The following is a 144,179-nucleotide window of genomic DNA, read 5'->3' as shown; positions in this document are numbered from 1 at the left end:
ATCCAAACTGGATTCCAAGTTCTCAGATGTTTAGCTTTGGCATTGCATTCAATTTAAGAAATCCAAACTGGAGTCAAGTAGGTTAATTATCTAAATCAAATCTAAAGACAAAACTCTTTGGGCAGACCCAATCAATCTAAGATGTTTGAATGAATCAAATGATTTTCATATGGCTTGAAAGTGTAGGCGTGACATTTGATTACAATGAATACTTTTCTGATCTTTAACAAATTGACTCTGTTTCTGCAAGTGATCATTCAGGGATCAAACTTGTTGAAGATGAAAGAAACCTTACCAAAAACAATAGTAATGATTGTAATAGTTCCTGTAGCGGCTATAATGGTGAAATGGGCCAGCATTCTCATTGCCAAAGTGCCCACAACTATTTTTGTCACTGCTGTCACATTCGCTCTTGTGCTATTCTACTCCATTTTCAAAAAATGACATTAATCAGCATTTCATAAATCTTTCAACTGCCCAAATAGATTTGGGAAAGCTAGTATGTTTTATATGTTGTAATTATAAAGGGAGCACAGCTATAGCAGAAGAAAAAATGCATAAAATTGGAAATAACTAGAAGACAGACAAGGAAGGGGGCTCTTCCTCTTCCACTTTATTTGTGGATTCAACTAGAAGAAAGAAAACTAATTTGGGATCTCCTATTTTGAAAGAGAATGTTGGTTCTCCATGTGAAGTTGGAAGGAAAAGCCAAAAAATTAAAAGAGAACAAGAGAGTTTGTAGAATATAGCTGATGAAAGTAGGCGACTATTCTAGAATTTAAAGTTTAAACCAAAAAAAATGAAAACCATAAATTTGATGTGGTTAGAAATCATGTTTGTGACCATAAGCCAATTATTATAGTACTTTAGGAAATCTAAGATAGACAAGGAAAATATGGAGAAGATTAGGCCTTTTAAAAATTGTTTAGTGGTAGCTAGTAGCTTTGAAGGGGATCCAGGAGATACATTAGTTCTCTGGAATCAATCCTTGTTAAATAAACAAATTATTGATTCCAATAAGCATTTGATGGTCATCAAGCTTCACCACTCCAAATTAGACTTAAGTAGGATTTTGGTCAATATTTATGTGCCAAACAATAAGAATGTTGAGTTGTGGGAGAAATTATCTTATTTAAAGAATATGGTGGATGTTAGTAGTTGTCTAATGTTGGGAGACTTTAATGTGCCTCTTTATGATCATAAAAAAAGGGGGGTAATCTAAGTCATTTGGAATAGAATAATAACATCTAGCAAAAAATCCAATCCACTCTTTGGCAGGAACATCATTGCACTACAACCCCTACTGTGCAAGCATATGTTATAGTTTAATTCACTTTAAGTCAACAATAATCTGCATAGGAACATTTTCCATGCTTGAAATGTGGAAATGGTCTGTGCACATACCAATAATTTCTTTCTCAACAACTTTCAAAATATACCTGGTTGCAGTGTGGCAATCACCACATACTCGAAGGTTTTTTGATAATTCTAAGCATTGTTCCATCATCCATGTAACAACCCATCGCCAACTCTTTTGTATGATAGGAAGGAAGAAATTTCTTCTCCCACTTCACATCCATTCATTACAAATTCTCGCCAAGGAGTGTCGCCATAAATTCTCCTAGCTGTATGTTTACATTTGATTTATAAGAGCCAAGCAAACTCATCCACACAATTGAATAGGGCTTCACTTGGATTTCATGAAGTTTAATATACCTGATATACCTGTAGTTTAGTGTAGGTAGGGCAAGTGACTCATAAGTAGCTATAGGCAGAAAGAATGCCTCTGGCGACAATGGCAGAGGATTGATTTGCTGCAGACATTCTCTGCACTCTATTTCTTGTTTCATGTCTAGTCCCGCTATCAAAAATTAAAACTTAAACTCATAACCATTCTCCCGCTCCTTTGCGTGCTCGAGTAAATGATTTTTCATTTTAAGTGAAAGCCCGTGTTGGTCAAAATTTTGACCAACACGGGTTAGATTTTTAAAAAAGAGAAAAATTTCCTTCTACAATCCGACCAAACTAAACATGGTCAAAAATTTTGGTCAAAAATTAGAGATAGGTCTTTGTAGTCTATTTTAAAGACAGCAGAGTTGAATAACTAAAATGCAATAAGAAGAAAGGAGTCCAAAACGTACAGGGCCATACTGTTGTTGATGTTGGATAGTGGGGAGTGAATGGAAGTTTGAATCTAGAATTGCAATTACCCTATTTATTGTCACTAAAAAATAATTCAAGTCAAATGACTATCTAGCTCTTATGATATCTGAACAAATAGAAATAATGTACATAGCTGACTATATGCAAAAACTTAGATAAAACATTAATAGTCAGACTCTTAAAAAAGGAAACACGTCCTTCAGGTAGCATATCAACAAGTGAGAACCAATAATAAAAGCATACCAATAAGTTGAGTAAGAATTATAAGCCCTGAAAATGAATGTTACAACCAACATTTTGCATAAGCTTCAGTATAAAACACATTGTGTAGCTAAAATGACATTTAGAGTAGATAGGAGTTAGAAATGAGCTTTTGCATGTTAAAATGTTAGACCATGCAAGTCAAGAAACACACATTTCCAGTTAAAACTATGCCATATTTTGCATGGCTTGGAAACATGAGTCACTGCTGTAGTTTAGTTTCTTATTGTAAAATCTGAGATAGAACCATAGCAGGAAAGGATTTAACTATCCATAACAATCTAGTTTTTTTTATTGTTTGTCATTCAAGTCTATTTGGTTTGTGATCTAAATACTATATATAGAAATACTATATAGAAAATATGGATTTCAATAGGTCTTATCACACAGACCACAATGCTTCAGCACCGGTGTAAAGAATATAGCCAATATGCTTATGATTTCATTGCAAAAACTTCATCTAACTTGGATAATCTCATATGTTAATCAATGCAGGTTAATCAATGATTTCATTGCCAATATTGTGTCAATGCAAATATAAGACAATTCTATTTTAAGAATTTTTTTATATGTCAAGTTAAAATTATAGAAAACATGCATCCAATACATGATACAAACCTGCATGGCCAATACAAGGAAATAAAGAACATAATGATATTTTCCCAAGATAATCGACTTCATGTCCAAACAGGCATGAAGCAAAGTTATAATACTAGCTACTACAGAGCTGCAAATTAATTTAGGTTTTTGATTAGAAAGAAACGAAACAAATAAATAGAAAAAGAGTGCAAAGAACCTAGTAGGCCAATTATATAGATAACAAGCTGCTAAAGTCCCAACATATCCAAATCAATATAAAACAAGTGCAAAGAGTGAAGCAAATTGAATACAAGCAGATGGGTTCAGAAGTTTGCAATTTTAAAATCTGGCTTCAGGAATGCAATATAGACACTAGTCACATGGTGTAGAGGATGAAGGATCTACCCACAAACTTGCAAACTCAAACACAATATGGACCCAAACCCCTATGTTTCAATGGTGTTCCCAAAAGCACACAATGTCACCAAAGACTCCAAACTTGGATTTACCTTCACCAAGTGTTTCCTCCACCTCTACACACCTTAAAAAACTTCAACCAACATGTTTCTAAGGTTTCCAAACCCACAAATCTTTGGTAGATACAAAAAAGACCAATTTTCCCCTTTACTAGGCTATTCTCTTCTTTGGATCAGCAAACCCTGTTTTCTTGATTTTTCTCTGAAACAGTCAATCTCATTTTTTCGTTACTTGATTTAGAATTTTAAAGGTTCCAATTACAAAACAATTTTTTTATCCTTCGAGGAACTTTTGAAAAAGACCAAAAGCCTTTACAATCACAAGAGATCAACTTATAGTATACTTAAATGTTAGTAAAGATCTGCATTGTAAAGTTTCCTGGAAGTAACTAGTGCACATTACAATTACTATGCCACTTAGGCACCATGATATTGCCACATAGACACTATGATAAACTTAACCATTTCTATTGGTTTGAGAGGCTATGGTGAATTAAAGTATATTTTTGTGAAGGAAGAAGGTATGCTCATCAAAACCTTATTAGAGTAGCTAGAAATATATTAGTAAAGTTCGCAATAAATCTTCATGTGAGAATCTTTTCCATGAAGAGTTGGGCTTCTAATAACTTCATAGTCCACATGTTTAGTTGATGGTATAAATAGCTATGTAGTTCATACTTCTAGCCATCTTAAGCTAGGCATTACTTTCTTATGTCAATCATATTGCCTAAATTGGGCATAGCAAGTCAGCAAGAACAAGGCACATCAAAATCCTTTAAGAGCACTCAAAAGTCTTGGCACTAATTGGTGGATACTCATTGTAACAACTTGGTCATCCATTGCTATCTGGGATCTTAGTCATCCATTACTATTTTAAGAAAGATATTGGCAAATATTGTAGTTTGATGTGCACCAATATGAGGAATTAGAAGATAAGGAATCACATTAAGAAGTCAAATGATATGAAGGTATCATGCCGATACTAATGATAAATTAATTCAATCAAATAAAACATATTCATATGGAATTATTGACTAAGACCACTCTTAAAGAGGAGAGATCCACTTTTAGAGTAGGCCTCCGGTGTTCATCATTTACCTTGACATCCTAGTAGGTGCTTCCAGGTCTACCAAGACACAAACAAATATGTTGCCATGCATCCTCTTTTGAATAGGGCAGCCAAAACCATATGTCTATAAAGGGCTTTCACAAGCCCACATCTTTAATATATGGGATATTTAGGACTTCCATTTGGCCTGTAAGTCGGGCATGCTTAATACATAAAGAAGAATTTCTAATCACTTGAAGAAGAACATATACATATATACTTGAAGGTGCTTTCCCATGATTAGCTCCTCTGAGAATGCTCCCACATGCATGGCTAGCAAATCTCCCCAAAGTGTTGGAAGCATTTAGTTGAACAGAAGCATTTTGTGTATTAACTGATTCAAAGGTCTTTCTTTTCTTCTTATTTTCTCCATAAGTTGATATTCCTTGCAAGAATGGAATTGACTGCACAATATCTGAAAGGCAATTCTTTCGACTACTTATTTTTGGAGTTATGTCAGATGTGTTACCGTGACAAGTTAAAAAATCTAATGTTTGACCTATAAGATGTATACCTCATGCATTAGCTAGATGATATTCAGTTAAAAATAGAAGGCATACAACAGACACAATTGACATGCCCAACCCAACATGCTACCATTTTCCATCTCAAAAGTATAGTAAATTAGAAATAGAAACTTGCATGCTGGGGGATCATGTGAAAGCTAGTTGCAAAGCTTTTGAATACAGTTGATGTTTGACCACCAGTTGAAGTCTTAACAAGAGAAGACCTTAACTATTGAATGGAATTCCTATGCACTAATGATATTCTTGCTATATATGATGAACTAGTCTTCCAATGAGTAGAATCTGATGGGAGCCCCTCCGTTGGAGAATCCATTACTTTTCTTAGATGATTATCCTCCATTGATGGATAACCTAAAGTGTCTCCCAGATGCAATGGAGACTTTGAAGAAGTGAGATCATGGTTAAAATAATACTTTGTAGCTGATGATAGTTTATTAAAAGATTGGATCCTTGTAGGGTTGAGTGTGGATGTATTGACTCCATAATTGTGTCCACCAGCTGAGGGGCTTGAGCCAGTCTGCCATACATTCTTATGATTTGGTTCAGACATCAACCTAGTGTTAAAAGGTGAGCTTCCAATAGAATTTTTTCCAGTATTATTAATTAAGGACAACTAAGAGTTCCTATCCCATGTAGTTGATGGACCATACTTTCCTCCTTGCTGAATACCCTACACAACACTTAGATGATTTGATGGTGAAGATTCAACAAGAAAATTATGTTTTGGTAAATATCAAGATAATGGCATTCCCTTGTCAAACTCAAATACATCATCTACTAGAGATGAAAATCTTGACTGCAAGCACCCTTGGCCCTGAAGATCAGAATATGTAAATGCATCAAGATTAGACACATATTATGACATTAAATTTGAAATTTTTGTTGTCTCTTTCTCTAGAGATGATTTCCCATTGTCTAAAAGGCTCATTTAGATATAAATAGGGGGGAAAGACTTCTTTTGAAGGCATGGAAGACTGGATAATCATAAGATAACCATAGTAAATTATGGCCTAAGATATAAGACAATTCTGATATGCATAAAGGGAGCATAGGAATTAAGGAAGGATTGATGGAAGAAGGGAGGGGAAGATAGTAAGGAAGTACCTTCATTTGGTCAACAATGATGAAGAGTTTGACCTTATTTGAAGGGTGGTAATTGTGAAAGGATGTGACCAATGCAAGGGGCACATATGGTGAAGAGAAGTGACTCTTACATTGTAAGATATAAAGAAGAGGTTTCATTTGAGGAGGGCATCCAAGGGAGATAATGTTGGGGAATAACATATTAATTTAAAGTGGTGATTCAATTTTTATGATAGGTGTTGAACCTTCCACGAATAATATATAAAAGAAGAAATTTTTTTATGATCATTTACCATTCATCACTTCCAAATACATTAAATCATCACTCCTCAATTTATGAATTGCAACATTCATTTAGTCATCATTCACTAACTATCAAATTGTCAAATCAAAGGAAATCATTCTATCATTCATCAAACATCAGTTGGGAATCAAATAGACTTACAATCAATTCTTCAATTAATTCAATCATCCTGAGTGAATAAAGAAATATAAAAGACAAGAAGACCATATGATTTAGATTATTGGATATTCTTATTTGGTCTTTAGCTATAAACTCATTTTTTGTTGAAATCTTAATTTTAATCTTAATTTTAAAAAACTAAGTTCCAACAAAAGGGTTTTGAGCAAATTTTTTGATGGTGATAGATTCTTTAATTACACCGCCCCAAGGGGTATGATATACAGAAAACATAAGCAAGATAATGCACCAGGCATCTCTGGTGGAATTGATATCCAATATCTGACTTCAAAAGAAAGAGGGTTCAATTGGTTGAGCACAAATAAAGAAAATAACCACATATTCACTAATTCACCAATGTTCAAATCCTAGGAAGGGACAATATAAGCAATTACAACAAGATCATGTAGCAGGCAATTTTAGTGGGATGGATATCCCAATAGCTACCTCTAAATCAAAGAGGATTCAATTGGTTGAACACAATTAATGTAAAGTATGGTATGTAAAGCATGATTGATATCCTTAATTATGCCATCCACCAATGTTCAAATTACAAAAGGTACAATATTCAAGGTATAAAAGCAAGATCATGTGCCAAGCAAATTTGATGGTATAGGTAATCATCTTTAGCCATGAACAAAAGAGGGATAAGCATAGGCAAGTGAAATAAACTCTCCACAATAAATAAGTGCATGCACATGACTAAGAGAAATGATTTTTTTGCCAATCACTTTATTTTCATCGTAAGGAAAATTGAAATCACAAAAGAAAGTTATGTACCTAACAAACAAACAAATCAAATTAAGAAATCCTTCTTTTAGGGTGGAGTCTTCTCATGCAAGGCTTAAAGGCTTCTATTTTCAAGGACTAAGAGGTCCCATGAAAAAGAAAACAAACTCCTAGAGCCCATACATTTTAGGGCTACAAAATTGAGTAGAAAAACTATGGTGGAGCTCAAATTCGCCCCCACCAGCTTAAATAAAAATTTCCCACATGAAAATCCCTCTTAACTTTCAAAAACTAAGAAGCTAATTCTCAAAGAACATCAAAGGTAAGTTAAAATAATTTAAAAAGAAAACACTTTTTACTTGGACTAAAATTTAAGCTGAAATTCATTACAAATTTCATAGAGGCGCTAAGATCTTAGTGTTCCTATAAAATCTGTGTTCTCAGCTCTATATCTAAGGAAACCCCCTCCATTGGACACCAAGCTCTTATCCCAAATTCAAAAGTCATACCTTTGAAACTTGACAACTCTAAAATTAAACAATTTTCAAAGCTAAATATCACTTTGCCACAATAGGACAAACTGTAAGTTTTGAAGCCAACTGAAACATTTTATTGCTCGAACCTAACTGGAAAATAATTTGAGGTTTAAAAAATGATTGAATTTGCAATCAAATGCAATTCAACTTAATTTAACACATTTTAATAAATGGTTTGTAGTTTGTACAATTATTAAAATCATGATTAAAAACAAACGAAACCCACTAGCATTGATAGGAATACAATTATGTTTTTTATTTCTTAAGCATATCCCTAACATGAGTACAAAAACATAATCAATGTGTGTAGAGAAATGGATATTTCATTGGGAATTAGCCTCTAGATTCACATGAGTTCAAAAACCCATTATAGACAAACATATGTTATCATTAACATACAAATCAAAAGATGTTGTACTCTAGCTAACTGAGACACAAATCCTAAAAGAAGTTCAAGTACTGCTCATACATCTCTAGAAACATGAAAATGTGCAATGCATAGAAAATATGCATAAAATGCTAGAAGAGGGAACACCACATCCATATCCTAGTGAAACTTTAAAAGAAAAAGTTGAAACACATCAAAAATTAATTTTGACAAGTTCAACTGCTCATACATCTCTAGAAACATGAAAATGTGCAATCCATAGAAAATGCACATAAAATGCTCAAGAAGGGAACACCACATCCATTGCCTGATGAAACTTTAAAAGGCAAAGTTGAAACACATCAAAAATTAATTTTGACAACACTTTACTCACCCACGGAAACAATAGCAAAGTCAACAAAATGTTAGAAAAAATTATACTTATTTAAAGAGCATGACAAGGAGTATTTGCCAACACTAGATCGACTAACATGGATCAGATTAAAATCTATTAGACCTTCTTTTAGAAAATAAAGAAACAAAACTCATATGACTAATAAAAATCATAGCAAGCAATCACATCAATGACCCTGGCAAATATTTCAAATTTCCCTATAACCAAGCCCAATGTACCATAAAGGATCATAATGAAATGAAAAACTATTGACAATCAATGTCCCTAAATAACCCCTCTATCTACGACCACACACATGGAAATTGTATTCTCCTATAAAATAATGAAACAAAGTTAATATTTACGAAAATAGTAAGAAAATAGCAAATTTTCACAAAAACAGAAAAAACCTAGTAGAACATAGAATAACACAGTAGATAGAGCTACGTCAAAGAAATAATCTCATATAGATAAATCAAATTAGAATTAAAACTAAAGCACATGATCTTGATCAAATGGAAAGTAGTAGGAAAAAAAAGATATTTCAAAGATTTGTGTGCAATAAACATTTCTGATGAAAATAGAAGCCCTTGATCACACATATAGATCAAAAAAACTATGAAAAGTGATAAAGTTAGAAAAACAATAATCCATCATACCTTCTTCTCAACAGTTGATGACTGCACAGTAGGAGCAAACTACTACACTTGCATGCCTTCTCTTCTCTTCTTAAGCAACCTTTTCTCCCTCTTAGATGGAAGACGGCTATATCTCACTTGATCATGAGTCTTCTGGGTCACGTAACAACAAGATTAGGGCGCGGCAAACATAACGTTTTTCAATTTTTGCTTACTGTGAGCCCAGAAAACATAACTTTTTCCAATTTTTTCTTTGTGTGAGCCCGTGTTGGTCAAAATTTTGACCAACACGAGCTCATCTTTAACAAAAGTCATCACAATTTGACCAAATTGACCCCAAATTATCAAATGGTCAAAAATTTTGGTCAAAAATTTGAGTCAAATGTACTAGTGATGCATTATTCCAAGTGATAAACCCATTTCTATCATAAATCAACTCCTCCATCCAAAAAATTAGTAATGAGAAATCCCTACGTCAAGTAATCAATGGAGGGCTCATAAAATTGATCAAGTGATCAACAAAGGGCTCATAAAATCCCTAGGTCAAGTAATCAATTGATCCCCAAGGGGAGATAAGAATCTCATTAAAAATTAGAGACAGGACACTCCTAGATGTGTATCATACAAAATAATTATTGCCAAGGTCTTAGCCTCTAGACTAGAAGATATCCTACCCAAGATCATTAACCCTACACAAAAGTGTTTTGTTAAGGATATTTATGCATATTGGAGAACTTGATAACCTATTGGAAGACTTTGGATTGAGAAACATTTCTAGGATAGAGTGTAGGCATGCTCAAGTAATTGATTATGAAAATGTCTACAAAAGGGTGGAATGGAGTTTCACTATGATGATGTTGCAAGCCCTCCATCCAATATTAAATGTCAAATGGTGTCCTCTCTTATGATTGGTGTCAAGGTTTTAGTAAAGAAATTAATGGGGTTAGATCATAATTTTTAGGACTCTCTAGATCAATTATGAAAGGGTGTCCTCTTACATCCTCTTTATTTTTTATTGTTGAACATTGACTCATTACATTATCTCCTTAGAGATAACTAGTTGTCTCTAAAAGTTAGAGGATCTACTCTCCAAATAATTAATAAGTATCTAATGTACATAGTTTTTTGATAATATATTTGTATTCTTTTTAAGCTAGAAGAGTGCAACACGAGTCATTTAATGATCAAATTGGACCTCTTTTCTTTGTATCTGGTAGTAAGATTTATGTCTCTACATCTATCTTATTAGGGCTAAATATTGAGTCCCCTACCTTGGGTAGTAAATATGGTATTGGATGGAGATTTCATAATTAAGTGGTTAGGTACCTAGGGATTCCATCTATAGTAAACCCTAACATATAAATGAAATGTGTCTTTATATCAACAAGAAAATCTTTGGAAAACTCAACAACTGGAACTCTAATTATCTCACTTTGGTTGGTAGAATTCAAGTATGTTAAAATATTCTCTCCTTGAATATTGGGTGTAAGTTTGTCTTCTTCCTACTCATTTTATTTAAATCAATTTGGTCTTCCATATAAATCTATTAGGACCATTTCGTGGATAGCCAAGGGATTACTTTGGCAATAAAATGGATAGCCAAAGCTTCATAAGGTAATGAATTACAGATTATGATTAGAATTAGGATAATTATACATGGCTAGGGATAGGTTCACATGTAAATTAGTTCATTACTTGACATGATCTATACTTATAGTTTGCAAGAAGGTTTTCAACTTGGTGCCATACTCTATTTTTGAGATCTTCTGAAATTGCTTTTGTAAGAGATGTTTATCTCAATACCAGTATATGTACATAATATAATGGTGCTTCCCCATACATATATACTCAAGATACTTTACACATTATATTAAACTTCTTATATTTTCACCTTTACATCTTTCCCCCCTTTCTAATGTAAATGTCAAAGGTGAATTTTACATGGTTATTCCAAAATGTGACAAGAAGTCAGAACATACCTTTAGAATTAGTGCCATTGTCTTGTCCCAGTTTTCTTGTAACATCTTGTTTGTGTGCAATGTAATCTAAAATTCTGTTGATAATTCTATGATCTAATCAACAATGGAGAAATTGTTAGCATGTGCTCTATGACATGAGTGTTTTCGACACCTTTCTAGAGAATATTTTTTATTAGCCAACTACTTTTTGTAGAACTTTATATGACCAGGTTTACAAAAATAATGCATGAGTTAAGTTTTAGATTTTGATTCTTTGAAGAATCATGAAGTTTTTTGTATCCTTTCTATATAGTAGAATTGTCCCCTCATTCCCAAAAGCCCCAAAATTCCCCTCATCCCTAGGTGACTTAGTTAATGGGGATGCCTATTTTAAGTGTTGAGATTTGTACTTGAGCATTTTTGACACCTTTCCAAGACAATTTTTGATCAGCCAACTGCTTTTTGTAGAATTTCATATGACCTACTTTACAACAATAATGTCATGTGATAGATTTTAGATTCTTTGAAGAATTGTGAAGTTTTTTCTATCCTTTCTATATATAGCATAATTTTCTTTGCCTTTGTCCTTGGTATTTAATGTTTTTTCATGTTGGATGTGTCATTGTTGATAGAAAACTACCTATGCTAAAAAGCGGATAATAGTTAGAATTCAAACTACAATCATAAATATTTTTTAATCAATTCATAATTCTATCTCTAAGCTTTCATTAGATAATTGTAACCATAACTCTTGTCTTAGATACAGGTAAATATAATTGTAACTAAAACCATAATCCTAGGTAAGTTCCCTAACATTAAAGGATCGCAATCATTATAATAATCTTAAGCTTAGCCATCATGAAAACTGTTAACATAACAAAATTGTAAACCATAACCTTGTCATAATCTTAACTTTGTTTCATCCTGAAACATGAACATGTATAATCCATAATGAGTTCATACTTAAAAATTTAGTATTTAATGTTTAATTTGACTTAAGTGTTTAACTTTATTTATAATTTAATTGATATAATTTTAATAAAGATATGCGCATTTATATAGATCTAGTTGATAAATTTTAGATTTAAATTTTATTAAATAGTAATTTTGTCATACATGTATTATGTTGTGATGTATTTTTGATGTGTTTTATGTTTTATGTTGTTTAAATATATATGCAGATTATATTTGATGGACCCATTGCCACCCCCTCCCCCTCCCATACCCCCACCTCCACCACCTCCATCTCCACCTCCACCTCCACCTCTATCTAATAAAATTGTGCATACCAGGTTCTATGAGGTCTGAAATACGATCATAGTCTTCTAATGCAAAAGTAACATTCTGGCCTTCATTTACTATATCATCTTCAAAATGTGTGTCAGTAGGTGCTAATGTTCTTTTTTGCCAATCTTCAACCCATTCTGTATTCTCACATTCTTCCCATTCACCTACAAGACAAAAATGACAAAAAAAAGCAAGCTCCCTAATCCATATAGTCCAAGTGTTAGAATCTAAACTCCTAAATGAATGCCATTTAGCTGAACCACTAATTGTATCACAATCATATCTTGAAGGGATATTATTTTCTTCAACTAGGTAGAAGAAACGTTTGATTGTAGAGTTTTGACTTGATCCCGTGTATAAATATTTGTTACACCATTCGACAATCTCATGTGCATTTTTGAATTTAGCTCTTTCCTCAAGTTTTAATTTCTCTTTACTAAGGGCTCTCTTCACACATGCACTAGCACCATCATGTTCTCCTTTACCATGTCCAGCCTCAAAAAAACTCCACACATGTTGGATGCTAGTTTGCTTATGTGTCCTACTCAACCAATAGAACATTCTAGCATTCTTGAATTTCCTGTACAATTATCTGACCATATCCAATGTTGTGTCATTTGAATTTGTCTCTCTTTTAAATTATCATAAAAGACCTTGAAACAATATTGGACAAACTCAGATGAATGGAGTTTATTATCACTTAAACAAAAATGGTACTCTCTCAATATTTTTTGATCCTCCTCTGTACTATCAGGTGCATGCCTATAAACTATATGAACATAAATTGTTACTTGCACTAAATTGTAATATTGTGGTTGTACCTCTTCTTGCGGTGCAAGCATGTAGTTCTCTGCAAAGTCAAAAACTGAAAGTATAGTACCATTTGGAAATGTATTCTTACATATGTGAAATTTTCCATCAAGCCATCTAGAATATTGAGATTGTTTAACATATTTTGGTATGATCATGCTCTTAAACTCATCCATAAATGCATGACAACTAACTTTATCTATAACTAGATCACACCTTCTTCCAAACTTCCCATCCTTCAATGGATATTCAATAGTTTTGAATCTTTTTACCTCAACTAATTGTTGTCCAAAAGTAGTCAAAGAATTTTCATGCAAACATTCATCTAACAAAGAAAGATTGTCACACATGTCACATGTACTAGAAAGACATGCATTGAAAAGAAAGTATTGATCATTAGGTGGCTTACAAAACAAACTTGATATGAAATCTTTTATAGTTTGAGGTGGTATTTTTATACCACATTCTTGCAACATTTCTTTACTATGCATGGTACCACGTATAGATTGAAATACATCATAATGGTAATGAAATTAAATATGAGTTTTACAACAACATGTGAATCTTTCCTTGTTAATCCTTACATACCATGGTTTACACTTTTCAAAAGATCTTTGACTAATGGTAATATTTAATACCTTACCATCTACAAATTTTTTAAACAATTCAGTTTGAGTCATGTCCAAAAGGTGTTTAGGATGTGGATTACGTATTTTTGACCCAATTCTCAATTTAAGAACATCTCTTGAATTAGTTGATACTCTTGTATTATCATGCCAAAAATTTTCAATCAAACTTTTGATTTCACTAGTAAGTTTCATATCACATCTCGAGAGTCTACCACTAGAAGTCCATAAAATATTTTTTGGATCACATTCAAAGTTAATCCTTCTCTTTACAGCTCTTTCTAAAGTCTTATGATTCACATTAAGATATCCAATTATGTTGGTAATCAATCTTTTGTCAGATGTTGATTTGTTAACTAAAGCTATTGTTATTGCTCGTCGTGTTGCATTGTTATCTTTAGACCAACTTCTCTTTCTGATAACATCAAAGGCACTAGCAATAGTGGATAAAACTTGTTTTAAAGACTCATTTTTATTCTTGGGTTTTGCATACATTCTCAACCTTCTCATTACTTTTCACATTTTAGACATTTTAATTAGTTGCAACATTAGCTGACATTGAAACCCAAATTTCTTATTATAAAAAAAAATGCCTATACAATCTATTAGCATGTGTCCTAATTTGTCTCCATGAAACCAATCCCTCAAGATTATCTAACACATCATTAGGAATATGAAAATTATGTTTAGACACTTTACTATCATCCTAACATGTTTGTTCAGTAGTTGATGTTTCTATGTCTACATTCATGCAATTTTTATTTTTAGACACTTTACTATTTTCACTATTATTTGGGATTTGAATATCATTTTCAAATTTTCTTGTATTGGGTTCTCTTCTTTGACTTCTTCATCCATCGTGGTATCTTAAATGTCTTTCTCCTTTGAAACATTGGTCAAGTTTCTAACTCTCTGTCTTCTCTCTCTTTGATGTTGTGCTTCATTCTCTTTATTTGCTGTAATCTCCTCATCTGTTAGAACTCTTGCTTTCTTCTTTCTTCGTTGTTTTGATCCCATGTTTGCACCAATTTTGAATTTGAATCAGTAGCTTGCAAATTGTATAAGAGGACAAGAAAATAGAATAAGCGTGATGAAATTCAGTGTTGCAGGTCGAAACTGTTGTTCAATCATTTCAATCATTGAAATTGGATTGGTGGGGCAGCTTTTGGGACCCAACGAGTACATCAGAAATGGGTACCCGATTTCTTAAAAATCGGGCACCCGAATTTTTAAAACTCGGGTACCCGTTTACAAATCGAGTACCCAATTTTTAAAAAATTGGGTGCCCAATTTTAAAAAGGTTAGTATAACGGTTTAAGGAAATCGAGCACCTGATTTATGAATTACAAATTGGGTGCCCGATTCGTGAGACATGAGCGGGAATTTGGCATGGCTCTCAGCTTTTGCATGGGGTTTTGCCTTGGGGAAAGGCATGGAATAGGCTTGGTCCCACCAAGCCATGCCTTTGTACTCCTTTTTTTTTCTAAGGCATTTAATCGACAATTTCTAATATTGTCATAATTTTTTTATAGTCATTCCTATTGAATTTTTTGACGAGACAGAAACCCATTATAGGTCTTGTTGTTCTGATTTCAAAAATGTAAATTTTATAGTGTTATTAGTTTATTTTCTATTTTTCCATTATTTATTAATCAAAACTCTCCTAAACGTTAAAAAGTGACATTCACTAAAACTTTAATAACTTTTTTATTTTATAATTTTTCTTAAATTAATTTATGTCATCAATCTACATACAATTCTTTTGATGTTAAAAAAAAAAAATTGAAAAAAGTGAGATTTTGATCAAATTATGTGGTCCGTATATGAGAAGTTTTAAAATTTACCTTTATAGCCAATTAATAATTAATAAAAAAAAATTATTCAATAAAAATTTAAGAAAATATATTGTCATCAATCTTAGGTGTATTAGGTAACTCCATTTAAAAGGATTTGCAAAAATTCATTTATTTGTGTCAAATTATGGTCTCCGTACACGAGCATGGTATGGTCCTGAAACAGACATTTTGAAAAAGTGGTTTTTAAAGATCCATACCAAAAAAATAATCTATCATATGGGTGCACAAATAAATTACATATTCAAAAACTAGATTTTGAACACTAAAAATTTTATTTCTGGAGTTTTTTAATATTCAATCTCTAAATACCTCAAATTTTAACATCAATTGACAAAAAATTTCAAAAACAGGAAAAACACTTCCACTTTTTGGCCAAAAGTGAGACCCAACTTCTTGCACTGACCCATGCATCACCAAAAAATCAAACCATTTTCCATACCATCAAGATCTCTATCTTTTACTCAACCAATCTTTATAGAAACCATGCATTGTTGACATGAATGACAAACACAATCATGAATGCAACAAGTCAATACTCTTCAATACTCAGGATACACCCCAAAGTAGTATCATTCACATTCATGCTAGCACATGCATGCTCTATATTTTCATTACTTACATTATGTGCATTCATCATTTCAACTTCAGATGTCACATTAGGGGCATTAGGTGACGTAAGTGTATTTATCATAATAGTTTCAATTGAGGTATGTTGCATTTTTTTGTTTGTCAAATTAGGTGCATTTGTGACATCAATATCAATAGGTAGATTTTTAGTACTTACATTCAAGGCATTTGATGATGTAGCTTCATGTAATCTCCTCATACACTCCCTTGTTTGTGCTTTTGTTGTCTCTCATTTTTCAATTGTTCCTCTATTGTTCTTTCCCATGATTGTAGATGTGAATTTGCCTACAAAAATTAACATTAATAGAATACACAATAAAATACAAAATTAAGAATTTTTTTATGATTTCTCTATGCTTGATCACAAGATACAAACATAAAATAACATGTGGACATAAAAAAATAGAAAAAATTCATCATTTCCAAGAAAATTAATGAATAAACAATAACATAAAAAAATGCATGATAAAATGCAAAATTAAACAAATTTGCATGATTATTTTATTCTCAATCACAAGATACTAACATAAAATAAGATGTTAGCACAAGAAAATAGATCAAATGTACTATTCCCAAGAAAAAAAGATAGATATTTGCATACCTAGTGTAGAAATACATGTGAAACAATAGTAGAATCTCGTGGACCATACTAAAACAACATAATAACCATTGATATGCTATTTAATTTATAGGTTTCATTAACCTGATCAAGTTATCAATAACCCAATCAGGTTATTGAATCCTAACTTAATCATCCATATGGACTAATATCTCAATCAGGTTGTGTATTACTAATACAAAAAGGTATAAGATTGGGGGAGGGAGGGAGGGAGTGAGGGAGTGAGGATTCAGAGACATAGAGAGATGGGGGATTAGGGAGGGAGGGGGGAGAAGGATATGGGTTAGGAGATTGAGAGAGGATATGTGTTAGGGATTAGGGGTTAGTGGGAGAGGGATAAGGGTTAGGAGTTTAAGAGGATAGAGAGAGAATAGTTAGGAGTTCGATAGAGATACAAAGGGAAGTTAGGGGTTTTATATATATATATATATATATATATATATATAAGGGTTACATAAGAGAGAGATGGGGTCTAGAGATTAAGGATTAGGGGTGTGTGTGTGTGTGTGTGTGTGTGTGTGTGTGAGAGAGAGAGAGAGAGAGAGGTTAGGATTAGGGGTCATTGAGAGGGGGGGTTTAGGAGTAAGAGAGAGGGGGTTAGGATTTTTGTAGAGATAGATATAGGGGTTAGAGGTTTGTATGTCTATGTGTTTTAGAGAGAGAGAGGGTTTGAAAGGGGGAAGATGGGAGAGTAGGTTAAGGGTTTGAGTGGTTAAGGGTCAATAAGAGAAGGAAGTGTTAGAATGAATGTTGGTGATACTACTTTGGGGAAGTATTCTAAGCATTAGAGAGTATTGCCATGTTGCATTCATGACTATGTTTGTGATTGATGTCAATATAGTATGGTTTCTATAAAGATTTCTTAAGTAGCAGACAAAGATCTTAATGGTATGGATAATGTTTTGATTTCCTAGTGATGTGTAGTCATGGACATGTTCTACACTGTGTCTTGATGATTTGATCAAGTGCATAGAATCTAAGTTGAAGATGTATGGAAGTTGCACCTAATTTACAAAGAGTAGTTTAGACACAAAGTATTGGGAGAGCAGTTCCTAATGTTTATTTGTTATCTTACATCTGAGATGTTTGTTTGCTTTATCACAAAATATAAACATAAACTAACATGTGGACATAAGAAAATGGAAAAAAATCATCATTTCCAAGAAAATTACTAAATAAACAATAACATGAACAAAAATACATGATAAAATGAAAAATTGCATGATCATTTTAATCTCAATCACAAGATACTAACATAAAATATGATGTTGGCACAAGAAAATAGATCAAATGTACCATTCCCAAGAAATAAAGCTAGATATTTGCATACCTAGTGTAGAAATACATGTGAAACAATAGTAGAATCCTGTGGGCCCCACTAAAACAACATAATAACCATTAACATGTTATTTTATTTATTGGTTTCATTAACCTAATCAAGTTATCAATAACCCAATCAGGTTATTGAATCTTGACTTAATCATCCACAGGGAGTGAGGGAGTGAGCATTCAAAGAGATAGAGAGATGGAGGTTTAGGGGGGGAAGGGGGGAGAAGGATATGGGTTAGGAAATTGAGAGAGGATATGCATTAGGGATTAGGGTTAGTGAGAGAGGGATAGAGGTTAGGAGTTTAAGAGGATAGAAATAGAATAGTTAGGAGTTAGATAGAGATATAAAGGGAGGTTAGGGATTAGAGAGAGAGACATATATATAAGGGTTACATAAGAGAGAGATGGGGTTTAGAGATTAAGGATTAGGGGTCAGTGTGAGAGCGTACAAGTGAGATAGAGAGAAAGGGGTATGGGTTAGGATTAGAGGTAAGAGAGAGGGGGTTAGGAGTTTTATAGATATAGATATATGAGTTAGGGGTTTGTGAGTGAGTGTGTGTGTGTGTTTTAGAGAGAGAGAGAGAGGGTTTTGATAGGGGGAGAAAGGGAGAGTAGGTTAAGATTTGAGTGGTTAAGGGTCAATAAGAGAAGGAAGTGTTAGAATGAATGTTGGTGATACTACTCTAGGGAAGTATCCTAAGCATTAGAGAGTATTGACTTGTTGCATTCATGACTATGTTTTTCATTGATGTCAACATAGTATTATTTCTATAAAGATTACATGAGTAGCAGATAGAGATCTTAATGGTATGGATAATGTTTTGATTGTTTGGTGATGTGTAGTCATGGACATGTTCTACACTTTGTCCTAATGATGTGATCAAGTGCATAGAATCTAAGTCGAAGATGTATGGAAGTTGTATTTAATTTTTAGAGAGTAGTTTAGACACAAAGTGTTGGGAAAGTAGTTCCTAATGTGTGTTTGCTATCTTACATCTGAGATGTTTGTTTTCTTGATCACAAGATACAAACATAAACTAACAACATGTGGACATAAGAAAATAGAAAAAAATCATCATTTCGAAGAAAACTACGGAATAAACAATAACATTAAAAAATGCAATATAAAAATTTGCATGATTATTTTATTCTCAATCACAAGATACTACCATAAAATAAGATGTTGGCATAAGAAAACAGATCAAATATACAATTCCCAAGGAAAAAAGCTAGATATTTTCATACCTAGTGTAGAAATACATGTGAAATAATAGTAAAACCTTGTGGGCCACACTAAAACAAAATAATAACAATTAACATGTTATTTTATGTTAAGTTTCCAGGATCTGCTATAAATGTAATGCCATTGCTTTGTAATTAGGTATATGTTTTCCATATGCAACATCCTCTCATTTATATTGAGCATGGGTGAATGAATATACATAAAGTTATATCTCACATAATATTATATCTCATATAATATTATATCTCATATAAAGTTATATCTCACATAATATTATATCTCATATATAATTATATGAATAACCATAAAGTTATCGGACAGAAGCTCCCAAACATTAACACTCCCTCTTAGCAAGGGAGGATAAACACAAGACAAATATTACACCATCGATAATATCTCAGAAGATTTCCATCATTAATATCACATACGATATCAAGAGTATTGATCTCCATAATATCAGCATATGATATTCATCAATTACTCAAACTTACGGTAAGATATCACATTTGATATCAAGAGTCTTGATCTCCCAGAATATCGACATTCGATATTCATCAAGGACTCAAAAAAAAGGTTTGATATCACATTTGATATCAAGAGTATTGGTCTCCCAAAATATTGACATCCAATATTCACCAAGTACTCAAAATCATTTAGATATCACATTTGATATCAAGAGTATGGCCTCCCAAAATATTAATGATATTCACCACTTACTCAAAACGTTTAGATATCACATTTGATATCAAGAGTATTGGCCTCCCAAAATATCAATGATATTCACCACTTACTCAAAACATTTTTATATACCACATTTGATATCAAGAGTATTGGCCTCCCAAAATATCAATGATATTCACCACTTACTCAAAACATTTTTATATACCACATTTGATATCAAGAGTATTGGCCTCCCAAATTATAAATGATATTCACCAAGTACTCTAAGAGTAATGGCCTCCCAGAATGTTGAGATACAAGACATTCACCATTTACTCAATTTATTTTATCTCATAATACAAGTTATTGTAAGATCGTCACCTTACAACAACTTATCCAAATACAAGTGATTATCATTTGGAAGTTGTCACTTCCTCATGATGCACATAGGGGATAGGCCCATACATAGTCACAGTCCTCATAACTATGACAACTTATTGAACATTAGAGAAACCAACTCAACATGGTTTACTCCCTCTCAATTAATTAGATTAGGTTCACTGAAGGTTAACCAAATAAAATCCTTAGTCTTCTCCCTCTCTTTCAAGATTTCCTCAAATGAAATGTTATTCTCCCTCTAAATTTCAATCTCACTTTTCCCGCAATAACATTCTTAGAAGAAAATATCAAGGCAACTCTTATAGTATATAAAAAAAATTTGTTATCAAAATACTTAAAACATATTTTTTTATCAAAGTGCACATACTAACATATATCTTTGTTTAAGGAACCAAACAATGCATACTTATCTAGGTGGGATCAATGTCATTTAATACACATCAACACTCTTTTAATGATGGTGGGTCCCTTTGCACTTGTGTGTCATGTAAATTGGCATGACAGATGAAGGAGAATTTTATCTTTTCACCATATTCGTCCACCCTTCGATAGTCTTGGCCCATTTTCATTTTGTAGTAATTTCTTCATCCTTGGGATTTAACTATGAAGAAAGAGCTCCACCCTTCCACTTGAAGGCTTATTGATAGACGCCTAATTTTATTATTGTATTTCCAATATGCAATGGGGTTATCATGGTACTTGTCTTTTTATTCTACAAGGTAGAACTCCTTTTGTGCAAATAATACTCTCGATGTGGAGGATTACATTATATGCCCCATCCTTTTCAAACATGACATAGTTTATTATGGCACTTTAAAAAAATGAATCTACAATAATTTCTTCCTCCACTTTCACTATAATGTTTGATTTAGCTTCATTGTTTTATAAACTCTCTTCCATTTGAATATTGGTGTTCATTATTATCTAACAGTTCATATAATGTTTATTGGTGTTGATGTTACAACATTTGTTTATTTGTAATCCCCTCCTTATTGACATTGTTAACATTTCATATGTGAAGGTTGTTGTTGCAGTTGGCTCACAATATCAAATTCAAAAGCGAGTCAACCTGGGCATAGTCGAGGGTGTTTGTTCATCAAAATTTGCAAAAGGTGCAGTGGAATCTTGAATTTTTGTATGCAATAGATTGGGTTATATTTTATGTTTCTACCTCATACATGCATGGAGGGTGAAGAATCCATTACAAACTAGAAAGATGTGCAACCTTCCACTTCATCAAGGAAAATGACTCATATGATTCTGTGCCAGTGGGAGATGGGATTCATCATAATTCTCTTTGGTCTATGCTATTAGTATACATATCCATGTTTCCAAAAATTACTAACATCTGTGCACTATATTGGTAGATAGGTGACAGGATTCATTCCTCATTTATCTATTCACTCATTTCAGTATCATTTCAATTTGAGAGCCTTCTCTAATCTACATACTACAGTAAGAACTTGCGAATCACAAGAATTTTTGCAGTGGGATCTCTCTTCCTAGTCATGAAAAACTCACAACCATAGTGCACTCCCTTGCAACATGTTTCTTTAGAAAAGATATTCCTTCTCAGTTATGGTTTCTAAAATTTCATGTCTAACTCAGTTCTAGTGAGACCCTCTTCTCTTCATTCATATTGCATGTCGCTAACATCTTTATATTTATAAATATATACAAGTACATACTCATGTTCTTTCTGAAATACTCTTAAGCTCCATGTCAAGAATGAGGTTTACAATAAAGCTATTTATCTTACATCTGCAACCTGCTCTGATACCATGTTAAGTTTCTAGGATCTTCTGTAAATGTAATGGCATTGCCTTGTAATCAGGTATATGTTTTCCATATGCAACATTCTCTCATTTATATTGAGCATGGGTGAATGAATAGACATGTCTATTCAATAAACAAATAATTAATAATAATAACTTAATTATGTTATATATATATATATATATATATATATATATATATATATAGATCAAATAATAAGTTTATATCTCACATAATATTATATCTCATATATAATTATATGAATAACCATAAATTTATCCAACAGAAGCTACCAAACATTAACATTTTCTTTATAGGTTTCAATAACTCGATCAACTTATCAATAACCCAATCAAGTTATTATATCCTAACTTAATCATCCATATGGACTAATAACCCGATTATGTTGTGTATTACTAATACAAAAAGGTATAAGATTGGGGGAGGGAGTAAGGATTTAGAGAGATAGAGAGATGGAGGGTCAAGGAGGGGGGGAGAAAGATATGGATTAGGAGATTGAGAGAGGATATGCGTTAGGGATTAGGGGTTGGTGAGAGAGGGATAGGGGTTAGGGGTTTAGGAGGATAGAGAGAGAATAGATAGGAGTTAGATAGAGATACAAAGGGAGGTTAGGTGTTAGAGAGAGATATATATTTAAGGGTTACATAAGAGAGAGATGGGGTTTAAGGGATTATGGATTAGGGGTCAGTGTGAAAGAGTAAGAGTGAGAGAGAGAGAGAGAGAAAGGGGTAGGGGTCAAGATTAGGGGTCATTAAGAGATAGGGGGTTTAGGGGTAAGAGAGAGGGGGTTAGGATTTTTATAGAGATAGATAGAGCGGTTAGGGGTTTGTGTGTGTGTGTGTTTTAGAGAGAGAGAGAGAGAGAGAGTTTGAAAGGGGGAGAAAGGGAGAGTAGGTTAAGGGTTTGAGTGGTTAAGGGTTAGTAAAAGAATGAATGTTGGTGATACTTATTTGGGGAAGTATCCTAAGCATTAGAGAGTATTGACATTTTGCATTCATGACTGTGTTCGTTATTGATGTCAACATAGTATGGTTTCTAGAAAGATTGCCTGAGTAGCAGACAGAGATCTTAATGGTATGGATAATGTTTTAATTTTCTAGTGATGTGCAGCCATGGACATGTTCTACATTGTTTCTTGATGATGTGATCAAGTGCATAGAATCTAAGTTGAAGATGTATGGAAGTTGTACCTAATTTATAGAGAGCATTTTAGACACAAATTATTGGGAAAGTAGTTCTTGATGATTGTTTGTTATCTTACATCTAAGATGTTTGTTTTCTTGATCACAAGATACAAACATAAACTAACATGTGGACATAAAAAATAGAAAAAAATCATATTTCTAAGAAAATTACCGAATAAACAATAAAATTTAAAAAAATGCATGATAAAATGCAAAATCAAACAAATTTACATGATTATTTTATTCTCAATCAAAAGATACTAACATAAAATAAGATGTTGACACAAGAAAATAGATCAAATGTACCATTCACAAGAAAAAAAGCTAGATATTTGCATACCTAGTGTAGAAATACATGTGAAACAATAGTAGAATCTTGTGGGTCACACTAAAACAACATAATAACCATTAATATGTTATTTTACTTATAGGTTTCATTAACCTGATCAAGTTATCAAAACCCCAATTAGGTTATTGAGTCTTGACTTAATCATCCATATGAACTAATATCTTGGTCAGGTTGTGTATTACCAATATACAAAGGTATAAGATTGGGTAAGGGAGGGAGGGAGTAAGGATTCAAAGAGATAGAGAGATGTAGGGTTGGGGAGGAAGAGGGGAGAAGGATATAGGTTAGGAGATTGAGACATGATATGTGTTAGGGATTAGGGGTTAGTAAGAGAGGGATAGAGGGTAAGGGTTTAAGAAGATAGAGAGAGAATAGTTAGGAGTTAGATAAAGATAGAAAGGGAACTTAAGGGTTTTATATATATATATATATATATATATATATATATATATATATATATATATATATATATATATATATATATATATATATATATATATAGATATATATATATAAGGGTTAGATAAGAGAGAGATGGGGTTTAGAGATTAAGGATTACAGGTCAGTGCGAGAGAGAGAGAGAGAGAGAGAGAGAGAGAGAGAGAGAGAGAGAGAGGTAGGGGTTAGGATTAGGGGTCATTGAGAGAGAGGGGGTTTAGGGGTAAGAGAGTGGGGGTTAGGAGTTTGTGTGTGTGTGTGTATTTTAGAGAGAGAGAGAGAGAGAGAGAGGGGGGGGGGGGGGAGAAAGGGAGAGTAGGTTAAGGGGTTGAGTTGTTAAGGGTCAATAAGAGAAGGAAGTGTTAGAATAAATGTTGGTGATACTACATTGGGGAAGTATCCTATGCATTAGAGAGTATTGGCATGTTGCATTCATGACTATGTTTGTCATTGATGTCAACATAGTATGATTTCTGTAAAGTTTGTCTAAGTAGTAGACAAATATCTTAATGTTATGCATAATGTTTTGATTTTCTAGTGATGTGTAGTCATGGACATGATGATGTGATTGAGTGCATAGAATCTAAGTCAAAGATGTATATAAGTTGTACCAAATTTACAGAGAGTAGTTTAGACACAAAGTATTGGGAAAGAAGTCCTAATGTTTGTTTTCTATCTTACATCTATGATGTAGTAAGAAGATGCACAATTAAGTAGTGAAAAAGGATAGTTTGTTGGTGACAGTAGTGATTGCAAAAGTGCTAGTATCGCATGTGTGAGTTTTTGTATAGATCATGAGCTGACAATGCTATTGTAATTGTAATTAAGTAATTATCTTATTATAATTTATTGGGAAAGCCTCAAGACCAACTCAAAGAATTATTTTGAAGATATGCTAGAAAGGAAAGATTTTTTCCTTATTTCTAACGTGAGTATGAATGGTGTGATCATTGTATGGAGTGTGAAGTACAAAAAGGATTATAGTGTTTGGTAAATGTGTGTAAGCAATCCAAGGGATTATTGTATGTGAGATTTTTGATCAAAAGGAGCAAAGGTCTGGTTAATAGGATAGAGGAAGAGGAAGGAAGTACATTTCATTTCTATTTTTTTTCAAGGAATAATATAAAGATCATTTGAAAAGTGAGTTCTTTTTTCTTATCCTTGAAGTTGTTTGGGTAGTGGGTCCAACTATCTTCTACAATTTCTAACAGGGTTGGAATCTCCTAACTGGGATTCAAAGTCTCCTAATAGGGACTCATAGGTACCAATTGTATTCATAGACTCCTAACAAGGTCCATCCTCTAACAATAAATTCTCATATTAGCACATCATCTTGTGGATACCATCCCCACTGAGGCTTTCCCTCTAGTCAACGGTTTTCCCTAGTTAACATATCTAGTGTTATTGTGTATGAGTATCTTGTTGTGGTTTTTTATTATATTGTTCATATGGTTAAAGTATAATAAGGTTGATAATTGTGATATTATTTGGATAATTAATTTATCCCTCCCCCTCTCAATTATATTGGTGGACTATATATTCTAACAATTGGTATTAGAGCCTCAAGTCCTTGAAGGAAAAGCTTAACAACTTTTGGAGATCATGACGAGAAAAGATAGTCAAAAGTTAGATAGAGGGAATTTTGTCTCATAGAAGATAGAACTTCTTGTTGAATTATCAAATTTGTGCAAAGAATAGAGCATTGAGTTTTCAGATCTAGAATTCGGTTGTTGCATACAAAAGAACAAAAGACAAGAAATGATAGAACTAGATTTGAAGAAGAAGGTATTGATCTTATTACAGTGCTAGAAGGTATGGAAATTTTGTTTTGTTGGAAATGTAAAGAATTTGGTCATTTCTCATCAAGATGTCCTAAAAGAGTAAGAAAATCTAGGAGTTCACTTTCTGATGAAGATGAAGAATTTAAATCAAGTATGGAAAGATTCTTGAATGATTGTGATGTTAAAGATAATGAGCCTAAATTGGTTAATGAAGAGGAAGTAGTAGAAGAGATATCTTTGGTAACTATCGTTGATCCAAAGGATAACTATGAAAATGTGGAAGTTATCACTGAGACTAACAATGATTTGCAAAATGGGAATTAGATTGAAGAGTAGAAGAAAAATTTGAGTTGACAACTCCTAGAAGAACTATACCAAAGAAGATGAATGAAAAAGGAAAAGTTGTGAGGAGCAAGGCTAGACTTGTATGCAAAAGTTACTCACAGAAAGAAGACATAGACAATGAGGAGACATGTGCACTTTTAGCTAGAATGGAAGTAATAAGAATGTTCTTGGCTTATGCAGTGAATAAGAAGTTCAAGGTATATCAAATGGATGTTAAATCAGTCTTCCTAAACGGAGAACTTGAAGAAGAGGTATATATTAAGAAGCCTAAAGGTTTTCCATTGATAGAAGAGAAAGACATGGTATGCAAACTAAAGAAATCTCTATATGGTCTGAAGCAAGCACATGGAACCTGGTATGCAAGGATGGATAGCTATTTGGCAAAGCTTGGATTCATTAAAGGTACAACAAATAGTAATATATATTTGAAAGAAGTTGAGAATAGTTTTCTTATAGTAGTAATATTTTCTGATGACATCATATTTGAAGGTAATGATTAAGCGAGTGATAAGTTTGCTGAAGAGATGAAGAATGAATTTGAAATGAGAATGATACAAGAAATGAATTTTTTCCTAAGATAGAAAATTGTGTAGAATAGTGATGGTATTTTTATTTCACAAGCTAAGTACTTGAAAGGCTTATTGAAGAAATTTGGATTAGATATTTGTCTATTGGTACACCCATGATAACTAGTCACAAGTTATCTAGCAAAGATGAGACAAAGAAGTACAAATCCATGATTGGAGGTTTTCATTATCTGTCTCAAAGGAGACTAAATATAGAAAATGTAGTTCAGATTTTATCTAGATTTCTAGATAATCCTAAGGAGCATCATTTTGCATCAGAAAAGAGAATACTTAGATATTTAAAAGGAACATCTGACTATGGAATTTGGTATGATAGGTCAAGTGATTTCACTCTATGTGCATATAATGATGTATATTAGGCAAACAATATGGATGAAAAAAAGAGAACTAGTGGTGGAGCATTCTTTCTTGGAGGAAGATTGGTTTCTTGGCTAAGTAAGAAGCAAGATTCTATTTCACAGAGTACAATTGAGGTAGAGTATGTTGCATCAACAAATAACTATAATCAAATTATGTCGTTGAAGAAAATGTTAAAGGATATCAGAATTGAGTTTGAAGAACCCATTATCATTTACTTTGATAACACAAGTACAATAAGAATGTCTAAGAATCATGTATTGCATTCTAAGACTAAGCATATATCTATTAAGCATCATGTGCTAAGAGAGAAAGCAACAAAAAAGGAGATTAGATTAGAGTATTTAAGTACTAAAGATCAGATTGTAGATATCTTTATGAAGCCTTTGCCTAAAGAAACATTTTATTACTTAAGAGGTATGCTTGGGGTTATGTCCCTACCTACTTTTGTGTAAATGATGTAGAGATTGCATCAGTCTAGTGGTACAAACCACTATTGTTATACTAGACTCAATGTTGATGCTTCCCATATGGGGGAGTATCTATGATGAGTTGAGTAATTAAGAACTCTTGGTATTTGGTTTTTAATAGTGTCTTTGGTGTTAGAAATAGTAGTCCACCAAGAGAACTAAGAGAGGGTGGGGGTGAATTAGTTATCCTACAATTAAAATATTTATCTTTTTTGAACAAACTTAACCATTTAACCAAAGTAAATAGATACCATAATAAGATGCACAAAGATAATTACACTAGATATGGTGACTAGGGAAACCCTTGTTCAGAGGGAAAAGCCTGGTGGGAATGATGCCCACAAGATGATGTATTAATATAAATATTCTTTGTTATAGGATGGACCCTACTAGGAGTCTATTACAACATTAGTACATAAAGTCCCTATTAGGAGATTCTAACCCTATTGGAAGTTGTGCCAACCTTGTTAGGAGTTGTAGTACAAAGTATGCAAGAAGAGCCCACTGCCCAAACATGCAATTTCAACTACAAGAAAAGCTCACTCATCAAACATCTAGTTTACTGATATTTTCTTCTTTCCTTTGTTTTTTCAACCAAACCAATAATTGTTAGACCATGTAGACTAAGTCATGAATCTTGGATCCAAATATCAAACATTAGATCACACAACAACACCTTGGCAATGAAGTTTCCTTCACTTCCACACTGCTCTGCTCAACTTCACATTCTGCTCTTGCTACTACTTATTATTAGTCATCTCATCATGCCATATGATAAAGTAAATTGTCCTTCCTTTATACTGAGTCCTCAAAAAAAATTCTTAAGTTAGGTGTTAGACATTCTCAATTAATTATTATAGGACCATACTAAGAACATATTACATGATAACATTAATCTTTCACCTTGAAACTTGAATAACTTTTCGTACATGTAATATCAAGATGAGTGAACTTAGCCATGTCATTACCAACATTTCTTCTTCATGTATTCAACCTCAATTCTTAGAATAACAAATCTACTAAGAGATATAACAAGTTTACCAAAACATGGCTCTATAAACTCTATCTCAGAACAAACATCGCCAAAACTTACATAACTTCTTCTAGACTTATCATTTCTACTTTTGACGTTAACCACTTATACCAAAAACTCAAAAGTATCTCTCATAAACTCAAATAGTTATAATACTCAACTAGCCATCCATACTAGCTTGATCTTTCTATTGTTCTTCTGTCAAATACCACATAAAACTATTATGTTGACATCAATGAAAAACTTAGTCATGAATGTAACATATCATTATAGTAACATATCTACAATACTCCCTCCTAGGAATATCATCAACATTCATGCTTCCAATAATTTGCCCCTTTCGCATTGATGGCAATGTAGACGAAAAACATCTAGTTCTAAGAATACCAACAAAAGATTGTTCATCTTATTTTTCAAATCATCTTCATCAATCATTCTCCCCCATTGATATACCTCAATATACTTTCCATCAAATTATCATTCCATGCTAGACTTATGTCAAAATTTTCGAATTGTCATCTAGATTGCTTTTCTATACTATTTTTCATGCCAACCTTCTCCCCCATTGACATCAATGTTAGAGGTTCTAGCAACCAAATTTACTACATCAAACTCTACAACAACTGATTCTTACTAGCTCAAGTGTTAAAAGACACTGTTCACAATAATATCCAACAAGATTTCTAGATGACTTTGTCCATTACAAATGCTCCCCCATATAGGAAACATTAGCAATCAATCTAGACAAAAATGGTGCTATGTTATACTATACTGATGCACTCTTGAATCTTCTACTCTAATGTAGGAAGGGACATAACCCCAAGCATACCTCACAAATAATCAAAAGTCTCTTTAGGAAGAGGCTTAGTGAATATATTTGTAATTTTCTTTTTAGTGTTGACATACTCCAATCTAATTTCCTTATCTGCAACTTTCTACCTTGACATGTGATACTTAATAGAAACGTGCTTAGTCCTTGAATGCAATACTAGATTCTTAGACATATTTATCATGCTTGTCTTATCACAATGTATAACAACAAGTTCACTAATTTCTATCCTTATATCCTTCAGCATCTACTTCATCCAAACAACTTGATTGCAATTGCTTGTTGCTACAACATATTCTAGTTCTACTAGACTTTGTGATGTACAATCTTTATTCTTTCTTAACTGAGAAACCAATCTTCCTCCAAGAAAGAAGGCTCTACCACTAGTGCTATTTTTGTCATCCATACTACCTCCCCAATCAACATTAGCATAAGCACTTGGAGTAAAATCATTAGATCAGTCATACCACAATCTAAACTCTAATGTTCCCTTTAGATATGTAAATATCCTTTTTACTACTACGTAATGTGCTTCTCTGGGATCAGCCAAGAATCTTGCAACAATTCCAACTGCATTTGTTATATCTGGCCTTGTGTGAGTCAAATATTGCAATCCTCCAATTATAGACCTGTACTTTTTCTATTCAATAGTTGGTGTGTCATCTTTTGTAGGTAACTTGTTTCGAGTTACCATAGGTGTTTCAATGGGTTTACATATTTCCAAATCAAACCTTTTTAGTAAATCCATAAAATACTTAGTCTAAGAAATAAAGATTCCTTCTTTATTTAGTACAATCTATAATCTGAGAAAATGTTTCATTTCTCCTATCATACACAATTCAAATTCGTTATTCATCTCTATAACAAACTTCTTACTTTCCTCATCATTTCCTCCAAATATGATATCATCAAAAAATATTACCAAAATCATCAAACCATCATTAGTTTCTTTCTTGTATAGATTACTATTTGCCATACCTTTTCTATATGCAAGCTTTGTCAAATGCTTGTCTAACTTTGCATACCAGGATCTCAGTGCTTGCTTCAAACCATACAATGCTTTCCTTAATCTTCATACTATGTGCTTGTTATCTGTCAAAGGACATCCTTCAAGTTGCTCAATGTACATTTCTTCTTCAATTTATCTATTCAAAAATACTGACTTGACATCCGTCTGATATACTTTGAATTTATTTTGTGTTGCAGAGGCTAAGAATAATCTCACTACCTCTATTCTAGCCATTGGAGCATAAGTCTCCTCATAGTCTATTCCTTTTTGTTGTGAGTAACCTTTACATACCAATCTTGCTTTGTTCCTTAAAACTTCTCCTTGCTCATTCATCTTGTTCTTGAATACTCATTTAGTTCCTATCGCATTCTTGTCAACTAGTTTAGGGACCGATTCCCATGTCTCATTTTTTACTATTTGATCCAATTCGTCTTTCATAGTGTGTTTCCAGTAATCATCTTTGCATGCTTCATTTGAATTCTTGGGTTCAAATTGAGATATCAAACATAGTTCTTTATTGACTCTTCTTCTTTTCATCACACTTTTGTGCTTTCAATGATTTTCCTAGATGGGTGATTCTTTATCATATTCTTTCCTAAAGTAGGAGTTTCTATCTCAACTCTTGGCTCTACCAAAGGTTACGAGCTTTGTTCCTACCTTGTCTCTCCTTCATTTTTCAAATCATTTTTTTTTTCAAGGAATACCCCATCATTCCTTGGATTAGTAACAACATCATCATCTAAATTGTAATCAATTATACTCTCTTGTATCCTAAATTTCTCATCAACTCTCACATTTTCACTTTTCGTAATAGTTTTAGTTCTCTGATTATAATGTCTATAAGCCTTTTTCTTTAGTGAATAACCAAGAAACATACCTTCATCACTTCTAGCATCAAACTTATCAATATCATCATCTCTTTTGATATAACACTTACTCCCAAAAATTCTAAAATACTTAACTGTAGGTGAGTGATCGAACCACAATTCATAAGGGGTCTTCTTTGTGTCTTTCTTGACTTGCACTTTGTTCATAGTGTAGACTGTTGTATTCATAGCTTCTCTCCAAAATTTCTTGGATACATCATTCTCAACTAACATAACCCTTGCAGCTTATATAACTAACAATTTCCTTCTCTCTATAATACCATTTTGTTCAGGGGTTCTTAGAGCTGAAACTGCCTTTTGATTCTATTTTCTTCATAGAACATGTTAAACTCATTTGAAGTAGATTCTCCTCCTCTATCCAATCTTAAACATTTAATCTTCATACTAGATTCATTCTCAATTCTATTCTTGAATATCCTAAACTTATCAAATGCCTCAAATTTCTCTTTAACAAATGCAAGCCACATCATTCTAGAAAAGTCATCAACTAGAATCATAAGGTACCTTTCACCATAGAATTTTTTAGTCTTGGTAGGACCACTGATATCTATGTGTATAATCTCCAACTTTACTGTAGTAGTAAACTTCTTGTAGGGAAAAGAAGTTCTATTATTCTTTGCCAACACACATTCCTTGCAGATTATGTTAGTAAGCTTTACAATCTTAGGAAAATCTCTAACTACAAACATATTACTAGTCTTCACAATACTCTCAAAGTTTATATGAAAAAATCTGTTATGCCATAACCAACTATCATCTACCTTTGCAACCAAACATGTCATTTCAGTAGGATTCAATTGAAATACATTAAATCTAGATCTGGTTCCTGTTCCAATTACCTTTCCATCTTTATCTTTGATCATCCATGTCTTATCTGTGAACTGAAACAGATAACCTTTGTCTAATAGTTTTCCAACACTCAAAATATTATGCTTTAAACCATCAAAAAAAAAATACATCCTCAGTGTTAGTTTTACCATTAAGAGTTATAGATCCAATGCCTTTAACTTGGCATGTTGTATTGTTTCCAACTTTGACAATTCCTCCATTCTAACTTTTGAAGTCAAAAAAATTGTTCATGTCACCATCCATATGATGTAAATAGCCACTGTTAGTGGTCCAATTAGATTTCTTCTCAACTTGTGACACCAAAGTTATCTTTTTTGGACTTTCTTCTTTAATTGCCACAAATCCAATTTTATCATCACTAACACTTAATGCTTGTTCATTAGAATCATTATCTTCATTTGCATACAAACACACACACACACACTCTCTCTCTTTTCTAGGCTTATAATTTCCTTTATACTTTTTCTCTCTTTTAGGACACTTAGATGCATGATGACCATATTCATCACAAGTCAAACATTTAAATATTTTCTTACTTCCTTTTTCTCTTCTTTCTAGAAGGACTACTCCTTCAATCTTTATGTACTCCTCATATTTGCTACTACTAGCAAAATCTCCTTTAGCACTTGTGTTCCTTTATAAATTAGGTTGAATATTCAAGGCATAGAAAGTTGTCTCTATTCTAGTCAATTCTCTGGACTGTCTCAGCTCATTCTCAACTGCTTCAAGTCTTCTAAGCAATGTCTCCTTTATGAAATCTTTAGAACAAGATATCAAAAATTGTATCATCTGAACTGCTGACTTAAATGGTGGTGTTAGAGTCTTCAGTATCTTCCATATAACCTCATCATCTTCTTTGGTTCCTCCTTGGGATCAAATACCTACATTAATTTCTGACATTCTGGCTATATATGTTCTTATAGATTTATCTTCCATCATTTTAGCATCTTGAAATGCACAAATCCAATTTTGCAATCTCAATTTCTTAGAATGTTCATCACCTTATAAACTAGTTTCCAAAGCTTTCCAAATCAAATGTGAAGTAGCAAGTGATATTACCTGGCTATATTCATTTTAAGGAAGTGTAGTCAATATTGCCTCTCTAGCTCTCATGTCACACAAAAAAAGATCTCTTTCATCCTCGATACAATTTTCAATTCCTTTTCAGCAAGGATTGTCTTAGCTGATTTTGTCAAGATACAATATCCTAGACCCATATAGAACAAATGCATCTTTATCTTTTCTTTCTAGTTGTCATGGTTTGTTCTATCAAATTTCAGACTATCTTTCTTAAACATGCTTGTCATGGATCTCCCAAAGTTGTTAAATTTTATCTTCAAGGACTTGATGCTCTTATACCAATTTTTAAATACAATAGTCTACCAAGATAACTTGGGAGGTGAATTAGCTATCCAATAATTAAAACATCTATCTTTTTTAAACAAACTTAACCATTCAACCAAAGTAAATAGAAAACATAATAAGATGCACATAGACAATCACTCTAGATATGTTGACTAGGGAAACCCTTGATTAGAGGGTAAACCCTAATGGGAATGATGCCCACAAGATGATGTACTAATATAAATATTCCTTTTTAGAGGATTGATCTTGTTAGGAGTCTATTACAAAATTTAGTACATAGAGTCCCTATTAGGAGACTTTGAATCCCTATTAGGAGATTCCAACCCTATTAGGAGTTATAGTACAAAGTATGCAAGAAGAGCCCACTATCCAAACATGCAATTTCAACTACAAGAAGAGCTCACTGCTCAAACATGTAGTTTTCTATTATTTTCTTCTTTCCTTTGTTCTATCAACCAAATAAATAACTCGTAGACCTTTTAGACTAGATCACAAACCTTAGATTCAAATATCAAACTGCAGATCACTCAGCAAAACCTCAGTGATGAAGTTTTCTTCACTTATGCACTGCTTTGCTCAACTTCACATTATTCTCTTCTTGCTGCTTATCATTAATCATCTCATCATGCCATATGATAAAGGATAATTTCCCTTCTTTATACGAAGTCCTCAAAATAATTTCTAGAGTCGAGTGTTAGACCTTCTCAATTAATTACTATAGGACCATACTAAGAACATGTTGTAGTTAGCGATAACATTAATCTTTGACCTTGCAACTTGAATAAGTTCTTGTACATGCAATATCATGATGAGAAAACTTAGCCATTTCATCACCAACATGTCTTCTTCATGTCTTTAACCTTGATTCTTAGAATAACAACTTTGCTAAGAGATATAACAAGTTTACTGGAACATGCCTCTATAAACTCTATCTCAAAACAGACACCACCAAAACTTACATAACTTCTTCTAGACTTATCATTTCTACTTTCAATGTTAACTACATATACCAGATACTCAAAAGTATCTCTCATAACCTTGGATAGTTATAATACTCAACTAGGCATCCATACCAATTTGATCTTTCCACTATTTTCCTATCAGATACCACAAAAAGAAAAACTCGGTCATAAATGTAACATATCATCATAGTAACATATCTACAATCCTCCCCCATGGGAATATCATCAGCATTCATGCTTCCAAAATTTGGACTCTTGAGTTGGTTGAAGACTTGGAGTAGCATATTTGAACTTGGTTTTTAACAAATGGTATTTTTAATATTGAGGCTTTTGACATTGATGTCAATGGGGAAGAACTATTGAGTATGAATGGGCGAGAGATATCTCTTGAAGGAAATTTAGAAACATTCATGTAAGGAAGTAGGAATATGCATCTGATGTATTGTGAGTTGTTCAGTGTGAAGTGGACAATTGTTTTCATTCCTAAAGGAGAAGAAGAAGAATAGAGCAATTCATATAAGTAAGAAATATGCACCTATTGTTTTCATAACTTTTTAGCATATGGACAACTGATGATGGTCAGTAGCAACAACAAGACATTGTTTTGGTATTCTGGGAACATAAATGGATTTTCATCTATGTTGCCATCAATTCCAAAGGGTGAATTTGTTAATAAGAATGTTTATGATACTAATTTGGGAGAGTATCCTAAGCATTAGAAAATATTGGCATGTTTCATTCATGACTATGTTTTTCATTGATGTCAACATAGAATGGTTTTTGTAAAGACTAGCTGAGTAGCAGACATGGATTTTAATGGTATGGACAATGTTTTGATTTTTTGGTGATGCATAGTCATGGTCATGTACAATCATGAATATGTTGTACACTATGTCCTAATAATGTGATCAATTAAATAGAGTCTAAGTCAAAGATGAAGGGAAGTTGTACCTAATTTATAGAGAGAAGTTTAAACATAGAGTATTGGGAAAGTAGTCCTTGATGTTTGTTTGCTATCTTAAATCTAAGATGCAATAAGAAGATGCACAATTAGAAAGTGATAGAGGAAATTCTATTGGTGAAGTCAATGAGTGTGCTAACCCTAGTATCGCACATGTGAAGTTTTATATAGATTGTGAGCTAACAATCTATTGTAATTGTAATTAATCAATTATTATAATAAATTAGGAAATCCTCAAGGCTGACTCAAGGAATTATATTGAAAATCTGATATAAAGGAAATATTTTTTCCTTGTTTCTAATGTGAGTATAACTAATGTGATTTTTGCATAGAGTGTGGAGTGCAAAAGTAGTAGAGTGTTTGGTAAATGCATTCAAGTGATCTAAGGGATTATTGGATGTAAGATTTGTGATCTGGATACAAGATTAGAAGGAGAAGAGGTTTGGTTAATAGGATAGAGGAAGAGGAAGGAATTACATTTCATTTCTATTATTTTGCAAGGAATAATGCAAAGATCATTTGGGCAATAGGTTCTTTGGTCTTATCCTTGAAATTGTTTGGGTAGTGGGTCTAGTTGTCTTCCACAACTCTAAATAGGGTTGGAATCTCCTAATAGGGTTTCAAAGTCTTGTAAAATGGACTCATAATAGGGTTCATCCTCTAATAAGGAAAATTTATATTATTACATCATCTTGTGGGTACCATCCCCACTGGGGTTTCCCCTTTGGTCAAGAATTTCCTTAGTTAACATATCTAGTGTTATTGTGTATGAGTATTTTATTTTAGGTTTTGATTATATTTATCATATGGTTAAATTTTAATAAGGTTGATAATTATGATATTAGTTGGATAATTGATTCACCCCCTCAGTTTTATTAGTGGACTATATATTATAACATGAAGTTTAGGGTTAGAGATGTGGCATTAAGAGTTAGATAGAATGAATGTAGCTTAGGGGTTTGAAGGGAAGGGAGAGAGGTAGGTTAGGGTTTTGAAGAGAGAGGTGGTTAGGGGTTAGCCTAGATAGAGAAAACTCTCCGGTTAGAGGGAGTGGGTTTAAGGGGTTACTAAGAGAGTGGGAGAGAGGTTATGAATATATGAAGTTAGTTGTACACTTATAAATATATTATTTATAAATATTAAATTATAAATATTTAGTTTTTTTATGACTGGTTTATAAAATAACCTAATTAGGTTATAGATAACTTGATTGAGTTTTGTATCATAAAAACTCGTTCATGTTATTTCTCAAGAAAACTTGATGAATTTCTTAATTATTGCAATGCAATTTGGGTCCAATAACTAGATTGAGTTATACTTTGGAATTAGCCTTGGGAGGTGACCCAAAGTCTTGGGAGCTCATTTTCCCTCCAATGTCAATCCCTTGGACATTTTTTCATCTTCTAAGATGAATTCTCATTTTTGCCTTCATTAGGTTTCCAAATGATAAAGTGGATATCTCTGAAATCTCAACAAATCAGTGCCTTAACCATTGTGCAAATCCATGAATCAAATGTATACATATGGATATTTGATACTTAATCATATATTCAGATATACGATTTATCTGTTTACCTTGTAAACAAACATCTATTCTCAATCTGAACCTCATTCTTACATGATATCTACATCAATAAAATTGCAACACTGTTAATTCCCTAAAGCATTTACATAACTTCTTGAGTCATAAGCAACAATGAAATAACATACAGCCTTAAGGGACTGCAACTACAACCTAAGCTCTTTGTTCAAAGATCATAAAACATTGAAGATCACTGATAAAGGGAGATGAGAATTAGAATGAAACTAATGAATCTGTTATTCTTTGTATTAATTTCCTTGAAACAATGCATTCATATGCATGAAATCAAAACACGAAAACACCTAACACATCAGAACTTGTATTATCTTTCCTATTGTTGTTCACACAAGAAAAATTGCTGAAAAGTATCTGGTATCATAGTATGGGAACACATCAAAACTGGATCCAAGACCTAGTATCTTAGTAGTGACTAGTTTTTCTCCAAAGACTGGAACCAACTGGTTTCTTAGTGACAAAAATTGGAACCCTTACAATGAGAGAGAATGAGATAAATATAGAGGAAAGAATTCTCGGATTGAATCTGCAACTAACAAGTGTCCCTTCAAAATTCCTTCTCCAACAACTGAATCACCTCTCTCTAATCTCTCTCTTCCATCTGATTTGATTTGATTTCATCATTATTTTGTAAAAAACTTCTAAATATCTCAGCTAAATGATGAAATCCTTTGATTCACCAAAATATCTAATAAACTTCATGAAAATGCTGGTGAAATTTGAGCTTCTACTAACTTGAACGTAGTTAAAATTTACCCCAAATGCATTTTCACTATATTTTATGCTTATTCAGGTTATTACAATGTTATAAAACAATTTTGAACTTTGTCATCTGATTGCGGTGGTCTATTAGGATTCTAGGAAAAAACCTCCTGTAGCACAAACTAGCTACTTCCTATGCAAAAACTAACCTCGGAATCAGAAAGTTCGTCTTCTCAAGATATTAGCAATATATAATACTGCTATGTTCACCTTTCAAAAACCCCTTGAAAACCAGTTTGTAAACGTCCCCCTCTACAAGAACACTCAGGTTTGCATACTCATTTTTTGCAAAAATTTAAAACTTTCTAAAGTCTAACTTTAGAATTAAAACTTTTTAATTTAAAAGTCCTAAATCATGCAAATAGTTAAAAATTATTTTTTAACTCTTCAATTTTTTCCTCTATCCTTCCAATCTGTGGTCAACCCTTTGTTTGATCGATGCCACGTGGTGATCCGTGATTGGTGAACCTCTCAATTGTAGTGCCACATCATCATTGGGTGAGCCTAGTATCATGCGTTGCATCCTCGCTTTCTTGCATTTTTTAAATCCTAAGCATCTTAGTTTTGTGGGTTTGCGCTGACTGTTGGATTGTGACATGTGTCACGATCCTATGCATCACTCTTGATCTGCTCATCTGCGTCACATCATCATGCCTAGGACCCGCGCTACCACATGGCAATCACCTGCATTCCTGCAATATTTATCTTCCCTGCATCTTTATTTTGTGGGTATGCCCCTGCCATTCATCTCGGCACTTGTCGAAATCCTGCACACCTTCACCACATCAGCATATTTTCTAGGTCATTCAAATTAGGCCTTAACAAGGTGCCAATCGTCATTATCTGTGGGGCCCCTGCACATGCACAGCCTTCCCAAAAGGCTCCTTGTTTAATTCAGTAACCAATCTATGTGCAATCATATTTAAAATATAAATAACTCAACACACTAGCAATGTGGGATAAAAATGGTAAGCTCGTTCCTTCTCTTTTTTAAAATGGGCCTCTTATGTGTGAAGTGCCTATCTTCAACGGCTTTAAACTATCTCTTGCAACCTAGGTATGGGTTCCCCTTGGACATGGGTGCCTTCAGCATGGACATATCCCTCTTTACTCCCAGCTTTGACATTTTTGTTCATGCCACCTCCTTCAAGATGTGGGTTGCTTAATGCGTGAGTCTCCATTTATAGCGTGGGGTATCTTCTTACTGGCGGATGCTTTGTTCACTTGTATTGTTCTCTACACATTGTAGCTTCCCTGATTTGGTAGGCTGAACTCATTCTATGGCACAAACCTCCTTCCTGATGGCATCCCCTGACTGCACGCTCTCCATATTTGTTGGCGGCTCAGACTAGCATAGAATTCTTTCAGTATGTTGTGCCTTACAAAATGGGCGTTCCTTGCCTGTGTGCTTCATGGATTCCTACTGTGAGGCTCTATGTGAGCTCCCTATCTATTGTTGCGGCTTCATTTAGTATGGTGTAGGCATTTTATCTCCAAATTTTGCGTGAGATGATGCTCTTTTAACTACACCTCTTTTTTAACATGTCGACTACTCTACTTTAACGTGAACCTATGTTCTTTGTCAAGGAGGTGTCTTTAGCTATTATTATTTGAAAATAATCCTTCAACTTAACAAGGGAGTCCATATTAATCTCTTCCAGATAATGGAAGTGCGGCACTTTGGCAGCCATGTTCATAGTTTTGACCATGACATGCCAAAATCCCCTGAGGGCAATAGTCTTATCTTCATGAAATTGATGAATTGTTACATCCTGATTAGATGACTCTTTTTCTGGTGTTAAATTCATAACTTTTCCCTTTACGTTATGACTAGGATGAAAAATAAGAGAAAGATTGTTCCAAACACTCTCCTGCTCTATTATGTATTTCAAGACATCCTCTTTCAATACCCTGCCATCTTTACCAGTACTAGGAATATCCTCTCAATTAATGTCATACTCCTTTTCCATATGATGAACTGTAGGAGTAGACAATACCTTTTCCCTATTTTCAATGTTATTTGAAGAATTTCTAGATTTGCAAATTAGCTTCCTAGAACTCTGTGGAGTATGTCTGTATTTGTTCCCAACTTGCCATAGTCTCACGTTTTTCATCTACAACTAAATCCACCAATGTTTCTCCAACCTTTAAAATATCTCCAGGAATGAATCTCACTTGTGACACTTTCCACTGATAGGGACTTGTAATTTCAATAGTTGCTTTATCACTTTGGACTTCATAGAGTGGTTGAAACCCATCCACTTTGTCTCCCTCTTGCACAAACCATTTGAGGAGCTCACAATCTACAATCCCCTCGCATGTTTGGGCCAATGGAACTTTGACTATTCCTCCCACAGGTTCCATGCCATTACCATGAGCTTGGATTGAAAGGAAACATTTTTGAATTACATAAGAACACTCAAATTTATCACTTATCTATAAACTATCAGATTGGTGTCACAAGGTTCGTTGACTGGCTTTAAAAATTGAACCGAACACTTGACCAAGCTTTGAAAACTAGGGCACTGATTCTTTGTTTCACACACTTACACCATGTCAAATCTCGTCTCATGAAGAATTTTGGGTCAAAATATATTGACCATCAAAGTTGCCTTCTCAGAACTGGCTGCAAGAAAACATGTTAGAAAGCAACAAACTAGGTTCGAAATTAGTTTCCAAAACTAGGCAAACTGACACTTGGGGGCACAAAATTTGGGGCATTGATTCTCTATCATGAGGAGAGTATTAATCTATGATTTGGGCTCATGAGGAATAACTAGATGCAAATGGCGAGTGGTCAAAGTAGGCTACTTAGATTTTTCACACTGTAACAATGGCAAAAAATCAATTTTTGCAAATGGAATTGATTTGGAAAAGTGTGCAGATGGATTCGTCAATACTTGCAAATTGACACACCTAAAGTATTTTTAGAGGAAAACATAGTGGTACAATCCATTCAACCTCACCTATCATGGATTTCAGGATATAGCATCATGAACAGGGGTCCTAACAAATCTGCAAATGTTGACACCAGTAAAAAGATAGAAATTGCATTTGGAATCACATTTGAAAACTAATAAAATGGGTTCTTCATAAGCTGAAACTTGAAACATAACATCTCTCTGACATCTACAAAGAAAAACAAAAGGAAATTTAGAATTTTGGTCAACTGGTCAAAAGTTATAACTCATCAAACAGGGCTTCCCAAAATTGTGTGCAATTTACAAATGTGTGAAAACAGTAAACTACCAACTTTGAGGGATTCAAAACCTAGTCAAACGAACTCAAAATGGCTTGAAATATGAAACATAGGCTTTTAGGTATGGACAATAGACACTCTCAAAGCAGCAAGTAAAGAAACATTTTTGGGTGTGCAATATTCAACCACAAACACAGCTTCCTGTCACTGTCTAACACGGGTGAAAATGCAGATTTGAAATTTGCTCAAAATGAGACTTCATAGAATGGCCTGGAACAAAAGTTTATCACCATGGAACATGTGAATGGGCTAAATGGAATGTGTTAGAAACATTAAACACCTCAGGGGCCTCAAAGGTACAGTCGGGTACAAATGCAATTATGGGCAGTTAGAGGACTTGAAATCTCAAAATTTTCAAAATGTGACTAAAAATTAACCATGCAATTTTTAGTCCCAACAGTGGCTCTATCTGGGGATGCATGTCCCTTGCGGGCATGGAAAGATTTTAGATCTCTAGGAGAAGTAGACTACACACTTGATAGCAAAAACTCTCTCGAACAACTTTATTGAAAGCAAACAACAACTAGCACTACTATGTACAAGTGATGGCCCTAGGCCACCTAAAAGTTTCAGAACTCTTTACCTCTATCATACACTTGATTTTCATTTACATTCTCCTGAGGTAAACTAAAATTCTCATTTCCATGTGTTTCACTCAGCACATCAACATTTGCAATCAGCTCATTAGGTAAAACAAAACTATCATCATCTTCATAGTGCATATAAAAATCAGACATACTTTCTTCATCTTTCGCAATATGAAAATATGAATCAGCATGATCATAGCAATTGACAACAAACTCAAACTGATCACTACTAATTGAATCATGGATTCCTTCAACTAGAAACACAAATGTTTGATATTCTACTTCATTCAACGAGTTACATGGATCAAATTGTAACTCACCTTGTGCCTCTGGGTGTGAAGAGTATGTAGAATCTAATTTCTCCTTGTCTACAAAATCAGTATTCCATAAACTAGACTGAACATATGCAACCTCTTCACATTCAAACAATTGATTAGATACCAAATCATAAGAATCATCATGAAACTGCATGTTCAAAATATGTTGATCCGTATCAATGTTTCCCTCAAATAACTCACTGAAATAAATCACCTCATCTATATTATTTTTCTCATCACATGAGTAATCTGAATGTATCTCAGGCTTATGAAAACAAGAAGAAAATGAACCAACAATAGACCTTATCCCTACATCTTCATTCTCAACATAGAAGTCGTCATGTGTATTGATATACAAACTACCACCACATACACCTCCCAAACTTAACAGAGCATATTCTGAAACTATATCTCCTTCAGCATCAAATTTAGGGGAAAGGACATCACCACATGAATTTGCATAGCATACGTTTCAAAATCATGAGCCAACAAGTCAGAAATCTCATCAACACTTAACAAGATTTCACTACTAGTTTCTTCTCCTTGGCTAAGATCATTATTTGGATGGCTTGGCACATTTATAATAGTAGATTTGTTAGTAATAGAGCATGAAAAATCAGAATTATGATCACCACATACATCTTCCTTTTTAGACAATACCTCAACAATCGGCATTGTAGCACATTCACATTCATCACTAGAAGAAGGACTATTACTGCTGTCACATATTTCTTCTTCTTGATAATCATCATCACAAAAATATGAATCAACATTATGCATACTATCAGACTACTGATCACTAACCTCTGATTTATAAAACTGAGAATCCTCATATTCATTATCACTTTCAACGGATTCATTATATTTGTTAACATTAGACTCATTAGCCTTTAAAGCACTTTCAACCTCCATGATAAAATCTTAGATTTCATAAATCTTATATTGGCTGGGCAATCAACTGAATGTGGCATAAAAACTTCTAAGAGTACCACTAGCCATGAAGACTCCTCAGGTCTAAAAAAATCATCAAGATTCATAACTACTAATTTGAATCTCATATAAATTTTAAATCCACTAAAACCCTTAATATCACCAATTATACTTCTTAACATTAAGATAGTCTTATCACGAATCTTTCTTCTCAATCTAGCAATATTTGCACGAACACTTTCAAGAGTTAGCACATCAGTTTCAGACCTAAATTCAAAATCCATCTTATAAACTTTGAAAAAAAAAACTCCTACCTCTTTTTCTTAGTGTTGAAATCACTAAATAGAGGCCCTGATTTCGTTCATTCAATTTTCATGAGAAACAAACATATGAAAATTGAAATACCTTTATGTGTTGCTGTCTAAGACCTCAGATCTATTGATTGGCATAGGTGCAAGATTGAAATTTCTTTACACCACTGATCAAACTTTGTAGAGCTGCCACCTCTTTACAAAACGAATATAATAATCACTGTTGTGATTCATTTTTTACACTTCAATTTCTTATAACAACAGATTGCAAACATCACCTTAAAACTTATCAAGAATTCAAACTCCCTTTTCAAGAGACTACCAAAAGCATCAAATCTGCCCATACAACTGAAGATCCTTCTAAATTTTGCAATGAAATCAACTAGGAACAAACTGGTACAAAAATTTGAGAGTCATCACTCACACTTTGTGAGAGATAAAACATCTTTTTTCACTTGATAAATCTAAACCAGACCTTCAATGTAAGAGAAACTTGCAGATCATTATCATCTTGAAAAGAATTTACACTTTATAAATCGATTCTTAACTCTGAAAGTTTCTCAACAGCACTTGCAAAGACTGAACGGATTGAAGATAGACTTATAATAGTCATAGAACACAATTTACATTCAATTCTCACAACATATTACTGCAAATGGATAAAACCTTAGTGGGAGACGTGAATCTTCAGCAAAGAAATGGAAAACACTTCATGACCTTGCTATTTATGCTAGAGATTCTAGTAATTCTAACAATGAATTTCTTCATAGACTCCCCAGCAGAGTCACCATTTTGTTGGTGTTTGAAAATGCTGGAGGGTTTTAAATTATCCCACTGAGAAACTAACATATCTAGGGGTAGCTAACTCCCATTTTCAAGATGCCATTTCTGGCAATAGGCCAACTATAAGGCTTCACCCTTCTTCTACTTCAGCCTTTGCTAAACCTAAGCTGGTAGACCTCAGATTCAAATGATACTGTACCAGTGCAAAAAAAATATCCCTGAATCTATTAAGCAGATTTTACCCTTATTTCTCCTAATAACTCATGAAATAACATCAATCTACAGTAGCTAAATGCAGATCTATGAATCTCAGAAGCTGAGTGAGGGTATTACATTTAGGTCCTTCAACATGAAAGGGAAAGAACATTTGATTAATAATGTCGATTTCAACAAACCCTCAGATATGCAACAATAAGACCTAATGATCCTACAATCAATCAGTGCCTTAACCATTGGGAAAATCTATGAATCAAATGCATAAATATGGATATTTGATACTTACTCATATATTCAGATATATGATCTATCTATTTACCTTGTAAACAAACATCTGTGCTCAATTTGAACCTCATTCTTACATGATATCCCCATCAGTAAACTTGCAACCCTATTAATTCCCTGAAGCATTTACATAACTTCTTGAGTCATAAGCAATAATGAAATAACATACAACCTTAAGGGACTACAACTAAAACCTAAGCTCTTTTTTCAAAGATCATAAAACATTGAAGATCACTGATAAAGGGAGATGAGAATAAGAATGAAACTAATGAATCCATTGTTATTTGTATTAATTTCCTTGAAACAATGCATTCATATGCATGAAATCAAAACATGAAAACACCTAACACATCAGAACTTGTGGTATTATCTTTCGTACTGTTGTTCACACAAGAGAAATTGCTGAAAAGTATCTAGTATCACAGTATGGGAACACATCAAAATTGGACCCAAGACCTAGTATCTCAGTAGTGATTGGTTTTTATCCAAAGACTGGAACCAACTGGTTTCTCAATGAAAAAAGCTGGAACCCTTTCAATGAGAGAGAATGAGTTAAATATAGAGGAAAGAATTCCTAGATTGAATTTGCAACTGACAAGTGTCCCTTCAGAATTCTTTCTCCAGTAACTGAATCACCTGTCTCTAATCTCTCTCTTCCATCTGATCTGATTTGATTTCATCATTATTTTGTAACAAACTTATAAATATCTCAGCTAAATGATGAAATTCTTTGATTCACCAAAATATTTGATAAACTTCATGAAAATGTTGGTGAAATTTGAGCTTCTACTAACTTGAAAGTAGTTAAGATTTACTCCAACTACATTTTCACTATATTTTATGCTTATTTAGGTTATTACCATGTTATAAAATAATTTTGAACTTTGTCGTCTGAATGTGGTGGTCTATTAGGAATCTGGGACAAAACCTCTTGTAGCACAAACCAGCTACTTCCTATGCAAAAACTGACCTCAGAATTGAAAAGTTCGTCTTCTAATGATTCTAGCAATATATAATACTGCTATGTTCACCTTCCAAAAACCCCTTGAAAACTAGTTTGAAAATGTCCCTCTCTGTTAGAACACTATGGTCTGCATACTCATTTTTTGCAAAAATTTAAAACTTTCTAAAGTCTAACTTTAGAATTAAAACCTTTTAATTTAAAAGTATTGAATCGTGCAAATAGTTAAAGATTATTTTTTAGCTCTTCAATTTTTTCCTCTATCCTTCCAATCCATGGTCAACCCTCTTTTTGACCAATACCACATGGTGCTCTGTGATTGGTCGACCTCTCAAATGCAGTGCCACATGGTGCATCCCTACTTTCCCACATTCTTTAAATCCTGAGCATTTTAGTTTTGCAAGTTTGTGCTGACCGTTGGATTGTGACATGTGTCATGATCATTTGCATCGCTCTTGATCTACTCATCTATACCACATCATCATGCCTGGGACCCACACTACCACATGGCAGTCACCCACATTCCTACAATATTTATCTTCCTCGCATCTTTATTTTTTCAGTATGCATCATGGATTTCAAGATATAGCATGATGAACAGGGATCCTGAAAAATCGTCAAATGTTGACACGAGTAAAAAGATAGAAATTAGGTTTGGAATCGCGTTTGAAAACTGAACAAACGAGTTAATCATAAGCTAAAACTTGAAACATAACAAGTCTCTGACATGTACAAAGCAACAAAAAAGGAAATTTAGCATTTCAGTCAACTGGTCAAAAGTTATAAATCATCAAACAGGACTTCCTAGAATTGTGTGCAATTTTCAATGTGTGAAAACAGTAAACTAACAACTTTGAGGGATTTAAAACCTAGTCAAACAAACTCAAAATGGCTTGAAATCTATAACATAGGCTATTAGGTATGGACACTAGACACTCTCAAAGTAGCAAGTAATGAAACATTTCTGGGTGTGCAATATTCAACCACAAACACAACTTGTCATTGTCTAACACGAGTGAAAATGCAAATTTGAAATTTGCTCAAAACGAGACTTCATAGAATGGCCCGGAACAAAATTTTATCACCATGGAACATGTGAATGGGCTGAATGAAAGGTGTTAAAAAAATTAAACACCTCAGCGGCCTCAAAGGTATAAAGTGGGTACAAATGCAATTATGGGCAGTTAGAGGGCTTGAAATCTCAAAATTTTCAAAATGTGACTAAAAATTAATCATGCAATTTTTAGTCCCAACAGTCCTCATAGGCATATGTCTATTTTTAAAAATAAATTTTAATATTTTTAAATAAATGCAAAATAAATTACATATTATTGTTCTACACTCTATTTTATGCACTTTAAAAAAAAAACTCATGTTTGATTATTTTGATACAAGTTATGCTTTGCATATGAAAAAGTATTATAATTTAAGTATGCAATTACTTCAATAATTCATTAAGAAAATAATCATCATAAAATTACCCAAAAAATACACAACTTCTATATATCACTCTTAACTATCATCTTACCCAAGGAATTTGCAAAATATTGAATATAAATAGTTGTTTTGTGTTGCACAAGAAAATAGCTATGTTATATTTTATAAAACTTTAGGGACTACTTTTTGTGTGTGCAAGGGTTTTCCCACCTAATATTATCCATTTTGTACAAACTCTACTAGTTTAGAAAGTAGATTTAGAATAATACAAATTATATTTTTTACACATCTTGTCATTTTGAGCGGATTACCCTCAAACATTTTGTCCAAGTTCAAGATTACCTGATTTCAAGAAAAAGGTTTTCACTTATAACCCCAATTTTGTACACCATCTTGGTGCACTTATCCTATCATATATGTGTGAATTTTTTTTTGTGATCCATGTTATACTATTGTTTATTTTTGTTATTTGGCATATACTAAACAAAGAAATAGTGGTGAATGAATAAGTTAAGTTGTTGATAACTAGCTCTATTGGCCAAATGGTTTAATGAGCTTTTTTGAGTTGTTTGAAGTTATTAAAAGTTGAATTGGTACATCTAGACCTAAGATAACTTTTTCATCTCCCCCCCCCCGCCCCCCTCCAACCCCCTCTCTGTTATTTTAATCATCCTAACAATTATTCCTTAAACTATTTTCTTTTTTGTTCATCCCATTATGATTTCTATTATTGTAGCATTCATTTCCCTTATTTAGTCTTGTCTTCAATGTCAATTTTTTCTCTCTCTTCTATTTATTTTATATAGATTATTTTTATGGGAATTATTGAAAATACAATCCTTATTTATATGAGGCTTATATTTACATTACTGATTATCTTCCTAGTTCTTGTTGTCACTAGCCTTCCAAGGAGTAACAATCACATCTCTCTCTCTCTCTGCTAGTTCTTTCCAACATCTTGTTGGGAAATTCTCTCAAATATTTGGTTTCTTTCCTGAGTGAAATGTTATACAGTATTTGAAGGGTTACATCCAATTTATGAGTATCTTCTTCATTATCTTCCTCTATCACTTCATCTTCAACTTGGTACATCTCAAGTTGATTCTCATCATCAAGAGTTCTCATATTATAGAATAGATTTATTCCCCTCTCTAAATTTTTATCACCCACTTTCTCACCATCCTCAATATAGGGCCCAATTTCTTTGTCAACAAATTTTCTATATTCTATAAATAACATGTCAAAAGATTGGATCTTCTTGTTTCTAGTCCTCCTTTTTAGACTCCACTCTAAAAATTATTTCCCTCTGTGAACATATCTCCAACCCCACATACACTTCATAGATAAATGATTGTAACTTTCCTTTCCTTCAAAATAAAATGTTTGATCATTCACAAAATTTCACATAGAGTCACCACCTCTATCAATCTTATGGGCTTCTTTGTCTAGAAGAGTATGCATCAAAACAAAAACATTTAAACTTTTATTGTCTACATAATTGAAAAATCTGGATAAATTTCTAATCTTAATTCTGAGCAACTCTCCCCAGAAGAGTTTTTAATTTTTTGGTTCCTCAAATTGTTGGTTGAAAAAACTATGAGTCTTGCCTACTCAATGTTGGGTAAGTCAACATAATTTAGACAACGACTAGGATTGATACCTAATGATCTAATCCTCTTCTCTTCAGGCTCTTCCAACCTATGCATGTGTACCTATATCTCAATTATTCAAATTGATTTAGGACATATTTTTGTAAACTTCTTAAATGATACTCTTGAGATTGCAAGTATTTCTCAAGGAGAGATCAAAAAACATTTAGAATTCCTTAATATATTTTTGAGATTTGAAAATACAAAGAACTTGAGTATAATGGATAACTCCACCAACTTCAATCAATAATAGAACTTAATAAATCAACCAAGATCAATTCCTTATTCCAAATGGGAAGAATAGACCTAGATTAGTACCTGTAGAACCAGAATCAGTATGCAAAGAACATTAACAAATGAAGTAAACATTCACAAACCAAAACTAAATTCACATATATGCTTAGACTAAGAAAGAAAATAAGAAGTGCAAACCTCACAAGAGAAAACACTCCATGCTTTCTTGATTCTGTAGATGTGTCCTTTTGCTGTGGATGTATGCTCAAGATGCTCAAAAGCTGCTTCAGTGGAGATGGGTAATGGCAAATTGGTAGCTTTGTGAGCTCTCAATTTGGCATTATAAGGGTATGGTTGATGGCTTTGGTTCTCAAAATAGCATGGTAACTTTAGCTCAAATATTGTTGATGAAATGGCTTGGGATGGGATTCAATTTATAGGCTAAGGGGTAGAGGGATGGAGGGCTTAGATGCAAGGATGGATGAAGGCTTAAGGAGGGCTAAGATGCACTCAAAGGGGAGCACATGGATTGTGCTTGTTTAGCACCAATGGGAAAGTGACACTTGTCACAAGGAGGCTGAGTGTGAGAGGGTAGGGTTAAGGGTTGGTTAAAGTCATGATGAGTGGGGTTGAGTATGTAAGAGGGATGTAAGAGGAATGAGTGTGGAAGAGGGAAGAGTGTGTAAGATGGATGTAAGAGTCATGAGTGGGCTTGTAAGAGTCTTTATGTTTTGTAAGAGCACTCATGACTTAGTGGTTGGGTTTTTTTGAGGGGAGACTTTGATTTGGATTAGGAAAGTCTTAAACTTGTTTAAGGAATGTGACAACATTAGGGGGTGGATTAGGCTTGGGTTTAGGATTAGATTAGGGATGTTAGAGATGTGCAAGTGGATGGCATTAATGAGGGTGGGTGAGTTAGTGGCTAAGCTTGGTTAGTATGGGTGGATGGGGTGGATTAGGCTAAATGGGGGATTAGAAATAGGTTAGGGGTTTTTGAATTTGAGGATTTTATTTATCAAATAGATTTATTTAATAAATGGGGATTTTTGGAATTAGATAGAAGAATAGGATTTAATTGATAAATAATAGATTATTTGATTTATCAATTAGGACTATAGATGATTAATTAAATTAATCAACTAGGGGATGACAAAGGATTAATTAAATAGAAATTTAATTAATAATTCCTTTTTAGATAACTAAATAGGATTACTAAAATAGTGTAATCAAATTTAGGTGTCTACAGTACCAACTTCAAGATTATTAATACCCTACAATGCATGCATACTATCAATTACCAAAAAAAAAAATTTAATAGAAAACCCTAGTTAAATTGTATTTAACTTTAACACAGGAAGACCAATTGAATAAAAAGTACAATGCTTGCTATTTTTAATGATCAAGAGATTGCATGAAATTTCAATGTATCAATGGTAATTTGAATCCAAGAGGACAACTTGCCAAATACTAATGAATATTTCTTTGCATAACTTTTGGAATAGAAAGTAGAGTATTTGTATTAATTTGAAAAAAGTGTGTACAGTTGAGTCATGACCCATTATAGTATCTACTCAAAATCTACATAGGTCATTTACTTTTAAGTTGTATCTTGTTCTTTAATATATATATATATATATATATATATATATATATATATATATATATCATTAAAAATCTATCTATACCTAGCATGTGGTCCTGGTACCTCTTCTTATAGAAAATGAAGCTATACAATGGTAGCTTTAGATCCTTCAAAAATAACTAACTACAACTAATTGCAACTAGTCACAAAATATTTACAATAAATTCAAATGTTTAATTTTCTTAATAATTATGATAGAATGCCACAAAACATATATAACATCTTATTAAGGTAGGCATGCTCACCCAAATAATTTCCTCTCTCTAAGATATCATATATTCTTGGTCTTTACATTGTCCTCTTCTAGCTCGATCACATGATAATCAGGTTAGAATATATAGTCCACCAATATAATTGAGAGGGGAGGGGTGAATAAGTTATCCAACTATTATCACAATTATCAACATTAAACAAACTTAACAATATGATCAATATAATCAAAAACCAAAACAAGATACTCATACACAATAACACTAGATATGTTAACTAGGGAAACCCTTGATGAGAGGAAAAACCCCAGTGGGGATGATACCCACATGATGATGTACTAATATAAATATTCCTTGTTAGAGGATGGACCTTGCTTAGGGTCTATAAAAAAATTCAGTACATATCAGCCCCTGTTAGGAGATTTCAACCCTATTAGGAGTTGTGCCAACCCTGTTAGGATTTGTGGAAGACAAGTGGACCCACTACCCAAACAACTTCAAGGGAAATACCAATGAACCTACTATCCAAAAGATCTATGTACTATTCCTTGTAGAATAATAGAAATTAATAGTACTTCCTTCCTCTATCCTATCAAACAAACCTCTGCTCCTAATTTTGTAACCAGATCACAAAACTCACATCCAATAATCCCTTGGATTGCTTACTTGCATTCAATAAACACTTCGCTCCTTTTTTCACTTCACACTTCATGCAATACTAGATACACTTTACAAACAAGGAAAACATCTTTCCTTTATAACATATCTTAAAAACAATTCCTTGAGTCAATTTTGATGCTTTCCTAATTACTTATAATAAGATAATAGATTATTTACAATTACAATAGCACTCTTGGCTCATAGTCTATACAACACTTCACATGTATCATACTAGGGCTTACATGTGACATTAACATCTAATTATCCTCTATTACTATCTAACCATGCATCTCTTTATTACATCTAAAATGAAAGATATAATAAAAAAATTAGAAACTTCTTTCCAAGCACTCTTTCTACGAGCTGATCTCTATAAATTAGGTACAAATTCCATACATATTTGACTTACATGTTGTGCATTAAAAATTGTCATTAGGACACTATATTAAACATGAACATGATCATGCATAACCAGAAAAGAAAAATATTGTTTGTAGAACTAAGATTTCTCTCTTCTATTCTGCTAGTCTTCATAGACTTACTGCTATGTTGACATCAATGATAAGCACATTCATGAATGCAACATGTCAATATTGTCCAATGCATAGGATACTCCACCAATGTAGTATCATCAACATTCATGCTAACAATCTCCCCCTTTGGCATTGATGACAACATAGATGAAAAATATCTAAGTTCCACAAATACCAAAACAGTACTCTATAGTTGCTACTATTGCACTCATCTTCTCAAATCCTCTTCATCTTCTCATATCCAAAATTCATTGGAACACTACTCTATTCTTCTTCTTCTCTAGGATCGGCAACATTTTGCATAGTAAACAACTTGCAATGCATATCTCACCCATAGAGATATTCCTCCTTTCTTACATGAATCTTTCTAAATCTCCCTAATAAAGTAGAGATTTCCATGCACTCTCTCCATACATACTTAGGAGATATTTTTCATGCATAGTCTCTCCCTCATTAACATCAATGAAAAAGTCCTCATTATGTCAATTTATTGCTCCAAGTCTTCAGTTGGCTCAAGTATCCAAAGACACTATTCAAGACCAAATATTGAGAGTCCTCAATGACTCGTCTCGTCACAAATACTCTCCCATATTGGAAGCATCAGCATTCAGTCTAGTCTAATAGTAGTTCTCTATACCACTAGGCTAATGCACTTACTACATCATCTACTTAGAATTAGGTAGGGGCATAACCCTAGGCATACCTCTTAAGTACTTAAATGTATCTTTAGTTAAAGGCTTCATAAAGATATATGCAATTTGATCTTTAGTACTCACATATTCTAATCTAGTCTCCTTTTCTTTTTTTTTCTCTCTCAATACATGATACTTAATAGATATATTCTTAGTCTTAGAATGTAGTATAGGATTCTTAGACATACTCATTGTACTTGTGCTATCATAGTAAATGATAATAGGTTCTGCAAACTCACTCCTTATATCCTTCAGCATTTGTTTCATCCAAATCACTTGATTGCAATTATTTATTGCTATAACATACTCTACCTTATCTATACCCTAAGAAATACAATCTTATTTCTTGTTTATCCAAGAAACTAATATTCCTCAAAGAAAGAATGCTCTACCATTGGTGCTCTTTCTGTCATTCATACTTCCTACACAATTTGCATTAGTATATGCACATATAGTGAAATCACTCAATCTCTCATATGAAATTACATAACCATAGGTTCCTTTCACATATCTCAATATCCTCTTTACTGTTGCATAATGATACTCCTTAGGATCATCTTGAAATATAGCTTCATTCCCAACTACATTTTCTATATCTAGTCTAGTGTGACTAAAATATTGCAAACCTCTAATCATGGATTTGCACTTCTTCTACTCAATTGTAGGTGTCTCATCCTTGCTAGATAACTTGTGACCAATTATCATAGGTGTACAAATAGGCATACAACTATCCAATCCAAACCTTTTCAATAATTCTTTCAAGTAATTAGCTTTTGAAATGAAAATACAATCACTATTCTACACAATCTCAAATTTTAGGAAAAACTTCATTTCTCCTATCATGCTCATTTCAAACTCATTCTTCATTTCTTCAGCAAACTTATCACTTGCTTCATCATTGCCTCCAAATATGATGTCATCAAAAATTATTACTATTATCAAAAATCCATTCTCAGTTTTTTTCAAATGCAAGTTACTATCTATTGTACCTTTAGAAAATCCAAGCTTTTCCAAATAGTTGTCTAACCTTGCACACTATGTTCCAGGGGCTTGCTTTAGACCATATAGAGATTTCTTCAGTATTCATACCATATCTTTGTCTTCTTTTATAGGAAAACCTTTAGGCTTCTCAATATATACCTCTTCTTCAAGTTCTCCATTTAGGAAGGTTAATTTAACATCCATTTGATATACTTTGAACTTCTTATTTGCTGCATAGCCTAAGAGTACTCTTACTACTTCCATTCTGGCTATAGGGGAAAATATCTCCTCATAGTCTATTCCTTCTTGCTATGAATATTTTTTTCACACAAGTCTAGCCTTGTTTCTTATAACTTCACCTTGTCCATTCATCTTGTTTTTGAATATACTTTTGCTAGGAGTTGTGAACCCGACATGTTCTTCTACTCTAGGCTCAGATCTTTACTCTTCAAGTTGATTCCCATTCTACAAATCATTGTTATTATTAATGATAACTTCCACATTTCCATGTTTAGCCTTTGGATCAACAATAGTTACCAAAGCTATCTCTTCTACTACTTCCTCTTCATTAACTGGTTCAGGCTCATAATGTTTAACATCACAGTCATTCAAGAATCCTTCCATACTTGATTTAAATTCTTCATCTTCATAAAAAAGTGAACTCTTTCTTGATTTTCTTATTCTCTTAGGGCATCTAGAAAAAAAATAACTAAACTCTTTACATTTCCAACAAACAAAAATTTCCATACTCTGTGGCTCTCTTTCCATAAGAAAATCAATGCCTTATTTGATCTCTATGTCTTCTCTAGATATTGATCTATCTTTTCTTGTGCTTTTATTCTTTTGTATGCAACAAAAGGATTCTGGGTCAAGAAACTCAATGTTCAAATCTTTACACATATCTGATAACTCACAAAGAATCTCCATCTTCTATGTGTCAAAATTTTCTCTATCTAACTTGGGACTATCTTTTCTAAAATGACTTGCTAGTGATCTCCAAAAGTTGTTAAGCTTTCTCTTCAAGAACCTAATGCTCTGATATCAAATGTTAGAATATATAGTCCACCAATATAACTTAGGGGGGTAGGTGTGGGAGTGAATCAATTATCAACCTTAAACAAACTTCGCCATGAGAAATATAATTAGAAACCGCAACAAGATACTCATACACAATAATACCACATATGTTAACTAGGGAAACCCTTTTTCAGAGGGAAAACTCTAGTGGGGATGATACCCACAAGATGATGTACTAATATAAATATTCCTTGTTAGAGGATGGATCCTATTAGGAGTCTATATCAACATTAAGTACATATCAATCCCTATTAGGAGACTTTGAATCTCTATTAGGAGATTCCAACCTTGTTAGCATTTGTGCCAACCCTATTAGCAGTTGTGGAAGATAATTGGACCCACTACCCAAACAACTTCAAGGGAAATACCAATGAACCCACTATCCAAATTATCTCTATATTATTCCTTGTAGACTAATAGAAATGAATAATACTTCCTTCCTCTATCCTATCAACCACACCTCTACTCCTTCTAATCTTGTAACTAGATCACAAAACTCACATCCATTAATCCCTTGGATTTCTTACTTGCATTTAGTAAACACTCTTCTCCTTTTCACACTTCACACTTCATACAATACTAGATACACTTTACAAACAAGGAAAACATCTTTACTTTATACCATATCTTCAAAATAATTTCTTGAGTTTTCCTTAAGGCTTTCCAAATTAATTATAATAAGATAATTAATTAATTACAATTATAATAGCACTATCAATTCATAGTCTATACAAAAATTCACACTTGCAATATAAGGGATTGTGTATATTCTATCGATATCATCTGATTGTTCTATATCTCTGTCTAACCATGCATCTCTTTATTACATATTAGATGAAAGATATAATACAAACATCAAAAACTTCTTTCCAAGCACTCTTACTCTAAACTACTCTTTGTAAATCAAGTATAACTTCCATACGTCTTCAATTTACATGTTATGCATTGAACCTAATGGCCTAATTTTTTACTCACCCAATTTTTGTAAGATTCTTTGAAAAATAAGGAAGAAGTGTTTTGAGAATAAGCTAGGGTTTATGAATTTTGTTATCCCTTAAGAAAATCCCTAGACAAATTATTATTCTATTTTGATCATTTGAAGCTCATGCAATATAATGTTAATCTTTAAAAGGATATATATATTTTCCATGCATACTCTCTTATCCTAAGTTTTGAAATATTTTTGTTATTATTTTTTGTGAAAGCTTAATCTTTTCTAAGTTATGATGATGTGAAACCTTTGTTAAGCACAACATTGCACTATTTTCTTCCCTGTTCCTTTTTAAGGTTGTAAAATAGCTAGGCGATCTATTTTCAAAGATAGGCTTGGTTTCGTTGTGGTCATTACAAATGTGTATATTGGAGTTGTGATGGGGTGAAGCAAAGAGAAGTGCATGATAAAAATCTTAGTTTGACTTGAGGCACTAATAGTTGCAATTATGTGAATAAAGGAAGGTAGTCAATACAAACTGTTAGCATGGCATCACAAAGGATTAGTTAGATGGTCAAGGATAAGCCACAAAGGTGTGAGGAGTTAATGTTAAGTTAAGGTTTCTATTAGTGCATCATTGCAAGAAGCATAAATGAACCATGGATTAGAGAAGCAAAGTTGCAAATACTTGTAGTCGCACTATCACAGGGTTTAATTACAGTTAAAACTTTCAAGTTACAAAATGGTGAAGGCAGCTAAGTTAAAGGCTATCACTAGTTGCATGCAGTTTAAGTAACATCCTAAGTTAAGATGTGAAGCTATGAAACTAAGATCAAAATCAAGCAAAACATTGATCGTGCCTTCACATGTCAAAATCAAAAGGGAACAAGTTGAGTTGCTAGCATGCAAACAAAGCATGTGTCTTGATTAAAATTGATATCGTACCCTCACACAGTTCTAAATGATTTTAATTTTTTAAGCTATGAAGCAGCAATTGATAGTGAAGCACACATTTGCAAGCCTCCATAAGCAATTGGAAAACTAAGTTGCAAAATTGCAAGGTAAAATAAATGTTAACTTAGCCAACTAATCGCACCATCACACGATAAATTGAATTCCTAGTTTTAGAGTTGCAAAGGAGCAATAAGGTGAAAAATAAATCATGACATGGTTGCAAGCATAAAATATTCTAAAGGCAAGACCATGGTGAGGTTGCAAAGTGTATAAAGGAAGGGTTTTTTGCAAGGTCACAATAATCACAAAGTTATGTTGAAATGTAGCCATGAAGTAGTAATCAAATGAGAAACATAAGATTTGCAACATTGCAAGCCATTTTTAGCAAGGAGAAAGATTAGGTGTGAGGGTGTGAAGCATTAGAAAGAAAACCCTAATTGCATGGTCACGACCTAAATCAAGCAAAACGTGGAAGCTATGGCAAAAAGGTAATGAGCTATTTTTTCACATGGTCACAGTTGCCAATTTTAAGGCATGAAAATAGTTTCAACGACCATTATCTGAGCTAGATAAAAGAGCATGAGCTAGAGGTACAAAAATATGAAAAAATAAACCACTTCTCTAGCTTTTTGAAGATTGATAGGTTTTCAATTGTGTTGGGTTTTAATTTTCACTAATGTTATGCTCCCATTGCAAAAATATATAAAGACTAAAAGATAAATAAGTTCTCTTTATCATTTTCATAATTTCTCAAAGCATCTAGGGTAAATTTTGAATTGCAAAGTGATTCCTAGTTTATTTTTAGTATTTAGTATAGAGAGTTAGTGAAATTATTTGTATAAATGGCCCAAAGAGAGGGTGAATTCATTGCATAGGTAGTAATTGAAGAACCAACTACACCACCAAAGGCTCCTAACACATTTGTAGAAAAATAGACATACATTTTCCCTAGTTCCAAAAATGATCAAAATGTCAATGAGCTTGCATTCAAAGACCCATATGCAATGTGTAGAGATATAGTTACCCCTGATAGAAATGGGTATGAATTATTCTAGTTTTTCTATAAGAACAAAGTGAAAGAAGTTTCACTATGCAACCCTTGGGTAAGAAATTTGGGAAAATTGATCATGCTAGAAGTATTTGTAGAAGTGGCCTTGGTCAAGGCATTAATAAAATGCTATAATCCTATTAATAAGTCATTGCACAAGAAGGATAAAAAAAAATTTGTTGCATTGGATAAGGATTCATTCATAGAGCCATTCAATTTGGTTGGACCTATGTCATTGCCCACTGATATTGAAGAGCTAAACAAGAATTTCAAAAAACATAAGAGTTTTTATATGGGTAAAAATATTACCAGACACATTCCCAAGGTGAAGAAAGATGTAGGAGATATTCCAAAGAAGAGAGATGCTGAGAAAATTATGCCCTTGGATTTTTTCAGAGGTACTTCCAGAAAAGTGTGTTTGGGATTGACAAAGCCCTAGGTTTAGATGGAACCATGAATGCTTCAGGCACATATTATGTCATGGCTCTAAATATTCAAGACCAAATCATTATGTTAGATATGATTTTTTAGAATACACCATTGAGAGTATTCACAAGGAAATCATTGCTACCCAGCAAGGAGAGCTGAAGGATTTCAAGTTCTATCACTACTCTCTAATCATGCACCTTATCTTGTTCAAGAATTTTAATATATTCAATCAAAGCTTCTTCAAATCAACACAAGAGTGGGGATAGAGGTTGCCACTGCAAAGATGGACATGGGTATGGAAAATGTAGTATCCATATACAAATGCTATCACTTTCTATAATGATTTTGTTCATCTAGTTTTGAAAATGATATGATATATAGTTGAAAGAAGCCCTAGGAATGTTAGGAAAGTAGTCAGACATAAATGGTGTTTTGATGCTAGAAAACAATTAACTCATGATTGGGGTAGTGTTTTCTTATTTGAAGAATATAATATTATAAGAATTTTTGGATGTCCTTAGCCACCCCACATTTTGCCTAAATATGTTCCTAAGAAGCTAGGGTTGGTAGAAATATTTTGCCAATTAATTTCTTTAAATAGGGAATACTTAGGAAAAGGTGTCAAGAAGGGAACATTTCTATGTAGATGTATTAAGGTGGGGGATTTTGAAATTGGAAATATGTCATTGAGTAGACTAATTCATTTTTACAAAATTATAAAATAGCAACTGGGCCAGCTAGAACTTATGACCCCTGCAATTTAGTAAGGCATGCTTTGAAAAGTATGATAGGATATAATCTATCACCTACCAAGCCTATATGGGAAAAATATGTTATTGCTGATGTGTTGAGTGAGGATGTTTGCATGGAAATAATAATTAAGTGCAGAGATATTGTTGGTTATGAACATCAGATGAGAAAGGAAGACCCATCTTTTAAAGGGTTTTTTCCGGATGAAGAATATTGGGCCAGATTGGATAAGTGTGTAGAGAACTTTGATGAGTTAGTGTCTCAAGTGCCAAGAGAAACCAGAAAGAAGATTGACCTATACTATTCTGATGATGAACACATAATAGAGATATTTGATGAAGAAGATCATTCTGAAGATGACCAACCTAGACAAGATGTTCCTAAGACATAAAAAGAAAAAAATTGTAGAAATACTAGATAAAGCTTAGCATAAGGCTCTTTGGATTTTTCCAAAGGGGAGAAAATACATTGATGATGTTAGAAGAAGATTCTTAATATCACAAGCATTTTAAGATGAGCAGAGAACAAAGAAATTGCAACTAGAAGCTCAATGAATGATGATAGAATCATTAAAGCTAAGAATTTTATGAGTGATGACAATTTTATCAAGTCAAATGAATTCAAAAACTTCCTATTTAAAATAAAATGGAATCAATTAAAATTATAGATGAAGCCTAGAGATTCAAATGAAGTAATTACTAGGTTGGTGCAAAAGTTACAAGAGTATGATCCTACCAATGAAACCCTTATTGTTGATGAGGCTAGACATCTAGTAACAAGGAGTGGAATGATTATCTTCCTAGGGTGGGATCTAAGCTCTTCTTTTCTACTAGATCAAATAAGAAGACAAGAAAAATTAGTCTCATTTGAGGATGAGAATCATTATAGGGAGATGATGGGATCAGGCTTCAATGTGGATGCCCAAACAATGGAAATTTGGAGTTTATCTCCAAAGGATGATAAGTTCACTCTCATGGAAATCAAAGAATCCCCTAGGGGAAATGTTATATTTTGGCATGTGTAGTCTACTTCTAGTGACCAAATATTTGGGATGCATACTTTGGTAGCATTAATGAATAAGAACAAGATGGACACTCTTCAGGACCAACTTGAGAAAACATATGAAAAATTTATTGGAATAAGGAGTTATGAAGAGGAGATGAAGAAAACTTTGGTTTTACAACAAAACATTATTAAGTTGGAGATGGAGGTGGCATCATTAAATAAAGCTATCAAAGCTATCATAGAAGTTCATGAAAAAGGTGTGCAAATAGAGGGCTAGACTTTTTAAATAGGGGAAACATCAAGCTAGGCTAAGGAAATTGACGAAGAAAATCTAGAAGCCTGCAAAGATGCAGAGATTGGAGCTATGAAGAATTTGTTGATTCATAAGATCAATGCACTGAAGAAAATTTCTTAGAATATGCATGGCAGTTACATTGCATTAGAAGGAGTGGAATACAAATGTATAGAGGCAGTTGCTATGTTATCTCCACTATTCAACACATTGGGCCCTTACATTCAATTCTTTGACAATATAGTTACTATACTTCCCCAAAAAAAAGACCTACCAAACACAACCATTGTGAGCACAAGGAAAGAAATTCATAAAGTGAGAGATCTAAATGGTTTCTTTCGAGGGAAGATACAACTAATCTAAACAAGATGAAGATAATTTCTATAGGGCCACAAAATTTTGTACGTACAATTTTGGACAGTGAGGGAAAAATACTGGACTGGGTTGAATGGTCATCATCTTTTGAAAATATTCTTGATCATCCCAAGTTTTTATCTTTTTGTAATAATGAAGTGCCACTATTGTTTATGATATGGTAGATATGCTCAGCTAGAGGTAGATATGTCTAAGGTGGCTACTGAGGTCAATGCCATAACTAATGTCAAGTGGACCAAGTGCATAGAAGATTTGGATATAATCAAAAATGTCACCTAGCCTGATATTGATATAGACATCACCATATGGGAGTTGATCACAGATATCAAAGTATTGTCATTCAAAAATAGAAAAAGCAAAGAAAAGACATGGATGGTGATAGAAACTAAATTGCTAGCAAACACGACCTACCAGTTTTGTAACTGCATCTTACTTTTTTTTGGGCCAAGTACAAAGAATATTTTGTTTGTAATAAAATAGGAATATCTTTGTATTTTTTTTAGATTAAGATTTTGACAAGTGTCCTCCCATATGAAGCTAATTGCAATCCTTTCTATAAAAGGATTTCCTAGATGTGGAAAAGACGTCTGATTTTCTTGTAATTTTGAGATTTATGCTATTGTTATTGGTCCATTGAGTCTTTTGTAAAACTTTATGATGTGTTCTCCTATGAATTTGAGAATATAAGTGAATATTGAAGGATTTTTTGTTTTATCTTGAATTTTTTGTAGTTTTACTAGCATTACGTAATTTTCAAGGAAAATTAATACAAAGGAGGAAGTTCTACCATATTTTTGTCTCTAAATTTTGTCTCCATTATTGTGTACTAGTTATGTTGGGATTGTGTAAGCAAGTTCTATGTAATTTAATGCAACTAGGATAGATTGTATATCAATTTTTTGTTGTTTTTAATTCAAGGAATTATGTAAATGATCTAATAAATTGATAAGGTTTCTAGTTATATAGAAGGTATATTCATAAGAATTGGTTTAGGGAAAATTGTTGATAAGATTAATTGTAATACAATTAATTAGTTCAAAAAATATATTGTTGTGTAGACTTTGAATCCCAATGGATAGGGCACTGATCATACATTCAATTACATGTTTAAGAATTCATAGGATTGCATTAGGCATGAAATGCAAAATCAAATATATTTTATTTTATTGTATGAAGAGTTAAACCACTCATGAACACTTATTTGCAATAATCCCTTGAGTGGCATTGTTAGCTACCACTATCAAGGATTAGTTGTAAAGTATAGAAGATATGTGGCTATTGTCTTCTTTAAAGGGGTAGATCTAGAAAAGAGAAGTATCAGTGAAATGAATTGTCACAAATTTGTCAAATAATCAATTATATGACCATGTATCCCTAAAGTGCATTGACCTAAGACCTGTAGAGATTGAAGAGTAGAGAATCCTAGGGATTTTGTTGAAGTTGGAATCATATTTGAAGTGTTCTTAGTTAAACATAGGAAGTAGCTAGCCTTAGACAGAGACAAGTCCTCTGGCTCCTAGTATCAGGCTTTGTTCTACCAAGAAGTCTAAAAAACACCAACAGAACCATGTCATTAGTGTTGGATACAATTGTCTAATTGTGTGTTGTCTTTGATGTCACACAAATGTCATATTAGTTGGCAGACAATGCTTATTGAGCTCACTTGGTTAGGAAGGCAATCTTTTGTGTCTATCGAGCTCACTCAAGCATCGAAGGAAATTGTGGTAGAAAGTAGTGTTAACTGAGCTCTCATGGTTAACAAAGGAAAGTTGTTCAGAGCTAGTGTTCACTAAGTTCACTTAGTTTTCAAAGGATTTTGTAGGTTCACAGTGTTAACCAAGCTTCTATCGATTAACACAGGAAATCATTTCAGGATTAGTGTTTACCGAGTAGGGTCAGCTAATGAAGGATTTTGTTAATTTGGGATATGAAGTTTAACTATTTTAAGTATTGATTCTAGCCGACTGTGGTAATGTTACTTGGTTATTGTAACTTGTAATTGAGCTAACTTGATAATCTATATGGTATAAATGAAAGGTCAAGTTAATATTCTAGTGTGTATGAGCGAGTATGCAAGTGTATTAATTGTTTGAAGAGGAAAGTGTGAGGAATTTGAAGGATTCTCAGATATCCTTGAGGAGTAGCAAAGTTATATTTGATCAAGAAGGATCTAGTGTGAAGCAAAATAGATATTTGTAATTAGCAATTCAATTGCATCTCATTTAGGTCATTTCATTATTACTTTCTTACCATTGTAGGAGTGATTCCAAAATCTCTTAGCAGATTTGGTTTAACAGCTAGTTGTGAAACCTCTAACAAGGTGATAGTTCTATTGAATTGTTTTAAAGACCTCTTGCAAGGTCACTCCTAACAAGGTGATTAAATCCTCTAACAAGGTCACATAATAGTGTGTTTTGTAACCTTTAACCAAGTTGGCTCCTAACAGGACTCACTTCAGAAGAGTGGAAATCAGTAGCTACTTACTTGGTGGGTTTTCCCATATTGGATTTCCATGTTAAATTTGGTGTCTCATGTTTACATTTTATTTCTTTTATGCTTGCATGTTAATCACTATGATTTTTTAAGATTTGTTAAAGTATAACATACACTGCATTTACTGAGTTATAGCATTTTTAGTATGTTTATTGAGTGACAGTAGTAAATAGTTTTTATCAGACATCTAAGGGATCTATGGATATCTTCTTGGTGTAACTAATTCACCTCCCCTCTTAGTTACTCCATCTATATTTCCAACAATCAGGACATTATACTGAACATGTTCATGACCACATATCACTAGACAAGCAAAATCTATTTTGCTAGTCTTCACAGACTTACTAATATGTTGACATCAATGACAAACATAGTCATGAATGCAACATGTCAATACTCTCCAATGCTTAGGATACTCCCCAAATGTAGTATCATCAACATTTAGGCTAACAAGTTACTCACATAATTGGCATAATTTCTCCTCAGGTCTCACAAAACTATACATGTTGTTGACAATTTCAAAGTGATCTTCTTCTTCTAGAGAAAGGTCTAGTCATGTAACTAGTTTTGTCTCTTGTCATGTTGGATGCTCCTACACTGGTAAACCCATATTTGCACATATAAGTAGAATGAAACTCTGCAATTGGAGAACTTTTGTAACCCTTACACTTAAAAATTTCTATTGTATCACCACTTCATGTGAATGGCTGAATAAAATAGTGGCATTTAATGAGCCATTAACTCAAAAATCTTGTTAAAAAAATTCCACACATGTTTAGCTTTCATTTGTGCACCATTAATTCCTTTTCCAATTAAAAATTGCAAAATTCATTCTATATTTTCCAAGATATCTTGACAATAGTCAAATCCCCTTCTCCCATATTTATTTGCCTATCCCTTTTGAAATTATGATAAAAATTAATGTCATTGAATTCTTTTCACTATTTTGAGGCACACCCCAGACATTTCCCATGATTCAGTAAAGAATAACCATTTCATAGGGTACCTTGGTTATACTCCCCAAAATCATGAAAATTGCCATATTGTGGTGACCTAATAGAAACCCATGAAAAGTTCCAAAAATTTTCCATTTTGAAAGCCATTTTATGTCTCTCTTATGAAAATTTGACTTCACACCACCTATATAAAACTCCTTTTGAAATAGGAAAAACTACCTTTTCATAACACCTCCCAATTTCCCTTTGTAATTTGGTGAATTTTTTTCCATTTTCTGCCACCTTTCATACAGTGCCTATGAAGTTTTGATATTTAATTATTTCATTGAGTTTCCACATATGGTCTTCTTAAATGGCAAAAATCATGAATTGATGAAATTTTGATGCCAAATTTTGGATAAAATTTGAGGGTTCCACCCTAACCAATAGAGGTTTGAAAATTCTTACCCAAAAAAAAGAGTATCATTTCTAAGAGATTGTCCTGAAAGAGATAAAAAAATAATTAGATTTGATACATTCTTATTCATGTGGCCCAATTAATGTTAAAAAGATTTGGACTTATCCTATGAAGAGAAAAGATTAGGTTTTAGATATTTTTAGAAATTTCATAAGGTTAATGAATGAGAAACTAAAAAATTATTGAGATTTATTAAAAAATTAATGGTAGGGAATACTATTCTAAATTATTTGAAGATTATTGTCGAAAACATGGGATAAAGCACATTAAAACAGTTTTAGGTACGCCAAATCAAAATGGAATACTTGAAAGAATGAAACATATCATAATGAAGAAAGTAAGGATTATGCTTTCAAATTCTATTTTTCCAAAAAGAAATTGGGTAGATGCTCTCAATACAACTTTCTATTTAATAGATCATTCTCCCACAACTTCACTAAATGGTGGTATTCCTAAAAAGGTATGGATTAGTAAAAGATCCATGCTATACTCAGTTGAAAGTATTTGGCTAAGAAGTATATATGGATATTCCTAATGAACAAAAGTCCAAATTGGATGAAAAGTGTCTTAAATATATTTTCTTAGGATATATTGATAATGAGTTAGGTTATCGATTGTGCAATCTTTTAACAAGGAGGATTATTAAAAAGTAGGGATGTTATTTGAACTAAATAAAAAAAAAATTGAGAATAGTGAATATTGTGTGGAGACTCAATGTATTAAAATTCTAATTAAAAAATAACAATAATTACAAGACGGCAATGCATTGTTCTTGCAACAAAATGAAAATCGGGGATGCCAGAAACGACTACAAGAATAACCTTGCAGATCGAGTAGGGCATATAGGCTTTCAAAAATATATCATACACTAGAATACATGTTATGAATGGATGAAGGTGAACCTACTTACTTTCAAGAAGCAAGTGAAGGTAAAAATTGTGTAATGAAAAAGACTATGCAAGAAGAGATAAAATCTATACATGACAATGAGACATGAGATTTGGTTGAAAGACCAAAACTTCTAAAGAAAAAGTGGGTGTATCACATAAAACATGAAGGGAAAGAAAATAAGAATATATTTAAAGCACAAGTTATAGTGAAATGATTTTGAACAAGAACCAAATATCAATTTTACAAAAAAAGAATCCCCTATTGTTAAAATGACATCAATAAGAGTAGTACTTGGTATTGTTATTGCACTAGATTTAGAATTAGAACAATTATATGTCAAGAAAACTTTCTTACATGGATAGTTAGATGAAGAGATCTTTATATAGCATCCAAAGGGATTTACTAAAAAAGGTAGAGAGAGTTTGGTCAACAAATTAAAAATGAGTCTTTATGGGTTGAAACAAGCCCCACATCAATGGTATGAGAAATTTGACTCTTTTATGGTGAATAATAATTTTAAAAGATTAGATGCAGATCATTGAAAGAGAAGAAAATGATAATTTTATTATCTTGTTATGGCATGTTGATTGTTGGGAAATACAAATTATTAATTAAAGATTTAAAAGAATAATTAAGTCGTACTTTTGCAATGAAAGATTTGGGACCAACAATAAATATTTTGGGGGTGCAACTACCCATGATAGAGAGAATACAAAATTATGACTATTACAACAATAGTATCTTTAAAAAGTATTCAAAAATGTTAATGGGTGATGCAAAGCTTGTAGGTATACCACTTGCTTCTCATTTAAAAATATCATCCAATCAATGTCCTACCAATATTGAAGAAAAGGAATAAATGTCAATATTTTCATATCCCTTTGTAGTAGGAAGTCTTATGTATGCTATGGTATGCACATGGTCTAACATTGAATATTCAATGGGAATTGTAAGTAGGTTTTTGGAAAAGCCAAACAAAGAACATTGGGCTATTGTTAAATGGAATCTTAGATACATCAAAGGTTTCAACAAGTGCTCAATGATAGTCTTCTATAATTGGAAAAAATACACAAAAAAGATAATCCAATGAATATGTTAAAAAAAATTACCGAGGGATAAGTAGTATCTTTGTAGAACCTTGGTTGGTTTTATACAAATGTGATGAAATAGCCTGGAATTGGATCAAAAACAAGAAATTGTAAAATAATATCCTCTATTTGATCTCAACTTAGAGATTTTTAGTTGTGAAATCAAATAAAACAAATCATTTTATGAGGAGATTAGTTTTGGAACCATTTCAATTTTCATAAGAAGCTTGGTGGATATTTTCTTAGTTCAACTTATCCATGTATATTTGTGTTATAACAAGCTAAATGTTTGTCAAATGGAAATGATAGAGGTTATGATTTGCATTGTTGACAAATGTAGTAGAATTCTTATCAATGTACATATTGAATCAAAGATGGTGAACTATAATCATTTAACAGAGCCTCTCAATCATAAGACGTCTCATAGAGTATAGTAATTGCATAGATCTACTTAATGGGTTTAATTAACAAGTGCCTCTACAAAACATGGTTTCATAGACCACCACCATCATGGGATATACACTAAATGGATTTTCTAATGAAGTTTATAGACTTTCTACAATGATTTCCCCTACAAAACCAATGCCACATTAGCACTCTTCATAAAATGCAAAAAATTCAACGAGATTCAAGGTCCTTTGAATATTGACCAGTCAACATTAATTCTTAATTATCATTAAATTTAAAATAAATATATTTACCAGATACTAGAATACCAAGATGGTCAAAGTAGGATGACCAAACCTTAAAGGAGCTCCAAAACCTATCTTAGAACACAAGAGAAAGAATGTTGTAGGAGTTCTTTACCACCCTACCAAAAAGCTATTAAGCTTCCCTGAACTCTAATGTTTTGATCTTGAGACATACTACTACAATAATAAAGTGGATCTAATGAAGGTTACAATGTATTGATCATGAGACATGATCTACCCTTGGAAAGGTCTACCCTATTAAAGGATTACATAGACTATTAGGTCTTACCCTATTAAAATATTTTTGTACCCTCTTAGAAGTGTGCCTGATTAAAGGACTTCAATTTACAATGAATTAAGAACCTTGTTAAAGGATTCACAATAGCCTGTTAGGATTACTTTGTTGAAAGATTTAACCAATTCACCTATTAGAATGTCTCACCAATGATCCTCTAGATAGTACTATATTTCTTGATGATAGATCACCTCTTACCTGATGTGTACTTGATCCTTTTTGATCAAATGTATCTCTAATGTCTTCTAATTCCTTTCCTCTATTCTCCTCTAACTAATTTTGTTATGTATCTCAATTCACAACTCCTTTCAATTCACAACTCCTTAGTCACCTTGAAAGCTTAGTTTGCACATGTAAACCTTCAATTTACTCCTTCAACATTTATAAAACATTTAGAGTTTTTTCCTCCTTAATAAGACCTATATGACTTAGGGTTACACATGAATCAACGATTGTAATTCATCCATCTAGCCACTTAACTTTTCCTTTTTTTGATTGGATGCAAGTATTGCATAGGGATTCATAATAAAGATTTGTTCTTATCATCTAAGATCACAAAATAGTCCTTAAGTCAGCTAAAAATAGTTTACATAGAAGTTTGTGCAATTAAAAGTAACTATGTCAAAACTATATAACTCAACATCTAGAGTCCTTGTTGCTTAACATCAACTACAACTTCAAATGTTGTAACTCGGCCCTTGAATAACTCAACATTCATTGATCACTCAGCATCTAAATAACTTGGCACATACTATCTACTCAACACTTGAGTGACTCAGCACTTACTTGTTTTTTGGCACTTGACTCACTCGACATATATTGTTGCTCAGCACTTGAGTGACTCTACATGCACTATATGACATGTTATGCTCGACATGTATTACTTGTTTGACATGAACTAAGTACATAACTCATAAATGAAAAAAGTGTACATAAACTCAATTGTCAAAACCAATTTGAGATTAACAATCTCCCCCTTTGACATGAGTGGTAATAACATTTGGTCATGCTTGAATGATCTTCACTTATGAGCATAACTCAAATATCCAATCTCTCTATTTGGCTTATATAAAAAATTTAAAAAGTTCAAAATTTTGCAAAACATGACTTATCCATCATACCTCAAAATTCAATAACTCCCCTTGAGATGTGCATATGCTAAACTATATATTCTGTCTGTGTCATTGACTCCCTCAAAAATATCATTTTCTCCATTGCCTCTTTCTCTTATGTCTCCCCCCTTCTTATTTCTCCCCTTCTTTTCTTATTTCTCCCCTTCTGACACTTATGTCAAAGGGTTTACACTAATAGTGTGTTTGTCCAAAAAAATTTTATGGACCTCAAGCATAATTTTCAAAGTAGCATCCCAGTTATCACAAGCTACTTCCAATGATTTAATTTGGATGGCCAGCTTAAAAGCAAGGTGGACTAAGTTGTCATGAGTATAAATATTTGAATATTTCTGCATGAGTATTTCAAAAAAAGGCTAGTTCCTTGTGTAATATCTCCATATATGGAGTCAACATAGACTGGATGCTGATCATTTTAGTCTTAATTTTTACCTCATCTGCATGTAAAAATTTTGGTCAACATTGGGAATTTATGAGATTCCCAAAATGTTTCTCACTTTGGGTTGGAGACCTTGGCAAAGTTATGTAGGATGGATATATATGACTCTCCAAATTTAGTATGTGGCTCCTTATTTCTTGTATGAAGAGTGTAGGATTACACAATTTGGTATACAAAGAGAAAATGTTCTCTAGTACCTTTTTCACATGGTCAATTTTGGTTGCTAACTCAACCTATGATAGTGCAATAGCACTTAATATCTTTTCATTGACCCTATTCTAAAACTTTCTTTTAGACCATTCAAGTAACTTCTCATTTGAATCTAGGTCTACATCATTTATGTTCTCAACTAGGCTAGTTAATTGCTCTATGATTGGCTTGGCTTCTTCTAGTGTTGAAAAACTAAATGCATCAAGAAAAATTTCCTTAATATCTACATATACTTGCTTCTACCTGTGCTCTTGTTTGAGTAGTTCTTGGTGTTTCTTCTTTGCAAGAGCATCATGTAGTATGCTCATCTATTCAATAGTGATAGTTGAAAAATCAAACTTGGCAACTCAATCACTTCATCCAAATTCACATCACCAATTGATGTAAATTTATCTACCTTGGATGTGCTTGCACTTGGAATTGGTGATTGTAGTTGTATAGCTTCTATACTTGGCCTATGAAGAGCTTGACTAGGAGGAGTAGCAGTTCCTAGTAAAGCTACTAGTGTTAGTATTACTAGTTGATCCTCAAGCTTCGTAGTCAAATCTATCTCTTCAATCCTATCCTTGGCTAACTCTACTTCCTTAGTTGCACCTTGTGCTTGTGTTGTAGGTGTAGGAGTGTCTACTTGATCCAGGAGGATCTTCAGGACCTAAAATTGAACTGTTCCAATCTCTCTTGGAAGTAGTCCCATTGTGTAGAGCACAAAATTCTAAATCTAGCACAACTTGAATGGGCAAAAAAGGAGTTTGTTTGTGCAAGATATTTTTGGTCAAAGCCCAATCAAAGGTTGGTCAACTCAACTATCAAGGACGAGAAAAAAGGTGGAAAAATTCATCATCACCAAATTGTCAAAGTTAGCATCATCAAAAAGGTCTCATCTTCATGATTCCAAAGATGTTTGTTTCATCAAAAAAGGAGTTCATATGCAAAAGTTATGAGCGGTCAAAGTTTTCCCTAGGAAAAGTTGACCAGTGATGTGTCATGTCCGTACGATGATGTTGACATGGTGTTGTGGCAGTTTAAAATGATGACACATGGCATGTACAATCAGCATATGATGTGGTAGACATGGCAAGTATCATCAATGGGATCTAATCATCTGATGACACCTGTCATGGTTTGGCAAGTAACATTGTGCCACATGGCAAGGGCAAGTTTGTCTTTTCAAGCAAAATTAAGTTATGAGATTTGAACACCCAACCTCCTCCATCCAAGTTGGAGCAACGACCATTGCACCACAGATTGTCTTCAAAACTATACTAGTGCCCATGCTATTTAACTTGTACCTTCCAAAAAATGAAGTGTAAAGAGTCGTCGCCGGGGTTTGAACCCCCGACCAGCAACCTGCCCAAAATAATGCAGGTTGTTGCACTATCTTAGCACTTTAAGATATTATGGGCCCAAATTATATTTAACCCTTATCAACTACCCGATCACCTATTAAAAATAGGTTTATTTGTTAATTTGTTAGCAATTCACCCCCAAATTAGTGATAAGGCTAATCCCCTAAATGGTAAAAGGGGGATTTCAGAAAAGGGCTTAATTAGTAAGCCCTATATTTAAAACAATTTTTTTAAGCATAATTTTGGCTTATTTTTATGTATAAAAGGGGACTAGGAGGTTCTTCCTAAGGGGGCCATCAGCTGACCATCCAATCCTTCCCAACTCTTCTTCTAGCAATTCTTCTTGTAAGCCAAGCGTTCCTTAGAGGAATTTTGTAACTTGGCGAAGAATCTACGTTTTGTAAAAGCTTTTGAAAAGCTTCTTCTTGTTCTTCTAGAAGGATATCTTGCCAACATGGGAGATGTTGTCATAGGAAAATTTTCTTTCTGGAGGCCTCTTGTAAGGTGAAAGCTAACTTCTTTTTTTTGTAACCTGTGGTGTTTCCAAGTCTTGAAGGCAATAGATCGATTCATTTTTCTAGCGAATCCAAAGACGTAGCTAATTCTCGGTGAACTCTATTATCATCCTAGTTCTATTCTTTGTGATTTTCTTGTATTTATTTCTTTGAGCTTTGTAGAATAGAGATTTGAATTTACATGTTGGATTCAAATCGATAATTAAAAGATCTTGGTGTTAGATTGACTAATGTAGTCTTTGTAAATCTAACTCATGAACTATTTTGAGAAAGTTCTCGACTCATTTATAGATCACTACCTAACCTATTGGAACTTGTGTTGCATTTTGTTCTTATATAGTAACTTATGGTACTGACACAATGTGTACCAATTTGTTGATATGGATCATGGATGGCTCTTCCCTTAGATACACTACAAGGGGTAATGTAGGTTCTATCAAGGTGAATTAAGGAGGGGTTTTCAATGTCTCTTGTATCTAAAATTTCTCCCCTACAGATGCCTTTTCTACCTTCTCAATCTCATCAACAATTAATAGTACTGGATTTTCACAAAGTTTGGCTTGAGTAGTGGATTATACCAATATCTTCTTCAAGTTTTCCTTTGTAAGGGGGTTGATGATTTGATTGATAGTATCAAAAAAAATCTTAATCTTTACAGTATTAGTATATGTTTTCAACTCTTGTGGATGACTAGCACTTGGCATTATTGTATCATGTACACTCTATTTTGTTTGCTATGCATCCTCAGCTATAGCCTATGAATCTTTATGTTTCTTAGTGTCAACTATAGTAACCTTGGTTACTTGTTGGTGTAAATATTTTTCATCACCTACCTCATAGGTGTCTGGACTATTGCCTTAGGTATTGTCAAACCATATAGTGATTTCTAAATCTGAGTGATCTTTTGTACATCCTCAATATTATTTTTGTAGTATGTTGAATGCTCTATATTTTGGTGCAAATTTCCTTGCATGCTTCTTTATTGCCTTTGACATTGTCACCCTATCCAACTTTGGCATCACTTGGGTAGGTGTAGTCTCTCTAATTTGTCTTTCTAGTGTGAGACTATATTGTCATTTTTTCTTGACTCTATCATAGAGATCTTTTGGTAAAGAGTTGGCAATCTCAATTAGATTTTTCTTGAATGTTGCAATCATGAAATATATTGACTCCTCTACTTGGTTCATCGCAAATTTTCCAATTTTACCAAACTCAATATGTGTGAGACCAAATAAATCAGTAGTATTCCTTATATTTTTACACATATTGACTACGTATAAGGATGAACTATGACTTACCACTTTAAATTGGTTGTTATCATCAGATTCAGTCTTCTCTTCATCAAATTCAACTAGATCTATATACTTTCTCCTCAACCTCTTCTTAGACTCTTCTTCTATGGTAGCTGATCTAGCCCTCTTTTCTTTTGGCTTAACTACTTCTTGGGCCTTCTTAGAAGTAGCTCTTGTGTTGGTTTAAGTAGCTTGAAGTACAAGCATAGGTTTTACAACCTTTCTTGGTTTTCTAATTGCTAGGGTTTTTGCGTGTCTCTTCTTTGTCTCAGGTGCTTCACTAGCTTCTTCTCCCTTGGCACCTTCTTCAATTTCTACCTCTTCTACTTGTTCTTCACCATGACCTTGAGTTAAGGCCAGTGGCACTTGAATAGGAAGATCTTCTTCTTTTTTAACTTTATCTTCATCATCATCTACTCCTTCACCAAATTTCTCCTTAAGCTTCTTGACAATCTTATTCTTCTTTCTCATGACTATGGTAGTCTTAAAATCCATTGTGATTTTAGATTTTTCCATATCGTAGTTCCCAAAGGTAGTAGCCTTAGCATCTACATCTTCTGTAAATAATGTTGTGATTGTTGTAGAGGCCTCATCCACATTTGATTTCATAGCCTAGTGGCCTTAGAAACCTTACCCTTGGAACTACAACTTCAACATATGTAAAATTAGTGTGAACTAAAAAGAAAACATCATTGAAATGTTTGTCAACTAGTGAAACTAGTATCCTCGGTCTTTTCTTCATTGATTGCTTGAAATCTTCAAAGTAGCTAGTCATTACCAAATCAAAATTCTCTCCAAGCTGCTTTATTAACTCACCAATTTGCATTGTAATGGATCTATTTGTCTTCCATCCAACTTTACCAAAAGTAGGGAATGTATTCTATACATAAAAGAACATACATACAAGAATTGAACCAAATTTACATTATGCACTCTTTGTCTTCCTTATTGCTCCCAAATTATCTATCAATTTTTGTAACTACAACTTGGCAAGGTCATAAGTATGACCCTTCCTGACTATTTTATAGCCCATGTCAATAGCAATACATGGTACACTATTGATCATGCTAGATTGATAAAATTTGTGTGCTATAATCCTCACTACAAAAACAATTAGGGGATCTAAGATTGTGTCAATTGTCAATAACTTCCTTACCTTCACTCCTCATAGTTTTAGGTCAGTCTAGGTTTGGATACCCTATCACTTTTTGTATAATATTCTTAGTGATTTTCACCATTCCAGTATCTAACCATATATAATTATCATAAATTCTGCTTAGAACTATCATTATCCATTCAATTTTGAAAATGTTGGGGAAATCTAGGGCACAGTTTAACCCTTTAGTCTCTACAATTTTGAATTCACCTTTCAATGCTCTATTTTCAAAAAGTTTCCCATAGGCTTCCCTAATCTCCATGTCACCTATGCTACCCACCTTGCATGTGTAGCAACATATCACATCTGAAATCATCAAAACTTGTGGTGCTATCATAGATAACACACTAGATGGATCTTTCTTGTAAGTAATACTAGGAATGGCTCTAAAATTAGGTTGTTTGATCTCATTTCTTATCAATTATACATTCAAAACTTTTTTACTCTCTTTAACCTTTGTTTTTGAAGAACTAGATACCATTATGTAAACGTAGAGTTTGCAAAAATTTAAATTGTCTAGCCTGGCACAAGATAAATACATTTACAAATCTACTAAGTTTATATTGAGCAATTGTTGAGTCATGTTTGTAAATGCTTGGAATAATCTCTTTATATTTCATTTCATTCTTTGAGCTCTCCTTCAACTTTGAGTGATATCAAATGAGTATAAATTGATCATATAGACCTTAAAACCTTACATTTAATGCTAAGTGCTTAAACAGTTGTAAGCTTAGCTTCAATAGATATTTTGACTCACTCAACTTCTAGGAAGTTCCCTTTGTGCTTGGCAACCATTATGAGCTTCGCCAACACTATAACTAATGATAGCTCGACATTAAATAACATTTCACTTGGCATCCAAAGTGAAACACGTCATGCTCAGCAATAACATGAGACTATCATAACTTAAATATTTCTTCTATATTATAACCAACACTTTGCATCTTACTTCATGCAGATATAATATTTTTAGAAGTAAATCCTTGGAACTGATGTATAGTATGCCCTTTTAAATATAACTCCCAACATACCTCTTGATTTCTTAATTCGAGGTGGCGTGATCACCTCACCCATTGGGTGAAGTGACCTTATTTGAGCTTGATGTGTTGCAATATTCCTTTCTCTTCCATATCTTTTTCATCTCATCTCTAAAGTTCTCAACATATGTCTTACCTTTTCCTTTATTGAACTCACTACTAGGTACCTTTGATCTTGTTGGACAATGCCTACTGATGTGAGCAATCTTCAAATAGCTAAAACATTTGATTTGACTCAACCATCTTTGTAGTCACTTTTGAAATGTGTTCTTATGTGATTTTCAGCAACATGTCCATACTCTTGACAATAGTTACCTAGTATTATAATCCAAATTATAAGAGTTTTCATTGTGCTTTACCTTTGTTTTCTTGTTTGATGACCATTTAGGCTTGGATCTACACTCATATTCTCTATGTCCATACTTTTGGTAGTTATAGAAGTATCCTTCAAATCTTTGTGCACTTATAATCTAGGTTCTGTATTCATGTGCCTAATGTTCTTTTTTGTTGCATTTGTGGTAGTGACCCATGAAATTTTGCATAGGAATTTGATTTGCAGTCTTGCTTCTACAAAAATTAGTAGTATGACCTATCCTACCACAATTATGATAAATAGGTTTGGATTTATTACCTTTGTTAAAACTCTTGTCACCACTTCTAGATGATTGTCCTTCTTTAGTACTAGTGTAGCCTAATCCAATAGTATCCCTATTGCATCTAGGGGATCTCATCAATCTCTCAAAGTACTTGATAGCTTCACTAGGTCTGTTGAAGATTGCAGCAAACTCTTTTTCTCTTTTCAAATCATTTCTTAGTTGTTTATTCAGAAACTTTACTCTTGAGATCTCAATATCCTTTACATTCAGTTCATGATTGGAAATCATCATTTGACTCAATGTTTCCAATTGCATGTTAGCAACCCTATTTACCTTTGATGTTTTCTCTTCAAGTCTATTGGTCAAAATCCTTTTATCATCTTCAATCATGACTTTTTCTTCTATGGCTTTCTTTTTTTTATTAGTGACCTTACAAATAAATACTAATTAGATCTCTTATTCTATCTTGAGATTTCTAACCTCTTTTATTAGGATTCCATTAGTTTCCATCAGATCTACAAGTGCTACATCAAATTCACTTGTGTTTCCATTTACAAACAATTTATTAGTATTAATCTCTTGGGAATGTGTGGCATTCTCTTCACTATCTATTTCCTTCCTTCTTTTCAATGATCGTTTTAACTCATCTCTTGCTTCTTTTAGCTGATGTAGGGTAAGTTGTATTTTAATCTTTTGGTTCTCAATAGTCTTTCCCAACCTATAGACTTTCATCTCCAAGATCTTTCCTTAAAGCTAAAAAGGTTTACTTCTAAAGAACTAAGCTCTAATACCAATTATTGGAAATATAATAAGAAAGTAAACTCTGAGAGGTGGAGTGAATTAGCACTTTAAAATTGTCAACCTTAAAAATAGTCACTACACATCCATCTCACAATCTATGCATGTAAACAAAAATACAAAATTAAGCATATACATCCATAGCATGAAAGTAAAATATTCAATCACATATATGACACAAGATATTTGGTACCTAAAAACTCTCCAAGGAGAAGGTAAAAATGGGGTGGGGATGACACCCACAAATCTTCATGTCTATAGTAATAAAATGTATCCAATGAAGGTTTAAATGTTTTGATCATGATACATGATCTACCCTATGAAAGGTTTTCCCTATTAAAGGCTTACAAAGACTATTAGGTCTTACCCTATTAAAGGATTTCTACACCCTGTTAGAAGTGTGTCTGACTAAAGGAATTCAACTTACAATGAAGTAAGCACCTTGTTAAAGGATTTACAATAACCTATTAGGACTACTCTGTTAAGAGAATTAACTTATTTTCCTATTAGAATGTCTCAATAATGATCATTCAGTTAGCACTCTATTGTTTGATGACAAATCACCTCTTTTTTGATGTGTACTTGATCCTTTCTGATCAAATGTATCTCTAATGTCTTCTAATTCCTTTCCTCTATTCTCTTCTAATTGATTTTGCTATGTATCTCAATTCACAACTCCTTATTCACCATGAAAGCTTAGTTTTTGCATGCAAACCTTCTATTTTCTCCTTCGACATTCATAAAATATTTAGGTTTTTTCGTCCATAAGAAGATCTAGGTGACTTAGGGTTACGTATGAATCAACAATTGTAATTCATCCATCTAGCTACTTAACTCTTCCCTTTTTTAGATTGGATGCATGTATAACATAGGGATTCATGATAAATATTTGTCCTTATCATCTAAGATCACCAAAAAATCCTAAGGTCAACTCCAAAGTGGTTTACATAGAAGTTTGTGCCATTACAAAGAACTATGGCAAAACTATATAACTCATCATTTGAATTCCTCGATGGTCAACATTAACTACAACTTCAAATGTTGTAAGTCAGCCTCTAAAAGACTCAACATTCATTGATCAAATCTAGATAACTTGAAACATACTATATGCTCAGCCCTTGAATGACTTGACACTTACTAGTTACTAGGTACTTGACTTACTCATTATTGTTGGAAATGATTGAAAAGATCATGAATGAAGAATAATGGAACTCGTAAAGAATGTTTCAATCATTTTTTTGTCATTGATGTCAAACTTTCTACTTGCAGGAATGACAATTTCTTTAGTGATCCAAATACTATCAATTGGTTGATTGACAAGGAGGTGGCAATCAATAAGATGTAACTAAAAGTATCTAGAGAAAGGTTGAATTTATGATGTTGTAATGAAGTATAAGGATTAGCTAAGCCATTGATGAAATAGTGTATTGATGACATACTCTAAGATAAAGAGGATGGACACACTAAAATATATCAAAGATGTAAGGATTAACTAAGCTCATTGGAGAGAGCCAAGCTAGCTAGTTAGTGCTTAACAGATTCTCAGTTGAAGCTAAGCAAGTTCAACTTAGTGTATGCTGAGTGATCTTCAGGTGTCGAGCAATCTTCAGGTGTTGAGCAGCTTTCAGGTGCCAAGTAAGATAGAATTTCTTTAGGTGTCGAGTGCCAATAAATAAAAATAGAAGTCGAGTAACACAGAAGGAGTCGAGCATCAGTAAACCAATGATGCTGAGTTGTTGCATTATTTTTTAAGTCAAAGATTTGCCAAATCAGTAGCAATAAGGTTGTTACATCAAATTTTGTGAATTAGTTGGATGATAAGGATGATGAGTAGATGTCACAAAATTCTATGTAATCCATGCAAACCAATTTTAAGATGAATGCTAATGGATTTATCATGAAGTTTCTAGAAGAAATAATTTAGAGGGAAAACAATACCATTTTCTCAAGAGAAAATTAAGATTTGAGCAAGATATCTACAACAGAACTTCTTTATAAGGAGCTACAGGTTAGAAATCAAGTGTGCATGAATAAGAGGGAATTGGTCATAAGTGTGATTGTATGAAGAAGCCAAGAGGAGTAAGAACAGAGCATCATGACTTTGAGTTGATCAAGTGACCATAGAATGTATTGGCATAACGAGTGGAAGAACTCAAGGAGACAGATTTTGAAGGGTGAACAAGTTGTCACCACTGCAAGGGAGAAAAGCCAAGCAAAGAAAAGAACTAAAGAGTGATCTAAAATTTGCATAGTTAGGATTGCAATCTGTATCAGGTCAAAACCCTTCTAATACTTTCTTACCACTATATTAGATATTGAAATCCTACATTGTTAGGTTAGCTTAATAGCCTAGGTGGATAAGCCTTAGGAAAAGGATAAAGAGATCCCCAGGAGAAGGATAAAGAGATCCTCAAGAGAAGGATAAAGAGATCCTTAGGAGAAGGATAAGAGATCCTCAAGAGAAGGATAAAGAGATCCTTAGGAGGATAGGAGATCCTTAAAGAGGGATGAAATATTCTTTTGAGAAGGTGACTGTAAATCCCATGGACTTGGGTGAGCCTAAAACCTCTATGTAAATCCTTTAACAAGGTGACATTCTAAGTTGAATGTTCTTAAATCCTTTAACAGGGTCACATCTTACAATGTGTAAAGCCTTTAACAAGGCAGACCTTTAATAGGGCAGACCATCAGAAGTGGTTGAAATCAATTGCGTAGTTATTTTGTGGGTATCACTCCCACCCTAGTTTTACCTTCTTATTCATGGAGGGTTTTTGGATCATCAAAATCCTTAGTGTTATGGTGTGATACATATTATCTTTTATGGTTGTTCAATGTTTAATTACATGCATGATAATTTCAGTTATGTGCCATTAAGGATTTGTAGAAAAAGTTGTATTGGACATCATTGGACCTTGAATAACTGATTCACCCTCCCTCTCAGTAATTCTAAAGAATTCTAACAATTGGTATTAGAGCGGACTGCTGATTTGTTTCAAAGTACTAGCAGCAGGAAGATCAAGATGTCCAAGAGAGATGTTCCCAAGTTAAACAAAGACAACTTTGTTGCATGGAAAAGTCTGATGAAGCTACACCTCGGATCAATAGGTGACTATGCATAGACCTCAATCATAGTTGATCATGTAGACCCTACAGGACCCCTCACTACAGATGACATGAGCAAGAAGAAGGAGCACAATCAACTGATGTTAGATATTGCTTCAACACTAAGCTATGTCGAGTATGATGACATCAAAGGATGTGATACTTCACATCAAATGTGGGAAACATTATAAAGAATCTATGGAGGAGATGATAATGTCAAGAGAGCCAAAAGAGAGAGCCTAGGAGGAAAGTTTGATGATATGAACATGGAAGAAGGAGAGAATGTTGCTCAATATGGTGCAAGGATGAAGGAAGTAGTAAGTGCCATAAGAAGCCTAGGATGATAGTCAATAGAAGAAATAATATGCAACAAATACTTGAGAACTTTTCTTCCTATCTATGCTATAAGAGTATCAACCATCCAGGAGCTAAGGTGTGTACCAGGCAACGCATTGTCATTTGAAGGAATAATTGGAAGACTCGTTGCTTTTGTGCTATCCAACTTTGACAACTACAAGCCAAATTTTTTTGAATTGCATTCAAAGCCAAGATGATGATAAAAGAAAATGATGAGGTGCAAACAAAGAAAAAGAATGGAAAAGGAAAGTATGTATCCAGTGATAGCAGGACTAATGAAGATGATGTAGACCAATTGGAGGCATTACTAGCAAGAAGATTCCATATAGGAGAAGGCAAATTCAAAGGTAAGCTACCAATCATTTGTTTTAATTGTAATGAAGTTGGTCACATTGCAGCCAGATGCACATAAAAGAAAAATTACAAGGATGGAGGCAACTTCAAGAACAAGAAAGAGGACAATAAGGACGACAGAGGTAAGGGCAAAAGATGCTACATTGTTGAAGAAGACTCTAACAAGAATGATGATGAAGTAGTCTATGTGGCTATGAAAGATGAATTAGATGAAGATGAAGCAACTGCCTTGGTAACCTGCATGAACAAGAATGATAGATGGATCATAGATAGTGGATGCTCTCATCACATGAATGGAGACAAAATTAAGTTTATTACCTTTACTCAATATGAAGGAAATAGTGTTAGATTTGGTAACAATGCACCATTTCAGATCAAAGGGAAAGGTAGTATTAAGCTTACTAAAAAGATAACATGTGATAATGCATACTATGTTGAAGGATTGAATTATAACTTGTTAAGTGTCTCATAGCTAGGCAACATAGGATGAAAGGTTGAATTTGAAAAAGGAATTGCTAAAATCTATGAGGAAGTCTAATAGGAAAAGGTGATCAGACTAGGAGTAATTTTTTTTACCTAGACAAGGAAGATGCTTCTTGTCTCATTGTTCAAACTAATGATGTATGGTTATGGCACAAGAGGCTATGCCATGTAAATTTTGACAATCTAATAACCATCAACAAGATGAAGAAAGTTAGAGTTCTACCAAAGTTGAAGAAACCTAATAACACCATGTGCAAAAAATGTCAACTAGGGAAGATGACCAAGTCAACTTTCAAAAGCAAGGCTTATACTTGTAATGAAGTATTAGAGTTAGTTCATAGTAACTTGTGTGGTCCTATTGAAGTACAAAGCTACAAAGGTGACAAATACATAATGCTATTTGTAGATGACTATTCAAGGATGATGACAGTCATGTTCCTGAAACTAAAATTAGATGCATTTCAAATGTTCAAATGGTACTTGGCCAGAGTAGAGAAAGAGACTAGGAAGAGCCTAAAATGTCACAAATCTAATAGAGGAGGTGAATTCACATCAAGAGAATTTGAAGAGTTCGGCAATGAAATAGGAATCAAAAGGAAAACATCAACACCTAGGACTCCACCTCAGAATGGTATAGCAAAAAGAAGGAATAGATCAATTATTGACTGTGCCAGGACCTTAATGATGGAGAAAAATTTTGCACTCAAATACTAGAGAGAAGCTGTAAGTACTGCAGTCTACACACTCAATAGAGTTCAAGTCAAGAAAGGTACAAATGCAACACCTTTTGAATTATGGTATGGGCATTCTCCTAATGTAAAATATTTCAAAATATTTTGATGCAAATGCTATATATATAAAGAGTCTAGAAATGGAAATTTTGATGCAAAGAGTGAGGAAGGTACATTTCTTTGTTATTCTACTAGAAGCAAAGCTTATAAGTGCTTGAATGTTAACACTAACAAAGTAGTAGAAAGCACAAATGTGAAATTTGATGAGCTTGCAGAAGTTCAAAGTGGTGAGAACACCAAGAAAGCAGAAGAATACAAGACCTTTGTATACTTTTATGGAGGTATACCTAATAATGGTGAAGTTGCAACTCAGAATGACAATCAACAACAAAATCCAGTATCTGTCAAATCACAGACAGTGAATGTCGAGCAGCAGATACATTCAAACGCCGAGCTGCAGAATACAAAGAATGTTTATTCAGATTCTGAGAATAGCCAACAAGAAGAAAATGAACAAATACCTGATGAAAATATACATGAAGATTTAGATTCTGAAAGAGATAACATGCAAACAAGGAAAGAACTAGTATTAGCAAAGTATCTATGAAGAAATCATCCTACAGATCAAATTATTGGAAATAAAGAGGTAGGACCAATAACAAGGAATAGACTCAGAGGTGAAACATGTCTACTCAGAAAAATGGATACAAGAATAGTAAGTGAAGCCATAACAAATGATGACTGGTACAATGCTATGAAAGAAGAAATAGAACAAATTAAGAAGAATAAGACATGGACCTTAGTCTCTAGACCAGCCGACAAGAATGTAATTGGAACCAAGTGGGTGTTTAGAAACAAGTTAGATGAGAATGGTGAAATCACAAGGAACAAGGCAAGACTAGTTTGTAAAGGGTATGCACAAGAAGAAGGACTAGACTATGGAGAAACTTTTTCTCCAGTTGCCAGGATGGAAGGAGTAAGGACCTTATTAGCATATACATCTTTCAAAGGATTTAAAGTCTATCAAATGGATGTTAAGTCAACATTTTTGAATGGTATACTTGAAGAAGAAGTCTACATAGAGCAACTAGAAGGTTTTGTTGATGAAAAGAACAAAAATAAGGTATGCAAATTGCATAAGGCTCTATATGGATTAAAGCAAGCCCTTAGAGCTTGGTATGAGAGACTTCACAAGTATCTAGTGCAAATAGGATTTCAAAGAACTAATGATAACAACAACATGTACATCAAATCAGAAGAATGTAAGGATATTCTTGTATCTGAAATATTTATGGATGACATAGTTTTTGGAGGAAAGGACGTACTTTGCAAAAGTTTTGCTGACAAAATGAAACATGAGTTTGAGATGTCTATGTTTGGATTGCAAGTACAACAACTAAAACATGGTATATTATTGACACAATCAAAATACATCAAGGAGATACTCAAGAATTTTGGATTAGAAGATTCCAAACTAGTCAGCACACCAATGGCAATAGGACATAAACTATCCAAAAATGATGAATCAGCTGAAGTCAATCAAATAATGTATAGATCCATGATTGGAAAACTACAATATGTTGTACATAGCAGACTAGACATAGCACTAGTAGTTGGAATAGTGGCTAGATTCTCTGCTAATCCTAGAGAAAATCATCTCATGGTAGTAAAGAGGATAATGAGGTATCTCAAAGGAACTGATGATTTTGGCCTATATTACAAAAAGAATGAGAAGTTTGAGCTCAATGCATACATAGATGCAGATTGGGGAGGCAACATTGATGATAGGAAAAGTAAAAGTGGAGGAGCACTATTTTTAGGTAAAAGGCTAGTTACTTGGACTAGCAAGAAACAAACATGCACATCTCAATCCATTGCAGAAGCAGAATATGTGGTAGCAGCAGTCAATTGCACAAACATTGTTTGGCTCAAACATCTATTGAAAGGAATGAAAGAAGATGTAACCAAACTTGTGATACTATATTGCGGTAATACAAGTACTATAAAAATATCCAAGAATCCAGTAATGCATGCAAAAACCAAGCATATTGCAATCAAGTATCACTATGTCAGAGAATTGGTGGAAGACAAACAAGTGAAGAAGGAGTACATTCACACAAAGGAACAAATTGTAGATATCTTCACCAAACCGTTGCCCAAGGATCCTTATGAATATCTTAGAGGCAAGTTGGGAATAATTCCCCTAACTCAAGTAGTCTAAAGCAACAAAGAAGTTGCCCTGCATCAACAAGAGTAAACCATTGAAATATCAGAAGAATGATGCAAAGGATGACAATAGGAGTAGAAATTCTAGATCAGTCACAAGCATGGTGACAGAGGGAGAAAACATAAGATGCAAAGCTTATATTTAGCATGTTGAAGATGCTACATCTTTGGCATTTATGTCAAAGAGGGAGATATATGAGAAACTGATCAATACAAAGTAAGAGGGAGATATATATATGAGAGATGTAAATGAAAGAGGGAGATTCAAAAAATTAAGGATACAATAGTCCAGAGGGAGAAGTAGAACAAAGGATTCAATTTGAGAAGGAGTTATATACCAAGCAGAAAACGTATGTAATTTTGGTGGTAACTAAGTTGATCAATTGATCAATTTGGTTTGCCATCAATGCCAAAGAGGGAGATTGTTGGAAATGATTGAAAAGATCATGAATGAAGAATAATGGAACTGGTAAAGAATGTTTCAATCATTATTTTGTCATTGATGTCAAACTTGCTACTTGCAGGAATGACAATTTCTTTAGTGATCCAAATACTATCAATTGGTTGATTGACAAGGAGGTGGCAATCAATAAGATGTAACTAAAAGTACCTAGAGAAAGGTTGAAGTTATGATGTTGTAATGAAGTATAAGGATCAGCTAAGCCATTGATGAAATAGTGTATTGATGACATAATCTAAGATACAGAGGATGGACACACTGAAATACATCAAAGATGTAAGGATTAACTAAGTTCTTTGGAGAGAGTGAAGCTAGCTAGTTAGTGCCAAAAAGATTCTTAGTTGAAGTTGAGTAAGTTCAACTTAGTGTGTGCTGAGTGATCTTCAGGTGCCAAGTAGTCTTCAAGTGTCGAGTGATCTTCAGGTGCCGAGCAACTTTTAGGTGTCGAGTGAAGATCAGGTGTCGAGTAACATAGAATTTCTTTAGGTGTCGAGTGCCAATAAATAAAAATAGAAGCTAAGTAACACAGAAGGAGCTAAGCATTAGTAAACTAATGATCCCGAGTTGCTACATTATTTGTTAAAGTCAAAGATTTTCCAAATCAGCAGTGGTAAGGTTGTTACATCAAATTTTTTGAATTAGTTGGATGATAAGGATGATGAGTAGATGTTATAAAATTCTATATAATCCATGCAAACCAATTTTAAGACAAATTCTAATGGATTTATCATGAAGTTTCTAGAAGAAACAATTTGGAGGGAAAACAATACCATTTTCTCAAGAGAAAATTAAGATTTGAGCGAGAAATCTAGAATAAAACTTCTTTATAAGGAGTTATAGGTCAGAAATCAAGTGCGAATGCATGAGAGGGAATTGGTCATAAGTGTGATCATACAAAGAAGCCAAGAGGAGTAAGAACAGAGCATCATGACTCTAAGTTGATCAAGTGACCATAGAATGCATTGGCATAACGAGTAGAAGAACTCAAGGAGACAGATCTTGAAGGGTGAACAAGCTATCAACACTGCAAGGGAGCAAAGCCAAGCAAAGAAAAGAATTGAAGAGTGATTTGAAATCTGCATAGTTAGGATTGCAATCTATATCATGTCAAAACCCTTCTAATACTTTCTTACCACTATATTAGCTATTGAAATCCTACATTGTTAGGTTAGCTTAACAACTAGGTGCATAAGCCTCAGGAAAAGTATAAAGAGATCCCCAAGAGAAGGATAAAGAGATCCTCAAGAGAAGGATAAAGAGATCCTTAGGAGAAGGATAAGAGATCCTCAAGAGAAGGATAAAGAGATCCTTAGGAGGAGGATAGGAGATCCTTAAAGAGGGATGAAATATTCTTTTGAGAAGGTGACTGTAAATCCCATGGACTTGGGTGAGCCTAACAGCTCTATGTAAATCCTTTAATAGGGTTACATTCTAAGTTGAATGTTCTTAAATCCTTTAATAGGGTCACATCTTACAATGTGTAAAGCCTTTAACAAGACATGCTTTTAACAAGACAGACCGTCAGAAGTGGTTGAAATCAATTGCGCAATTATTTTGTGGGTATCACTCCAAACCCAATTTTACCTTCTTATTCATGGAGGGTTTCTCGGTCATCAAAATCCTTAGTGTTATGGTGTGATACATATGATCTTTTAGGGTTGTTTAATGTTTAATTACATGCATGATAATTTCAGTTATGTGCCATTAAGGATTTGTAGAAAAAGTTGTATTGGACATCATTGGACCTTGAATAATTGACTCACTGCCCCTCTTAGTTATTCTAAAGAATTCTAACAATCATATATTGTTGCTTGACACTTGAGTGACTTGACATGCATTATGTGACATGTTATGCTCAACATGCATTACTTGTTCAGCATAAACTCGATACATAATTTATAAATGATTAAAGTGTATAGACACTCAATTGTCAGAACCAATCTAAGATTAATAGAAACTTCCCAAGAAGTCTACCATAATCAGTACTCATTTCATAAGACATAGTTACTCAAGGTGCATTTTAAAGAAATCAAATCAATGCCCCTTTCCATTCCCAAGAAGCATAACAAGAATCAGATTCTATTTCAACATATGTAATTACTCATGGGCAAGGAGAAATATGTTCATCCAAATGACCCATCATTCTAGAGACCTTAGGAAAAAATGATAAATAACAATTGTGTCTCACATAAAACAATCTCTTTATATAGAAAATAGTCATGTATGTAGCATAGATATGGTAACTCGTGTCTATCATCCCTTAAATTTCATATTCTAAACAATATTTTTGACATAAAGAATTAATGAGCAATGGAGACATGTCTTACAATCCTTAATTTGTAAGAACATAGACCTCTTCATCTCTAAAGTCATAAGATGACATTTTCGCAAGACACTTCTAAAACAACATTCATCATCCATAGACTATCACAAATTCATTTAAGAAAAAGAGAATAAAGTAAGGGCATCTCTTGAATGAATATAAAAGAGACTCTTAGTAATAAATCCACTCATCAAAATGTGCCATATATGGTAGCAACATTAAGTTATCAAATTCTCATCTCAAAATAATTTGATGGAAAGAAAACCTCCCATTCATGCACTAATCACATAGATCATATTTTTCACATGCATATAGTTATTTTTATGTGTCCATATAGCTAATCATTTCAAATAATCTTGTAATGTTCTAGCTCTACATTGAATGCCACAAAGTATTAATAGAGTTCAACTTCCACACAATTTACCTATTAGTCTTATAAGGAATTTATGATATATAAACATTGTATTTAATTGAATAAATCTAGCCATTCATTATTCATGCTAGGATAATGATGATTTCAGAGCAATCTTATGATAGAAAAAGTAACACTATATGCAAGGTCAAGCAAAGCCCGTGAACTGTTCTCCAAAATGTCAGTGACATATACATGTAATGATTTTATTTTGATTGACTATTTAGTATGTAACTTCCATGCCACATATAAATATATTTCTACAGTGAAGGAAAAATTCAAGTTCAACTTTGAATATTTGATCATAGCACGTTAATATTGACCAATATCTGACTTTGTTAATGGATGATGAGTATTTTAGATTTGAAGTTTTGGGATTATGAATTCACCCAACTCAAATTGAAACAATAAAATTATTTTCCTATGATTCCAGTGCTCATATGATGGTAGTTATTTGTAGATTTTTTTTTTGAGGTTATGATTTTAAAAATTCAAAATGATGTTTCTCATTTTTCACTCTAAGAATGATTAATAATGAGTAGATTAGATATTCCCAAAAGAAGAGTGACCTAACACCTTTGGTATTGGGGAAGGTAATGCCCTTTATATGTAATCTCAAAAGCACATCTCAAGAGAATTTTATATTTATAAAGAAAATAAACACAACAAATCAATTTTCCAATTTATATTGATATTAGAAAACCTAACTTAGGAGGTGATTTAGCCACATCTAATACACATTTATTCCAAGAAATTAAGAGATTTGTTATCATTAAAGATAGAATGTGAAAGTGTTAGTTCCTACTAGTTCATTGGCTTGCTCCAAGTCCTCTATCTTCATGATAATATAATCTTGGTTGAGTGTATGTTTTTTCCTTCTCATTCACCTCCCTTCAATGTAAGAGTCTCATCACTTGATCATCATTGCAAGGAAACTATCTTACAAGAAACTAGGTTGCTGATGTGATCCATATCACACAAAATCATAGCTCTACACTTGTTTGCAATGGACCTCAACCTAGCATAATTCCAGTCCCTGGGATATGCACTACTTCCACAAATGATGAGCTTGGGCCTAAATTCCAAGGCCTCTAGATGTATGTTACCCATGGGTAAGATGCCCACTAGAAGGTAGGTCAAGCCCCATTATCCTATCATGTGGGTTGAGAAGTGTGATATAGGCTACAAAATTATCAAGACTCCCAAAGAAATGTTGCACATTAAAACCACACTTCTCTAAGTTGTGCCTATAAGCTTGCAGGGAATCTTTTCTACCTAGTGTGCAAGTGGTTTGTATTAAGATAGAAATCATCAGTTATGTTTAACTAAGCATAGTTATGCTTGTTTGTCAATGGATATTAGAAGTCTATTGTGTTGTGTATGGGATTATGCTTTAAATGGTAGATCTACCACTTTAGTCATTTGTAACTAACTCCTTCCTCATGACAACATTCGTAAAACCAAATAATTTCATAATTGATAAAATTATTAATGAGATCTAGGTCAAAAAAATATAACCAATTTATTTAGGTAAGGGAGAAGGGTTGTGCAACTTTCAAATAAGTGCAATTCAATAGAGTGTGTTTAATAAAATGCTGCTATGATTTAAGGTGACCATAGAATTATTGAGATGTTCCAAAAACCATCTATCATGATACCAGGTATGCATAGTAACAGACACAAATTGACATTAACCTCATTTACAATGTACTAGAATTGGTTGTGAAAATGGAAGGTTTTTGTAGAAACCAACTTATATTTGAATGTGCAGAAGTATGCCATGTTCTTCACAAAATTCCCCAATGTCTTCTATGAAACCCAAACTCCTTGCATCTTGCAACAATCTCATCCAAAGTGATCAACCAAATACATCATGGGAATGCTTCCCACAACACAATAATGAAAGGAAAATGTTGAAGCATCATTTTGCCATGCTAATTGTTTGAACATCATCATGAAATCCTAGAAATGTTTCTTTAAGAAACTTAGAATGCTTCATGTTTGTGTCCTCTTATGGAGTACAATGATTTTAATCATATTCATATAACATGTGCATGATGAAGGTGGATTTTTAACATAAAAATATCAGTAGATACAAACGTTATGAGTGGAATCACATATAGGGTATGTTATCTACTACTTGACAAAATCCGTCAAAAGGTGAGACCTTATAGAGTAGTGATAAAAATACTATTAATTTATGTCATTTATGTACACAAATGACAATATTATCCTTTTACAAGTTCCAATATGATGCAGTAGTGGGTAGTGGAAGTCTTCAAATAGCAAGGAATGGTGGAAGTTCTTAAATCCCTCAACACCCAAGGTGAAGGATCCTAGTTCCAAATACCTATGACAAGTATGGAAATGGGATTGAAGGAAGGCTATCACAACCCCACAAGACAAGGTAACCTAATCACTAGGCTTACCAAAGTACTAAGCACCAAAGTCACAAATGCACTATAGGATTCCCTTGACTAAAAGAGGGATAAAACCTCAAAAACTTGATACAAAGACCAGGGGTGGCCTACAATCACTATTCTAGCCTATTTAGGTCTTACTTACACTAAATAAATTATTCTTTCCATCAAAGACAACTTATACCATCAAGTTGCTTTGAAGACCAAGGATTTGGCTTGTAGCCCTTCTTAGAATGAAAATGAGACATAAGTTTGGATGTTCTCAAACAACATGGTGACTTAACTAGAGGTTTTGCTACCCTTTTTGGTTTTATATAATATGCCAAAGTTCCCAAGGATGGAAATGAATAGAGGTTTCTACTATTGCAAGATTGGATCAGATTTAAAGGCCTAAATTGGGCTTCATTTACACTACAAATGTACTTTCTACAATGAAAAAAATCAATCCAACTATTGATACATGTGGGGGCATTTAAAATCACCAAGAAAATAATTTTTTAAGCTTTGGTGAATCCCAAATCACAAACTAGGAAGGATTGTTGTAAATGTTGTATGGTGTACTCATGAAGATGCACACCTAGGGTATTGTGGCAAACCCAACTCCCTGCATTTAATGGAAAAAAAAATTGAAAAATCTTAAATTACATGGATATACCTTGCATTCCACCAAATTGAATCATTTTCCCATGGTGGAATGTGCTAAAATGACCCAGCCCTAGGCAAATGTTGATCTCTAGGCTGAATCTTATGCAGGGAGAAAGAAAATTCACTATCTCTCAACCTATGATTGATAAAAAAGTGAGACTTGGTGAAAATTAAATAAGATTAAATTCTCCAACTTCTATGGTCACTGGCACATGTCCTTTCATCTTTAAAATTCCATACAAAGGCCTAGAACACAAATTTTACAGAGAAAACTATTTGTTTTTATTGATTTGAAATGCCAAGTTACATTGTATCTTCCTACCATCGGCCTATGAGGATTTTTAGGGAATTTCCAATGGTTACATGGCTATTTAAAACTATATATACATTGGGAGAATAATTTTTAAGTATTTGACAACTTTTAACAAAGTTTCTCAAAAGTTGTTGACAACTTTTTGAGCAATTTTTGCAAAATTTGCAAAAATGCAAATCTAGAGACCGAACTTGGTCCAAACATAAATAAAGTGATCCAACATGGATCTAGTTATTAAAAACAAGTAAAAACTTAGAATCCTATTTATTTTTAGGCTTATTGGTCATTGTTTTACCTTAGTTACCCAAGGGCTCATAATTATGCCTAATCCTGGAACTAGGCCTTACAACTGGATCAATGTGCCAAACTTACCTAAGAAGACTATTTAGGATCATGAGGTGCCTTATTTGATGAGTCTAGAGTAATTTCTCTTGTACCATACTCCCCTTGAGTTTTAGAACTCAAGTCCCTACTCGAGGGTAGCAAATCCATTGAAATGCCATGTTGCCTGATTTGGTCTTATGTTAGCCAAGTAGCATCTATGTTGGCAAGGCCGTTCCATTTAAATAAGTAATGCATGTACTTCTTGGTTTTAGTTTCCTTTAGTAGCTTTATGTCCAATATTTCCTCTAACTCCACTACTTTTCTTGGTGAAATATTGGTGACAGAGTCTTCATCATTGTTGTCTTCATCTTGTTGATATGATGATCTTGCTATAGCCTTATAAGGTGTGGGGTCTGCAACATTAAATATGGGGGAGATCTACAAAGTTGGAGGAAGGGAGATCTCATAAGCATTGTCATCTATCTTGTTGAGTATGCAGTAGACACCTACCTTCTTCATCTATAGTTTGGAGTACCCTCCCTTAGGTAGTTTCTCCTTCTTTAGTAAAGCCCAAACTCTATCTCCCATTGTACTTTAAACTAGAATTTTGCAAAGTACCCTTTACTTAGTGTTGTACCTTTGTGATAATTTTTGCCTATTCTTGTCCTTTAGCACTGATTTTAAAATTACACGGAAGTTCCATTAGATCCAGTGGTCCCTTGGGGTGTAGACCATGTACTGCTTGAAATGGTGTTTTTCCTATTGATCTATTTATAGAGTCATTGAAGTAAAATTCTTCTTGGGGTATAATTGCATCCCAATTTTGAGAGTATTACTTGGTTAGGAATCTTAGGAGATTTCCTAGGGACCTATTCACTACCTTAGTCTACCCATCTATCTATGGGTGATAGGTATAACTATAGGTGAGATTTGTACCCAACTTCTTGAAGAGTGTCCTCCAAAAGTGCCCTTGAAATTTTACATCTCTATGTAATATAATTATCTAAGGCAACCCATGAATTCTAACTACTTTTTTAAAGAAGAGATTGTCTATATGAGATACATCATTTGTGCTCTTGCATGGCACAAAATGGGCCATCTTTTTTAATCTATCCACTATTACAAATTTACTATCATGTCCTTGTTTTGTTTTTGGTAGTCCCATGACAAAATCCATTGATATGGATTCCCAAAGTCTTGAAGGGATTGGTAAGGGTTCGTAGAGCCCTTGATTTTTTTTCATCCCTTTAGCTTGTTGGAAAATGGTAGAGCATTCAATGAATTTCTTAACTCCATTATTCATCTTGGGCCAAAAATAACTCCTCTTCACCATATATGTTGCCTTGTTAATGCCAAAGTGACCTCCTAGGCCACGAAAATGTTTTTCTATTATTATTTTTTCTCTCATTGAAAACCTTGGTATTCATAGTTGCGATCCCTTGAATAGAAGCCCATTCTAAATTAGATATTCAGAATAATCAATATGATATCTGCCTTCCATCTTTGTGCAAATTTGATATATCTCTGCAAAATCAGGGTCATTTGAGTACAAGTGTTTGAGAGACTCAATACCAACACTTTGTATTTGAACTTCTTCAACAAGAACAATCCTCCTACATAGAGCATCAGCAACCATGTTTGCTACACCCTTTTTATGCTTAATAGTGAAGCTATAGGCTTATAATTGTTCTACCCATTTAAGATGCCTGACTGAAAGTTTTTTTTATGGATTTAGAAAACTCAATGCATGATTGTCCATGTAGACAACAAATTCTTTTGGAATCAAATAGTGCCTACATTTACTGAGGGCTTGGACCATAAAATAAATCTCTAGGTCATATTTACATTATTTTCTTTTTGCCTCATTCAATGTCTATGAAAAGAAAGCAACTAGTTTTCCTTCTTGGCTCATGATAGCACCTATAGCAAAATTGCTTGCATCTGTCTCCATAGTGAAGACTTTGTTAAAATTAGGGAGAACCAGGATAGGATAATGAGAGGCTCTATTCTTCAAGTATTGAAAAGCATCAATTGCTTGCTTTGTCCATGCAAACTTGGTTTTCTTCCCACCTTTTATCATTTCCAACATTGGTGCATACACATGACTAAATTTTTTAATAAATTTCCTATAGAAAGTTGAAAGCCCATGAAAGCTTCTCACATCACCTTGATTCTTTGGTCGAGGCCAATTGATGATTGCATCTACCTTCTTAGGATCCATCTTGAGGGTACATTTTAAAATTACAAAACCTAGTAACACAAGTTCCTTCTTCATAAACATACATTTTTCCAAGTTAATTACCAACTTGTGCTGATGGAGTCTTCTTAGTACCTATTCCACATGATCAAGATGGTCTTCCTTGCTATGACTAAATATTAGTATGTCATTGAGGTAAATTATAAAAAAATTTCCAATAAAATCTATGAATATCTCATTCATAAGCCTCATAAAAGTACTAGGGGTATTTCTTAAACCAAAAGGAATTACTAACTATTCATACAAACCTTCACTTGTCTTGAATTTTGTTTTCCATTCTTCTCCTAGCTTTATTCTAATTTGATGGTAACCAGACTTTAAGTCTATCTTGATGAAGTAGCAAGCACCTCCTAGCTGATCCAATAGGTCCTTAATCCTTGGCATGGGGAACCGATACCTTATTGTTATTTTGTTTAGAGCCTTGCTATCAGTACATAACCTCCATTTTCCATCCTTTTTAGGGGCCAAAACTAAAGGTACAGAACAAGGACTAAGACTCTTTTGGATGAGCGCTCTTTCCAACAATTTAGTGACCTATTTTGCAATGTTTGCATGCTACAATGGTGTCATTTTATATGGTCCCTTATTATGCAAGGATGAGCCCAGTATAAGATCTATTTGATGACTAATGTCCCTAGTGGGAGGGAGGCTAGTGGGCGGGTCACTAGCAATGACATCCTTATAGTTTTGTAGCAATTCAACAACTTCATTTGGTATGGGTTCTTTTTTATCAGACCTAATGTTATCATTTGGTTTTGAGATTAAGATAAATAGCTCCATATCATATTCTTTCAAGGTTTTTACACCTCCTTTTCTCCTATGATAATCATAGTAGGTTCCTTTTCAAATTTGTTAGATTAGAAACTATTTAGTTTCTATTAAAACTATTTAGGGTGAATTTTTTTTCTTAGTTAGTTTCAATCAAAACTACCATCAAAAGTATTTTTGATCGAAACTTTTATAGTTTCTATTGAAACTAGATGATTACTTTCTATTGAAATTTTTTTGGCAAAATATATGCATTTCACAATTTTGGATGAATTTCTTCCTCCAAAAAAGTGTAACCCACTATTGTGGGTTCACCCTATCATGCAGTGGCTTCATAGTGAAGGTCTTCCCATCTTTGGAAATGGAGTAGGTGTTCTTCCTACAATGGTGTATGGCATTAACATAAAATTTCTAGGGCCTTCCTAAAAGGATTTGTAAGGCATCCATTTCAACCACATCACGAAGGACTTTGTCCTTAAAATTAGAGATAGAAAACTCAATCCAAGCTTGTTCTGTGACTAGATTATGTTGGCCTTTGATTAACCATGAAATGTGATAGGGATAAGGGTGTGGCTTCTTAGGAAGATTTAACTTCTACACCATTTCACAAGATATAAGATTTTCAATTGAACCAGAATCTATAAGAACATTGCATACCTTTCCATGATATTTAATCTTTGTCCTGAAGAGATTATTCCTTTTTGGAGGTTCTTGAGTTTGTGGTACTTTAAGGAAGACTTTCCAAGCATGCTCCTTCCTCTAGTTCCAATTCTATAGTATCAAAATTGTCTTCTTGCTTACCTTCTTGGAGAAATGTTGCTCTCCTCTCACCTTGATTGTTGGTGTTCCACTTCTCAAGGCATCTTCCTACATGGTATCCCATTTGATTGCAATTGAAACACTTCAAAGGTCCATTACCTCTTCCTATATTTTTCCTTCCTCTATCGAAAGGTATTCTTCCTCTATAGTTTCCTCTTGAATTAGAGTCACTATTTTCTTTGTCTCCTTGGTTAGAGGTCTTCTAGTTGTTGCCACTACTTTTTACCTTGTTCCAATAGTTTCCCTTGCCTTTTAAATTCTTCCCACTATCATTGCTCTTTCCTTTACCAAAACCTTTCTTTCTCATTCATTTTTCCACTACCTTTTGTGCCATTTGATAGAACTTATTGATTGTGGTAGGGCAATGTAGGCTTAGTTCCTCTTGAATGGGAACCTTCAAGCCATTCATGTATCTTGCCAACTTCTCTTCCTCATCTTCTACCATATTAGTCTTCATACATAGTTTTAGGAACTCCTTAGTGTATGAGCCTACATCCATGTCCTTTTGTTTCAGACTTTGCTTCCTCCTATGAAGTTGTACTCCATAATCCTCCAATACATAGGTTTATTTGATCAAAACTATCATCATTTTTTGTGAATTGAGCATGCTCTTTCCATTCTTCACCCTCTTTGTCTAGATTAAGTTCCACCAAGTTAGGGCTACCCCCTTCAACTTGGATATTGTCATCTTTACCCTTTTTTTTTCAGAGATGTCCTCAAATTCAAAGAATATGGTCAAAGCCTCTATCCAATTCAAGGCTAAATCTGTATTCATCTTGCCATTGAAAACTGGCAAATCTCTCTTCTCCTCCCTGGTTCTCCTTCCCATGGATTTCAAGGCATCAAGAGAGGATTTGGTATGTAGGGATGCATTGTTTAGATTCATCTTCCTCTTCATCACTCCCTTCTTCACCTTCAGACCCATTTTCCTTGTCTATGTTATCATGCTTCCTCTCAAGTTCTTGAAGTCTCTCAATTAAGGCCTTATTTGCAACCTTTTTTTCTCTCACCATTTTTTCTAACTTACTATTTGTAACCCTTGCAGGGATCTCCATACTCTTAGTTTTAGACATGGCTATGATATCACTTGATGCAGCATTGGGAAATGGAAGTCTTTAAATAGCAAGGAATGGTGGAAGTTCTTAAATCCCTCAACACCTAAGGTGAAGGTTCGTAGTGCCAAATACCTATCAAAGGTATGGAAATGAGCTTAAAGGAAGGTTATCACAATCCCATAAGACAAGCTAACCTAATCACTAGGCATACCAAAGTACTAAGCACCAAACTCACAAATGCACTATAGGATTCCCTTGACAAAAAGAGGCATAATACCCCAAAAAGTGGATACAAAGACTAGGGGTAGCCTACAATCATTGTTTTGGCCTATTTTGGTCTTACACTAAATCAATGATTCTTTCCATCAAAGACAACTTATACCATCAAGTTGCTTTGAAGACCAAGGATTTGGCTTGTAGCCCTTCCTAGAATGAAAATGAGAAATAAGTTTGCATGTTCTCAAAAAACATGGTGACTTGACTAGATTGTTTGATACTCTTTTGGGTTTTATATAACATGCCAAAGTACCCAAGGATGGAAATGAACAAAGGTTTCTATTGTTGCAACATTAGACCGAATTTAAAGGCCTAATTAGGGCTCCTTTTACACTACAAGTGTACTTTCTACAATGGAAAAACTTGATCCAAATATTGATAACTATGGGGGCATGTAAAATCACCAAGAAACCAATGTTTTAACCTCTAGTGAATCCCAAATCACAAACTAGGAGGGACTGTTGTAAATGTTGTATGGTGTACTCCTGAAGATGCAGACGTAAGGTATGGTGGCAAACCCAACTCCCTACATCTGATGGAAAAAAAATTAAAAAATCTTAATTTACATGGATATACCTTGTATTCCACCAAAGGGCATCATTTTCTCATGGTGGAATGTGCAAAAATGACCCAGCCCTAGGCAAATACTAATTTCTAGGTTGAATCCTAAGTAGCAAGAAAGAAAATTTAGTATTTATCAACCTATGATTGATCAAAACATGATAGTGAAAATTAAAGTAAATTAAATTCTCAAACTTCTATGGTCACTGGCACATTCCCTCTCATCTGCACAATTCCATACAAAGGCCTGGAACACAGATTTTACAGAGAAAACTATTTGTTTTTATTGATTTGAAATGCCAAGTTACATTGTATCTTCCTATCATCATCCTATGAGGCTTTGTAGGGAATTTCCAATGGTTACATGGCCAGATCAAACTATCTAGTTTGAAGCATTTGACAACTTTTAGCAAAGTTGCTGACAACTATTTGAGCATTTTTTGAAAAAATGCAAATCTAGAGACCAAACTTGGTCCAAACCTAAAGCAAGTGATCTAGCATGGATCTAGATATTTTTAAAAATAGTAAAAACCTAGAATCCTATGTAGTTTTAGGCTTATTGATCATTTTTTACCTTAGTTACCCAGGGGCTCATAATTATGCCTAATCCTAGAACTAGGCCTTACAACTAGATCAATGAGCCAAACTTACCTAAGTAAACTATTTAGGATCCTTAGGTAACTTATTTGATGAGTCTAGAGTAGGTGCTCTTGCACCATAATATGAACAAAATTTCCAAAATGGGAGGTTCAAATAAGGTGCATGCCAATATTTCTATGATCTAAAACACTTAGATAGATTTGCATACAAAGTACAATAATGCAAAGTACAACAATCATTTAAAATGTAAGGCATCAAATTTTTTGAAGAAAGACCATTATAATATGTCTTCTTTGAATTTGATGGAAGTGCTAGTATATTGAAAAAATGTTGAATAGGCTTTGTAAAATTTTCACAATAAATCCCATTGACATACATAATTTCAGACTTAAATTTTTTTATCAAAGCATTCTCTATTTAATCAAAATGGACCTTATAGGTTGTGAGTGTACATCAAAATATGAAACAAGGGGATATGCATTATAGGTGATATGATAAACATACACAAAAAGTATAGAAGTGCCAACACCTCATTTGAGTAGCTTGTCATAGAAGATTTAAAAAGAGAAAATTGTTTCATGATATAAAGAGTTTTCTAAGAAGACATATTTTTTGAGTGAATGATTATTGTTAAGTTAATATTCAAAATTTTAAACTATGGTAGAGGTCACAAGAAGACTCGGTGTCAAATAATTCACCAAAATTAATGGTTCAACCTTCTAAAGATGGATTCCTTGAGTCTTACATTGTAATTAGTAACTTTGGTATTGGTCAAGGTTAAAAAGTTGACCATTTTTTAATGAATTTTTGAGGTTAATTAACCTCTCCAAAATATGCAAAATAAAGTTAGTTGTTAACTAAGGGAGGTAGGTAGTTAGTTCATAAATCCTATAAATACCAAGCTATTTGAAATGTAAAGGGGGAGAACTTTTACAAAGGGGAAAATCTACAAAAATATGGAGGAACTTTCAATAAATTATGTTTTCTTATTATGTGTAAAATTTTTTGGGTCGGTACTTTCTCAAAAATAATGCAGAATGCATTTGTTCATATGTCCAAATGTCATTCTAATTTATGGTTTCTAATTTATTATATGTTAAATTAGTAGCTCATTTATGCATTTGTGTGGATTATGTAATTGATGCAAATAAAAACCTTCACTGCTTTGTATCTTCATGTGAATGCACTAGGATAGCTTATCTTTTCATATGTTAGGGTCCACTATCTATTCTTTGCCATCATTTTTTTTTGTGCTAGAAAACCCTTGCAGATTTTTATCTTCTAGGAGTCCCATTTGATGTTTGTATGTATATCTCATGTGTTTCTCTTCCTCATCTTATTAAGTTTCATGTTCTATTCTTTCGTATTTTTAGATAAAAAGTACACAGGAACACCCATCATAGGAGGGAGTTCCCCCTATCAATGTAGAGGAAGTTTTTGAAGGAATGGATACTAATGATATTCCTATGGGGCAATATTGTAAAAACATGATTAGATCATTATCATAATGATATGCTACATTCATGACTGTGTTTGTCCTTGATGTCAACATAGTAGTTTTCTGTGGTATTTGATAGAAGAACAATGGTAAAGATCAAGTTTGTATGGACATATCATTGAGTACTTTCACTAGAGAGGTTAAAGGGAGATTGTACCAAGTGTCTAGTATATGAATCTAAACTCAGAAGCATAAGATATTAAGTCTAGAAGAAGTTATGTAAGTTTTGGTGAAGAATTTTATAAGATAGAGTTTATAGAAGCTTGTTCTAGTAAACTTGTTATATCTCTTAGTAGATTTGTTATTCTAAAAAGTTGAAGTTATAGATATGAAGAAGACATGTTGAAAATGATGTAGCTAAGCTCCCTCATCTTAATATTACATGTACAAAAACTTATTTGAGTTACAAGGTGAATTATTAATGTTAACACTAAGTGTAATGTGTTCTTAATGTGGTTCTATAATAATTAATTGAGAAGGTGTAACATCCCACTCAGGGAATTGTTTTATAGATTTGGTATAAAGGAATGACACTTTCCTTTATAATGTATGGATGAAATGAGAATGATTGTAAGAAGCACAAAAAGAAGAATGTGAAATTAAGCATAGTGAAAGTGAGGGAAACTTCATTGCCAAGGGTTTATTACGTTGGATACAATTGATTAATTGTGTGTTGTCTTTGATCTTACACAAATGTCATATCATTATCAATCAACATATGTCAAGCTCACTCGGGCAGTGAATATAGTTTTCTATGTCTACTGAGCATTCTTGTCGTTGCCTAGGTCAGAAGTAAACTAAACTTCTATTGGTTAACATAGAAAATTACTTCTGAGTTAGTTTCTACTGATTTGGGTTAGCTAACGAAGGACTTTCTTATTTTGGCATTTTAAGCTCAATTGATTTATCTATTACTTCTATCCAACTAAGGTGATGAGTATTAATTATTCTAACTTATATTTGAACCAAATTGACAATATGAAAGATATAAGTATAAGGTCAGTTGTGGATTCAAAAGTGTAAATGTATGAAGATGTTATGAATGTATTGAAGATGAAGAGAGGAAGAAAATTTGAAGGATAAGCAGAATATCCTTGTGAAGTAGAAAAGATATATTCAATCAGGAAGGATCAAGTACAAGCTAGATCAGAGATCTTTAATCAACAATTTAGTTACATTAAAATTAGATCATCTTATTGTTACTGTCTAACCATTTTAGCAATGATCTAAATCTCCTAGTAGAGTTGGCTTAATATCTATTTGCAAATCCTCTAACAAGGTGGTAGTTCTATTGAATTATTTCAAGACCTCTAACAAGGCCACTCCTAACAAGGTGATTAAGTCTTTTAACAAGGTCACACTTAGCAATGTGTTTTGTAACCTTCAATAGGGTTGGCTCATAATAGGGCTCACATTAGAAGAGTGAAAATAGTAACTAGTTGTAATTGGTGGTTTTTCCCAAATTGGGTTTCCACGTTAAATCCTAGTGTCAAATATGTTCATGTTATTTTCTTTTATGTGTTTGCAACTAAGTTAAAGTAATGGTAATCATAGATAACATCTAAATTTTTTATGTTAAGTATTTATCGAACACATTTAGTAATTACCAAGCTACATCATTTAATGTGTGTTTATCAAGCATCAACAGTATTAAATTTTTAGTTTGGTAGTTTGTGCTAACATCTAAGGGATCTGGGATTTATTTTAGTAGTAACTGATTAACCCCTCCCATCTTAGTTAATCCTCTTATATTTCCAACAATTGGTATCAGAGCTTTTTGGTGCTCACGGAGAAGGTTTCTAGGACCTAAGCTAAAGATCGGGATGTCTTATAGAAGAGAGATTTCCAAGCTAAACAAAGACAATTTTGCAGCATGGCAAGGACTTATGAGGTTACATCTAGCTACCATCAATGACTTAGGATGAAAATATCTTGATACTTAATATAATACTTCCACTAGAACATTATTTGCTAAAGATATTGCTGAAAAGAAGAATCATAACATCATGATGATTGCTATTCCATCTACTCCTAGTTATGCTGAATTTGATGAAGTCAAAGACTGTAAGATAGCTCATGAGATGTGGATCAAATTAAAAGACATATATGGAGGAGATGAAAATGTAAAAAGGGCTAAAAGGCTGAAAGTATTAGAGGTCATTTTGATCAAATGAAAATCAGAGAAGATGAGAACATTGCAAAATATGTGAAAAGGATAAAAGCTAGTGTAAGTCCAATCTAGAGGAAACATTGAAGAGAAAATAGTTATAAGCAAGGTACTTAGAACTCTTATTCCTATTTATGAAATTAGAGTGTCTACTATACAAGAGATGATATGTGATCCAAATAATAAAATATCTTTGGATGCTCTAGTTGGAGGATTGACAGCTTTTGAGTTGGATAACTTTGATAACTATGTTCCTAGTTCAAAGGTTATTGACTCTACCTTTAAAGATAAACTCTCACTCAAAGAAAAGGGTAAGAAATTGAAGTCTAGTCAATCAAAAAGTTAATAAGAAGAAACAAAAGAAAGTTAAGACAATGATCTTGAAGTTGTTGAAGCCCTACTTGCAAGGAAGTATTCTAAAGGTAGAAGAAAGTGCAAAGGAAAAGTTCATCTAATCTATTTGTCTTGTGAAGAAATAAGAACAAAGGTAAGAAGGATTCCAAGAACTACAAGGATAAAGGTAAGAAATCTTGTTTTATAGCTAAATATTCTAATAACATTGAAGATGAAATGGTGTACATTGTTGTAAAAGATGAATCTAATCATCAAGGAGATGAGATGCCACTTATCTCTCATGTTAACAAAATTGATATATGGATTATTGATAGTGGCTATTCACACCATGCGATTGGAGACATAACAAAATTTGAGCACATGGAATATTATGATGGAGGTAGTGTGAGATTTGGAAACAATGAACCTTGTAACATAAAAGGAAAAGGATGTATGTCATTGAGTAAAGAACTTATATGTGACAATGCTTATTGAGATGAAGGAATAAAGCATAATCTAATGAGTGTGGAAAAATTGAATAACATTGGATTCAAGTTAGAATTCATGAATGAATAGGCCAAACTACTAGATGGAAAAAGAAATATGGTTAAATATAGCAAGCAAACAAAAGGTAATCTATTTTATCTTGATTTCAGTGATTGTTCATGTTTTATTGCTTAAGTAGAAGAAAGTTGGTTATGGAAAAAAAGACTATGTCATGTAAAATTTGATAATCTAGTTAAGATAAGAAAATATGGAAGATTAAGAGGCATTCCTAGTTTGAAGAAGCCAAATATGGGTTTGTGCAAGAATTGTCAAATTGGTAAGATGGGAAGCACTACTTTCAAAAGCAAAAACTATCAGTCAAAAGAAATCTTAGAAATTTTTCATATAGACTTATGTGGACCTATTGAAATAGAAAGTTATAATGGAGAAAATTTTTTCATTCTTTTTGTTGATGACTATTCTAGAATGATGACTGTAATGTATCTAGAAGAAAACTTGAAAACCTTTCAAAAGTTCAAGTGGTATCTTGCAAGAGTAGAAAAAGAAACTAGAAAAAGATTGAAATGTTTAAGATTAGATAGATGTGGTGAATTCATCTCTAATGAATTCAATAATTTTTGCATTGAAAGAGAAATTAAAAGACCAATATTAGCCCCTAGTACACCACAATAGAATGGTGTAGCTGAAAGAAGAAACATATCTATCATGGATTGTGCAAGAACCCTGATGAATGAAAATAATGTTGCTCTCAAATACTCGAAGGAAGCTATCATCATTATAGTTCATACCTTGAACATAGTAGAGTTGAAGAAAGATTCAAACAAAACTCCTTATCAGCTATGGTATGGCTACAAACCTAATGTGAGTTACTTGAAAGTATTTGGTAGCAAATGTTATATCTTGAAAGAGTCTAGAAAAGGAAAAATTGATATAAAATGTGATGAAGGCATATTTCTAGGATACTCCTACAGAAGTAAAGCATACAAATGTTTGAATTTTTCTACTCATAAAATGATAGAATGTGCACATGTTAGAATTGATGAGTTTGCAGAAAAGAGTGAAGAAGAAAGCAACAAGGAGCCAGAGGATTACAAAAGATTTTGTCTAATATGAACATGATACCTTGTTAAACCTATTTGAAAGAAAGAAAAATTCATCTCTTGAGTCCCCAAAATCTCCAATAATCGGAGGCTACTGAGCTAGTTCAAACCAAGTCTAATGGACCCCAGTCACAAACAAAAGGACTTGAGCTTGAAACTAAAATTCATAATGAAGACAATGGAACTCATTCAAATCCCAAAGAGCCTATGTTAGCAAGATATCTCAAAAGGCATCATGCACTTGATCAAATCATTGGAAACAAATCTAATGGAACAAGGACAAGAAGAAAACTAAAATGTACATGTTTACTTGCTAAATTTGAACTTATAAATTTTAAAGATTCTCTAGATAATGAAAGTTGGATTGAAGAAATGAATCAAGAGATAGAACAAATAGAAAAGAACAAAACTTGGACTATTTTTCCTAGACCCAAAGATAAAAATTTAATTGGTACAAAGTGGGTATTTAGAAATAAGATAAATGAAGATGGAAAATTTTTAAGAAACAAAGAAAGATTAATGTGCAAAGGCTATTCTCAAGAAGAAGGCATTGATTATGGTGAGACTTTTTCTCTTGAAGCAAGACTAGAAGGTGTTAGAACTTTACTAGCATATGTAGCACATAGAGTTTTTAAAGCATTTCAAATGGATGTTAAATCTACAGTATTGAATGGAATTTTTGATGAGAAAGTGTACATTGAATGACTAGAAGGTTTTGTAGATCCTAGCAAAAGAAAAATGCTCTGCAAGTTACAGAAAGCATTATATGGTCTCAAGCAAGCTCCCACAGCTTGGTATGAAAGACTACATAATTACTTGGTATATATTGGCTTTCAAAGAACAAATGATAATAGTAGTCTTATATCAAAGAAGGACAAGAATGAAATATTGTGTTGGCAAAAATATTTGTTGATGATACTCTATTTACAGGAAATGTTGACTTGTGCAAAGCATTTTTAGAAGAAATGAGTAAAGAATTTGAGATGTCCATGTTTGGTGAGATAAAATTTTTTGTTGGATTATCGGTATAGTAGAACAAAAATGGTATCTACATCACTCAATCTAAGTATATCAAAGAAATACTAAAAAAATTTGGAATGGAAGATTCAAGACTAGTTGGAACCCCTATGTCTACTGTACATAAGCCTTCCAAGAATGATGATTCCAAAGAAGTAGCTTAGAACACAAATAGATCAATGATTAGAAAATTACAATATGTAGTACATACAAGACCTAATATTCCTCTAGTAGTTGGAATAGTGGCAAGATTCTTATCAAATCTTAGAGAAAATCACATGATGGCAATCAAGAGAATCATGAGATATCTAAAAGGTATTGAAGACTATGGATTATGCTATAAACTTGGAGGTAATTTGGACTTGAAGGTATTTACTTATGCTGATTGGGTAGGAAGTATTGATGACAGAAAAAGCACTAGTGGTGGAGCATTATTTCTTGATAAAAGACTAGTGTCTTGGACAAGCAAGAAACAAAATTCTATATCTTAATCCATAGCAGAGGTAGAATATGTGGTAGGGTAAAAGCACAAACCTGTGTCACCTTTTATAAAGAAAAGTGATATCAGAATGTGACAATTCAACATTAGTGACAAAAAAAAATGGTATTAGTGTTTAAAATATGAAGATGATGTAAATTGATGAAATGTGTAGAATTGGATGAATTTTATGCCTATAATTTTTATAATTTTTTTGAGTAAGAATTTATTCATTTTATTTTATTTTGAAGTCCCTTTTTTAACTATAAAAAATAGAGGGTGTAGTTCCCGTCAAACAAGTATATGCAAATCATCTTTTTTTGTTCTGATTTGAAAATATCTTATAGATGACATGTAAAGCTAGTGCACAAAAAAAGAAATAATTATTTTTGATGTATATTTCCTTTGTTATAAGTACTCAAGTTCGACCTTATCAGAATCCAATAGTTTTTTCCTCCCGTCAAAACTTTCCCATCAAATCTATACCTTCTTGAAAAAAAATTACATATTCATGAAGAGGATTCTCTCCTCTAGAGATAAATATAATTTAAAATTTTTTTTTATATGATTTACTATTTTTTTTCCTTTTTTGAGGGAGCATCTTCCGAAATCTTGAAATATCGACTTATAATACTTTGAGATTATAACATATTATAACTAATCAGAACACTCAAAAATTTATATAATGATGATATTGAATTTGAGATCTATAAAAGGGTGTTTTTAGTTTTTGAAAAAAATTGAGTTTTGATAGAGAAATGAGATTTGACCAAAACAGGTTTTGGTATCACAAACGGTGACACAGATCTGTGCTTTTACCCGACAACAGTAGTTAATTGTTCTAACTTTTTTTGGCTCAAACAATTGTTGGAAGGAATGAAGATAGAGATCAAAGATTCAATAGTCATATACTGTGATAACACTAGTGTAATTAATATATAAAAGAATCCAATGATGCATATCAAAATAAAGCATGTTGATATAAAATGTCACTTCTTAAGAGAGTTGGTATAGGATAAAGAAGTCATATTGGAATATGTGAATACAAAAGAACAAATTGTAGGCATATTCACCAAGCCATTACCCAAGGATGCATTCCTATATCTAAGAGCTAAAGTAGGGGTAATTCCCCTATCTAAAGCTCACTAAGTATAGTTTATTGATGCATCAACAAGAGCTAACTTGAAGATCAATCACCTGGTAAAAAATTGATAAGGGCATATTGCAAATGAATCAGTACTTAAGGTGCATTGATATTAACAGAGTTGTTGTCTTTGTTATGTGTTGTCAAAGAGGGAGAAGTTTACTATCATATCTCTGAGAAATTTTTTGAATAGGGATACAGTAAGGAACTAAAAGAGGGAGAAGTTTACTATCATTCCAAAGAAGGAGAAATTTGTTGTAAGAGGGAGAAATTTATGTGAATGAACTTGGTAGAAGTTGTTGTAAACAGAGGAATAATCAAGTAAAAAGAAGATCTCACACTAATAGAGGGGGTTCTCAAGAATAAATCCAAATTTTCATTATGCTATGACATGTTGTGTTGCCATAAATGCCAAAAAGGGAGATTGTTGGATACAATTGATTAACTATGTGTTGTCTTTAATGTTACACAAATATCATATCATTATCAGTCAGTATATGCCAAGCTCACTTGGGTAATGAAGATTATTTTTTGTGTCTATCGAGCATTCATGTGGTTGTCTAGTTTAGAAAGTAGTGTCTACTGAGTTCACTCGGGTGACAAAGGAAAGACTGTAGAAGATGAGTGTTAACTAAGCTCACTCAGTTAATGAAGGAAAGTTGGATGGAACTAGTGTCAACTAAGCTCACTTGGTTACCAAAGGATTTTTGTGAATTTATAGTGTTAACCAATCTTCTATTGGTTAACACAAGAAATTGCTTCTAAGTTAGTTTCTACCAAGCTAGGTTGGCTAATAAAGGATTTTCTTATTTTGGCATATCAAGCTCAATTGATTTATCTATTAATTCTAGTAGACCAAGGTGATGAATATTAATTATTCTAAGTTGTATTTGAGATAACTTAACAATATGAAAGATATAAGGTCAAGTTTTGGATTCAAAAGTGTGAAAGTATGAAGATGTTATGAATGTATTGAAGATGAAGAAAGGAAGAAAATTTGAAGGATAAGCAAAATATCCTTGTGGAGAAGAAAAGCTATATTCAATTAAGAAGGATCAAGTACAAGCTAGAATAGAGATTTATAATCAGAAATTTAGTTGTATTCAAATTAGGTCATCTCATTGTTACTCTCTAACCATTGTAGTAGTGATCTAAATCTCCTAACAGAGTTGGCTTAGCAGCTATTTGTAAATCCTCTAACAAGGTGGCAATTCTATTGAATTGTTTTAAGACCTCTGACAAGACCACTCCTAATAAGGTGACTAAATCCTTTAACAGGGTCACACCTAATAGTGTGTTTTGCAACCTTTAAAAGGGTTGGCTCCTAACATGCCTCACTCCAAAAGAGTGAAAATAGTAACTAGTTGCAATTGGTGGTTTTTCCCAAATTGAGTTTCCACATTAAAGCCTAGTGTCAAATGTGTTCATGATATTTTCTTTTATGTGTTTGCAACTAAGTTAAAGTAATGGTAATTTATGAGCCTATAAAATTTCATATCTATATCCATTTATTATAATACTTCATCTCATTATTTCAATATGTTCCCAATTCATTTCCATGCATTAACATGATTTGTGAATCATTAACTATGATAAATGATTTATTGATTAACATTTGTATGTGTAGCTAGTTGATGCTAGATTATGATGATTTATTGTGATAAATAGTTATTATTGAATAATAATAATTTGAAGGTCATTAACATGTTCTTTTTAGGTATTTGAGTTGTTCATGCAGTTGGAAAGAAGGAGAAGCAAGTTAACACTTGTCAACATTCAACAGTTGCAAGAAATGGAGAAAAGTCAAAAGTCAATTTTAGTAAAATGGGAATATCTATCTCAATTCCTAATGAAATTAAGAATATCTTATGGCTTTGGAAAGCCATAAACAAGGATCATAAACCCTTTTGGGCATTTGAGTTAGTTTGGAATAGTTAATGAGCACCACAGATCATAAGTTTTTTATTAGATAAATAGGTTTTACAGGGACCCTAAAACCCAAGAGTTAAGACAATAACAAGGCCAATAATAAGGGTGAAAATCCCAGCCAAAAGAGTTCAAGTTCAAAGGCTGATAATAAACCCAAGGCCCAACCTATAAAAAAATATCATAGAAAAGACTAGGAACAGAAACAACCTAGAAATGACAAAGGCAAAAGCCCTGACAAAAAGCCAAAAAATAGATTGAGACAAAAGAACAGGCAGTAGATTGGTCCTCATTCTTTCTCTCTAGGTCTTGCATGGCCTGAGTAGCCTCATAGGCCATCTGGTTCTCCTCAGCCTCTTGTTGGTGCGCCCTTTGATCCTCCTGGTCCTGACCAATGTTGATGTTGTCCTTTGCAGTGTTGACCACTAGTCTGCCTTTTTCCCTATCTTTTCCATCCTCTTCTTCCTTCAAAAATCTATCTTTGATCCAACTAGTTAAAAAAATAATGTTGTTATTAATGGAGCTTAGTAGCAAAATCATCTAGTTTGAGAGATTATGATTGTAGATTTTGAGGTTGTTAATCCTTCTCTCCATTAGACTAAACCTCTCACTGTTTCCATCTCTATTATCAAAATTTGTTCCATTCCTATTATCCTCCATATGACCCACCTACTCTTTGACCTCCTCCAGCTCATGGAAAAGCCACTTGATTGATTTGAAGTTATCAATCATACTGTTGTGGCCATTGCTCAAGAGGTTCATCCCAAATCCCCTTGCATTATTTGAAATAGCCACAATCACCGGGTCTATGAGTTCTTCAAGCCATGCTTCTTCTTGGTTGTCCACAAGGACCTACAGGTTCATGGCCTCTATAAAAATGCCCATTTTCAAGGTCCTAACTTTAAAGTTTTTCCAAGCTTTCCTCTTATCTTTAACCTGCACCTCCCCACCCTCAGTCTCAAAATCCATTTTTTGCTCCTTAAGTTGGGCTTGAGTATGGATAGGAGAAAGACATAGTAAAGACATATCCCATTCTTGCTACAATCTCTCATCCTCTAGACCCTCCCTCTTGTGTTTCTTCCCTCCCCAATCTTCCTTAGTTTCCTCATGCATCTCCTTTTCCTCCTCTTTCATCTCCACATCCTCCTCATCATTGTTGTCAACCTTCACATCCTTCACAAGTTGCTTCTACCCATAAGCCCTAGGGCTTTTCCTACTAGAGGTAATGGAAGAAGGTGAATTCTTGACCTGAAGGGTGACAATTTTATCAATGGAAGAAATCCCGCCATCCTTAGAGTTGAAGCTCTAAATATCATCTGAGTCTGAAGAGAAGTTGGAGCTTCCAAAGGTCATATTCTCAGTATGAGGGGGGGCATTTCTTATAGTTTAAACCTTAAAGTGCTCATAAATGAGCAATAAGAACCCCTCATGCAGAGCGGGGTTATTAGTGGGCTTCTTTTTGAAGCTAACCATTGCCTCACTCATGGAAGCTAACAAGTAAAAAGGAAAAGAAATTTTATAGCTGTGCTAAAAATGATTCTAAAGAACAAAGTGGTGGGTATGAGCCTGATCAAACCTAGGGTCTAGAGTAATGTACTCAATTACAGCTCTCAGAACATACATCCATAGTTTCTTCATGGTATTAGGAACATAGTATGTGTCAATCTTCTTCAGGGCTTTCAGTTCCTCCGTATCCTTCACAAAATCTTGCACAGCGTTAGCCAAGAGCTTCTTGTCCCTGAAAAACTTAAAACCCTGAATCAAGATTTTAGAAATGGTTGATATCACCTCCTCAATGATCATGAAAGAAACCTCGTTCACCTTAACTCTACCATTCTTCCATGAACCAACCATACTATTGGTCACCTCCTAATCAAAACCATGCAGTTTCTCAATGTATCTAGTGATCCTACCCTGATCCAGCTACTCCCAAAATTTTTCCCTACTCCTCCATTTCTCTAATTCACCAACCGGCTCCTTTCTACACCTTTTTCCTACCATATCTGCACTTTGTGTACCCTCAATTCTCATATGTACCTCGCATTGTGACTAATAGGAACCTCTTTATTTGAGTAGAATACAGAAAGAAATAACCTTTCTATTGCTCCTATTGCAAATGCAAAAAATGATCCAAAAAGCGTGTCAAAAAGTTTGTAATAAATTACAGCAATTACGATTTCCCATGGTACCTTTTTGGGAAGTACCCTTTCCCCTTGATCCATGCATACTCATAATTGCTCATTGATCTTCTCCGTACTTCCTTGCATCTTGTCCAATTTGATCATGCTTTTGATATTCATCAAAAAAATATTTTCGGGATGCCATGTCATACTTTGGTTTGTACTGACCCCTATATTAGCAAACTAGTTAGCAGCCGAGTTAGCTTCTTAGAAAATATGAGTGACATGGACTCTACCAAATTTGGCAAGAGTCACACAACTGTCATCAATAATATTTGCAATCAACCATGATGGCTGAGAGTTTCCATCAATACATTTTATAATGTTGTTTGAATCCCCTTCAAGCCAAAGGTTAGTAACTCCATTTTCAAATACCAGTTTGACAACATTACACCCAGTATTTGCTTCCACAAAGTGGTTGGTTTGAAATCCCAGTAGGAGGGGAAAAGCCACAATACCATCACTATTTTCATTCCTTATTATGCCTCCACTTCTCAAGGAACTAGGATTTCCCTTGGACACTTTGTTGAAGTTGGATTTATGCCATCCTTCTGAGGGGAGAAGCCATTTGGCTTCCTATCTTTTTGTCTTTCTGTCTTTTTCCTTCTCCTTTTTCCTGCCACCTATTTCTATATCTCCACCTTTCCTTACTGAATAGTTTTCCTTAATGTTTGAAAATATTTTCTTTCCTATTACTATAGCTGGCTCCTCTTTATCTCTGAAGATTGTATTATTTCTCTCCTTCCAGATGCTTCAACAAAATTGAGGCAAGATCCAGGAACTTAATTCCTACAAATCAGACCTCTTGAACATGCATTTCCATTGATAGAAGAAATCCAAAAGGTTAAAAGGCACACACTAGCTAAAGGCCAAGTCCTAGGTAAGGAAAACCCAAACCTCCCTAGAGAAAGAGCAATGAATGAACAAATGATTGCCAGTCTCCATCTGATCTTTACATAACAAACATCTGCTAGGCATAATATGACCTCTTTTAATGAGGTTATCTTGGATGAAGATTTTGTCCTATAGATCCAGCCAATAGAACATATTAATTTTAGGAATGAGGCCAGGAAGCCAAACCCTCAACCAAGGAGGAATCTCATTTAATCTCCAAAGGGCCGAATACCCAGAGGCAACACTTAATAGCCCATTGGTGTTATCTCCATGAACCAATTCATCCCTATTGTTATTTAGGGCCATAGAGTTTAGCATTATCATAATCGGATTAAGATCTTTAGAGATGACAGAAAGGTCTATCCATCCCTGGTCATTCCTATAGTTGCTAACTTTCTGCCCAAAATGGTTGATGTAGTCATTCACCCAGACCTCATAGCTAGGGTTGTTCATAAAAGGGCCCTGAATAAGCCAGCTATTGAACCAGTTTTGGATATCCTCCCCATTTCTCAATTTCCAAGAAACTCTAGAATTTTCTAGGTCCCTAGCTTTTAAAAAACCATTCCAAACAGTGGAACCTTTTGGGATATCTTCATTGAAGAGGGTAAACTATTTAGAGGGCCTCTTTATATACTTGTTTTCCATAATGTCTCTCCATTCCCCTATGCTACTGAAGATACGCCATATTTTCTTAGCCAAAAGAGCCTTGTTGAGGTGAGTAAGATTCCTAATGGCTAGACCTCCATATTTCTTCAGGAGGTAGAGTTTTTCCCAAGCAAGGAGAGGATACCTTTTATTCTTTTCAGCCCTCATCCATAAGAAGTCTCTCTAAATTTTTTCCATCCTCTCAGAAAATTTCTTAGGGATCAAAAAAAGGCTCAAAGCATAAACACGAAAGTTCTAAAGGGTGGATTTAATCAATTGGAATTTTCCAGCTTGGCTAAGAGAGGCCCCTTTCCAACCAACCAGCTTCGTACTAAATCTATCCATAATGTTGTTCTAGAAAGAATCAGGAGGATTCATGCCCAAAGGAAGCCCAAGATAGGTAAAGGGAAGCTTCCCCACACAACATCCCAAAATTCTGGAGATTTTCTTCTATTTTTCCTTAGGAGTGTTGATGAAGGAAATATAACTCTTATCCCAATTGATGGATTGTCTCGACCCTCTGGAGTAGATATCCAAGATGTCCTTCATTGCCTTTGCCTACTTAATAGAAGCCTCCCCTCCCATTATAGTATCATCAACAAATTGATGATGCATAAAAGGGGCACTTTTAGAAGAAGGTTTAAAACCTTTGATTCTCCCTTCCTTCTTATTCTCCTTTATAAGTCTGCCTATGCATTCTACCAAGATTATGAAAAGAATAACTGAGAGAGGATCCCCTTGATGAAGACCACAAGAAGGTTTGAAAAAATTAGAGGGGGATCCATTGACTAAGAAAACAAGTGATGAAGTAGTAACCAGCTGAGAGATTAGCTTACATGTTTTGTCATCAAACCCAAAAGCCTTAAGCACCAGATCAAGGAAAGAACATTCAACCCTATCATAGGCTTTTGAGAGGTCTAGTTTAAGTAACATCCTTTCCCTTTTTCTAGCTTCCATAGAGTGAATCACTTCATGCACAATCATTATGGAGTCTAAAATTTGTCTGCCCAGGACAAAACTAGTTTGCTATTGAGAAATAATCAAAGGGAGGAGTTTGAGCAACTTGGAAGTAAGAACCTTCGAAATGATATTGTAAAAGGAATTGCAAAGACTAATTGGTCTAAACTTTTCCAAGGAATTGGCTCTAGGAATTTAGGAATGAGAACTAAAAAAGTAGAGTTAATCTCCTTGAGAATGCTTCTAGCCCCAAAGAATTCCTAAACAACCTTTACCACAGATTAGAAGTTGACTAAGTAAAAAGTGGCACATTTTCAGGCAACGTAAAACCATTTTCAATAAAATGGCCATAACTTCCACATTTTCTAATGAAATTCATATTTTCAAAATGATATGGAAAGAGAAAAAGGAGGAGCACATTGTGGTAAATGGGTTTGATATAATTCAAAATAATAAAAGAGAACCATTTGCTTGAGTGGATACTGAAAATGTGGAACTGAAAATCAACACACTTAGTCATTAGTTTTGTAAAAAATCTCTTCCCTGTTTAAAGGAATGATGGGAAACTTGTTACATGATTTTTAGGGATTAAATAATCTTATATATTTGAAATTCTAATCAACCATATGATATGTAGACATATGTAGAGATATAGACAAATCAGATAATATATTGTTTCTACAACCATGACTATGCAATTTCTTATAGTTTCCTCCAGCCATTACTGTATGTTTAGATTTATTTCCAACATTGTAATTTTTGCAATGATAGAATAACTTAGATATTTTTATAGTGCATATACTTTACAAACTTGTTTCAAGTATACGTCCTTGGGTTGACAATTTAAATGAACCTTCTCTATTAGAAAGATAAATGCTCATTTTGGTTGTCTAATCCATGAGTTGTGTTTGTAAACCAAGTTATTGATCTAATTAGTAAGCCAATAGTAATCATAGATAACATATAAATTGTGTGTTAAACATTTATCAAACACATTCAGTAATTATCGAGTTACAACATTTCATGTGTGTTTACTGAGAATCAATAGTATTTGGTTTTTAGTTTGGTAGTTTGTACTAACATCTAAGGGATCTAGGATTTATTTTAGTAGTAACTAATACATCCCTCCCCTCTTAGTTACTACTCTTATATTTCCAACATATTGTTTGATCTGAAGTTTGATACTTGGATCATAGGTTCCTAACCTAGTCTACAAAGTCTGACTATAATTAGTCTGGTTGACTAGATTGAGGAAAGAAGTTGAAGTTTAGTACAAACAATCATTTTGAAAGGAATAGTTGAGAGATAAGTTGGATAGTGAGTTTAGTGGTCTTTCCCTAGAATCTATTTTGGAAATGGGTCCTTCTACCTTCTACAACTCCTAATAGGGTTGGGAAAACTCCTAATAGGGTTGGAATCTCCTAACAAGGACTCATATGAACTAAATGTTGTAATAGAATCCTAAGATGGTCCATCCTCCAACAAGGAATATTTATATTAGTACACCATCTTGTGGGCATCATTCCCACCGAGGTTTTCCCTCTAATCAAAGGTTTCCTTAGTTAACATATCTAGTATAAGTGTATATGTGCATCTTGTTATTGTTCCTAATTACTTTGGTTGAATGGTTAAGAATATTTAAGGTTCATAAATATTTTAATTATTGGATAACTAATTCACCCCCCACCCCACCCACCTCTCAATTATCTAGGTGGACTATTGTTTCTAACAATTGGTATTAGAGCATCAAGTCCTTGAAAATAAAGTTTAACAAATTTGGGAGATCCATCGAAAACATATTCAAAAAAGATAGTCCAAAGTTTGATGGAACAAATTATGATAGCTAGAAGGAAAAGATGAAGACACATCTATTATGTATGGGTCTAGGATATTTGATCTTGACAAAATTAGCAAAGAAAATCATTGCTAAAAGGATTTAGAAAATTGTACCAAGGAAAAGAGAGAAATTTTCATGTGTAACATGAGAGCTAGAGAAGCACTAGTATCTACATTTCCTGAAATTGAGTACAACCAGGTAAAATCACTTGATACTACTCATAAGATTGGAAAGCTTTGGAAAATAATTTTGAATGTGATCATTATTCTAAGAAATTGAGGTTACAAAGTTGGATTTGTGCATTTCAAGATGCTAAAATGATGGAAGATGAATCTATAAGAACATACATAGGCAGGATGTCATAAATTACTGTAGGTATTGGATCTCAAGGAGGAACCAAAGAAGATGATGAGGTGGTCTAGAAGATATTAAAGAGCTTAACACCATGATTTAAGAAATTAGTTCAAATGATACATACCAAAGATTTCACAAAGGAGACATTGCTTGTGAGACGTGAAGCAGTTGAGAATGAACTTAGACAGTCTAAAAAATTTACTAGAACATAAACAACTTTTAGTGCCTTGAATATTCAACCTAGTTTATCAAGGAGCACAACTGCTAGAGGAGATTTTTATAGTAGTAGTAGATCTAATGAAGATAGAAAGATAGAAGAAGGAGTGTCCCTTTTGGTAAGAAGAGAAATTGATGGTATGAAAATATTTAAATGTTGGACTTGCAATGAATTTGGTCATTATGCATCTAAATGTCCTAAAAGAGAGAAAAAGGATAAACATAATTTCAAACCTAGAAGAGTAAGACAGTGTTTATATGCAATTGAAGAAGATTTGATTTACAAGAGGTAAGTGCTAGTGATAATGAAATAGGATTTGTAGCAATTAAAGAAGAAAGTCTAGAGAAAATAGCTTTGGTATCATAGGTTGAAGAGATATTTGATTGGATAATTGACAGTGGTTGTTCACATCATATGACTGGCGATATGAACAATTTTGTTGACTTCAAAAGTCATGATAGAGGTAGTATCAGAGTTGGAAACAATGCAACATGTCATGTTAAAGGTATTGGATATATAACTCTTGATGGTAAAACTAATACTGAGGATGTATATATTGTCGATGGTTTGAAACACAATCTTTTGAGTGTTGGACAACTAGTGGATAAAGGCTATCAATTATAGTTCATAGAGAAGATATGCATGATCAAAGACAAAGATAGAAAGGTAATTGGAACATGAACTAGATCTAGAGGTAATGTATTTTAGTTGAATCCTACTAAAATGACATGTTTGGTTGAATAGGTAGATGATAGTTGGTTATGGCATAAGAGATTTTTTCATATAAACTTTGATAGCATTGTGAAGAATAATAGTAAGTTTATAGTTAGAGACTTGCCTAAGATTGTTAAACCTACTAACACAATTTTCAAGAAGTGTGTATTAGAAAAGCATAACAAAACTTTATTTCCTAGCAAGAAGTTTAGTGCTATAGAAAAATTGGAGATTGTACATACAGATCTTAGTGGTCCTACGAAGACTAAAGAATTCTTGGTGAAAGGTATTTCATGATATTAGTTGATAATTTTTTTAGAATGATGTGGGTTACATTTCTTAAAGAAAAATCTGAGGGATTTGACAAGTTCAAGATATTCAAGAATAGAGTTGAGAATGAATTGAGTATGAAGATTAAATGCTTGAGATCAAATAGAGGAGGAGAATTTACTTCAAATGAGTTTAACATCTTTTGTGAAGCTAATGGAATCAAAAGACAGTTATCAACTCTAAGAACCCTTGAACAAAATGGCATAGAAGAGAGAAGAAATAGGTCAGTAATAGAAGCAACAAGAGCTATGTAAGTTGAGAATGATTTATCCAAGATATTTTGGAGAGAAGCTATGAATACAATAGTCTACACTATGAATAGAGTACAAGTCAGGAAAGACACAAAAAAGACCCTTTATGAATTATGGTTTGGTCACTCACCTAGAGTTATGTATTTCAAAATTTTTGGTAGTAAATGTTATATCAAAAGAGATGATGATATTGGTAAGTTTGATGCTCAAAGTGATGAAGGTAGATTTCTTGGTTATTCATTAAAAAGAAAGGCTTGTGGATGCTATAATCTAAGAACTAAGACTATTGTTGAGAGTGCAAATGTAAGAGTTGATGAGAAATTCAGGATACAAGAAAGAGTAGTTGATTACAATTCAAATGATGATGTTGTTACTAAACCAAGGAATGATGAAGTATTCTTTGAGAATAACAATGATTTGTAGAATGAAGGAGAGATAAGGTAGGAACAAAGCTCAGAACCTTCAATAGAGCTAAGAGTTGAGATAACAATCCCTACTTTAGGTAAAAATATGACAAAGAATCATCCACCCGAGCAGATCATCAAAAGTAGAGATAAAGGTGTAATGCAAAGAATTAGAGTCAATGAAGAACTATTTTTGATATCTCAAGTTGAACCAAAGAATACAGATGAAGCATGTAAACATGACTATTGGAAGCAAGCTATGAAAAAAGAATTGGATTAGATAATAAAGAATGAGACATGGGAATTGTTTCCCAAATCAGTAGACAAGAATGTGATACAAACAAAATGGGCATTTAGGAACAAGATGAATGAACAAGGTGAAGTTGTAAGGAACAAGGAAAGATTGGTATGCAAAGGTTACTCACAATAAGAAGGAATAGACTATGACAAAACCTATGTTCCTATGGCAAGAATAGAAGTAAGGTTATTCTTAGCATATGCAATATATAAAAAATTCAAAGTGTATCAAATGGATGTCAAGTCAACATTCCTCAATGGAGAACTTGAAGAAGAGATATACATAGAATAGCCTAAAGGTTATCCTTTAACATTGGCTTAAAGTAAGCAGCCAGAACTTGGTATGCAAGGTTGGACAAGCATTTAAAAAAGCTTACATTTAGTAAAGGTAAGGCAGATAGTAATCTCTATTGGAAATGAATTGATGATGGATTGATGATTTTGGTAATATTTGTTGATGATATCATATTTTGAGAAAATGATGATGAAAGTGATAAGTTTTTAGAAGAAATGAAGCTGGAAATTGAAATGAGCATGATAGAAAAAATAAAATATTTTCTAGGATTATAGATCATGCAGGACAAAGAAGGAATCTCTATTTCTCAGACTAAGTATTTGAAAGATTTACTAAAAATTTTTGGTTTGGAAATATGTAAACTAGTTGGAACACCTATGGTAACTAGACACAAGTTATCTACAAAGGATGAGACACCTACTATTGAGAAAAAGAAGTACAGATCTATGATCGAAGGATTGCAATATCTGACTCACACAAGGCTGAATATAGAAAATGCAATTGGAATTGTTGCAAGATTTCAAGTTGATCCTAGAGAAGCACATTATGCAGTAGTCAAAAGGATATTTAGATACCTAAAAGGAACACTAAATTTTAAATTGTGGTATGATAGATCTAATGATTTCACTTTGTATGCTTATACTAATGGTGATTGGGTAGGCAGTATGGATGACAGAAAGAGCAACAGTGGTGGAGCCTTCTTTTCTAGAGGAAGATCAATTTCTTAGCTAAGCAAGAAGTGGGACTATATCTCACAAAGTATAGCAAAAGAAGAATATGGTTTAGCATCAAACAATATTAATCAACTTGTTTGGATGAAGTAGATGCTAAAGGATATAAGGATAGCATTTAGTAAACTTGATGTCAAACATTGTGACAACACAAGCATAGTAAATATGTCTAAGAGTCTAGTATTGCATTCTAAAACTAAGCACATTTCTATCAAGTATCACATGTTGAGAAAGAAAGTTGCAGAAAAGGAAATTAGACTGGAATATTTAAAATCCAAAGAGCAAATTGTAGATATTTTCACTAAACCTCTTTCCAAAGAGACTTTTGATTATTTGCAAGGTATGCTAAGGGTTATGCCCCTTCCTATGTCAAAATAGATGATGCAAGAGAGCATTAGTCCACTGTAACAGAGCACTATTGTTTGTCTGGATTGAATGTTGATGCTTCCTATATGGGGGAGTATTTGTGATGGATAGATTCATCTAGGATTCTTTTGATGTTGTTTTTAAATAGTGCCTTTGGACACTTGAGAAAGTTAGAAATAGTTGTTGCAGAGTTTGATGGTTGCTAAAACCTTTGACATTGATGTCAATGCAGGAGAAGTACAACATGAAAAATATTTTGCAAGAAGTAATAGTTTGATATAAATCACATTGAGGTATATCAATGGGGGAGAATGATTGATAAAGAGGATTTGAAAATGATTGATGAAGAGGATTTGAAAAGAAAGGTTAATAGTCTTTTGTAGTTCCTATTTTGGAACTAGATACTTTTCATTTATGTTGCCATCAATGCCAAAGGGAAAGATTGTTGAAAGCATGAATGCTAATGATATTCCTATGGGGTAGTATTATAGAAACATGATTAGATCACTACCATAATTATATGTTACATTCATGACTGTGTTTGTCATTGATGTCAACATAGCAATTTTTTGTGGTATCTAATAGAAGAACAACAGTAAAGATCAAGTAGGTACGGACAGATCATTGAGTACTTTCACTAGTGAGGTTAAAGGTAGATTATACTAAGTGTCTAGTATATGTATCTACCATCAAAAGAATGAGATATTAATTCTAGAAGAATTTATTCAAGTTTCGATGAAGACTATTCTGAGATAGAGTTTATAGAAGTTTGTCCTAGTAAACTTGTTATATCTCTTAGTAGAGTTGTTATTCTAAGAATCCAAACTTATATATATGAAGAAGACATGTTGGAGATGATGCAACTAAGCTCTCTTGTCATAATATTATACATAGGAAAGTTATTTGAGTTACCAGGAAAAAGATTAATGTTATTATGAAGTGTAATGTGTTCTTAATGTGGTCCTATAATAATTAATTGAGAAGGTGTAATAGTCAACTCAAGGAATTTTTTTATGGATTCGATAAAAAGGAAGGACACTTTCCTTTATCATGTATGGATGAAATGATAATGATTATAAGCAGCACAAAGATTAGAATGTGAAGTTAAGAAAAGTAGAGTGAAAGTGAAGGAAACTTCGTTGTCAAGGTCTTATTGTGTGATCTGAAGTTTGATACTTGGATCTAAGGTTCGTGACCTAGTCTACAAGGTCCGACAGTGATTGGTCCAGTTGACAGGAAAGGGAAAAGAAGTTGAAGTTTAGTACAAATAATTATTTTGCAAGGAATAGTTGAGAGATCAGTTGGATAGTGAGTTCAATGGTCTTGCCCCAAAATTTGTTTGGACAGTGGGTCCTTTTGCCTTCTACAACTCCTAACAGGGTTGGAATCTTGTAATAAGGATTCAAAAGCTCCTAACAAGGACTCATGTGTACTAAATTTTGTAATAGAATCCTAATAGGGTCCATCCTTTAACAAGGACTATTTATATTAGTACATTATCTTGTGGGCATCATTCCCACCAGGGCTTTCCCTCTTATCCGAGGTTTCCCTAGTTAACATATAGTTTGTAATTACTTTGATTGAATGGTTAAGATTATTTAAGGTTGATAAATGTTTTAATTATTGGATAACTGATTTGAACCACTCCAAACACATTACTTTATATTTTGTTTCTATTTACCATTTTTTATTAATAAAAGTATATCAAAGGTGAATTTGATCTTTGTTCATTGAAATTTCATTACATTTTTAAAATTTTGACGCCATTTGACATTTATGGTTTTCATTTCTTTTAGTAAAAATGAGGTTTAAAAAATTTTAAAATTCTTAGGAAACAACCCTATTCATACATTAGGAAAATTTTTAAAAACTTCACTAGAATAATTCAACCAAAGCATGTAAAAATATTAGAAATCTAGAAATTTTATGTTTTATTTTTTTTCATTGACCTCATTAAAAAAAAAAAAAATTGAATAGGAAATTTTTAGGGTACTAGCAAAAATATGAAGAGCCAATTAGAACAAAAAGAAAATTCTTCGAATTTTTTTTTTAAATGACTCTAGAACATTATAAATATATTTCAATAGTTTTTGAAAGAGATAAACTAATGGTAAAGAGAGATGCCAAAACATATATCTATTTTTAATCAATAAACAACACTAGGCCTTTTTTACTTTTATTAATTAAAATTAATTTTATATTTTGGGTCCTTTGTTTAGTGCAGACACGAGAGCAAAAGAGTCAAGGTTTAACACATATTAAATATATGGTTACAATAGAGTCTTCATGGGGTATTCGCCATGTTACATGAATACATTATTTAAGCAATATTTCACTTATTACATAGATACATGTATCAATTCCATTTTGTTATGGAACATTCCCCATCTAACCTTTCATTTAATTAGCCCTTAGATTGACCCCTTACATGAGTTCAATCATAATTCATAGTTGTTCCATTGGATTACAGATGATATCTGTGTCAATGATTTTAATACTTGTTATGTCTTTAGGTCTTCCCTTCTTATTTTCCTTTATCCTATAGTTTTGTTTTAGATTTTTGCAAAATCCATCTTCTTGACCAAGATCAGGGTTAATAATATAGATAAATTGAGATTAAATGAACTTCATATTACTTTGTAGATTATTAGGTGTTATATTTAATGGGCTAATGTATTTTTACCTCATCAATAGATGGATAACCGAAACAAAAATATATTACACAATATATACTTCAAAACAACAAATAGTTCTATCCTACAAATCAAAAAAATCATTCCAACAAAGGATGGGTTCTCCAAATTATAGTACCAAAATAATATAGATTTTGACTTCTATTAGATAAAGGTCTACATGGGTTAGGTCATGCTACTAGTTCTCACTTTTCATCATGAACAAAGTGGATGAACAGGGAAACTCTCTTATTTTAGGGGCTTTGGGGGAAGCAAATGCTTCGTACGAAGCCTCCACATGGCATCGCATGAAGCCATGTGGGTCGAGCTTCACACAAAGCCCAAGGATTTGTAGAAGGCGTTAGAGTGAACTTTGTGACATCTTTAGTTACATCATCATTCAAGCCTACCATTTTTGGCCTCCTTTGAGCATTCAGTGTACCAAGTATGTTCGTTTTTGTATTTTTAATGATTATTTATTTGTTTTTATGAATGTTTAGTAGTTTTTAATGAATATTTAGTTGATTTTGATATATCTTTTTAGTTTTTGATGAATTTTATTTAATGACTATTTAGTTATTTTTTATGGGTATTTTATTATTTTTAGTATACATTAATTAGTTCTATGCTTATATGTTGTATTTTAATTTAAATGTTAGAAAATATTTTTTTTAAACATAGTTTAAATTGTAGTCAATGGAAGAAATAATATGTTTAGAAATAAAAAATGCTAGGTAGATAAACAATAAAAAATGAAATTAGGATTAGGTGTAGAAAACAAAAAATGATTTAATAATTTAGATGAATAAAAAAATAAAAACTTAAGATATCTAGAAAAATTCTCTCTCTCTCTCTCTCCTCACTTTCTCTCTCCTCATTTTCTCTCTCCTTAATTTCCCTCTTTGTCACTCTCTCTCTTCACTTTCTCTCTCCTTACTTTCTCTCTCTTCTCACTTTTTCTCTCCTTGCTCTCTCTTCTCACTTTCTCTCTCCCCTCTCTTTGAACTCTCTCTCTTCTCACTTTCTCTCCCCTTAATTTCTCTCTCTCCTCTCTTTCTTTCTGCTCACTTTCTCTCTCCTTACTTTTTCTCTCTTCTCACATTCTCTCCTTACTCTCTTTGCTTATTTCCTCTCCCTCTTCTCTCTTTCTCTCTCCTCACATTTTCTCTCCCTCTTCTCTCTTTATGTCTCTCCTCACAATTTCTCTCTCCTTGAACTCACTTTCTCTCTCCTTACTTTCTCTCTCCCCACTCTCTCCTCTCTTTCTATCTCCTTACTTTCTCTTTTTCTTCTCACTTTTTCTCTCCTCACTCTCTCATATCTTTTTCTATCCTCACACTTTCTCTCCCTCTTCTTAATTTCTCTCTCCTCATTTTCTCGCTCCTCACTCTTTCTCTCTACTCTCACTTTTTCTCTCCTCTCTCTCACTTTCTCTCTTTAATTTCTCTCTTTTACTTTTAATTTATTATGATTAACATCTAATATGACTTATGAACACCTTAGATTACTAATAGGACCTTATACAAGACCTCTTAAGACCTTAGAAATACTTATAAGACTTAATGGGACCCTTATGACTCTAGATTAATGATAGAACCTATCATGACCCCTTATTCAATGCATGTTCTTGTAATTATGTGGCATCCCCTTATTGACCCCTTTATGATCTTTTAATATTAAGTTAACTTTTAGTTTGCACATGTTGTACCTATAGTTGGCATCCCATGATTATGGACAACCTCAACCTCAGCCTCAAGATTAGGGACAAGGAAAGGGTTGTAGATAGGGAAAGGGTCAAGGACAGGGACATGATAAGGGGTAGAGGTAGGGATAGGGAAATTGATAGGGACAAGGAAGGGATAGGGACCACATGTTGATGTATCACCTATCCACCCTCACATTCCTAATATGATGACTATATTCTAGTTTATGACCACAAAGACTACTAGAATAAGATCAGCTATTGAGAGATCTCAAGATCATCTATATAGAGGTATATGTCAATAGAGTTCAACTATTCTTGACGAGCTTATTGATAGGATTAAATCATAGACGTCATTTACACCATAGTCTATAAATAGTATTTTTGTTGAGCTTAGAGTAGAGATCTCAGTTTGTGTATCCTTAGAGGAAGTTTAGAGCCTGGTTTCTAAGGAAATTATCAGACGAGAGGTCTTCCCATTTTATGAAGGGAAGACTATTGTCAAGGTATATTAGGTTACTAGATGTGTTTTTCTATAGATTGTGTGTATGATATACCCTCGATTCATAGCATCACATGATTGTTATCCTAATAATGACCAAATTCCATTATATTTTCCCCAAAAGTTGTACACAAAGATTCGTTTGGGACACCACAACAACTATTTAGATATTCCAAGATATTATGGCCAAGGATGTGGTAGATTTTGTGATCGTGATTCCTACCATGAGCCAACTTATTTTATTCTTCATCATCATGCACTGGTGGGATCTAGGACCCCACCAATGACTTCACTGATGGTTGCTACTATAGATGGTGTTGTCATTACTTCTCAAATGGAAGCAATTGATTAGATAAGACACATTGCATCTATAGCTAGGAGAATTACATCTGACACTCTATGTAGATATTTTTGAGTAGACCCTATCAATGCATATCATCTTCAGAGGCATCATCGAGTAGTACATTGCCCACTAATGAGATCTATTAAGTTGCACATCTTCTTACCCTAGGAGATATTTGTGGCCTCACTAGAGATCATAGATACATAGGGTATGCCTATACATAGTGTCATAGAGATGATTTCACAGAGGCCTATATTTTGATCGACCCATGACATGCCATCAAATTATGTACACTAGATTACACAACACTCTACTCAGGACTTTGGCATTGAACACTCTACACAACACTTTAGCAGTCAACAATCTAGCACTCAACACTTAGCATAGAACTCAGATGCACAACAATCTATTGTAGTTCCACCTAAGGGGACCTTATGGGTTGGTTGAGGAGTTCCTATTTCTACTAATGGAATTGACATGCTTGATTAGTAGTTGCAAGATTTGAGTCGAATTCATGTTCTCACTGATATAGGATCATACATGGACATGATATTTTAGTCTACTAACTCTTCACCACTTCCATCCCAACTTATTATTCCTTTATGCTCCTCACTATTACAAAGGATTGAGACTATTGGAGATGGAGTTTCTATTAATGACACCTTAGTACTTGTCACTGATGACCCTCTTTCTCCTCAAGCCCAGGTACACCTCTTTTAAGATTCATTTTTACAATAACAAATTTCTATTCACAAGTATATATTTATGTACTCATATTTCCAAGTAAATTATATTTTTGTAGGCATAGGTAGTAAAGCATGCTTATTCCAATGTGGGCTCTGATCATAGTGGGAGGAGATATGTTATTGATGCAATACCTACTACTCATGGGCATACAAATATGATGGATGTGACACCCACTAGTGCTCAAATAATTTTTAAATAGAAATTTGGATTAATTCAATACTAGATACATGTGCACTTGCATCAATGCGTTTAAATTTGTACAAATATTTGAAACTAGTTTCCCATGTATATATATAGGTATATGTCTAACACATTGATGTGTTTTAATTTACAATGATAAGTTGATACTCCAAAAACACATGATCCTCATGAGTCTCAATTAGAGGGTTTCTCTATTCATATGCATCTAGATGACTTTCTAGTTTAGGACACATACACATGTTTACTTTATCATTGATCTTATTGAGACATACATTTATTATTTGACATTTATATATATGTATTGATCTTTGCACATGTGTTTTTATGATTTTTTTTTATTCGACACATGGTTGGTTCAATTTATGACTGGACATGTGATGTTTATTTCTAGTTTATGGTCCATGTGATATATGTATTTAGTTTATGGTTAGATGTACATGATTGGTTCAATTTATGATTAGAAATGTGATATATGTTTCTAGTTTATGGTCCATGTGATATATGTATTTAATTTGTGGTTAGACATGTACATAATTGGTTCTCTATATGATTAGACATATTATATATGTATTAAGTTGATGGTTAGATATACATGATTCAACATTAAAATGCATGATGAAAATTATTTAAAGAGACATGATTGATGAAAATATATATGTACACATATAAAATCCTAAACTTCATATAAATGAACATGTAAGTATTTAATATATAAGTCCTACATGATGTATAACATGAAATGAGTTTGTGTACAATTTGATATAAGTCCTAAGTTTTGTTAAATGAATTCATGTACAATGTATATACATATAAGTCATAAGTTATGTATGAAATAAAAATCTACACATGTCTACACATATAATTGTCCTGAGTTACATGAAATGAACACATACATAAACTCAATATAAATTATACAAGTTATGTATGAAATGAACATGTACACATGTTTACACATATAACTGTCGTAAGTTACATGAAATGAACACACACAGGAAATATATTAAATGAAGATACATCTATGTACATACATTTTAGTACACATACATTTTTAACTGGATCAAAGAGTGACCTGGTAAATTTATGAAATATCTAGGCAAGTCCTAGAAAATATGAAATATCTAAGCAAACCCTAAGTTACATTAAATGAACACACATAAATACACTCAATATAAGTCATACAGGTTATGTATGAAATGAACATGTACACATGTCTACACATATAATTGTCCTAAGTTACATGAAATGTATTTAATGAAGATACATACATGCATGTACACACATATAGTACACATACATTTTAACTAGATCAAAGAGCAACTTGGTAAACTTATGAAATATCTAAGAAAGTCCTAAGTTACAAGAAATGAAAACTTATACATGTACACTCCATATAAGTCCTACAAGTTATGTATGAAATGAACATGTACACATGTCTACACATATAATTGTCCTAAGTTACATTAAATGAATATACACACATGAAATATATTAAATGATGATACATACATACATGTATATTTTATAGTATTAGTACACATAAATTTTAACTGGATGAAAGAGTGACTTGGTAAATTTATGAAATATCTAAGCAAGTCCTAGAAATATGAAATATCTAAGAAAGTGCTGCAAATATGAAATATGTCAATTAGCTTCAAGTAGTTCCACATGCTCATAGAGAACATTTAGTATTCTCTCATGGACCTTAGTATCTAATCTTGACTTGCAAAATCCACCTTTATATTTAACTAGATGTAGAGAAATGGATGTAGCAATGACACAATGACTATATTGAAGCACTTTATTGTCAGGTTGCTAATCAACAAAGTGAATTCAATGTTTCACTAATTTGTGTTGGCTAAGATATGTTCCCTCCAAAACAACTGAACCCTCACACCATGCATTTAAAAGTTAATTTAATGTGTACATATAATAAAAAAAATTCATCATTTAATAATAAATGTACATAATTTATATATAAATTCAAAAAATATACCTATAGTGAATAACATTCCATCACTTGCTTTAGGTTTAGTTAACTTCCTCGTTCTATAGTGCAACACAATAAATTGTAACTCATGCCTTTGACATTTACAGGCTCAACAGTAACTGGAAAGACTTTGCCTACACATAATAAATATCATATATGTATATGTGAGCACTAAATTTTCTTTGTGACTTTGATATATATATATTTATTATTTTTAAATATTTACTTACCAATTCGCACTAGTCTACATATATGGTTATTATCAGTAGAAATTAAATGAATGTCATCAAAGTTTCCATCTTCATCTCCATTAACTATATCAATAAAAAAAAGTGGCACCAAAGTCCATAGACATACATATCCACGATCTTGATTGATGCATTCATTTTAATTCTTAGCAATAAAATAACAACAAAAGCATGAATGGTCTCTCATGTACAATGTCCAATTGTGATGATTGGTACTCATAACATAATATATAAGGATTGGTTTTTTCTATCCTCTTGCAACCATGCATAGTTTTTCTATCCACACCTAAAGACACATATTTAATATATAAAAAAACAATAGAGACAAAAATATATATTCACATGTGTGTATAACTTAAATTGGATAAGAGAAAATATATACAAGTGCATGCACATTTACCTAATATATCCCAACAAACTCTATATGGTACTATTTGACTCACTCTTGATGATGTGTCAACCTCATTTGATATAAAATGTGTCTTGCACCATTCAAAAATTCCATGTGCATTATTTATACAAACTCCCTTATAATTCATTTGATACTTTTGTACATCAAATTTGATACAAGCTCCAACACCATCATGTTCATCTTTTCCATGTCCACTTTCAAAGGAACTGCATACATGTGGTATTTTTTCATTACAATGATATTGACAAAGTGCATAAAGTGATTGAGATGATTTCAATTTTATAGCACACCCATCTAACTAAACATAATGTTTATCGATACTTATGCCTCTTTCTTTGATATATATAAAAAAAATCTTGAAACAATGTTCTACATAATGATTATCATGTTCTTTATCATCAATTATGTAGAAGTGATATTCTTTCTTGATGACTCGTGCTTCATCTATCCTTTGACTACCATCCAAATCTAACTCTGCATGATGATAGCACACTTGTACCATAATACTAACCGAATCTGAAAAATAGTAGTCTGATTGAATAGCCTTTTGATGAATGAATGAAATTTTTTTTGCAAAGTCAACAACTGATAAAATAGTTCCAAGTGTAAAGTTATCTCTAAGTGTTTGAAATTTTTGTTCTTGCCACTTTGCAAAAAAGGCATGATGAAAGCATGGTTTTATCAAACCTTTAAATTTGTCCATAAATCCTCCAACACTCATCTCCTCTTCAACATATTCTAATCTTTTTAATCCTTTCCCAAATTTAGTTCCATTCCTTACATACTTGTTACCCTTGCAAGTTATCATTTTTGTGACATCAATACCTTTATTATTCAAAGGAAAAAGAGCCAAATTAGAACATGTGTCACATGTTCCTCTAATGTAATTAATTTGACCAAAAGGAACATCTATTTTGTCACATACAACATATGAGATGAACTCACTTCGTCTACTAGGAGAGGCATTTTTCTAACCAAAAATTTCTTCTATAATTTTTTTATAAAATTGATAGTGGAGATCAAATTTAATATGATAATGACAAAAACAAGTTTCAAACACTATGTTTCTCCTAACATAGTATGGCTTCAATCTTTCAAATAATGTCTGCCCAATATTTATATTAGCATTTTAACTACAAAATGAGACATACATTTCATGTTGTGTTATGTCCAACTAATGTTTTGTATGATGTTGGTAAAGGTTAGCTCTAACCCTATGTCTGAGAACATCTCTAATATTTAATGAAGCATGAGTATTATCATTCCAAAATAATATTACCAAATTTTTTATTCTATAATCAATCCTATCACAATGAGGGGCTCTACACATAATTGCCCAATTCCCTTCCAAAGTGCTATCATCCAATGTAATTTACCTCTTAATATATTTTGATATGGCTTTTCTACTAGAGCCAATATGTGATGAAACTGAAGATATTTGTCTATTTTTGGTTATACTACTACCAAGAATAGATTGCAACATAACTCTTCTCATAGTGCTCTTATCTTTACTTTGACTTTCCTTTAGAGATCAAATCTTTCTTAACATTTTCAATAATATCACTTTGCACGTTACAAAAGTTTCTCTTTTTTGATGTTGTGTCTACTCCTAGAAATTTTAATGACTCTTCCAAGTTTTTCTATAAAAGAACACAAGAAAGTACTTGAGTTTTTTCAATTGTTTCCAAAACATCAAATTTACTTGTTATTTCTTTTACTATCTTATTCAAATCTCTTTTTTTGGAAAGACTTAACAATTTAATATCAACAAGTAATTTCAATTTATCCACATCCATTGTTAGTAAATGATCTAAATTTTTATGAGTGATATTTTCCTTTACACTTGTGGCTAGTCTTATGCATTCATCCATACCAATTTCGGAAACTAATCCCAACCCTTCTCCAACTTCCATTGCTTCATGTCCTGAATTATCATGTCTCAGATTTTTATATCCTGGATTGTCATGACTCAATTCTTCTTCAACATATATTCTATTGTCTTGTGATTGCTTGTTAAGACCTACATGTATATAGATGAATAAATATAGAAAATTAATTATAAAATTGAAAATATACACATCCATATGAATTTACACATGCACATACCTTCTCATTTTTTGTGATAATTTGCTTAAGTTTTTTCATGATTTCTATGTTCTACACTAGGCAATCTATTTCTTGTAGATTTAGTTTGTCTTCCTTATTATTGTCCCATCTTTGATTTTCAAAAAATTATCAAAAAGTTATGAATTATCTTCTATCTTTAAATAAGTATCAAATTATTTCCATTTTTCTTAAGTCTTCTTCCTTTTTCTTCAAAAATAGTGAATTCCTTGTAAGGTTACATTTTGTATTGATTTAAAAATGAAGGAAAAATTCTTTTCTACATCAAACAAAAAATAAAAAATAAAAAAATTGGCTAACGAGCTTCGTAAAAATGCCCCTTGGCCAACAAGTAGTCTTTTCCAAGCCAAGAGGGCATCCAAGGGACTTTGAGTGAAGCCCCTTAGGTATCAAAAAGGGTAGAAGGGGGATTCGAATGAAGCCCCTTGAGAACCTAAGGGGCTTTGGGAAAAGCCCCCTAGCTGATAGGGAGCTTCACTCGAAGCCCCCTTAGCCCTTCCCCCACAGCCACTGTTGTGGCTAGGAAATAGCCCCAAGGGGCTTCACATCAAGCCCTTGTCAAAACGTGATAAACCACCTTTATGGCTTCATGTGAAGCCTATTCACGTAAAGACCCAAAAAAGGGCTTTGCACGAAGCGAAATTTGTGCAAAGCCTCTAAAAAGGGAAATTTCAAAATTTGTTCATAATTTTTGTCATTTTTTCCTCTTTGGATGGCTCAAACAAGGGCCAAATAAGTTTAAATTCTAAAAATAAATTTGAAAAACTGTTGTCATTTCGATAAGATTTCCAATCAATATATTTTTAGCATATATTGAGTTTATTGTGATGTTTTAGTTTTAGTTTTATTAAATATAGGTTTTTTTGTCATTTTAGAAATCTCCATTTGAAGCTTATGGGAAAAACATATAAGTAAAGATTTAATTTTTTTAAAATATGATCATCAAATATATGTGCATTATCTTTCTAGCAAGTCAAGAAAATTTTCATTCCAATAAATACAAATCAAGTTATGTTGATAAAAAGCAACCTATGTCTATATTATTGTTAGTGTCACTTTGTCACTAAATAAAACCTATATTTTTTATGAAATTGAACAAAACATGCATAAGATACCACTACTTGAGGCCAAACAAAGGGTGATGGATAAAGACATAAGTGGTATTCAAGGGAAGGTTTCAAAAATGGAGACTAAACTAAGCAATTTGGAAAAATTGTTCAAATAGATGGCAAACAATGTGAGTAACCTCTTGAAGAGGAATGATATTGATAAAGGACAGGACTCCCCTCTAGTGGCAGAGACTTAGGGACCAAGAAAATTTACCCATGCTCATTCTAAGAAGAATGAGGATGTCAGTAACAAGGATGAGGTGAAGGCCAATGCTGATAATATGCATATTCTAGCAGATTAGGCTGTGGACCTGATAAAGACTTCTTAGCTGGTCGGTTGTTGTTCTTTTATTATTCTGTTTCATGTTGTCATGTACTGTTCTTCTCTAATGTTTATATCTCATGTTTATCTCTAGACTTTTTTTTTTGTAAAGGTTTCAGGTCCTTTAAAACATGTTTTTACTTAATCAAAACAAAACCAACAAAACTTGCTAGATATTATTGATGTTACTATTCTAGCCTTGAAATAATTTTGTAATTATCATAATTTTTTACAAAGTTATGTTGATCAAAACACCCATCACTTTTTAATAATGTCAATTTTTTGTATAAACAAATTTTGGCATTATACGCAGGGTTTTATTGGATCATATGCCAAATAGTTTTCCTATGATTGTTGTTGTTCTTCTTATGGAAAAACATAAACTATGCTAGGACTTTTTTGTTGAGATTCCTTAAATGAAATCAAAAATTTCAGCTAAATGAAACCCCTTTATTTTTTGTATGAATGAAATCAAATATTTCTAATGAACTCCAAACTAAAATCTCCAAAACCCTACTTACACTAAGTGTTGTGTTATGGCTCTCTAATCATCAATCTCACAATTATGTGGCCTACCAATGTATTTTATATCTTAATCTAAGCTTATTTTGGGATAATTTGCTGCCAAAAACAACATTTTGATTTTAATGTCATTTGATATTAGTTGTTTCAATTTTTATTTTTTTGAAAAAATATGATGCACAACAGGTGCTTTCAATATTATTTGATATTTTTTAAATTTATTTTGATTTTTAATTCTAATATAAACATAATTAGTTCTTTTTCATGTACATAACAAATTTTACTAATATGTTGTGTTTTAGATTACAATAAAAATAGGTTTTGAAGGGACCCCAAAACCCTTCAACAACTAGAGAAAAGATATAGCAATAAAACCACTAGGAAAGAAGTCCTAAAACCAACAACAAAATCAAGTTTTACAAGGACCTAAAACCACAAACATAGTCCAAAAAAAGAGAACCCAGGTTTTACAGGGACCTAGAACCACTAAAATAGTTTAGACCAAAAACTAGTACCAAGTACCACATCCAGAAAATAGGACCAGAATAGGAAAAAACCAAAGAACAAAAACCCAATGCAACTATTAAAGCTTTGTAATCATCTTGACAACCTCTTTACCAATCAGTGCAGTATCCTAGATGGAATCAATAGCCAAAGCAATAGCATCTTTCAGGGCTTTCTTCCTTGAGCTCTACCTTGTTCTTTTGCTTGGACCCTTAGGAGATATAATTTCTTCATTGAATCTTTTGCCAAGGCATGCAACAGTAGCACAGATACTACATGTGACCTGTTCCATCCTTGTTCCACTTTCCTTGATAAGCATTCGGAGATTTTTCTCATAGTTTTTGAGTTTATTAGGAATATCTCCCATTTTCTCTTCCAAATGGCTAATTTTAGCATGGTCGATATCCTAGATGTGCTGCAGAGTATCTACGTTCTTCTTCAGCTCCATCAATTCATTATAAATCCAATAATCAACATAGAGAATGGAGTCAGCTTTGAGCTTGGCAGAATGTAGGAAGAAGAGCTTGGTTTCCCTCTGCAGAGAATCAATGGTACCATCTACAAACTCATGAGGAGGGGAGCCAACCATATCTACATGTTTCTCCCTATCCCTATGTCCATCCTCCATAGTCTCAATAGGAATCTCATTCTGAACAAGGTCCTCCTTGTCATGACCTCCAGTCTCAGTAGCAAGTAAGGTAGGTTTAACCATTTGATCATCCTCTCTCACCTCAATAGGATTCACAATAAGAATATCTTTGTCTTTAACCCATCCAATAGAAACAATCTAAATGTTCTCCTTCTTAGGGTTTCTCTATTCTAAATTTCCTTCACTTATGTCTATCTCATTCCCTTTCTCAATTTTTCCTTTAGTCTCCGGATATCCTTCCAAATTTGAGCTAAAACCCCCAACATCTGTACCATCCTCTTCTACACAGATATCATTCTTTAAGCTAACATTATTCTCAAACTTGAAAACCTCTTCCACAACTTTTTTCTAAGTATTAGAGGGTTTACGTTTGGGGTCCTTTTATTTTCTTTTTACACTACTCTCCTTCTTAATGTTTTTTGAGTGAGAACCCTTATGTTTTTCAGAGGGGGTAGAGGATATAGATTTATTTTTACAATAACCCTCTATGAGAAGAATCAGACCTTCATGCAAAATAGGATGAGCCTCCTTCTTCCTATCAGCATGCAAACTTTGAAGTAAATAAAACCACAGATAGAAAGGCAAAGAAAGTCTATCCTTATGCCTAAAATGATGAGAAAAACAAAATGTAATTCATGAACCCTTTTATTTCTACTAATAATCCTTTAATGTTTTTGTAGGAAATAATGTTTTCTTTGATCATCTTTTTAATATGACATTGAGGCTATTTGGACCCACCATACATAAAATGTACATAATTTCATATCATTGCTACAATATTTGTCTTCTCTTCCATTTATTGTACTATATTAAAGTTATTGATCTAACAATTTAATTTAATTTTTTAAAGGTGGAATGAATAGGGTTATAAATTAAAAATTCAGTTGATTACATATTTTGAGGGCCTATTTGGAAAAAGAAAAAAAATGTTTTTGACACCGCCCTACTTCTAAAAAGAGCATCAAGGCATATAAAGACTGTGAGGGATCAATACAGAAGGGGTCTAAATGAGAATCCAAAGTACATTCATCCTCTTATGATGCCACTGATTGAATGGAATGAAATAATAGAAGATGCAAAAGGAGAAAAGGCTATGTGATAATAAAGGAAATGAACTAGTACAGGGAAAAAGAAGGTATCTCATGATAGTATTAAGTACAATGTAATCATGCACTAATTAGTGATCTTTGTAAATATATAATATAACATGTTTCAAATTATTCATAGACTATAGGACACATCAATGACTATAAAACTGGGACTAGAAAAGGTTGGCCAACATAAACTTGGCTCTGGTGGCTATATGAATCTTTAGTCTTGACTTGTAACTAGCAGCAATGGAATTTCATATAATTTTTTTAATATAATATTGCAAGGAATTGTTTTAATCAAACCATACATGCAAAATTGATGATATTAAGCAAAAAATACAAGACATAGAAAGCAATGTGGAGCTCACAGATGAAGATAAAAAAATTCCCATGAAGGAAGGCTATAAAGTTGTGGTTGCACACCCACACCAAGAATCCTAAAGCCTTTCCCAAGAATCTAGTGCACCAAATGAGACATAGGTAAATTGGTCATATGAAAAGTAAATCAAATTGAATAGTTGAGAAATTTCTTTTTTGGTGTTAGTTTTGAACATAAATTGACTGCATAACAATGCGCATAACATTTCGCTACAGCCTTCATGTCCTATCATAGAACATGCTCGTGATGAATGAAGTATGTAATTAGATGATAATGGGTAATTTAGATTGATGTTATGGGGAGGGGGTGAGGCCAAGATGAGCTTTCACCTTCACGTGATTGGCTTTGTTAAGTAGAGAATATTAAAGTATTCTCAAAACCAAGTGAAGCTCAAACTAACATACCAAGGAATCTTAAACCTAATCCATCTACCTCTCATCTTCTCATCCTAGTAAGTCATCTTTTCTACCACTTTTTTCATATTCAATATTCTGTAATTCACAATCTTGATAATGGTAGCCTTCATCTTGTCGATAAGTTTTTCCTATCCTATCCTTTTATTTTTTTAAATGTGTCAATTTCTCTCCTACCATAACTCCCATATGAAAATAGATGGTGTTGCAGTCCACAAGCCACCATACAAATAGTTCTTATTTTGAATAGGCCAAGCTTGAAACATGCTTAGGATTTGAATAGGCCAAGCCTAAAACATGCTTAGGATTTGAATAGGCCAAGCCTAAAACATGCTTAGGATTGAACTTGGCATTGCTGAGTTCCATCCAAGTTATTTAACCAGCTCCAACATTGGTGAGAGTATTTGCAGGTTCATAATATGCACCTTTTTGGACTTGTATATCATTTTTCTTTGAATGTATCAATTATAAGGATTTCATTTTGTAGTGCTAGCCATGAGAACAATCCTATCTTAGGTAAGCACTTTTTATCCCAATACAATCACAATTAGATGTTTATCTTTGGTCTTAGCTATTTTCTATTAGGTAATTATAGCCCTCATTAGTGTTTGAGTTTCCTATAGTCATTTGATAGTGTCTCTAAACACCTTACCTCCTCCGTCGATGTCATTTGCCTTGACCCCAATAGAAATCAGCAAATCATAGTTGATGAGGACTACTGGAGCAACCTTCATTACTGCATCCAAACCAAGGCAACCCAATTAATTTGTATTTGTATACTATGGAAAAAATTGTAAACTTATAACCATATTCCAACTTTATTAAACTAATTTCTCTTCTTTATCTTTTGGTACTCAAAATTGGTATTGTTATTCAAAGACAGTAGCAGAGAAAGCAATGTGTGAGTATGTGATGTTTAAAGGTAGCCTTCATTTGATAACATTTTAAATTGCTTTTAATTTGAACAATGAGCATATTAACCCATAATTGGGTGATAAAATGTTTACTAATGTTGTTCTTAAAACTAGATTTATATAAGGCCATAATACTTCATCAAATCTTCAACATCATCTCTTAAATGGAGGCCATAATTTTTTGCAAAAAAATAGGGCTCCATCACTACTAACTCTTCAATACCCCTCTAAGAGAGGTGACATTATATTATTATTCAATTGAAATTCTAGTCCAAAAAACCATTATTCACTGCATTTTCCATTCAATGTGTTCATAAAATGAATGAAAATGAAGATCACATAGCATTTTAGGGATTTATTCACCTTTTATATGTTTGGAATAGTAGAAAAAGGTCATAATATGTGTGGATGGTCTAAATTCAAATCCAATTTGGAACATTTCATACTTGGGTCCCAACAAAGTTTGAGTGGGATTTCTACTTCATCCCATCTCTTTGAATTAATCAACACTTTGTATCCATTTTTTGCACTATACTAACCATTGTTTGATGCCACCTAGATGATTTTGTTGTTCCTCTCAAGCTACTTAACTTTCCTATCTTGAATGTTATTTTCATATGCCTTTATAGCAACTAGATCATTCTCTACTTCTTTCAGAGATTTCCAAATCCATCGTGGATATCCTTCTAAAATGATCTTAGTTTTGTAGTCACTTACTCTACTACCCCATAGATTAATTAGTTTCTCCTTAAAATCTCTTGGTATTAGACTGTTGTCTATTAGGGGGTGCCCATCCCAAGAGTCTTCCCAAAAAAGGGCTTCATCCCCTTTTCCAACATCCCAAGTAGGGTATTTTCCCACAAGGTGGTGGCATTTAACCATGAAGTTCTAACTTTCTAATCCTTTAGGAAGGGTCTTCAAACTAAAAATTGAGATAGGGTATTCTACCATCAAATATTTATTATACATAATCTTGGCCCATTTATGCTCTCTTTCCCTATAGAGGCACCATATTAATTTGGCCCCAAGGACTTCATTTTGCCATTGTAAATTCTTAATCCCTAATCCTCCCCATTCCTTAGGTTTGTTGATATTGTCCCATTTAATGAGGGCCAATTTTTTGGATTCCTCGCAATCATTCCATAAGAAAATCCTAAGTTTAGCCTCTATCTTATGATGAAGATGCTTGGGGAGAGGGAGATAAGAAAGTGGGTATGTAGGAATGGCTAACAGTACCGAGCTTATCTTGGTACTCTTCCCTGCTTTTGTGAGCCACTTTTCTTTCCAACCACCAATCCTAGCTTCCAATTTCTCCAGTATGTTATACCAAACCTTACTAGACTTCCAACCCTTATCCAACTCAATGCCAAGGTACTTGCACGGGAAAGAACCTATTTTGTATCCCATAATGTGGCAAATTCATTTTCCACCTTAGGATCTCTATTAATAAAATATATCTCTCATTTTGAAACATTCATTTTCTGATTGGAGGCTTTCATATAACTTTCTATGATAGCTTTTAAAGAAATTGCCTCTTTTACTATACTTTCCCCTGGCAGAATTGTGTCATCTACATATTGCTGGTGAGTTATATTGGGAAAATTCCTAGTGATAGTAATACCTTTTATCTCCTATTTGTTATGAGCCCTAGTAATAGATCTCCCAAAAGCTTCAACCATGATAATATACAAAAATAGAGATAACGGATCTCCTTGTCTTATACCCCTAAAAATATCAAAAAAACCTTTAGGGGATCCATTAACAAGAACAAAAATTTCGGTAGAGGAGATTGTCGTTTATTTTTAGGCCCCTGCCAAAGTTTAAATTTTAAAATTCCTTCCCACCAATGGCTAGTCCCCAATTTTAATGATATTTTAATGCCCAATGTATTTAATGTTTTGCCTCACTGGCGTGCAACTTTCCTCACCTTCAGATCTTCCCAGATCGATGATCACCGCATCCCCACATTATACAGATGTGAGTTATTTAAATAACTTAGGAATCCCCCTTTCTAACACATGAACATGACGACACATGGGGTCTTTGTCAAGTTTCAACGCGCAAGTTCCTCATCATCGGATCAAGATAGATCTATGGTTCCCCGCTTCCCCGCATTATCAAGATGTGTGACATTTAAATAATGCGGGAAAGCCTTTTTCCAATGCATGGCAGGTGGGTCCGTGTTTCTTCTATGGGCTGCAGGTTGGAAAAGGTGGCTGGTTGAGCTGGTGATTCTATTAGTGCTCGCTTCCCTGCATTATGAGCTTTGTTAGAACTTTTGACAATGATGGAAAGCAAGCTATTGATGCATGTCCCAAGTGATGTCATAGCGGATGGTCATGTAGGTCCAAAAGGTACAAGTTACAGGCATCATCAAATCTCCCCAGATCGCTAGCGCTTTCCTGGATTATCAAGATGCGAGGAGATTAAAAAATGTGAGAAAGTGGGTTGACGACACTTGTCTTAGTTGACATCATGGGCCCACATTCTCAAAAGGAATTAGTGGCTTGTCTTCCATGGTAGCTATCAGGTAGGTCAGAGTACAAAGGAGGATCTTATTGGCCCACCCAATTAACCAGACATGTAGTTCTACAAATCTTTGTGCACCGTCAAATCTTCACAGATCAAGGGTTGAGGCTTTCCCACATTATGGAGATGCAAGGAAGTTAAATATTTTGGAAAAGTAGGTGGAGGGAACATGTCCTAGATGATGTCATGGTGGATGTTTTTAGAGGTTTAGAAAGTACGAATTATGTTCACCGTCCGATGCAGGAAGATCAAAGGTTGAGGCTTTCTCGCATTATAGAGCTGCAAGGAAATTAAATATTGTAGGAAAGCAGGTAGAGGACATGTGTCTCGGTAGCTCAGGTAGCATCAACAGTTAGGGCAGTAACAGTTAGCGACTGGTAGTTAATGTGATCATCACGGTCAGGGGTTAAGAGGTTAGTGCAGTTAGTAAAGAATGGAGATGGTCAATTCAGAGAGACTTTGCAGGGTGGTGAAAAGAAATAAATTGGTTGGTCCACGTGACTCATTCTGGTGCCAGGGTTTAGTTGACTTGTTGACTTCACTGATTTAGGTGCTCAAGAATGAAGAAGGTTGGGTTATCTTGTAGATTTAATCTCTGTAATCAATCCCAACCACCCAAAAGTGAATGGTGAATGCAGAGGAACACTCTACCACCTTGATCCAATCTATCTACCTGGTCAAGGCATAGTTATGGCATCATTTATGTCTTCTCAAGGCATTTTTTGACATGCAAAGATCAGATTTTCTTCAGATCCCCATGATTGTTCCCTGCAGGACTTGATGACGGTGGTTGCAGGATAGTTTTGGAGGGAAAATCTCAGTTATGCCTCCATTATAAAGGCAAAATTTGTAGATTTTGTTAAGGGGATCCTTCTCTAACTTTTCTTTGTTGTTGCTCTACAATTTTAGTGTAAAAATTCCCTTTGCCTCTGAACTGAATGATATTCTACCTTTTCTCCTTCAGCCATTGGTATGAAAGTGCAAGAAATCTTTGCCTTCGTCATTATTTTGTGGAAATCTGTAATCTGCATGACTATATCTTCTTGGATCTATGAATGATAATATAGGTGAATACCCCTTTCCTTGTGCCATTCATCTTGGATATTTTGATTTGCATGTGATTATTAGATTAAAGCAAGTCTGAATGTGTAATATCTTTAGTTTCATTCTGGTTCAATAGTGCATATATGGGCAAAGATTGGTCTGAACACTCTATTTTCATGCATCACCTCTTTAGATTAGATTGGGTAGATTTTCTATCATGCTCTCCTTCTCCCTTTTCCTCTCCAAGAGTAGTTAGGTGCATCCTGATAGTAAGAGGAAGTTGGCCTTCTCCGGAGACTCAACCTCACAGTTTAAGTCCCACAGCTTGGAGGTTGTTTCCATGTTTCACTAGGTTGTCCTCATGCATAGGCTTTGGACAAGGCTGCAAACCTAAGTGACAATAGTTTTTGGCATGCCTAGTGGGACAAAAAATCTAAAAACTTCAAGCCTACTGGTGTCAAAAGAGGAAATAGTATTGGCTTTGGTGTTTAAGCCTTCAAGAGGATCATTCTTCAAAAGTACTTGGCAAATCCGAGCTTCAAATACATATCTGGTTCTAGACCAAAGTTGCAGTAATTCATGCCTAGAGCTGAAACAAGGGCATCTTCTAGAGGTAAGTTTCAGTATCAAGAGCTTTCATTTTCAAACTCCAGAGGAAGGAAGACTTGAATATCTTTATCACCAGTTAGGAGTACAGTAGTAATAAATACCCCTATAAGATCTATCTCTACTCCTCCTCCTGTTAGATCTCAGCCTAGACTGCCATCAGTACATATCAATAGATCACTTATCTATATGGCATTGCCTAGAGCTAATACTTTTGCCACCTTTAATGGTGGGAGCCCTCTCTTATTAGGCCAAAGACATGATATACCAGTAGCTGCCCTCAAAAGTCTACCAGAATTTATAGGTGAAACTTCTATCTCTCCCTCAAAACACATTCAAGAAGTTGCAAATGTTTGTAATATCCATGGTATTACAGAGGATGATGTTGCAGTTAGGCTCCTAGCCTCATCCTTCAAAGGAAAAGCACTACAATGGTATAGAGGTTTAGCTCATGGTTCTATAACAAATTGAGATGGATTAGGAGCAGCATTGTGCAAACATTTTGAGGATAAAAGTGACTACTTGTCACTTTTAGAGCAGTTGACTAATATAAAAAGAGCCCCCCATGAATGTATGACTGATTTTAATTATAGATTTCAAAAGACATGGGATAAAATACCTACTTCAATGAAGCCTACCCCTAGTAATACCTTCTTGCATTATCTTAGAGATTTTAATAGTGATATTGCCACTACAATCCAAACTATGGGAGGAGATACCTTGCCTAATGCTTATGACATAGCAATAAGGGCAGAAAACATTCTAATACAAGGAGGTAAACTAGCTCCAAGGCCTCCTATTCCTTTCTTCCCTAATGTTCCAAATCATCAACTAGCAATGGCTCCTCTTCCCACAACTTCTACATCACAATCCCTTGTCCCACTCCCTCAAGCTTCTACATCTTCAAATGGGATACATGAAATCAAAGAGATGATGCAATCTCTAATGCAGAACATGGATAAAAGAGAAAAGAACCTTGATAAAAGATTGCAAGATTATGGGAAGAAGCTGCAGGATAACTCCTCAATGATGCAAAAAATGAGCAACAAGGTGGTGACGTTAGAAAGACAACAAGCTCAAGGTAGTAAACCTCATCAATTGCAATATCAAGCTCCTAGTAGTGGTAGGCCTCCAAATCCTAATCATTGGAACAATTCTTTTGATCAGAGTAGGCAGGGTGGCCACGCTTCGACCTCAAATGTAAACCAAAGTAGGGCCATAGTCCCCCAAAACAACATGGCCCAAGATCAAGATTTTTTTCCATCCTGCAACTACTCCTATGCCTATTGCATGTGTTAGAAGGCTGAATCTTTTATGGATTTGACAGTCCAAGAACTTACCGCAAAACAATCATCCAAAGAGGACCAATTTAAAGATGCCTTAGATATGCAAAAACAAGGTGATTTCTCTTTTATGAATCATCAGATGGAGGAGCATTGTAATGTAAACCAGGATTCCATTGCTCATAACTCTAGAAGCAAAAGAAGAGCTATGGAAGATGTTATCCCTCCTCCTCCCAATCAGGCCTCAACTTCAAATGCAACACCTCATGAGCAAGTAGCAAATAATCAATCAAGTACCTTTCAGCAACAAAGGCAAAATCATGGCAGAAAGGATGCAAGTGATCCTCAGGCTATTCCATCTAAACCTCATACAATTATAGCTCCCAAGGTTTCTACCAAAGCACCTACTATTTCATTCAGTGTGGTAGAGAAAATGAATAAGACAAATACAAATATCTCCATGTGGGATGTTGTTGCTACTATACCCATGCAAAAGAGGTTACTGCAACAAGAATTGAAAAGAATTGAACCAAAGGATCAAACACTCAGCATGGAAAGTGCCATAAGCCTAGTGCAACCATTAAGGGAAGTAGAAACAAGCAAAAAGGTTAGACCTCCTCCATTCTATGTTTCTCTAATCATAGGGGGCAAACTAGTTCATAATTGCATGATTGATTCAGGGGCTAGTAATTTAGTAATGCCTAGGTATGTTGCTGATGCTTTGGAAATGAAATATGAGCCCATTGTTAGGGATGTATTATAGTTGGATGGTAGTACTGTCAAGACTATAGGGATCCTTAGGAATGTGGAGAAGGCCTTACATGCATTCCCTGGTTGTACTGTAACCCAAGATATCTCTGTTGTTGAGGTCAAGCCATATTTTGCCATCTGTCTGTCAAGAGACTTTACTGCCTAGATAGGTGGTTACATATCCTCTGATTGGTCATATGTGTTTTTTAAAATGAGATATGGAGCCAATGCTTCAATTAGAGCAGAGCCTCAAGCCCTCCATCATACTGAAACCTACACCCATAATTTCATCAACATGAATTTCCCTATCCTAGAATTGGATGAGAATGACATAATGAATGAGCCCACCACTTCCCTAGCAAAGATACCTAATTTTTTCTTGGATGAGTGGGCTAATGCATATCAATTTGACCCTATGTCAGAAACCCTTGAGATAGGTCTCAGTACATATTGTATATTGGAAAAAGATGCTCTAGTTCCATATCTTGTGGGTACTAAAGAAGATATGAGTGGCATATGGAGTATGTACTTTGATGGCTCAAGAAATAAAAATGGGTTAGGAGCTGGTGTGATGTTGGTTTCTCTTGCACAAATAAGATATTACTTCTCCTTTAGGCTCCAATTTAGTTGCACTAACAATGTAGCCGAGTATGAATCCTTGATTCAAGGTCTCCTACTTGCTCAAAGAAGAGGAATCCAAGCCTTAAGGGTGTGCGAAGACAGTGAGTTGGAAGTTAATCAAGTGAGAAATTAGAATACCACCAAGAATTTTTTTCTCAAGTCTTATAAACATAGGGTATGATATTTTCTTGAAGGTTTTAATGCATTTAATATTCAAAGCATCCCTAGAAAAGAAAACAGACATACTGATAGACTTGCAGCAATAGGTGCATCCTATGATGTGCCAGCGAATCTTGAGGAGGAGAAGAAGAAACAAATTAGAGTGGTAGTAAGGCCTACCATTCCTGATAACAACATCCATTGGGAAGTGTTTGATTCTGATGAGAAAATTGTGAGCTTCTTGCAGAATGAGGCAGCATTTTTAGAGAGGAATCAGTCAAGACTATAGGATCAGTATGGTGATCAAATCATTTATCTTAGTTCTAAAAAAATTCCTAAGGGTCTCATTACCTTAGAAAGTGTTTTCAATCCTAATGACCAAGCTAGAGGTAGGGCCATGAACCTAGCTACTAATGAAGCTGACTACACTCTAGTCATGGTTGCTGATGGAAAGTCCTTAAACATGGGGAAGGTATGTTCTGAAACTGAGCAAGAAAATTTTGTTCATCTATGTCAAGAATTTAATGATGTATTTTCTTGGACATATGATGACTTAAAGGGCTTTGACCCAAGGTTGTTTCATGATACTATAGATCTAGTTGATAATGTAAAACCAGTAAGACAAAAACAGAGACCAGTGAATCCCAAGATTAAACCCTTAATGAGAAAAGAGCTATCCAAGTTGATTGAGGCCAATATAATTTTTCCTATCAAGCACTCATCATGGGTAGCAAACCTTGTCCCTATTAGGAAGAAAAATGGGGAAATTAGATTATGTGTGGACTTTAGGGACCTTAACCAAGCTTAGCTTAAAGATCACCATCCTCTCCCTTCTATGGAGCAGATTTTGTCAAAGGTCAGTGGTTCAAAGAGGTTTTCATTTCTTGATGGATTCTCTAGTTATAATCAAGTACTAGTTAAAGAGTCTGATAGGTACAAGACTGCATTTACCACTAAATGGGGCACCTATGATTATTGTAAGATGCCATTTGGGCTAATCAATGTAGGTGTTATATTTCAGAAGGAAATGGAGATGGCTTTCAAGAATATGATTGAAAAGTTTGTATTAATCTACCTTGATGATATCACTGTGTATTCAAAGGATGTAGATGATCATTTTGATCATCTTAGACAAGTATTCTTAAGATGCAGAGAGTTTGGGGTTTCCCTTAACCCAAGCAAGTGTGTCTTTGCTACTAACCAAGGAAAATTATTAGGAAAAATTGTATCTAAGGATGGTTTAACCATTGATCCAAAGAGAACAAGAGCAATACTTGCCCTTCCTCTTCCTAAACACAAGAAAGGGTTGCAAAGTTTCCTTAGTAGGATAAATTTTGTGAGAAGGTTTATCCCTAATCTTACTACCATGGTGAAACCACTTACAGCTATGCTCAAGAAAGGTATGGTCTTTACATGGACCAAGGAAGGGAAGGAAAGTTTTGAAGAGATTAAGATAGCCATAGCCTCAGCCCCTATTCTCATGAATCCAAATTTTGAGAAAGATTTCATTCTTTATACCTTAGGTGGTAAGTAGAGTATCTTTGTTGTCTTTACTCAAGAAAATGACAAGAGTGAAGAGCAGCCCATAGCTTTCTTTAGTGAAAGGCTTAAGGAATATGAAGATAAGTATAGCTATATAGAGAAGCAAGCCCTTGCAGTCATTAGAGCTCTAAAGAAATTTAGACACCTCCTATCCCACAATAAGATCCATTTGTTAGTACCCCATGCCAGTGTGAAGGAATTCCTTTTGAACAAAGATATTACTGAGAAAAGAGCTGGCTAGATTACTAAAGTGATGGAATATGATGTTGACATTCAGATTACCAAGCTAGTAAGAGGGAAAGGATTATGTAAATAGATGTTATCATCTCAGGAACCTGATGAAGAAGTTGTCATGGTCTTAACAGAAGAACAAGAAGTAAGAAATGGTGACCCATGGAGTTGGATGGATGACATGAAGAATTTCTTATTAGGCAATGGATACCCTAAGGGATTAGATAGAACTAAAATGAGATAGCATAGATTGCAGTCAATTCCTTATTTCATAGTTGATGGTATCCTATTCAAAAGAGATTTCAATGGAGCCCTGTTAAGATGCCTTGATACAAACCAAGTTGAAAGAATGATCAAAGAGCTTCATGATGGTCCTAATGGTGGTCACTTCTTAGCCAGAACAACTATAATGAAGATCATGAGGGCTGGTTATTACTGGCCATCTCTATTTCATGATTGTCATAAGTATGTGAGGAAGTGTGAAAAATGTTCCTTCTTCTCTGGCAAGCAAAGGCTTGCAGCTCTTACCCTTCATCCTATTTAGATGGACCAACCTTTTGCTTAGTGGGGATTGGATTTCATAGGCCCTATCAATCCTTCTTCTAGTTATGGTCACAAATGGATTTTAGCTGCTATAGATTACTTCACCAGATGGACAGAGGTAGTTGCATTGAAGGATGCCACTGAATCTTCAATTATTGAGTTCCTTGATTGAATTGTGACCAGGTTTGGTGCCCCTTCAACTATTATTTTAGATAATGCAAAGTCTTTTGTTGGAGCTCAGATTTGTGCATGGGCAGTGGATCATAATATCTATTTGAGCACATCCTCAAATTACTATCCTCAAGGTAATGGTTTGGCTGAGTCCTCCAACAAGAACCTGATCAGGATCATGAAAAAGATAATAGAAGCTAACCAGAGGTGTTGCCATAAGAAACTGAGGACAGCACTATGGGCTAACAGAATAACACCTAAAAGATCATTAGGGAATTCACCATTTGTGTTAGTATATGGTAGAGAAGCAAGGCTTCCAATTTCATTGGAGTTCCCAACCCTGGAGTTAGCTCATTAGTTGGAACTATTTGAAGATGATGCCATGATAGTGAGAGTGGTAGAACTAATGGAGATGGAAGAGAAGAGGAATAAAGCCATGTAGACCCTAGAGATACACCAGCAGCAGGTGAAAAAGGAGCTTTGACAAAAGGGATAG

At 33.5% G+C, this 144,179-nt stretch overlaps 1 pseudogene; it reads right to left on the bottom strand.

Annotated features, from left to right (window-relative positions):
- Positions 1 to 39,856: 39,856 nt before the first annotated feature.
- LOC149573214 (lipoamide acyltransferase component of branched-chain alpha-keto acid dehydrogenase complex, mitochondrial-like) lies at positions 39,857 to 131,470 on the bottom strand (annotated as a pseudogene).
- Between the last annotated feature and the right edge of the window lie 12,709 nt (positions 131,471 to 144,179).

Source organism: Cupressus sempervirens, chromosome 2, assembly GCF_028749045.1.
Source record: "Cupressus sempervirens isolate cs-2001-9-10 chromosome 2, ASM2874904v1, whole genome shotgun sequence".
NCBI classification, from domain to species: Eukaryota; Viridiplantae; Streptophyta; class Pinopsida; order Cupressales; family Cupressaceae; genus Cupressus; species Cupressus sempervirens.
Note: the sequence above shows the minus strand (reverse complement) of the source record. Positions and strands in the feature narration are given on the sequence as shown.